This window comes from Micrasema longulum, unplaced genomic scaffold (assembly GCF_059751315.1).
Source record: "Micrasema longulum isolate JH-2025_06_02 unplaced genomic scaffold, ASM5975131v1 h1tg001389l, whole genome shotgun sequence".
In the NCBI taxonomy this organism is placed as follows: domain Eukaryota; kingdom Metazoa; phylum Arthropoda; class Insecta; order Trichoptera; family Brachycentridae; genus Micrasema; species Micrasema longulum.
This window is the reverse complement of record NW_028278575.1, coordinates 1-126,375: the sequence shown is the minus strand read 5'-3', so window position 1 is coordinate 126,375 and position 126,375 is coordinate 1. Positions and strand designations below refer to the sequence as shown.

At 31.8% G+C, this 126,375-nt stretch overlaps 1 protein-coding gene across 1 annotated transcript; it reads right to left on the bottom strand.

The window, feature by feature from the left end:
• Positions 1–20,454: 20,454 nt before the first annotated feature.
• LOC148275557 (A disintegrin and metalloproteinase with thrombospondin motifs 6-like) lies at positions 20,455–120,578 on the bottom strand (the record flags this gene model as incomplete). The annotated part of the gene is made up of 6 exons (XM_088235534.1): positions 20,455–20,656; positions 23,706–23,835; positions 25,854–25,998; positions 53,451–53,582; positions 54,386–54,538; positions 120,435–120,578. Coding segments are annotated over 6 exons (906 nt in total), but the record flags the coding sequence as incomplete, so codon positions are not given.
• Between the last annotated feature and the right edge of the window lie 5,797 nt (positions 120,579–126,375).

Genomic DNA, 126,375 nt, shown 5'->3' with positions numbered 1-126,375 from the left:
TCCTCTGTACGTGTGATGTCACCGTACTCCTCCTAAACGGCTTAACCGATTTACGTGCAGTTTTCAGAGAAATATAGATCTTTGCGCTGTGCGTGTTCGTAGATTTAAAACAAAAATTAATCGAGTATGTAAAAAAAAAGTTGGGAGCGTAAATGTTTCATTCATCCATCTACCAGGGTTGCATTCGAGGAGAATGCATTTGCAAAAAAATGGAAAGATGTTGTTTTTTTGTGTATAAAAAAAGAGTATTTACAAACAGCTTTTGTTTTTTGTGGATTTCAATCGGATTCTTTCCTTAAATTTCTTATAATTTCTACTTATTTATTTCTTTTTATTAGATTTTTGGTAACACTAAAATAATATTAAATTCAATACATTTTTAAAAATCGTATTCCTACATAAGTACACCCCTTTGTTGGTGAGAAGACCGAGTCTGACGTTTGCAAAAAGAATGCCATATTTGAAAAAATATTTTTTTTTTATGTTGAAATTCAACCTTAAACAAGTACCTACTGAAATTCAATATTTTTTATATATCAACAATTTTTAGTTTTGGAGTTTAATCACAAACAAGAACCTAGATGAAAAGTATTTTTTCCAATATGATAGCAGGCAAGCCAACGTTTGGGCAGGAAAACGTCTGTCTGGTCCGCTAGTAAACAGTATACATACAAAAATAATTTCAGAAACAAAACATTGTTATAAAATCCAGACGCTTTCCGATGACACTTGATCTACCCATATGGATATTTGTTTTTAACAAAAATCATCGCTATCCCGCGAAAAGATGCTATTGACCCAGCATCCATAATATCTTTTGGCAACTCATTAAACATCTTAAGTCCTTTTATGATACAGATTGTTTTAAGCTGCCAGGATTCTTGTTTTGGGGAGTCTGAAACCTTCACCTCCCTTCGTAGGATAGCGATGAATTTCCTTATTTCGCTGAATAACACAAAACATGTATTTGGGCAATAACTTACTGCCAAAAATAGGAGATCAGACAAAATTCGTTTTTGACGGATCCTAATCAGACTGTTTCCATATATTGCTTTTTATTTTAGTGGATTTATTCATCATGTAAATTTAATTATCTTTATTGTATTTTTGAAAATATATTTCTACCAGTGCACCCATGTTGCATAGGGCACCACATTGGTACACTAATCGCAGCTTATCTTAATATTTTTTTGTTACATGACGGTAAGATGACCCGTCTTACGATTCAGAAGCCAGTCCATGGACTATGAAATATTACAGCGTAAAATGCCTTTTTAAAAAAATGTTTAATGTCAACCATGACGGAAATCGAACCCGAAACCTCTTGCGTGGTAGGCAAATGCGATGACCACTACACCACGAGGCCAAATTTGTACTAATATTTGAATGTCAGTTAAAATAAATACTTACCATTAAAAATTTACACCATCATGTTTATCCAGAAATGCTTTTTACATGATTTTACGACACAAGCGGGCATTTTGGTTTCGATTCTAAACATCAAGCTCACGTCACACCCAGCTGTTGAAGAACTAAAAAGGCTTAATAAGCTAAAGGGCTGTTGAATAATGACTCAATATGCGTTGGGTATTACTTAGCGTTTGGCCATGAGTTTAGTGTCATCATTCATAATTTTTGAGGACTCAGGGCACGTCTATGTTTTTTTAAATTTTATTTATACAGACAAACATACATATAAAAAAAACGTGTTCCTAACTCTATGAGGCCAAGAGCCCTGTGTTGAGTTGGGATGCTTATTATTATTTTTAAAAAAAATCTAGAACTGGACATTAATATGCGTATTAAAAGGTCGATGGGATAAAAAAATTACTATGATGAAATAGTGGAATTTAGAGATTTTTTTGGACACGAATCATACATATTTATCGTTTGCAAAGTTAGTTTCGGGTTACCGCGTAGTTACGCATAACACACTCGCTAACCCCCTTTACCCTTTCACCGCGAAATTTAATTCACCTGAATACAACAATAATTTAATATTCGCATGTTTGCCCCGCGTAAGGGGGTTGGAAAGTAGAAAAGGTTCTACAAAATAATATTATATTTTCGACACAGTGAGTACCTTTACACTAAATTTCGTATATTTTTGCGTGTTATACTCGATTCATTCAAACCATCCAACTTCGTAAAGCGTTATGTTGTTTTTATTAAAACAAGTAACAAAATACGTTTCTGAAAAATTATGAGGGCGTAATACGCACAAATCTTTACAAACGACCACTGAAATACTAAATACAAAAGATACTGGAATACTGGATACCTATGTTAGTGAAGTAATGACACGAACTGCTCAAGAGACGTTGCTGCGGCGCCAGTCATGGCGTAAGAGTATGCGGAGCCACGTGGAACATTGCAATTGGCAGAATACCAAAATTTATCACCCGAATGTTACTGAGATTCAGCGCTCCCTAGCTATAGGACGTATTTATTTAAATTAAACGTCATTTCTTTGACCACCGTTAAATAATTACACCTTTTTGAAAAATGTAAAATCTCTATGAGAAGAGAAATAAAAAAAACAGAATTAAGTATGACAAGTATAAGTATATATACATTTATACAAAGTTCAAAACAAAAGCAAGGGCAAACAAGATTTATAGATCGGAGGCTTAAATTACACAACGTTTTACCGGAGGAAATAAAAAACTAGAAAAAGTCAACTTTTACCCTTGGAGCAAAACGGTATTAAATAAGTAAAAGAAATAAGTGTGTAATATAAATATAAATTACATGAAATTAATAAATTGTAAAATGTAAGAAACATTTGTGTATCTGAGAAGCACGTTTTTAAAAGATGGAAGAGTAGAAAAAGATGTTAAAAAGAGAGTGTATGCGGGCAACAAAATAAACGGCGCACTTAGCACAGCAATTGCTAATAAATTTATCTCAATCGAAGCTAAACTGTCAGTAAACAACGGAGTTTTAGTCCTAACACTTATGTATGTAAGTGAAACATGGAACTGGCAGAAGAAGGATGAAAACCGAGCGAACGCGGTTAAATTCGATATCCTTGATGAATGTGTGGGAAATCGACATATGACAGGGTTACAAATGAAATCAGGCGAGAGTGTGAATCTGAGTCAAGTATATAATTGATAAGATAAGATCTATTAATATGTTGAAGAGTGGACAAGGTGTGAAGAGTACATAGTCCTAGGAGGAGGAAAATTTAGAGAGTGGACTGTATTGTCGGGGAAGGAAGGTAGCGGAACTCCACTAATGTGCTGATGATGAAGCGTGGTGCTGGAACCTGCCTGTTGAAGCTGGCGGTCGCGAGACGCTGGCATAGCTTGCACGTATGGAGCTGGGGGTTTTAATGCACGCTGGTATAGCTGAATGATTTGTTAAGCACGTCACTTGGGTTAGATTAGTACTGCTAATATAACGCTTTTTCCGGCACTCACACGAATAATTATTGCTGCGCGGAGTGCGCTAGGAAATGAGGAAAACGAGTAGGTATATATAGATTTAGTTGAGAGGTGATCCGAACAAAATACCTTAAGAAAGGATATTAAAGATTTTGTGCAGATTTTGAATGAATGATGTAGGTCGTAAATTCTCTGTTTTTCGTTGTGAATTTGATATAAAGCAAGTTCAATGGGTGGTAGAATCGGGCAGAAACAGTCCCGAGTCTTTTGTTAGAGAAAACAATGAATATTATTCCAGAGCTTTCTACTACTTCAATTTATAATGCCCTCCATCTACTAAACCGCTACCGGTTTAAGGTTACCTTCTACTATGGAGAAGTAATGTCCACTGAAGGTATTTTGTTTGTCTTAATACAAGAACAGTAAATTCTACAAAAAACTAAGTAAATTACCCACGCGCGTATTGACTGAAAACCAACTGAATTTTCTTTGTTGATAAGGCATCCAAAATAAAATAATTTTATTGGATTACATTCGACTTTGCCCGACCTAGTGGTGTAGAGGTCAGCGCGTTTGCCTGCCATGCAAGAGTGAAATTTTGTTTAGTCATTTATTTTTTTATTTATTTAGTCATTTTTCTTTTATTTAACAAAAAATATTATCAATATATGCTACGATAGGTGTACTAATGCAGTGCCCTATGCACCATTAGGTGCAAAAAGGGAACGAAAAAGAAATTATACTTTTTTTTTTTAAACAAACAGGGTGTTCTTTTAACCCTGTCACATCCGAAACCACAATGATCAGTATGGGCAAGAAGACATATAAGCATATTTAAAAAAATATTCAGAACCAAGAAAATTAAAAAATATATATATTTAAAAAAACAAATGGTTGCTTACTTCTGCAGGGGAGATGTGAGGGGAGTGCGGCGCAGTATCAGACTGCCCCCTCCCTCCTCCTCGTTTCTCCCCTGCAGAAGTAAGCAACCATTTGCTTTCTTTGATATTTTATTTTTTTAAATTTTATTCGTTCTAAAAAAATAATTGAATGTGCCAATATGTCTTCTTGCTCATACCGATCATCGTGGTTTCAGATGTGACAGGGTTTAATGAACACCATGTATACAGGAGTTTACTGTCTGACGCGTTTCATCTAGGAAATTATCAAGCTAACTTTAATATTGACAAAGTTTCCTTATATACGTAAGGTGCTAACAATTATCGCTGTTTAATGATAATGTCCTAACAAGACGAAAGGCGTCACACTGTACACTCTTGTATGTATATATATTTTTAAAAAAAGGTATTTTATCTAATAAAATTGTTTTATTTTGGATGCCTTACAATTTGTATGCCTTGCCAACAATTAAAATGGAATTCTACCAATGAACTTTTAAAAGACTGTCGTAAAAAAAATATTTGCCCGCGGTGATGCAACATCGTGTTAACACAAGTAAAAGATGGCGATTCTTAAGTTCAAAGATTTGAAAAAAAAACATGGAGACAAATAGTTAAATAATTATTTTTCCACAACTTATACTAATAAACACATGAGTTTTAGAAAACTAAATTAAAATTTGTAAATACGCTGGTCATCTTACATGCGTGCACCCCCCATCACTGACAATAACCGATTGAATCTTTTTGAAACAAACACCGGCCACAGAACAGCGTTTATGTCTTTCTTGTTATGAGTTCTGTCTTTGTGCTCTATTATACAAATTTATTGCTGTATTGACGTAACATTAATTATTTGCGTAGCAAGGATGTTTTTTATACACAAATTTCACTTTCCAAATCCGCTGTGAAAATGTCGACTTGAAGATTACAAAAAATATAATTTTATCATTTAAAAAAAATATATAAACAAGTATAATATCGTACCAAAAAATGACGCCGAAAATTTACTCCACGTGCCTTACTTAATTAAATTTTAAAATAGTTCTTATTCATATTTTCAATAGAATTGTGGCTTGAGTGAAAAAAATTGACCACTCCAAAGTGACTATGAACTCAAATTAATCCCAATTAAAGCAAAAAATGCTTGCATAAACAATTTTATTTATTTATTTAATTTTTTTATTCAGAAAACATACAGTCATTCATAATAAGTATTAAAAACAACATTTTTTTAACATAAAAAGACCAATTATATTTTGATAAATTGAACAAAAGATACAAACATTAAACGTGCCAAAAAAAAAATTAAGTGAGAAAAGAATAATTGTTAACATATGCGTGGAGATAAAAAATAAAAATACCGAATGTACACTCCGAGCCATCCACGCACACACACATATAAAATATACACAAACATATACATTATATTCGGCACATGTACATCATAAACCACTCAAGATGCACATTCAGCAACTATCCCAAATAATCGACCTCGTGAAGAAATTTTGTATATGAATGCAACGTGTAGTTAAAAATGTCTACATCAATACTGAGTCCATTATAATTTCTAATATGATTTTCATATGACAACTATCACTCACCACTATCGATACAAATCATGTCAAATTCATTAAATATTAATCAATCCCCAATTATCCTTTTTCATCATAAATTTGATAAAGGAATCTATCCAGGAGTTAATGAATATCTTTCATAGATTGACTGGACCTCTCTTTTTAGTAACGTGAATATAAAATTATAATATTAGAAATCAAACACTGATTTGAGTCTACTGAACACTTCGTTGTATTTTTACAAATATAACATTCAATCCATCTAATCTTTTTTTTTTTTAATTTTTTTTTATTATTTATTTAGCATTTCACAGTTCTAAAATGTACATAGTTTATTTGTTTCAGGTCCCGACTAGCTAGGAAATTCCTGTGTTTAGGAAGGACCTTATTTTATTCATGTGTTTTTTTTTTATTTTTAATTTCATTAAATGATGCTTAATAAATTCAAAGAATAATAATAACATTATTAAAAATCAATATAAATTTAAATTAGAAAACATGCAAGTAATAATAATAAAAATTGAATCATAAAAATAGATTAGAAAATATGCAATTAATAGTAAATAAATGAGACACAATTATTATAAATTATAAAACATACCGATAATAATAAAAATTGAACCACAAATACACATTATAATATATAAAATGAGTAATTAAGAAATTAAACAAAAATATAAATTGGAAAACATACCGATAATAATAAAAATTGAAGAACAAAAATAAATTACAGAAATACCATTTATAATTTTTTTTTAAATCTTTACATTTGTTTGAAAACGCCCTAACCAGGCGAAACAATTGTCACAATTCTTTTGTTTTTATATTTTTTTAAATTACATAAAGTGTTCAGTAGACTCAAATCAGTGTTTAAATTCTAATATTATAAGTTTACATATAAAGGTTTGACAAAATAAACACCAAATCAATCAATAACATGAATATAAATGAAGCTGTACATAAATTGAATGATCTCAAGCCTTTGATCTGTTTATATCAAAAGGGAAGTTTTTCAAACCTAAATTACCCCATTGATTTAGGGTTGAACTGAAACAATTGATTTTCAACAAAATAAAATTTCATTAGCTATAAAAAGACTGCTAATATATTACACTATCGTCAATTTTCTCACCTTAGAGAATTGTGCAAAATCGAATGTGAATTTCATTATTTTTTCTTTTTTAAATAATTTAATAACACACAAACAAACAAACTGTCACGTCGTTTTCCCGTAGGGGTAGCCGTAGGGTGGCCGTAGGGGTAGTAGGAAAGAGTGCCATATAACAATATTCTGAGTTTGTCCAAATTTTTGTAGACAAGGACTGGATTCAACTCCCTGGGGAGCTGTTTATATTAAAATATTACAACAGAGATGACTGGACTTCTATATTACCTTCTCTTAAATGTTCTTCATTTCTGTTGTAATATTTTAGTGCCATATAACTTTGTCTTTGCATGCAGACCTCGCTTTCTCCACATTCATACATCTTCTCATTCTCTCATTCACGCACGTTAATAATTCCTATTCTTGACATATTTGTTTTCAAGTATTTGTTGGATTTGATCATGCCATGTTTTTCTCGGTCGTCCTCGTTTTCGACATCCTTCAACATTCGCATCATAGATTCTTTAAGCCGTTCTTTTGCCGTCCATTAGATCTACGAGTACATGTCCAAACCACCGCAGTATCTCTTTCCTAATTTTGTCGAAAATGCTTTTCTCAACCTTACAAAGTGCACGGATCTCGACATTTATGCATCTATCAAAAATCGTTTACCACACATTTGCCTTAGAGATCGCATTTTGACAGCATTTAAAACTACTTTCATAATTATTTTTCCGATTCCATACTTTACTCCTATACATTACGGTCGGCACCAAAACTCCACTGTAAACTGCTTATTTATGTAAAAAAAAACACATACATAAATAGTTGAATACGCAAACAAAGCTGTGTATGTACATTACGTGATGAAATATTTGAAATTGCTTTTTTAAAAAACGAACGATATGTTTTGAGTGGAAAGTATACAATTTGACTTCAAAGTGTTTATGACGTCACATATTTTCAAATTACGAATTTCTCGTTCCTTTTGGCGCCTTTTTTCTCGGATGTGCAATATATCGACACGTTTCAAATTTCGAAAAGGAAACAAAACAGCCAATCCTTATCCGTTACGTGCAAAAGAAATGTCGTTTGGCCAATCAAGTTGTTGAAAATATGAATGACGTTATTTTAAAAATCAGACGTTTTAAGATTTTAGACTAAAATATTTATAAAAGAGGATAATTTTATTAGAAAAAAACACAAATATTGAAATTATTTTTTTATTTTATTTTAATAAAAACATAAACATAGAGGAGATGTATAATATCGCACCCCTAGTTTTAGACTACGACAAGTCAAAAAATAGCACTCTGAGATAATTGAATTCAAAGTTTCATTTCTCCGAAAGAAATCAAAAAATGTGTTTAGTTAACCGTGGTTTTTTATAATTTGTTTGTCAGGATTTGTACTTTTAAATACAATGTTTCTAAAATTAAAATATTATGAGGATATTGTATTTATGGTTGAATTTTTTAGATTTCATACTCTAAAACTAGACAAATAAAACATTTAAATCAAGAATTCGTTTAAAAAATTACAACAAGGATGGAGAATACCTTAAATAAGGGGATATGGAAGTCAAGGCATTTACAGGGCTTGTGACCTGTTATTGGCTGGTTTAAGTGGCCACTTTACACACTGTGTAACATTCACCATTTTGCCGATGTTTGAACATCCATATTTCTTCAATTCTTCCATCTGTTGATTTTAGTGAAGTAAAAGAGCTGAAACCTTAATTGTTGTGAAGAGATTCACCTGACTGAATAATTTCACATGCTAGGCAACGACTGAACACAATTTTTCAATTTTTAAACTTCTTCTTGGACCAGTTGGTTTCATTACAATATTTGAGTTTGTCTAAATGTTCATAGACAAAAGACTGGATTTCACATTTCACACATTTTTACAACAGGGAGTTGTAATTTGTTAATCTTAATGATCCCCGAGGGGGTGAAATCCAGTCTTTTGTCTATGAACATTTGGACAAACTCAAATATTGCAAGAATTTGTTGTTGAATTCAGTATTAAAGATTGTAGAATACTGCGACAACTTAACAAATGATAGATTATTTTGTTGACGCTTTTCTTTGTATAGTCTACATAGTGTTGCCAAATTCAAAGACCGATCGATGAACTCTCTGGTAAAATAGAAAAACTGTATTCAGGCTTTCATAAAGGTTTCAGCTCTCCAACTTCACTAAAATCAACAAATGGAAGAATTGAAGAAATATGGATGACAATGACAAGCCAATGACAGGTCATAAGCCCTGTAAATGCCTAAAATTCCATATTCCCTTATTTTAGGTATTCCCATCCCTGTTGTAATTTGTTGATTTTAACTCTCTGGTAGTTTGGGCCCGTAGAAAGTGGGATTCCACCCATGGGATGCTATTGATGTGATCCCCAACATATTGTTTTAATTCAGCATATTTTTTTTATAATTGTCATGTCTTTCAGCCAATATATTTACTTCTCAATGAACTCAGCTTGAAAAATAAACGAAAACTCAAAGTGTATATTAGAGATATCAGTGCTTAAAACAAAATCTCTGTAAACAATGTGGCGCGTGCTTCGAAATAAACAATGACTCAAAATTTAATGTGGCACCAAAACGCAAAATAAAGTAATCTGTCTATTCCTAAACTATGATAATTCAAAATGTAATAGTTAAAAATTTCTATATTTTTATTTTCTGATACAAGACTATAGCAACTCAAAATATCATCGTCTTGAAATATCACACAATATGATTTAAGAAAATTCAAGACTGTGTTTTGTGTTATTAAATTGAGAACAGTTCATTTAGACTTGTGTTAGTTTTTGAAGAGATAGTTTATCATATTTTTAATACTTCTACATTATTTACTCAAAATCTTCGTTTTTTTACTTGTCATGGTCTAAAAATAGGAGTGCGATATGGTATACGTCCCTAATATGAGATTACGGTGTTTCAAGCAAGAATTTCCTTTAGAATAAGGTAAGTGCGAGAGAGGTTTTCGTCTGGAAAATCCAATCATATATGACTACTCACTGAACGATGAAATATTATCATCTTTGTCTAGTAAACGAGATTTAGGTATTATACTTGACTCTAAACTTTCTTTTGCAACTCATATTAAACATGTTTTCAGTGAATCCTTAAAACTCCTTGGATTTATTAACAGAAGCACAACTGACTTCAAAAATATCAATTCCCCTAAAACTCTCTTCTGTTTCCTAGTTCGCCCGCACCTAGAGTATTCCTCTGTTATCTGGTCTCCATATTATGATGTTTACATCAAACATATTGAATGAGTTCAACATCGATTTTTAAGAAAGATAGGCTTGAAGTTGGGCTTATTCAGAGACCAATTATTATAACATTTTTTTTTATTTTTATTTTTTTTTTTTAATTTATTTGGAAGTTCAACAAGAATACATACAATACATACATTTTTCAAGTGAGCATAACTAACGTTCTTTACATATATTCTCAATTACAGAACTTCAACATCTTTCATAAATTATATAAAATAAGAGTGTAAATTCAATTTAAGTAATGGTAAAGATTAAGTTTAGTGAAATGTAAAAATAAAGAAAGATTTTTTTTTTTTTTTAAAGAAAAGAAAAGAGAAATTAAAAACATATAAGATATAATAAAAAAAGACTAAAATTAATTTACATACACAAAACTAAGGATTAGGCATTTGATCTAAGATACATAGTAATGTTTTTTTTATAACTATTTGCTCTATCATGATAAATGTCAATGTTAACTTTTTTTTCCATTTTGTTATAGAGTCTTAACATACTTGCAAGAGGGTTAAAATGTGCCATATTGTTTGTAAAAATTGGAAGGTAAAATGTATTAGGTGATCTAAGGCGCCTACGGGGAACGTACAATGACACACTTTGAACACAAAACACTGAATCAACATTATTGTGAATTATATTATACAAGTACATCATATCTATAATTTGTCTCCTAGTTTCTAACTTTTCAATTTTAAAATACTCCAAGCGCTCTTCATAACATTGAAGTATTCTGCCCATGTTACACTTAAACGACAAAGAACGAAGAAATTTTTTCTGTACAGTTTCAATTATATTTTTATAAATCACATAATGAGGTGACCAAACAATACTTCCGAATTCCAACTTACTACGTACAAGAGAATTATACAAACAAATTATTGATGCTGCATTTCTAAATGGCTTGGATATTCTGTGTATGAAGCCCAGCATTTGTAAAGATTTCTCTTTAACAATATTGAAATGATTGGAAAAAGTTAAACGTGAGTCAAATGTGATTCCAAGATCTCGGATTGTGCTTACTGAGTTGAGGTCAATATTATTAATGCTATAAGTAAAACAGTTTTGAGTTCTTTTTCTTGTAAACGTTATTTGATAGCATTTTTTAACATTAAGGTGCATATCATTCAGTTTACACCATTCACTTAAGGAATCAAGATCTTTTTGAAGCATTGCGTGATCATCTGTTGATTCAATTTTACGAAATATTTTCAAGTCATCAGCATAGAAAAGATAATTACACTCTAAGAGGGAGCCAAGATCGTTTATAAAAATTAAAAATAATAATGGTCCAAGATTAGAGCCCTGCGGCACACCAGATGTTACAGTTAAAGGTGATGATTCAAATTTATTTATGCATACAATTTGGGTTCTGTTTTTCAAATAAGATATCATCCAATTTAGAAGATTGCCATGTATACCGATTGCTTCCAACTTTTGTATCAATATATGGTGGTTAACTTTATCAAAGGCCTTCTGGAAATCTGTATACACAGCATCCACCTGACATTTTTTATTAAATGATGAACAAATATAGTCACAATATTCCAGAAGGTTAGAATTAATAGATCTTTTAGGAAGAAAACCGTGTTGTTTGGGACAAATTAATGGCTTAACATATTCCAGAACAACTTTATAGATTAACGATTCAAAAACTTTGGCAAAACATGAAAGAATAGGTCTGTAATTCGTGACAGACGATTTATCCCCAGATTTATGGATGGGGGTCACATTAGCAATCTTCCACAGATCAGGAAAAATACATTCATTAAGAGATTTATTAAATATCATGTACAATGGTTTGCTTAATTCATTACTGCAGTTTTTTAAAAACATACTTGGTATCTGGTCAGGCCCTGGACCCTTATTAATATCCAAATTTTTTAGAGAAATTTTGATTACATCTTCGTTAATTTTTAAATCAGATAGGTTAAATTGGTAGTATCTATCATTTGATACTTTGGATGTATTTGATACATTCTGAACAATGTTTGATTTACTGAAAACAGAGGCAAAATAATTCGAGAACATTTCAGCTACGGCAATTCCATCACTGGCGCGTTCATTTTCATATATCATAACTTTTGGAATACAGTTAGTAGCACGCTGTGTTTTAGAAAATGACCAGAATACCTTCATATTGTCTACTAAGCCTTCCTCAACAGATTTAATATAAGTTCTATAGCATTTCTTTTGCAAAGCTTTGGATCTTTTTCTTAGGATGGAGAATGCCTCATAATCCAGTGGATTATTGTATTTTTTCGCCCTCGTCCGCATTTTATGTTTTTCTTTTAAAACCTTAATTAATGGTTTACTAAACCATTGTGGATAATTACAGTTTGATTTACTATTTTTAAATGGGGCATGTCTATTTATTATTTCCCATAAAATGTTGTAGAAAATCAAGACCATATCATTTGTATTATGTTCTCCAAACTTCATCTTCCAGTCTTCAGATGATATGTCTTGACGGCAGAGTTCGTAATTACATTTTTTAAAGTTGTATTTGAAATTTTCGCAATTTTCATTCAATAATTGAGTATTCTCAATTTCAAATGAAATTTCGATTGCTGGATGATGCTGATCAATTGCTACAAGACCGTCGACTGGAAAAACTTTTAAATTATTTTTATCAGAGAAAACTAGATCCAATATTCGACCATTATGATTGCATTGATAATTAAATTGATAAACGTTACAGATACATGCAAAGTCAACCAAAATTAATGATTTTGGGCTAGTATAATTTGTAGGACAGAGAAAATTATTATTACCTGAAGCATCTGATACCCATTTAATTTCAGGTATGTTAAAATCGCCCAGAATGATGCATTGTGAATTTGATTTACGTTGAAGACATCTGTACTGAAGCTTTTGAAAGCAGCTATTATAGTTAGAGATATTTAAATTTGGAGGAATATATGCTACACAAAGATAAATACTAAAGTTTGAAGTAATATTCGATTTGATTTCCACCCAAATGTCTTCATTTTCACTTTCAAATGTTTTATTTCTATTGGACACTAGCTTTTTCGAGACTGCTATCAAAACTCCTCCACCTTGCCTTGAAGTAGAACTTGATGTTTCGCGATCTCTTCTGAAGACAGCATATCGCCGGTCAAATATTTCTTCACTAAATATTGTTGAGTTAAGCCAAGTTTCCGTCAAGCAGATTATGTCATAGTTATTATTTAAAACCTCTTGATGAAAATTTTCGGTTTTGGTCTTCATGCCTCTTGTATTTTGATAATATATATTTAACGAAGTGAAAAGAATTTTATTTGTTCAATTTCATGTACATTTGTTGCATAAGAAATAAGAAGAGAAATCACCTATAAATTAACTAATAGTATTTAGACAATCTAAACTCTTAATTAAAATAGCTGGAGATGTATCATTCCGTCGAACAAAAATACGACCGTTTCGTGTCCACACATATTTGATATTTTTCTCCTTTGCTTTAATCCTCGTAGCTGCGTGGAGGGTTTTGTTTGAAGGAGAAAGATGTTCACTAATATATATTTTGTAGAGCATATTTTACCTTTATTTCTTTATTCATAAACAAGTTTGAAATACTACAAAATAGAGCAATGAGAATTATACTGAAAAAAAGCAAATATAATAGTGTTGAAAAAATTAGAAAACAATTGAACTGGATAGGAATAAAGAAAAGACTATTGTATAATGTATTTGAATTTATATATAAAGTGTTTAATAATCTCATGCCAAAGTATTTTATAAGTAAAATTATATCAAATAGGAATGTACATAAATATAGGACCAAAAATAGAAATAGGATAAGACTACCACTTAAGAAAAAAAAAAAAACACAAAATAGCTTAATGTATAAAAGGTTAAAACTGTATGATGAGATGCCCGAAAGTATGAAGCATGAAAGAAAACTTACGGATTTAAAAAAAAAATGTTATGTTTATTGTAATAATGTAGTTATGTAAGAAATATTTAATAAGTATTTGTTATAATTGTAAATATATTAGTTAATATACAATGTAATATTAACTAACTTAAGTAAATAAATAAAAATAAAAATAAATATATCCGTGCATATAACAAAAAAATAAAATAACGTATCCCTAACTCTATAAGGCCGAGATTCTTGTGTCGAGTTCGGATATAACATAATAGAAAGTGGAAGAATGCATATATAAGAATATATGAGTATAATATATATATATAAATAATACTAAAAATAATTTTATTTATACTATTAATTGGCATTTTCAAACGAATTTTATTCGTTTGAAAATGCCCTAATAAGGCGAAACAATTATCACGAAGTTTTCATTTTTATATGTTTATATTTGTAAAAATAAAATAAAGTGTTCAGTAGACTCAAATCAGTGTTTGATTTCTAATTATAAGTTTAAATATGGAGTTCTACAAAATAAACACCAAATCAATCAATCACTAAAAATAATAACTATTACGTAAACAATAATTTCAATAAACACCTGGACAACACGCTTAAAAGTATATAAATTTATGCAATGTCTCGCAACAGTCTTTTGCAATAGTCTCTTCTTTTAGACAAAATCCAAACTTGTATAATTCTCCTGAAAAAGGCTTTTGTTTTAGAGAACGCTTTTAAATGAGGTAAAATGATAAATGTTTTATTTAACTTTTGGAGTTAGTTTTTAAATTAGGAAGAAAACGGACACAACTTATGTTAACATCCAAAAGATCAAACTAACTGGTATAAAAATTGAAAAGTATTTTTAGACTTTGTAGGTGAAATATTTCAGTCAGATGAATCTCACCCGCATCAATAAAGGTTTAGACGTTAAATACTTTGTAATGTGGCCACTCAAACCAACCAATGACAGATCAAACGCTTCAATATTTATAACTCGTTAAAAATGGCCTTCAAAGTTGAAATAAAAAAAAAATATATCTGATACTAAAATGTATTAAGCGCAACTTCTACGGGGAAGAGGGAAAAAAATGACATGAAAAGACTACGGAGGCAGTAAAACAAAATATTTAAGTTAGTATATGACCTCCCTTATCTAACAGCAACTAAAAAACTCTTTAAACAAACAATTAAATATTTATTTATTGTTATCAAAAACATTTTTCGCTTTGTGGTATGACATTTTACACTTCTTTGTTTATAAATTTGTATGAGCCACTTAATTTTTTTTTTTTTAATTACACTTCGATTGGTTTCGAGGTTACTTCCTCATCGTCAGGAATTTAACTAACTTATGATTACACGCGTTGTTATTTATTTGATAAAATATTGTGAGAAAGAGACAGAAAATTGAAAGAAAGAGAAAGAAAGAGAAAGAAAGAAGATGAAATAAATCATAACGGGAATAGTTTTAAAAGAGGACTCGAGGTTAAATTTAATTGATTATTTATTATTTGAAATTTTTGATTAATGGCTTTACTAATTTTTAATCGTTCTAAATTATCTAAACGAAAACCATTTTTATTGACATGCAAAATTTCTACACACGTTTCTTGATTAAATTCATGGTTTTCGGATATAAGATGATTTGCAAATTCTGAAAAATTATTATTACTCAGACATCTTATATGTTCTTTGATTCTAACTTTAAATTTACGCGAAGTTTTTCCAATATAGAAGTTTGGGCAATTTAAACAATTCAATTTATAAATTCCCGAATGATTTAGTTTATCATCCTTATCTTCACAATTTGTTAATATTTTACCTATGTTATTATTAGTATAAAAAGCTGGCCTAATATTGTTAGGTAAAATTTGTGCTATATTATTAGAAAATGAATTAATGTACAACATTTTATGCTAGTTAAATATAACTGAACTCTTTTAACTAAAATTCTTGTAATTTGTTCTTAAATTAGTCACTGATGAAATAGTGGACAAAAAACTAAAACTTGGAAAAAAAATGTAGTAAACATAGACACAATACGAGAATATTAGAACATTACATTTATGTTTAATTTACTGAATGACTTCATTGATGTACTATGACTTCATTGGTGACTTCATTGATGTACTATCGTTACTGGAACAAGTGGCATTCGATGTTCCGATCTGCTGGTTGCGAAATAATAATGCGCTGTTCCTTGATCAACACAGCACAAACTATGGCTTGCATGCACTAATGTCCCGATTGTGTCGGATTGTGAACTCGAGACAAGATCTGGACTTTTTTGGTGTAAGTCTTTTTAGATTTAAAAAATCATTAAGATTGACCGGATCTTGTCTTGAGGGAGTATTTTTTTTTGTCCTAACTTTAATTTTATTTAGTTGTTTTTATTTGATTAGTACCTGTATTAGTTATGAGAAATGTATTTTTCATTGTTAGAATGGACTACATAAGTCCATCAATAAATAATTGTTATGAAGGACAGCATAGTCTATAATATAAAAACTTGAATAAACCGGACTGAAATGATACAATAAACTACCAGACAAAACTAAACAAAAGACTCAGACAGCCTTTACAAAAGATGTAAAACATATTATCATTAATAATAGAATATGAATATAAAAAACAAACAATATTTTATTAAATGAATGTGATCCGTATAGGCGTATAAATAAACAAATTTCAAATGAAAAAATATTTAAGTAAATAATATTATCGCAATTTGATTTACAAAAATACAAATTCAATTAAACGACATAAAAGAAAATTATAATAACATTCGTTTTTTACCTTGTTTACATCAGATAAATTTATCCAAGCGATATCAGAGTAATTTGTACTAAATATTTTTTTTCGTTTTGCGGGTTGGCAAAGTTGAAACGTGTCGGCCAACACGCTAAATCAAAAAAATAACATTGATACCAAAGAAGTTAAGATTGTTGATTGTAGAAATGTGCTCAGAGCCGTTGAGAATTGATAATTCAGCGCGATACGGTAAATCTTTAATTCACATGAAAGGTTTGTGACACAAAATCGCATAAGTCAAATATTAAGGCCACGCGATATGTTCGTAACGTCAAATAATTCGCTTGCTATTTCATTACAGAAACAAAGAACTTTTTTGCCTGTAGTATTTTTTTTACGGCTGTTAAAAATTTACAAATTTTTCAAAATAAGGCGACGAGGATTTTATTAATTACTTAATTTATTTATTTATTTATTTAAATACATAAGTTTATTGTACATTATTTGAGACAATAAGTCCCAACTCAATGGGACTAAAAGTCCTGTGTTGAGATGGGACGAGCAATTATATGACACAGACACATGAGTATATCACTACAAATATAGGATTAGAAACATAACAAATAATAACAAAAAATATTTTTAAAAAAACATTATAAATATAAGAAATATGTATTCTAATTCAACAATGTTTGAGTATGTCCAAATGCTTGCAAACTGGCTGGATTTTCCACCTTGAGAGTTATTTATATTTAAATTTATTTAAACAGAGAGGGAAAACATTTTTGATAAGGGAATAAAAAGGGGAGTAAAAATTCACAAAATCCAACTTCACAAAAGTCAACAGATGGAAGAGTTAAGGAAATGTGGATGTTTAAACATGGGTAGAATGGCAAATGTTACACAGTGTGTAAAGTGACAACTTAAACCAGCCAATGACAGGTCATAAGCCCTGTAAATGCCTAGACTTCCATATTCCCCTCTCAAAGATGTTTTCTCTCTCTGTTGAAATAAATTAAAATATGTATTCTAATCTAGAAAGAACGCAAAAAAATTGTCTCACTCACAGTAAAGCAACAAATAAAATATTACGTGGCAATTTTTATGCATAAAATAATTAAGGGGATAAATAAAAAAATATGGATAATCAAGACAAGAAATTAAATTTTCATGAACACATTGACTATATTATAATTAACAAATCTCTTAAACTCTTTGTATTTCTAAACAGAGCTACATCCAATTTTGAAAACATATCAACTCTAAAAACACTTTACTGCTCATTGGTTCGTTCGTCGCCCATTTTTGAATACGGTAATATGGTCTCCTTCATATGCAGCTCATATGCGAGCAAATCGCATTGAATCAGTTCAGCATAAATTTATAAGAATTGCGTACAAACAAGAGATCACAACAAATAACTATACCGACATGTAACTTTTCTTGAAAATATCCGATCTCTCACGACGTCGATTTAATGCAGATATAATTTGTATATTTAAATAATTATTAAATTAAAGTTTATATTTGAAGCGCTAACTTTGTGGTTATTCATTATAATAAAATAAATAAAACAACTTTGTTTTTAACCACTAACTTTTTTTTTCTACCGACCGGTTTCAAAGCAAACAAGCTTCTTCATCAAGGTTTACGTAACTAATAAATAAATTCCTATTTTATTTTTATCATATTTACTAAATACTACACGTGGACCCAATAAATCAAGTATATTTTTCCTTACAAGGAAGGTAATTTGATATCAACATTTTTGAAGCTAGATAGGAGAGGACTAGAAGAAATATTGTTTATTCAGTTATTATTTATTTTTTCTTATTATGAATCGCTTTTTTAATTTCTAAGATTTCTAAGTTGTCTAATTTTAATATATTATTTTCTACGTGAAGTACTTTTAATCCAGTGTCTTTATTGAAGTTATGATTATTTTCTATCAAATGATTTACGATTTCAGAAAAATGATTATTATGTAAGCATCTTAAGTGTTTTTTTACTTTAATATTAAAATTTCGATTTAGTTTTTCCAATGTAGAATGAATCGCAATCATTACAATTTAATTGTTATTTCCCAGATTTATTATATTTATGGACTTTGTCTTTGTGATTTTTTAACAATGTTCCTATATTATTAGTTGTGTAGAAAGCAGGTTTAATGTTCGATGATAAGACAATTGTTTTGAAAAAAATGTCATTTATAAAAAGAATCCACCTCCATTTTTTAGGTGGATTTGCTTTATTTACTGTGGGAGTAGAATATTTATATTTATTTAAGTTTGCGTGTTTGTTTTTGCCCATAATCATTCCGTATTCCATTAAATGATACATAGGTTAATTAACGTTCCACTAGATGATACTAATTTAAAAAAAGAACTTAATACAATAAAACTGATTGCTAATAGTAATGGATATAATGAGAGCTTAATTGACAAAATATTAAATCAAAAACAAAAACGCAAACTTACAAATAAATATTTTTATTTTACTCCCACAGTAAATAAAGCAAACAAACCTCAACAATGAAGGCGGATTCTTTTTCTAAATGACATTTTTTCAAAATTCATAATAAGAAAAAAAAAAATAACCAAATAAACAAAATTTCTTTTAGTCCTCTCCCGTTTAGCTTCAAAAATATTGATATCAAATTACCACCCTTGTAAGGAAAAAAATACTTGATTTATTAGGTTCACGTGAAGTATTTAGTAAACATGATAAAAATAAAATATGAAATAATTCATTAGTTACGTAAACCTTGACGAAGAAGCTTCTTTGCTTTGAAACCGGTCGGTGGAAAAAAATAAATAAAAAGTTAGTGGTTAAAAACAAAGTTGTTTTATTTATTTTACGTAATAACTAATTTGATGTCCCGACTTTTCTCCAACAAATATGTCTAAATGTTCCTTCACGTAGACTCAGAAATAATGACATTCTCTTCCCCGGTCATCATAAGACTAATTATGGTTTCTATGCACCTCCACGAGTACACAGAAGGATTAGATTTGTAAATGAAAATCAAGATCTTAATTATTTTGATTTACATCGAGTGTTTTTACAAATAGACTGAAAGATTTAAACTGAAATTAAAAATTCCCAATAAATTTACAGTATATTTGTAGAAAGAACCTGGATTCTATAATGCCTGTCTAATGTATTAACCTGAATTTACTTTTCTTTGATGTATTGCTTCCATTATTTTTGTTACTGTATTGTTATTGTTTTTCGTTTTATGATTTGTTGAAATTCGACATTGTCCGTAAATTTGTTAAACAAATAAATTTAATAAATAATGTCATATATTATGAAGCAAGGAATAAAAAAGATAAGATTACCAATGAGGAGAAAAAACAAGTCTCAAAACTCATTGTACAAGGGATTGAAGCTGTACAATGAGTTACCGGAAGAAATAGAATGCATCAACATATTTTTTAAACATTTTGTATTCATTTTCTTCTTTTTGATTTGAATGGGCTGTATAGTAGCTTTTTTCAGTTGCATTTTTTTATCGGCGGTAGTACTCATCGATTATTTTTGAATGAAAAAATGTATAACTTACCCCGCTCCACTGGCCCGCCAGCCACTGAGGGCACGCGGTCTCCGCGCAGGGCTCCAAATGTCGCGGCCGGTGCCCCGCGCAGGCCTCCTCGCCAGAGGCCCTGAAGGTCCCGTTGATGCCCCTCGCCCCGCACTCCACCCGCCGGGAGCGGCTACCCCCACCACAGGTCACCGAGCAGCTGCTCCAATCGCCGACAGACCACCTGAAGACGAAAAATTATTATTTAGGGTTGTTTGTTATATTGGAAGAATAAAAAAAATGAATGATCAAACAGAGGCAATATGGTGAATGTTGCAAAGTATCCGGTCAATGATAGGTTAAGTAAGTGCTTAGAATTCCATTTCTTAAAATATACATGTGTATTAATCGAATTATGAAATCATGTGAGAGTTTGAATATGAGTCGTTGATATGATTAAGGAAGGGTTTCTGAGACAAATGGATGATGAAAAATGGTAAAACAGGTATGGCGAGAATGAACGGTATGAAATGACTACCAAGGAAGACGTGGCATGATCAGATAAACCAAAATCTGAAGTCTGGTCATGTCAAAAGCAAGCAGAACCAAAGGGCGTGTGTGATATTATGAACTAATGTGAAAGAGACTAGGAATGTATGACAGGATAGACGTGTGTGGCGATCCACCCTCTTTGCCTACCCCTACAGGAAATTGCGTGATGGTAGTAGTAGTACTAATCTTTACAAATATTTTAAATGCGAAAGTCTGTTTATGTTTCTTTTGCGTCGCAACGGAGCAGCCGATTAACGTGATTTTTTGTTTAAAGATAGCCGAAAAGCTGAGGAGTGTCATAGACTACTTTTTACTAACGCTCCCTCGGGAAAATTCTTGGTGGAAAAATTAATTATTCCTGCAAAATGGTTAATGTTACACAGTGTGTAAAGTGGCCACTTAAACCAGCCAATGACAGGTCATAAGCCCTGTAAATGCCTTGACTTCCATATTCCCTTATTTAAGGTATTCTCCATCCCCGCTGTAATTTGTTAATATTGTAAAGTACTAAATACGTCCACGCCCAGCCTCCGAACAGGCTGGGTGTGAAATATAGTTCCTCTCTCTCTCTCTTTAGTTTAAAATTTTAAAATATGTGTTTAATTGTTCTAAAAATTGAGTTAAGTCGCTAAGGTGTGGACATGCCATAAACAAAGAGTGAGAAGAAAGATAATTCATTTAAAGCATTGTTTTATACACGTTATTATATTCAACGCTTTGTTCTAAACAAAATATATTTTAACGCTACAAACTCTCGTGATTTTATAACTGTGCTTCTGTTAAAACTGTTTAAAATTGTGTTTATATGTGAAAATCAAGTGCCGAAATTTAACTATTTATTAGAAATCTCCAAAATTGATGTAGTCAAGTCCATCAGAGATTTAGGAGTTGTTTTGGACTATAAACTGACATACAACGAGCATATAAAGTAAATAAATCACTGAAATTACTTGGCTTCATTAACAGAATATCCTCTGATTTTACTCATTTCCGTGCAATCAAAACTCTTTATTGCTCAACTGTTCGCCCTCTTCTAGAATATGCCTCCGTGGTCTGGTCTCCATTCTATGTCAATCGCATAAATCACATTGAATCAGTCCAACATCGCTTTTTTCGAAAAATAGCGTGGATGCTCGGACTAGAGAGAGATAATTATGCTTATGCTGAAATAGAGTCAATGTTACATATTTCTAGTCTACAAAAACGTAGAACTTATATTGACTCCATATATATGTTCGGCATACTAAATGGTATAATCGATGTTCCATCATTACTGGGACAAGTAAAATTCAATATTCCGACTCGTAGATTGAGAAACAATTAAGTACTGTTCATCGATCAGCATAGAACAAACTATGGCCTAAATTCTCCAATGACCCGCCTTTGTCGTATTGTTAACTCAAGACAAGATCTGGACTTTTTTGGTTTCAGTTTATAACGATTTAAACGAGCACTAAATAAATAGTCCAGATCTTGTCTCGATGTCCCTTATGTTTGTCAATGCTTCTTTCTTTTTTAAAAAATGTTTTAAATTATTCTTTTATTGTAATATTTAAACCTTATAAATTGTATACATGGACAATGTCCGTTAATAAATAAATAAATTAAATTAAATAAGTAAATAAGGATAATAAGATAGTTTAAGTTTACAACAATTTAAACGAGCACTAAATAAATAGTCCAGATCTTGTCTCGATGTCCCTCATGTTTGTCAATGCTTCTTTCTTTTTTCTTTAAATGTTTTAAACTATTCTTTTATTGTAATATTTATAAATAAATAAATAAATAAATAAATAAATAAATAAATAAATAAATAAATAAATAAATAAATAAATAAATAAATAAATAAATAAATAAATAAATAAATAAATAAATAAATAAATAAATAAATAAATAAATAAATAAATAAATAAATAAATAAATAAATAAATAAATAAATAAATAAATAAATAAATAAATAAATAAATAAATAAATAAATAAATAAATAAATAAATAAATAAATAAATAAATAAATAAATAAATAAATAAATAAATAAATAAATAAATAAATAAATAAATGAATGAATAAATAAATAAATAAATAAATAAATAAATAAATAAATAAATAAATAAATAAAAAATAAAATAAATAAAAAAATAAAAAATAAATAAATCACCCGCTATGTGATTTTCCTTTTTTATTATTGTATTTAATTACCAAATAATTTTGATTCTACTAACATTCGTCTTGTAGAGGGATCAATCCAGTGTTGGAATAAATGACAGCTTAATAATCAGAATTATTATTAAAGAGTACGAAATATAAAAACATAAAATACTAACACGATTTACGGAAATTTAAACAATGCTCATAATACTCGTCTAAAAAATATAATAATATTTAATTCAGTCCTCGAGTAGTTCATTTAAATTATGTCTGGGTTAGTTAGTGTTATGTTAATAATATTTTTATGGCCGGTCAAAAGCTCTGCTTGTTTTTTATCGTTTCATTAATTAGTGATGCATTTTTAATTACTCACCAAAATAATTATTATAATAAAAATACGTATGTAGCTTTATTCCACTTTTATTTTTAAATTTTTACCAGTGACCGTGTTTCGTCATGACTAGGGAATGCAATCCCGCAAGATAATTTCAATCCAGGTATTTGCGGGATCGAGCCATTTTAGTCCCGCTGGATCCAGGTATTAGCGGATCCAGCAGTGTGAACCACGTGTGAACTTAGATCTTAGATTCTTACTTCGGTGGACATGGATGCATATTGCACTGCTGGACAGCTGGTTCCGGTTTCTGTGAAGCATTGCAGAGTTGTTCCTCTACGTCCGTTCCTGAGATCCTGTTTCTGCAGACCGGACGAGCCATTCGGTATCCTGAAAGAAGTCCATTTTGAATTAAAAACAAAATAAAGTGAATTTTTCCACACTTCCTCTTTTCAAAGGTACAGAAATTCCATTCATGACTTCAGTCAAAAACTTAGGTATAATCATTCATAAACATTTAGGGTGGCACAATCAGGTTAACGAAGTTAGTCGTAAACTTTATAGCAGTTTGCACTTACTTAAAAGATTTCAGAATGCAAACATTAATCCAGAGCTTACTTCATTCACTCCATGACTATGCGGATGTATGTTATCCAGATGCTAACTCTGAATTACTTGATAAGTTAGAATGATTGCAGAATGTTTGTGAATGTTATATCTTTGACCTTCGCAAATTCAACCACATAACCGAAAATTACAAGCAACTACACTGGCTCAGTATCAGGCATAGAAGAAACATTCACATTCTATCACTTCTTCACAATATTTTAAATAATCCCACTTTGCCTATTTATCTGAGAGAGCTCTTCCAACCTTTATCACAACACGGACTATTTCTTCGTTCTAGTAACGCGAAAACCCTTTTAATACCCTTTCATCGCTCTAATTTCCTTGCCTTCTCTTTCACAGTAGTAGCTGCTTGATCGTGGAATAATCTACCCACTAATGTTAGAGACTTTCTTTCTTTATTTACATTTAAGTCAATATTGAAATGTCACCATCTAAATATTTAAATTGTTCCTTTATCCTTCTTCTTTCTTTCCCATCCCCTCCTCTCTCTTCATAGCATAGTGTTATTTTTTTATATTCAAAGCATAAATAAATTCAATCAAATATTATTATGGAAACGTTTATAATTGATGTACAAGTATTTTTATCCTATCCGTATTCACTTCTACAGCAATTGGACATAACAAGACGCCTTCAGGGCCACGATTACAATGAGAAATTAAGGACGTCATACCTTAACGTCTCGGTATGTACCGGTGAAGATAGCCTTTGTAATTGCCGCTGATGATAGTTTATCATTAGCCAGCAATCTGGTCTCTTTTTAACTTAACTTCCATCAAATGCAGCCGAGAAAATTGTCATCAACGGCCTTGAGTTAAGGCATTCTTGAGGCATCCACAGCACGTGTCTAAACCAAGTATTCTGCCTCACCTTCAAGACATTCATTGTAAGAGGCTTCTTTATCTGCTCTTGGACTACATAGATGGTTATAAAATCAAACCACATTATACTTCTTAAACATTTGATCGATCTGAGAAGTATGGTGTTTGTAGTTTTCACGGGATGCGTGCTGTCTAGAACTCTAATTTCTGCTTGGTGAAAACGAAGCGCTGATTATTCAACTCTTGTTTTATGCCAATTCTCCTATATGAGTGTAAAAGGCGGCCTCCGTGGTGTAGTGGTCAAGACGCTTGACTCACGCACGGAAGGTTCCGGGTTCGATTCCCGGTGAGAACACAAAAATTTAAATGTGATTTTTCTCAAGCCTGGGTGCTCTGTGATGTAATTCACCACTGTAATTAGGCCTCCAGGCCTGTTGTGGTACAAAAAAAAAAATATGCTAAAAAATATGCTAATATCCTGGTACCCTGCAAAAACTTAAAACGACACACATAAGTATTTTAAAAATACATGAAGAAGAAAATTAGGTTTAAGGTGGTTCAATTTCGTTTCTGACATTAAAGCCTAAAAACGGCTGCAGCAGACTTCTATAGCTAACGTTTTGAGAGTAGGGCGGCAGTGGATTTGGTTTGCACACGTGCTGTGGATGGCTCAGGAGAGCTTTAACCCAGGTTGCCTCTTCTTCACACCTGCGGGCTTCTGCCGTTCTGGAAGGTCATTGATGACAATTTTCTGGCTTTATTCGCTGGAACTAAGAAACTCAGTATTGACGTGGAGTGCTAGCTAGCAATAAGGTCTCCTAAAGATGTCCGGTGATGTCTACGCGCTCCACTTAGGAGCGGACGAAAAAAAAAGTTTTAGTAAGCTACAAGGATTTTTATGGTAAAAGTAATGTATAAAATACTAGGAATAAAATTTTATTAATATGATGTTCTTACCTCCTCCACAGGTTACCGAACATAGCGACATAGGGGCAGTCTCCCACTGGTACATGGGGCGGGCACACGAAGATCCATCGCCTCCACATACTCCACACTCGTCCACCCTCCTGTTGGACCCGATTCGAAGGTCGCAACCAACTCTCTGAAAATAAAAAAACTATTTGAATATCTCTGTCTTGACAATATTTTGAATACAATTTTAACTGTCTCGATTTTCACCAAGTATTTATGACAACATTATGTTTATTTCATTCATACGTTCGAACATAATAAATCTTAACGTAAAATCCATAAAACAACTTTATATAAAAGCTTTGTTACTATACGCACGTAAACATCAATATCTACCTTCCGTTACAAATACAAAAATTACTAGATACTCCACCCTGATGCTGCAAAAAAATAAAAAAATAAACACAACCTTCGGTCAAATAGGATTGGTCTATTACTCGGTCAAAGTGTATAATCTACTTCCATTATCCATAAAGACAATTAATAAGTTCTCACAATATAAAATATCTATTAAAAATGGATAGTGGAGGTGGGTTGCACACGGGTCGATGAGTAGATCAAGCCAAATATGTAAAATGTGTGTACTGGTTATGAAATTTGTTCCATGGGTTCTATATAAATTCATTATGTTTTTTATGATTATTTTAGTTTTTTATTGTTTGTTATGTTCATGATAATTAGGTAAATTGGATTATTTACGCTTTTTTTGTTGTAATTATTATGTTCACTATGTTATAAAGCTAATTTAAGGCATGTTTCATATTTTGTAAAATGTTTCCTTCGGTACGGAACAGTGAGGGAACATTATTATGCATTAAAAAAGAATACAAACAATGTAAAAGTATAAATGAATAAATAAATAAATATCAATATTACTTTGACTCTCCCATTTGTTGATTTTCATCGTGTTAATGACTTTGAGACCGATCTGAATTATATCACCTTCTAGGCGACCTATCAATGGAAGGTCATGAGACTATAGACTAAGAGACTCTAAACGTTTCCCCCTTATTATTCTTATTGTGAATAATTAGGATAACTGCTATATAAGCTTCCTATATAACTAAAACCTTTGTAGATCTATTGTGAAGAGCCTGGCTGCTGTGTGCAGGGCGAGTGTTCTCATATTGATAAATCTTCCCCTCCAAGCCCAGATTCTTAAAGTATCAGGCTGTTAAGTAGAGGATGCGTGCTTTAACTTTCTTAGTTTCAACCAATGGTCCCACGAGAATACGGCTTCTTTTGTGATATGAATTATCACATTCACATTGAATGTTAAAAATGGTTCATCATTTGCACTGTAGAACTTACATCTAGAACATGGGTGGCTAACCTTTTCAGCAGCCAGCCCAGATTTTGTAAATGAGATTTCCTACCGGGCCGTACAACAAAATTTCTTCAATGCAAATAAGAAATGTGCATATTTTTTGACAGTCAAACATATTTATTAGATTAGAGCTACAGTACAAAAAAAAATCAATCCAAAAAATTATCATAAAAAATATACAAAATATAATAAATTTTATATACTGTAGGTATGTAAGATTATAGCAAATGGAGACAGATTAAAGCAGGTTGAAGAATTTGTATATTTGGGAAGTATGTTTACAAGAGACGGAAATGTGGATAAGGACATTGAGAGAAAGGTTAGTGCCAGAAACATAGTTAATGGTGCCTTAAAATCGATAGTGGCAAATAAGAACTTATCAAAAGAAGCAAAATTGGCAGTACATAGCGGAGTTCTAGTACTAAACCTTATGTATGGTAGTGAAACGTGGTGTTGGAAAAATATCCATCCATGGAAGTAGACTGAACGTAGTTGAAATGCGATCTCTCAGGCGAATGTGTGGTAAGATTATGTATGATAGGTGTACAAATGTCGAAATTAGAGCAGAGTGCAAGGCTGAGAAAAGCATTATCGACAAGATTAAGAAAGGGCTCTTACGATAATTTGGTCATGTGGAGCGAATGAGTGATGAAAGAACGGCTTAAAGATGTTATAATGCAAGTGTGCCTGGATGTAGAAGCCGGGGAAGGCCGAGAAAGACGTGGCATGATCAAGTACGATAAGTACTTAAAAGTGGACATGTGAAAAGTTGAAATAATCAGCGTGTGTAAAATAATATTTTTTTTTGCAAAATATGCTCCGCGGGCCATGCAGACACCCAGCGGGCCACGGGTTGGCCATCCTTGATCTAGAAGTTTAAGAAATGCTTATTCTAGTTTGATATTTATTTAATCTGTAGTGCTCTTCAAGAGCTGTAGTGATTATGAAGTTTCTTAGGCTGACAGCAAACCTTTGCGAAGAACCCTTTTGTAGTTCCTTCACATGAAGTTATCCATCGTATAAAAAACACTCGTTTCATGGTAAAGTTTTATTTATTTAAATCTTAAAGTGGGGCACACATATCATACATATTGTTATGTGTGTTCTAATAATAACATTGCAAATATATTTAATTTATAAATTGTTTATGACATATGTCTTGACTATTATTTAAAATTTTGATATGTTTTTTTCTTCATAAATATTTTTTTCCATTTCGTAATACTTTTTTATTGCTTTAAATAAAATTGAATTTTGTGACTTTGCCTTTTTCCTGAATGGAAGTCTAATTTTGTTCTTTTCTCTAGTATTGTGATCAGTTCATGCTGGTTCCGATCAATTTTTTTCCAAAATTCTGTTTTTTTATTAGAGTTTATAATTTTATGAACAAATATCATTGTATTGTAAAATATTCTTTGTTTATATGTTAATAATTTCATTTCATTTACCATCGACTTTACCCTCGTATATCTGTTTTTTTTCAAAATGATTCTAAAGGCTTTATTTTGTAATACAGTTAGTTTATCTATGTTTTCTTTGTTTGATAAAAATAAAATGCTACTACAGTAGTTAACGTGTGGTTCAATAATTGCTTTGTAAATAGTTAGCAGGAGTCCTTATCAATAAATCTTCTGATCCTTCCCAAAATTGATATTTTTTTTGCAATCTTATTTATTACCATCTTAGAGTTTTGGTAAAATGTAAGTTTTGAATCCAACTAGAATATCTTTCTTCCCAAAGATATTCTTATTTTTGCAAATATCCGTTTACGCGTTCTACGTTAATCTTAATTAAATGCATGCTATTACAATATTTTATATATTGTAACAATATTCAAAAGATGTATTCTTTCCAAAAATTACAACATTTTCCGTACAAATAATCATTGAATTTTTATGTTGAAAATTTTTCGTAAAAAACGGGCTTTTTAACCCTAAATGAGTTCCATTGTAATATGAAAATCGTTTTCCGAAACTGACCGAGCCGAGCAGTTTTCCCTGAATAAGGAAAAACAATGAACGGACGCTTTCCATTAACTTTTAAAATGAAAAGTGCGAAGGCTTTATTATCCCGATTCAATTAATTTTGGTAGAAATTTGTTTCCAAAAATGTGCATTGTCCAAGGATTTCTAAGTCGACTGTTAATTGTAATAATTTGAGTATGTTTGTTCAAATGTTTGCAGGCAGTCTGAATTCCCCCACTAAACATAATTAAGAAGTATTTTATTTTTTAAACAATATATTGTCATTTTAAGAGCATATATTATTTTATTACGATTTTATAAAAATAAATGAGCATTATCATTTTACAAAATATTTAGATTTTTTAATTATTTCACAATTTGAATGGCGTGTCTCCTTAAAGGTGTTTTGTAAATGTCAGGTTAAATATAAAATAAAAAAATAACCTAAACTCATGAAGGTAAGATAAAGTGACATCACAGACGAATTTGGTTGGTTTTTATAAATTCCAATAAAAGTTTTGAGGATTGGAATTATAGGAGAGTGTAGAAGGTTTGCATAGTGGTAGAAAGGTGGATGTTTTTGGATACTTCAGAAAGGACGAAAGTGAATCCTTAATTAATCGGGCAGAAAAGGAATATGTGGTTGATATTTTCCTGACACAAAAAGCACTCGTACATTGGGTGTCTAATACCTTTAGCCTTGCCAGGTGGGATCCCATATTGCAATGCCTCAACGCATTCGGCAAATGGTGGCATTTCTCGTTTACTGAGTCCTTTCTGGACGAATGACTCTTTGGTATATATGGTTGAATCAGAGCGTAGTGTTTCCCTTTGTAGAGTTTACTCATGTTCCACTGTTCCGTCCATCTTACCGGTGACGACTTTAATGGAACAGAGATAAAGAACCTTTAAGAGAAAGTGATATTAAAGTTTAGGCATCTACAGGGCAAATGACCTGTCATTGGCTGGTTTAAGTGGCAACTTTACACACTGTGTAACATTCACCATTCTGCCCATATTTGAACATCTATATTCCTTAAATTCTTTAATCTGTTGATGTTTGTAAAGTTAAAGAGCTGAAACCTTTATCCATAGATTCACCTAATTGAATTATTTCACGTACATACTAGGCAACGCCTGAAAATTATTTTTTTTCAATTTCTATACTTCTTCATGGACCAGGTGGATTTATCAACAATATTTTGTGTTTGTCCTGGACTGGATTCAACTCCCTGGGGAGCTGTTAACGTTAACATATTACAACAGAGATGAAAGACATTTAACAGCTCTCCAGGGAGTTGAATCAAGTCTACAAAAATTTGGATAAACTCAAAATATTGTTGACTTTAATGGAGAAGAGAATGTCTTCGATGGGAAAAACACTTAGATGGTCAAGAGAGTTTTATATTTTTAAAAGTAATTTAAATGTGGCTTGTCTTTTGGCATTTGTTAATGACTTATGGGGTTTCTGAATATAACGATTAATTTTATCTTTCTTATTAGGATAACATTCAGCCTTTCTCTTGATGTTAACATTGAGTCTTTCTTTTTACAATAACATTTATTTAAATTTATAAAACAATGCAAAACTACAGCCAGTTACAATGTTCATAAATTATATAGTTAGGTAATTCTAAAAACATGTTAAAAAAAAAAAAGCACAATAAATTAATAAGGTCTTGGTATTGTACATAAAAACAATAGTTCACCAAGACGAAAAAGTTACTAATACACATTATGATACATGTTTTTATTTAATTATTGAAAATTTTAAGTACAAAAAATAAGCACTTTGGCGGACTTATTGCTAAAAGCAATATATTCCAGCCAACCAAAAAACAGACTGGTCAAAATAAGAGATTGGTAAAAATTTTGTACTAGAGAGAGATTTGTTGTAGAGAGAAAGAGTCTAAAACTGGTAATTCCAGCATGGAAAAGATCCACCTCTCTCGTTAAGCTGTTCAACAGACCAATCATTCTCCCCACAGGCATTGTCAATAGTAAATTTGTCCTACATTCACGAATACTAAAAATTAGTCTTTGTTGCAAATAATATTTTTTTTGCCATAATTTTTTGTAGGATTGTCATAGTTTTATGCATGATTCAATTTTGTATTAATTATCTTTAGACACCCCTCATTAAAAATATGCTGTATTATATATTTAAATAAATAAATAAAATGCTGTCCACCTCAGAACAGGTAATTATTATACCGAGTGAGAACAGTGACAATGAATAGACAATATGTTTGCTTATAAATTAATTTTCCTTATTTGTTCATTGTTAACCTTCTTTACTGTTTTACAAACAGATCACAATATTACTATGCTTTACAATAAACGCAGATTTATTCGGCACTGAACTCAACTGAACTAAAATGTAGACAGTATATTTAGGATACCATTTAGTCTTTATCTTTAGTAAAAAATTAAATCTTTTTTTTCCAGGGTAACATTGTCTTTCTCTTCAATATGTAATTGAGTCTTATATATTTAGTAATACAAAATATGAGTTGTCCAAAAGTTTGTAGATAAAATACTGAATTTCATCCCCTCGGTAGTCATTGAGATTAACAAATTACAACAGGGATGGAGAATACCTTAAAAAACCAACTGGTCAATACCACCACAGGGCTGGTATTCTGAACGGAGTTACGCGCGATGAGATCGCTCTGCCAGCGTGCGTGTATTTTGTACGTAAATACGCGTAAAAAATGCTTTCGCGTTCAGAATACCACCACATGTGTCTAATATTCATTTCAACAATTAAGAAAAAAGACAGTTCTTTATGAATAAATTTATCAAACCTTTCTAAAATGATTATGCACCCTCGATTTCATGTACTGTCAGAGTCAATATTTATAATATTAACAGAAGGAAAAGGGGTTGAAGCTATTCATAAAATTATTTTGCCAGGAAATTTTACGGCTCGTCGAACCCATTTGAAGGCTCTGAATTTTTTATTGGCTATACACGCGTCCAAAATTAGGTCGTAAACTGAAAAATGAGTTTGTGAAAAATCTTTTCCACTTCAATTTACATTGGATACATAAAAATATGCGGGATTTCAGCATTTATTCATCGGATTCCTTACTTGGAAGCGTCGCCTATTGGGAATAACTTGGCATGGAGGCAAAATGGTTCCAAAGAAAATTACTTACTTGAAAATAATCGATAATATTTGATGCACAACCAAATATTCCGTTTCCAAAAAAAGTAAGTATCAATTTGTGTACAAATGCTGTGCTTTATGAATAATTATAAACAATCTGCCTTCATTACACAAGTTTACTTAATACTACTTTTTTTAAAGTTTTACACATGCCGATTATATAATATACATTTTTTTTTTAAAACAAGTATTTGTGTTCTTATGATTAAGGCAAATATTTTCATTTTGGGTCAATTTTTAAAGAGTTGTAAATAACTCAAAAGGTATTAAAAAGGGAGTTATTTATTTATTTTACACCAAAGGTACACTTATTTAATGTAAGGTATTTTTTTTTATCAATAAATTTAATTATTTTACCACCAAATTGATTTAAATTATTTTCAAATATTAATTGATCCCCTTAGTAATACATAAAAAAATTAGGAATCTTAGAAATTAAAAAAGATTATATAAATGACAAATAATGAGAAAAAAATTTAAATAACAAAATAAGCAATATTTCTTTTAGTCCCCCTCCTGTCTAGTCTGAAGATAGAATCCCCCTCACTCCACACCTCATATCTTTACAAGAACAATGTGACTGAAAGACTTGCTTATTCCATAGGTTTAAATTCAATATTTAGCAGACACTGTAAAAATAAAATAGGATACGATTCATTAGTAAACAATACCTTAATAATAAAGCCTCTGTAGCTTTGAAAACGGTCGTGTGGTTGTTAATTTGATGCAACAGAGAACGAAAACATTTTTGAGAACAGAATGTGGAAATCTAGGCAATTGCAGGGCCTATGACCTTTCATTTATTTATTTAACACTTTATATATATATGCAATATATATACATATAAGGGCGGGCATATTGCCTTAAGGCAATTTCTTCTGACGCTGACAATGCTGTACTTCTTGCTAACAACAAAGAGGAACTGCAATTCTTGGTAACAAAAGTCTACGATGTATGCAAGAGAAGCGATTTGCTGATGAATGTCGATAAATCGAATGTGATGGTTTTTGAAAGAAATGAAAGTATGACTAAATGTGAAATCACTGTGAATGGAGTTATACTAAAACAAGTAGAGGAATTTGTGTATCTGGGAAGTATGTTCACTAGGGATGGAATGACTGAGAAAGATATTGAAAGGAGGGTGAGTGCCGGGAACAGAGTGAACGGTGCACTTAAATCGACCTTGGCAAATAAATGCTTGTCACAAGAGGCAAAATTGGCAGTTCACAACGGAGTCCTGGTCCCGTCCCTGATGTATGAGAGCGAAGTATGGACTTGGAAAAATAGGGATGAAAGTAGGCGGAATGCTGTCGAAATGCGATCTTTCAGGCGAATGTGACCTTTTTTTTGACCTGAGTCACTCCCTAAGGAGAAAATCCAGCCAGTCTGCAAACATTTGGACATACTCAAAACATTGTCGAACTCTAAACGCGTTCATTGTACTATGTCTTTTATGTTTGATATTTTTTTATTTTGGGTAATTTATGTAGCGCTATTTGTGTAAAAATCACCTCAAGGGCGCTGTACAATAAACATCCTAACGCGTCTTTCTGCTACAGAGGGCATATGTGGTTAGGATTCTTTTTCATCGTTTCCAATGATGTTAAATTTTAATAATACATGAGCTAGATTACAAAACGTCTTGAAGCTACAGAGTGCATAGATGGTTAGAACCAATTTAGACTTTTTTTAAATTTACTGAAATGTTTTATTTCATAAATAATCGTTCGTAAGATTACAAATCTTGCAGCTGCAGAGCGCACGGGCAGTTGAAAATTTGATCCCTATTTTCAGTTGAAAATTTAAGATATATTTATTTTATTTTGAACTATATGGAAGCTAATATTACCAAAAGTCTTGCAGTTACAAAGCGCATGGACAAATGAAATTCTACCAATTCAAATACAATTTTCGGAGTTTTTCGGAGTTCGTCAAGGTTGCGTTCTTGTACCGTTCCTTTTTGTAATCCTTATGGATCTCCTCCTCTCAAAAGCCCCTCGACCTAGAGTATGTCGATGACGCGATTATAATAGACGATTCAGTCAGGGGTCTTCAGGTCACTGTGGATAAGTTAAATAGGTACTCCGCATGCATGGGTTTAAAATGAATATCTTCGTGCCTTGATGTTCAAAACCCCTCACTCCGTCAAACCAAATCATCAAATGAGTCGAGAGTTTTAAATACTAAAGGAGTAGATGTTACGGAAAATGCCAGCTTTCAAAGAGAACTGGGAGTGCGGCTAGAGTAGCAGGCGCCGGGTGTGCGGTGGTTTAACTTTGTAAGGAATTAATTAATAAGAAAACGGAAGCACGAGACTCCGGTGACAACTGTCAACAAGCGGAATTGATACGGGTCAGGCTTAGCCATAGCTCCGTTGGCCCACTTTAGTAGGCATCAGGTTCTCGATGATCTGGACGTCTGCTGCTGACTGTTCGTTAGTGGTTTATGTTTGAATTAAGGGACGCGAATCTGACTTGAGAGGACGCACAGGACCTTGGTAGCTGCCAGAGATGCATGGAAGCTCTTTGTAGACACCATATGCTCCAACTAAGGAGCGGACATGGAATGATGATGATGATGAAATACGATTTTGAAAAGCTAACAAGAAAATGGATTGAGTGAAGTATTAAAGTAAGATTGACAATGATAATCCGGTTTTAATTGAATTTTATAATAAATATGTCATATTGATTTTTCGATTTCGATGGAAGATATAAATAACAATCATATTCGGATGAAATTTTCTTTGAAAAAACGATATTGTAAAACGTAGCGTGTATGCGAACCTTCGCGCGACATCCTGTCGCGAATACATTATGAGATGTATCATTATAACAGAATAAAGCAGCCCACACACGTTAGGAATCATGTCACGACCTGTGTATGGGAGTTTACACACTCTGTGAAGCGAATCATACATTATTCATCCACAAGGGACCGCTTAGTTCCGACAAATACGCGAGATGTTAAATCATTTTTAGTCATAGAGAGGAACTGTTTTTATTAATAATGTTATTTATAATCGTAATAAACATTTGTACTTCATCAGTAGTATCTCGAATTTGTCCAAATTTTTGTAGACGAATACTGGATTCAACCCCTAGGGAGTTATTTTTCTTCTTGCAGTGCCTTGTCAGGTCCGCCCGACGCACAGCATTACTTTTTACCAATCCAGAGAGACAAAAGTCCAGAATTGAAATGTTTCCAATCACACGAAAGTGTTTTTTTACAATACTTTAGAGAGAAATTATGTCTACGCGAAGCGACAAAAATACCTAAAGTTGAACTGTTATTAACATATTGCAACAGAGATGAAGAACATTTAAGAGAAGGTAATATAGAAGTCTAGGCATCTACAGGGCTTATGACCTGTCAATGGCTGGTTTAAGTGGCCACTTTACACACTGTGTAAAATTCACCATTTTGCCTATATTTGAACATCTATATTCCTTCAATTCTTTCATCTGTTGATGTTTGTGAAGTTAAAGAGCTGAAACTTTTATTTATGCGGGTGAGATTCATCTCACCATCTCATCTTCATCTCATCTTAAATTAAAAATTAACATGCTACACATGCTACAGATTAATTCAAATAGTTTAGAAAACAAGTGGGTTTTAAGTTTTTTTCAAAACATCACTTCACCCTCACAGTCTCGCACCTCTGCTGGGAGAGCATTCCACGCTGTAGGGCCTGCATCCGCGGTCCGCGAGTCCACAATACTACCACGGAATCACAACCCAGTTCATAGTATAGAGTAGATTTTTAGTTTAGTTTTGTTTCAAATTTTGTACAAAATTATGAGATTCTGTATTAATACATAGAACATGTCCATATATTTCTTATTTTGAATACTTCGAAAAAGATAACAATGACTGGGCCATAATAATATTAATAATAATAAATTTTGACAATTTTTATAGCGCCATTTTCGTGAATAATCACTTCAAGGGCGCTGTACATTATACTTAATTCTATCAGCTTACTCTTAATCTATTCACTTACACACTAACTTTATAAATTACCCATACACATACGTATTATGTTTGTATTTTTTTTAAGCAGTAGCACTTTTCAAATCAGGATACGATTTCACAAATAAATGAGTTTTGAATTTTTTTCTAAAAAGCGATTCTGTTGCACAGTTTTGTAGTTCTGAAGGTAAGGCATTCCACGCCAAAAAGGTCCGGCTATTGCAAAAGCTCTATTACCAAATTTGGAACTCTGGTTGCGTAATTGGGGTAGTATCATCTTCCCTACAGCAGAACATGAGGCTGAGCGGAGAGTGAGGCGCCTATCTGCCAACTCATCCGGAATGCAGCGATCCTTAAAGTATTGAGGAGCCATGTTATGCATTGTTTTATACATAAACCAACACAGTTTATACACAACCCTTTCAGGAAAACGTAGCCAGTGCAGACTTTGAAGCAACTGTGTAATATGATCGTACTTTGATACACCAAAGATCAGCCTAGCAGCTGCATTCAGAATCGACTGCAATCGTTCTAATTTAAATTTAGGGAAGCCAGCATATATTTAATTGCAGTAATCGACTCGTGATATCACAAATGCGTTCACTAAGAGACGGGCCGCCTCATTAGGTAGATGTTATCGAATACGTTTAATTTGTCTTAGCTGGTAAAAACATGCGCTGACTGTCTTGCTGATTTGTCTTTCAAGCGAAAGTTCAGCGTCAATATGGACGCCTAAAAGCTTGACATTAGGAATAATAGAAGGTCCAGTGTTTAAAGAGGAATCTGTTAACATATGTTGCCTTCTTGGTGTTGCAACCCAAAGGTTTTCTGTCTTTGATGGATTGTGCAACATGTGCACAGAATGTATGATAATCGTACCCTCAAAAAAACCTTTATTTATTTATGCTTTATTAAGTTAGTTCATAACATCTTAAAAACAAATATATTTTTTTATACCACCAAGGAAGGCAGACGAAACAGAGGCAGTCCAAAATTAAAATGGCCAATTAATGTGGAAAGTGCCATTAGCAACAGGGAAATATCGCACTCTACGAATTCTGATAAAGATATAAAAAATGGATTGAGAATGTGAATTTGTATTTTTAAAGGAAAGATGAGGAATGGAGAAATGTTTATATCCATAAATAATAATTATATTTTTTTTAATACGTCGCTTGAAAAACGCGACATGTTTGGCCTTGATAATTGTGACGTCAAGATTCGCAATAATTTTCTAAACAAATTTGAATGGTCAGGAACAAATAAACATGAATCATGACGTATTAGGAGCGTGGCCAATGGAATGACCGTTTTTGCTGGAAAATATTTTTCAAGCTACTAATAATGAGCAAAATTTTTTTTTTACTGGACAGCATTTCATAGATCTTTATTACTGTTAAAATGTGAAATAAAAGTGATATTTCCCTATTGGCCTGAAAAACTGAAGAAAAGTCTTAGGGTGCAGATTCTGGAGGAGGCCAGGGCCCACAGGGGGCTGTAGCGCCACTGATGATGACTATTTATTTTCTCAAACTGAACGGTTTAGGTCGGTAGGAAAAAATCGCCTTAAGGCAATATGCCCGCCCTTTTGTGTATATAAAATGAATATGTATGTAAAGTGTTAAATAAATTTCCTAACCCAGTATTTTACGGGAGCCTGGACTTGGATATAAACACTGACTGTTCAAATATAGCAAGTTTTAATATCTCTCAGGTAAAACGCGAACAAATAAAAGGAATTTAATTTGGGTGATACGATAATTAAGTTAAAATCTCCTTTATCTAAAACTGTGACAAAAATAATAAACGGATTTGTCTTTAAATTTAACCGTAGCAAAAGAGCGACGTTCGCGAGGATTATGAGTAAAATAAACACAAGTTTCGTCGTAATTATGTTTTATTTCACCTCAAATCTCTCGCTTCTTCTCTCAATTTGTAGAACAAACAGTGACGAGGCGTGTGAAGCCGGGCGGGAAGCTGGTACAGGGGGTACAGAAACAACTCGTCCGTATAGTTGACATAGGCAACGGAGTGAAAGAAATATAATATATATAGAGTTTATGCGTGTCAAGATTATTGTAATATTCCCGCTTGGATTTTTGTTAAAGTTTGCTGAAAGATAGTATATTGGCATCAGATATTAATGTCAACTACCGCATCCACTGATGTAGAACGAATATCCATGTTGTTGCTTTACCAACTGCATTTCATATTTAGCAAAAAATACCACTGAAAAAGGAATATGTATGCGTGTCACCGCTTAATATTTGAATCAGCCACTCAACTGCGCGGCTAGGCTATTCATTAAATGCCGGCATTCAACTGAATGGCAAAACCGTTCGTGGAATGAACGTTTAACAAAAGAGTTGAACGTCGCTTAGTCTCTTTAATTTTGTTACAAAAATTTCACTTGTTTTATTTTTTTATGTGAAGTTAGGTTAGGTTAGGTTGGATGAAGTAACTTGATCGTATCCTGAGTGTACTGATATTTTTTTAATTAAAATAAAGTGGACTTCAGATTTTTATTTAAACTTAAAAAAGTATCTTACGTTGAAAGTGTACTTCGGTATTTTATCCAGGTATAAAATAACTCATTGCGATAATTTCTACATTTTTAAATTCAAAACCAAAATACAGCTATTGTTTTTTTATTTATATTATATGTATGATATTGCATTTTATTATCTTTATTTATTTATTTACCATACTATATATGTACTTAAAATTACACATTTACACAACAATAATTTGACTATCTAACTAGAGTTATTAACCCCGTTTTAAGCCAGTCAAAAATATATATATAAAAAACAGTAATCAATAAATTACATAGTAATAAAACGGAAAAAAGTAAACATAGATAATTTGAAAAAACAGTAAAAATAGTAGTAAAAAACGTATTTAAAAACCCAGTAATATAGATAGTAAAAAGAGAATACATAGTAAAAAACGTTGTAAAAGACATAGTTAAAACATACCTTAAAACCCAATAAAAAAACATACTAAAAATGTATTACAGAACATAATAAAATACATAGTAAAAAGAAAAACCATAAAAAAAACATAGAAAAGATGTGATTAACAAAATAATGTGTATATGTGCGTAGTAAAAATAAAAAAATTCAATGAATAAAAAACTTAAAACTTATCATCACTATTTAAATCTACTTTTCAAATAAATTATATTTAAGTTTTTCCTTCGCCTGTTTATCTAAAAGAGCTCTTTCAACCTCTATCACAACACGGACTATCTCTTCGTTCTAGTGACGACAGAACCCTTTTAATACCCTTAATCGCTCTTATTTTCTTGCCTCCTCTTTCACAGTAGTAGCTGCTCGATTGTGGAATAACGTAAGAGACGCCTCTTCTTTATTTACATTTACGTCAATATTGAAATGTTACTATCTAAATATTTAAATTGTTCTTTTATCCATCTTCTTTCCTTCCCATCCTCTCCTCTCTTCATAGTATAGTGTTAATTTTTTAATGAATTTTTATTTTCTTAATCTGCGTTTTTAATTTTTGTCTAAAATTGTAAGGTTCAACATGTCTATGTACTTGTAATTTTCTCAAACAAAACGGTTTGGGCAGGTAGGAAGAAATCGCCTTAAGGCAATATGCCCGCCTCTACATGTTTGAAAACTGTATATGTATATAAAGTGTTGAAATAAATAAATAAGTAAGGAGGAGGGATATTGAGGACAATATCATCAATTTCAGGGTACCTGGAAGAATGACTAGACAGGTGCCACCGTTTTGTAGCAACAATTCACGGACAGTGAATACTTGTAATGCCGTATTAAACAGACTTCATGAACTCGGCAATAGTTATTCCCACGTGTCTGATATATTTAGTGCAGGGTATTGTTCCCATAGAACAAACCTTTTGAAACTTTTTTGGTGAGTGGTAATTATAATTATTTATTCATGATTTTTTCTTGTATTACTGTAGAATGATATATTATTTAAACTTTCTACTGAGTATGCTGTATAATTTTTAGGTTAACTTTTTAAATATAAATATTGTATAATTTTTAGGTTTAATTTTTTTTTATAAATCTTAGGTATAAGGAAATTTATGTTTAAAAAAAAAAAAATATAATAATAATAAAAAAAAATAGTATTACAAATGTTTGTAAACGACAGATTTGCCGTTTATGTTAATTTTTTTTTTATTTATAATAAAATGCATACCCACTCCACACTTACACTAGTGTAAACGTATAACTGCTGAGCTGGTAGTCCAAACGCCCTCGTGGCCGTATTATCTCGTGTTCTTACATGCAAAATACACAAGAAAAAAATGTTTTTTCGTGCCACGAGAGTTTTTTTAATTTTTTTATTTAATGCACAAAATACACAATTTTACATAGACACAATTATATGTTTTATTATGTCCCGACTTGTTAGAAAATTCCGTGTTAAGTCGGGACTCTTCGATATATAAATCAAAAATATTTATTTTCATATAAAAACAATATACATGTAATTAAAACAATATGCAAAATAATAAAAACAATATACCTACAAAATATACAAAATAATAAAAGAAAAATAAAAATTATAAAAATTTGTAATACATGTCGAAAATGGAATCAAAAGTTATATAATAATTCGTATGACAGTGATGACATACACATATACGATATACGTATATGGATAATAATGAAAACAGCAGCGATGTTATGCATTTATTCCCGAAGCAATCTCATACAGTGGTCTCTACCTCTCGATACAATCCAATTATGGATCTTCATCTTAAATATATACATTGTTTTGGAGAACTTAAAATGTTCATCCAAGACGTTGAACACTCTTGGAGCTATATATGAAAAGTGTCTCCGAGCAAACATCGTACGCGTTCTCGGTATTAAGTAGTTTAGGTTACGCGAAAACCTCGTACGGGCATTCTGTTGGGACCTCCTTCCGTAGTCGCCTGACCAGAAAATTGTCAATACATTTTTGATATAGATTTGACGAATATCAAGAACTTTTAACAATTGAAATAATGGTTCAGATGGGTAGGTCGGAGGGCACCGAAACATAACTCTAAGAATTAGTTCTTGCGTCTTGATTAGGGGGTTCATGACAACTGTCGAGCAACCTCCCCAGCCAATTATGCCATAAACAGCCACCGATTGAAAAAGCGCAAAGTAGACATTTTTAAGAGTGCTAACGTCCTGGATGTTTCTGAGTGAGCTAAAGACATGACACAGTTTTCTTAATCTAGATACCAGGGACTGAACCTGTGTCTCCCATCGCAAATTTCTGTCAATTACAATGCCTAGATATTTTATATTATCAACTGGTTTCAATAATTGGCACAAATTTCCAGAGTTTATATGAAGTTTTAAACTGGCTTCAGGTGGTGACCCATCTTTTATACTAAATGTAAGATATTTTGTTTTATCCACATTCAGCGTTAGCAGATTGTCATCCAGCCAGTTTTTGACACTTCTCATACCACAATTTGCTTTTTGAGTGGTTCAGAATAGCACCCCAGATGTGAGGTAGAACGAGTCTCCTGCAGTCAATAAAGGAACACGGTTCAATACACACGCGTTTATATTTCACCGTACTCAATATGTACATATTTAATCAGTTTATTTGTGTTGTAGAATTGCTCAACTGCAATTTTATTTTGAATATGTGTTAATTTGTTGTATCATAATATTTACATATCGTCGGTACACTGGTAAAAATCTCTAATTGCGTTATTTACCATACTGAAAAAATCACTTCGCATGTTTTATTTAACAACAGTTTTTTCCAGTCCATTAATCGATGGAACACATACGTGAAATGATATTACCTGATATATATTCGAAGATAAGCGACCGATGCCAGCAGTCATCATTTTATATTGAATATGAAACATTATATTCTCGTTGCAAAAAAGAGGGAAAACATTTTGAGAAGGTAATATGGAAATCCAGGCATTTAAAGGGATTATGATTGGCTAGTTTAAGTGGCCACTTTACACATTGTGTAGTATTCATAATTCTGACCATATTTCAAGGTCAATCTATAATCTACCTTTCAATTCTTTCTTCTGTTGTGTTTGTGTTTGTTTGTAAAAGTTTATTAATTGATTAAGAAAGCGTCTCTGAGATGGTTTGGTCACGTAGAAGGAATGGACGACGAAAGAATGGTAAAACAAGTATATATGGCGAAAATGAACGATAACGTGACGAGGACGACCAAGGAAGACGTGGCATGATCAGGTAAACCAAAATCTTAAGTCTGGTCATGTCAAAAGCAGACAGAACCGAAGGGTATGTATGACAAGATGTATGAATGTGGAAGAAGCTAGAAATGTTTGCCAGGATAGACGCGTGTGGCGGTCCATTCCCTCTGCTTACCCCTACGGGGAAATGGCGTGATGGTAGTAGTAGTAGTAGTAGTATTAATTGAAAAATATAATTTTCAGTCCTCGTCTAGTATGTAGGTAAAATATATTGATATCACGACTCTTACCCGCATAAATACAGGTTTTAGCTAAACTTCACAAACATCAACAGATAAAAGAATTATAGGGATATAGATGTTTAAATATAGGCAGAATGGTGAATGTTACACAGAGTGTAAAATGACCACATAAACCAGCCAATGACAGTTCATAAGCCCTGTAGATGCCTAGACTTTTATATTACCTTCTCTCAAATGTTCGTCATCTCTGTTGTAATATGTTGATAATTCTTATTGAATTTAAAGTTAATCATATCGAACCGGATAAATCATATAGAATCGGTGCAACATCGTTTGCTAAGAAAAGTAGCATGGATGATTGGCCTCGAGAGGGGAGACTACCTTACGGAGAAATGGAGTCAAAGTTTAAAATCTCAAGTGTACAAAAACGTAGAAATAACATTGACTCCATATTTATGGTTAATTTGCTGAATGACTTAATTTATGTACCATCGTTACTGGAACAAGTGGCATTCAATGTTTCGATCCGCCGGTTGCGAAATAATAATGTGCTGTTCCTCGATCAACACAGCACAAACTAAGGCTTGCATGCACCTATGTCCCGATTGTGTCGTATCGTAAACTCAGACAAGATCTGGACTTTTTTGGTGTAAGCTTTTATAGATTTAAAAATTCACTAAGATAGACCGGATCTTGTCTTGAGGTAGTAATTTTTATTTTTTTTGTCCTATCGTTAATTTTATTTTATTAGTGCCTGTATTTATTATAAGAAATTGTATTTACCATCGTTAGAATGGAATGCATAAGTTTGTCAAATAAATAATCAATAAATAAAGTGTTAAAAGAAAATTTTTACCATTTCCTTTACCTTCATATTTTTTGTACCTTTCATGTATTTTTGTTGGTAGGTTTCGTTGTAACAAGTAAGTAAAAGAACGATGTAGAGCATTCTTATAACGAATATTTAATTACTTTATCGCATTGTTCATTTAATATTTATCAATTTTTTATCAATTTTGTATCGTGTTATTTTGAAACCGTGTAAAAAGAGGTTCCAGTACAATACTATTAGCGAGCTTGACGTGATTTTTGACGAAAATGCGTGTGAATTAAATATGCTTTATTCTTTATTATCATCTGAAGGTGTGCAGTTATTTATGAAGAAATGAAATATTTATGTTATGCGAGAAATAATTTTAAAAAGAGGGAGGGTAAGTAAGGTAAATATTGGTAGTTAATAATAAAATATTGTTAAGAAAAATGTATTATCATTATAAATATAAATCATAGGTAATATATACATTTAAACATCGATGGTTCTGTTATAAGTTTTGCTGATGACACCGTTCTATTATTCAAAGATAAGACATGGAAGGAAACATATGAAAAATCCGTAAAATATCTGAATACAGTAAAAGCATGGCTAGATTAATTACTTAACTCTTAATAAATCTAAAACTTACTTCATTCCATTTCAAATCAGTTCTAGAACCTATTCACAAAATGCTTATATTAACATCAAACTACATAATAATAATTGTCTTTAAAGTGCTCATTGTAATTGCCCAATACTGGATAGGACAGACAATGTCAAATACTAAGAAGTTATTATTGATATAAATCTAAAGTGGAAACAGCAGATTGAAAATGTTACTAATAAACTTAAGAAATTAACGTATATATTCAAAACCATTCGAAATATAATTAATGTACAGGAACTTTTAAAGATTTATTTTGCATTGTGCCAATCAACTTTGGAGTACGGTATAATCGGTTAGGGTGGTGCGAGTGACACAGTTTTAAATAGTGTATTTGTTGCACAAAAATCCATCATTAAAATAATACTCAGAGTCCCGATACAGACATCTACTGAAGAAATATTCCATAAATCACAACTTATGACACCAAAACAATTATACGCTAAAACAATACTCACTTATAGATTCAAAAACTACTCTTACTCAAATGAAAGACATAACCCCCACAATACATCACATACAAATAATATAATCACTAGATCCTCGACACATAAACAACTTAAACAAATACAAACTAATACTACTTTCGGAAAAAGGGATTTTGAGTATTATTCTATTAAAATCTATAACCTACTTCCACTATCTTTTAAAGCAATTAGTAATGAGAAAATGTTTAAAAAGGCTATAAAAATATGGATAGTGGAGCTAGGAAGAAGTAAAATGGATTGTCTCATTCGCCCATACCAATGCTGAATCAACTGCTCCACAACTGTATAGCTTACGTTAGGTTTTTGTTGTTTTCATTGTGTGTTTTATAATATAAATAATATAGATGTACATAAATACCTTGTTTTTAAAATTGTCTGAATATTTGTTAATTATGTTTGTATTTTAAGTTGGTCTTCTTTGTTTATTCTCAAATGTAATTTAAAAAAACTAAATTGTTAAGTGTCCTCAGCACGGGAAACCCCAGTGAGGTCACATTATTTTTATTATTAATTATAGTTTGTAAGCGAAAAATATGAATAAATAAACAAATAAAATAAATATAAAAATACCGAATGCACACTCCGAGTCATCCATGCACACATATATGAACGCATACATATTCACACATGCATATACACATTTACATATACATTACATGAAGTATATATTCATATTATAAACCACTCAAGATTCACATTCAGCAACTATCCTAAAAAATCAACTCCACGAAAAAAAATGTATAAATTGCAATGAGCAGATAAAAATCTGAATATTAAAAATGAGTCCGTTGTAACGTTAACAGGTACGTCTAATAAATGAATTCGAGGTATGATTAAATTTGTTATACGCACACTTTTAATTTTTTAAATTTTTTGTTTTTTTTTTTATTGTATATATTTGAACCCCTGTATTTAGTAGCCTTACGTATCATGTACAAGGCAAAGGTACTCGGAAAAAATCTTTTTTGTTTGTCTTGGAAATGGGATGTTCGATCACTGATTTCGTTAATTACTTTGTTTTGTATTTTAATTTTGTTTTTATTTTCATATTTATAAGTCCAATCACCATTGTTGCAAAGTTCAAGAATAATGGGGCATAATAACTTTTTTTAACGACAGTGTGAATATATGTTAAGAATATTCCATCTTTCTTGCATTCTGGTTCAAGATTATGGCGTTGTAAACTGAAAAATAGGCGCTGAAAAAACAGATGTTTGATACTCTGTGGAGAAAATCATCGCATGGACAATACTAATCATTCCTTAATTTAAACCTATATAGGTAATTTCTCATAGCTCTGTGTTCGGTCAAAATTTGGGTCGTTTCGAAAGTACTTTGGTGATGACGATGGAAGTTTGCTGCATCAGCCAGCTTTGGGAAAAACCTTTATTGATATACGTTGTTCTTTGACTACTAAAATCAATAGGTACATGTTTAATAAGTCTGGATGGTTATTTTCTGACTGTCTGGCTCAAGCTAAAAATAGTTGCCCATGTATGCCATAAAATAAGAAAATAAAATAAAGAATATATTTGTGTAAGATGTGAAACATTTAACAAAAAATTTAATAGTCTTGATATATTTAACACTCCATACAATATGTACAGAAGATAATTAATAGGCTTGATTCATGCTCTTCATTCATAATTCGTTTAATCATTAAATCAAATGCAATTTTCCACTCTCACTTTCCTTTAATCATCCTTTACCACTCCTTATCAATTTCCTTCTTTTCCTTTCCACTATCTCCTTGTTTTGTCCATATTTATCTTATTTTAATATGTAGTATATTTATTATTTATATAGTTTAAACTTCAAGCCGTCGTCGCTTTATTACAGTATTATTTAGTGAATACATATAATTGGATGGCAGGCCCTACTGTGTATACATTTTTTTTTTTAATATTCATTTAACCTGTACATCTGTTTGTATTCGAAATAAATAAAATAAAATAAAAATAAATAAAAGATTATTGGCAACTTAATCAAGCAGTTTGCTTTCATTTTAATTTTAACAATTTTAAACCAAGGAAAAATGCTAATTTCATAATATTATCCCTCTTTTAAAATTGAATTAAATTAACTACGGAATGAAATAAATTTGCAATTATTATCTGAGTAAATAACGGGGCTTTGTATCGTATCTTTCAATTTAAATACTTAACAAAAGCCGCCATTTTCTGCCAGTAAATTCACCAAAATTTTATCTGCATTTTGAGTAAAATAAACCATTTCGAAATTTGTGCTTATTTTTAAATGAATTTTCCAAACCTTTTTTTAAAACCAAAAATAGAATAAATCTTTACCTGCCTAAATATAAAATAAAGTTGTTTATAACCTTTTGCTGACATTTCTGTGTCTATCAGTTTCAGTTACGCGTCTCTACGTCAGAACACAAATTAGACTATCATGCAAACCCCACTACACATCGTGACCATAGTAGTTACACAAAAATATAAAACCAACATTCTGATAGTACACATATTATTAAAAGCTAACGCCAACGTGCTGAAATTATGAAAAACTGATCAATATTGTGGAAAGAGCAGTTGAAAACTTCATGGTGACCATAACAAAGAATCATCGTATTATCGGTTATATTAAAAGATTATACTGTTTGTACGTAACTCCTGAATCTTTATTTAAATAAGATTAAAATTAATTACATGATCAGCGAATTTGGCGATGTTGTTATTGTGAAGACATATTCTGTGTTTTTGAACCCAAGTAACAAAATTTAGCTTTGTTTTTCCAACGGACACCGAAGGACAAGAATTGCATCGTAATTGGTGAACTCCTGAGTTATGTTAAAAGCTATTTTTATCTTTATTATGTCGTAACAATTGACCAATACCATAAGATCATTGGAGTACAATATTTAATTTGAATGACATTTGAATTAAAAATGAATTTTCTTGGAAAAGATACATCGATGACATTTTATGCATATAGACTGGACCTCGATTAAGAGGTACATTTTGGTAGTGATAAAAAACTTGTTATATACAAATATTTTTTAACGCTTATTTTAATTTTATTTGTTTCTTTCTACAATTATTTTGAGGTGTATTGATAATGCTAACGATTGGTTTAAGAATTACGTAAATTAATGGCCCTTTACTTGATTCATTCCTTCTGAAAAAAATAAACATCCTTGTTTTAAATATCTCTTAGTTCCTTCAGTGTTGAGACGATACTTGTCCATAGTGATTAATATAAATAAATACAAATTATATTTTGTTTTATATTAATTATAAGATAAGATTTATTAGTTTGGTATACCTTGATAAAGAAGCTTAAGTAGCTTTGAAACCGGTGGGTAAAAATAAACTGGTTAAAAACAAAGTCATTTATTATTTGTTTAACGAGAATAAATGCTTTAATAAATCATTATTTGCATTCATTTGTCAAAGTTGAAAAAAGTGTTTGCATCTAAAAAATAATGTTCGTTACATACGTATTCCAGAAGCTCTGAGAAACTTTTAAAATAGCGAAAATTTTATTCCTTACATGGTAACACTTTGGGCTCTGACACTTGACTACGAGGTGCGATGCAATAGTTGGAGGAATAACTTGATTAAGATTTCCAAGTATTTCAAGAAAAAATACAGTTTTGTGTGTGAAAACGAATAAGAATGACTATTCTTGTACAAGGTTTATATTTACTTCTTAAAGATAGTTTTTAATTTTTTTTCTTCTATTTAGAACATTAATTTAAGTTAATTTTAACACCAAAGAAAAACTTCATATAATTGTTTATTATATTGAATCGGGTTGTGCTCCCTTGGCTAGTGTCTCGGACTCACGGATTGAAGGTCCGTGGTTCGAATTTCACTCTACCCCAACTTGGTTTCCATTTTATAATAGTGAGTTGTTTACAACTCGTTGAAAATAGCTCTCAAAATTAAATATTTGCGTAAATTATAAGAACGCAATAACTTCTTTTTACAAAATAAATAAATATACATATTATGTTTGTAATATGTATAAAAAGATTGTGTAGGATGCCTCGCTTGAGGCCTGTTTTGGGAAATTCTCTCCAAATTTGCTCCAATGATGAGAAAATATGAAAAAATTGAGGTAACACGACGTTACATCACCGCGTGCTAAGGAATTTGTAGCAAACCCCTTTAAAAGTTAAAGGCCAAGGTTTGATTCTTGACATTTTTGTAAATATGTATGTGGTTTAAATGTTGTTTTGAACGGAAATAAAAAAAGCATAAAACTAACCACATTACTTTTATGTAACAGATTACAGAAATTCGATTAATTTGGTGTACCAATGCAGTACCTCACGTACTATTTAAGGTAACTTGGTAGTAACTGATTTAATATAAACAGGTTTTAATTACGGTTTACAACTTTTTCACTAATTTAAAAGCAAAAATCGTTTAATCCGGTACATTTTACCACATCGCACCGCAAATATTTATGAGCGCGGCCGCGAGGTGTCGCTGCTCTAGAGTAGAGTATGAATACTTTATACTGCTCGTATGGAAGATGGAATAAAATTTGCGTTCTATCCCCGCCTGGGTTAGCAGGGGGGTCTTGGTAGTAGCTGGGGAGGTTGGGAGTAAAACCTTCCGTTAAATTTGTAGAGAAAGTGCCCGGTATGATTTATTTCTCGGCAGAAATTATATTAACCTACATACATCTGTTTCTGCGACAAACAAAAAGGGGTAGAAATTTCTTGCCAAAATCACTTATTTATTTGGGGAAAAAAACAACAGTTTTTACACATATTACATAAAGAAAATAAGAATATATAGTAAATAAAAATGGTAAAAACAGTCAATATAAATTTTCCACCTTGATGTAAGCTATGGTAAGGATGTACGTACATTATAGATATTAAAATAAAAGTAATTTACAAATTGAGAAATGTTAGGAATTTAGAAATTGCTAATAAAAATAAAATAAAAATGCACGTTTGGATATATTATTATAATGTAAATAAAAATAGTAAAATAAAATAAATTGAAAGAAAAAGAAAAATGGGTTATTTAAAAATATTGTTGAAGATACAAAACATATGACTAAATAGGCGTACTATCTCTGAGGAATTTTCTATATTTCGAGTGACCGGAGAGAACGGCTTTATAATAATGACATGTTCTAAAGAAATGTTTTTAACAAATTAATTAATGAAAATAATATTGATTGTTTGCTTGGACTTTTTAATAACATAAACGACACAGGTATTATCCCCCAAGATTGATAAAAATCAATATTTATTACATTACCTAAAAAACAACACCCAAAAGAATGTAATGATTTTTGCCTTATAAGTTTTATGAGCCATATATTGAAATTGTTTCTTGAAATAATAAAAGTCAGAAAAAGACTTAGGTGCGAGCGAGATTAAGATGATACTCAGTTTGGGTTCTGAAATTGCTTTGGTACCCAGAAAGCGCTGACCACAATAAATATATTGCTGCAAAACTGTTTTGACCAAAGAAAAACATTTGACAGAGTGAAACACTCAGATTTGATTCAAATGCTTCTAAGCTGCGGTATAGACGAAAAGGATGTTAAAATAATAAAAAAAACGTATTTGGACTAGAGCGTTATTATTAAACTAGAAAATGGAAATACTTCGCAAGGTATTACCATTCAGCGAGACGTCCGACAGGGTTGTGTTCTCTCGCTTACTTCGTTTAACCTGTACTCTTGACTAAGTCTTCAAAGAAGCGCTGATTGGTAAAAATCTCGGTGTGAAGGTAAACGGTGTAGCCATCAATAATATAAGATATGCAGATGACACCGTTCTAAGTGCAGACAATGTACAAGACCTTCAAGAACTGCTTGATAAGATTAACTCCGTCGGTGAACGTATTGGTTTGAAAATTAACGGAAACAAAACTAAACGTATGATTTTCAGCCGAGAGAGGCATTTAACTGTAAATCTCAAACTTAAAGGTAACAATATTAAAAGAGTAAAACAATTCAGGTACTTCGGCAATATCATCACTGAAAATCTAGACTCCGACATTGAGATAAAATGCAGAATAGAAGCAGCCCGAACAGGATTTAACTAAATGAAAAATCTTCTTTGTGGATAATATAAACCTTAAGCTGAGACAACGAATGGTCAAATGTTATTTATTTATTCAACACAATTTATACAGTTTATATATATATGAGGGCGGGCATATTGGCTTAAGGCAATTTCTTCCTACCTATCCAAACAATTCAGTTTGAGAAAATTACAAGTACATGGGCAAATTGAAACATATTGAATGTTATATATGGTCTGTCTTACTGTACAGTGTAGAGGCGTGGACTCTGAAAATTAATATTATAAATTGCCATAAAGCATTTGAAATGTGGATCCACCGTAGAATGTTAAGAATATCTTGGACCGATATGATAACCAACAATGAAGTATTTTGTAGAGCCAATACTAATAGAGAACTATTCACTACTGTTAAGCTCCGTAAGATTTCATATTTTGACCATGTGTTGAGAGGTGATAAATATGCCACACTTCAGCTTGTCACGAAAGTGAAGATCGAGGGACGTAGAGGGGTCGGAAGAAAACAGCTTTCCTGGCTTTGAAACATCCGTGCATGGACCAGGATTAGAACTGTGGAGGAGCTGTTTCGCATTGCTCAGGATAGGGAAGATTTCTCCCAAGTGGTCGTCAACGTCGGGGGGACCCGGCATGACACGTGAAGAAGAAGAAAGAAATATATTTTTTTCTTGATTTAGTCTTAGGTCTCTTCAATCCGTGCCTCATGTCTGAGGATGGTGATTACGCCTGACTCCAGGCATGGCTCGTCTGTGGACAGTCTCCCTCCATCTGGAACGGTCTTGTGCTCTTCTATAGGCATTCGTCAGTGATGATTCTGATAACTCAGTGATTGTACCGCTCCATCTTGTTGGTTGACGTCCACGCGACCTTGTCCCTTAGACACTTCCCAGGAGAAAAGTTTTATCCAAATTATCAGAATCTCCCCTGGAAATATGCCCAAAGAACTTCAGGATTCTTTTCTTAGGTCTTAGGTAAGTGTTTTAAAACTCTTGTAAGTAAAGGTCAGTTTATAACGTTGTTACCAAGTTTTCATAGGAATAATTGATCTGCAATAACTCTTCTTTACTCCTGAGTGTTTTTTTTTCTGTATCTTTTCTTGGTTGTTGATATATATTTAATATTGGGTTTTCTACATAATTCTATTTTTTAACTGACTTGTAACATATATGTTATAAAGCAGTGTTAATGTTTTAATGTTAATGAAGTCGTTTGACATTCGCATTTAAAAACTCATTGCTCAGGCTCATTAATAATTTCATTCATGTGAATATCGAAAACAAGCATGGAATCTAAAACAATTCCTAAGTCTGTAATGACGATCTTCATTGGAACCATTTTATTCATTAGAGCATGCTAGAAATTTAAAGGATTATATTTCCACGAGAAAGATATGTGTACATGTGCATATATTCATGTAAACGGTAAGATGGTTCATACGGCAACAATCTGAGAGGCGGTTGAAATCAGATTGTAGGAGGTTGCAGTCCTCAATTGAATGTTAATTTATGTAGATATTATGAGTTCAGATCAGTTCATGATTGCGCTCGACGAAAGTCGGTGCAAATTTTGAAAGTGCCTGCGAAAATTTTATAATAACGGAGTTTGATTTTATTGCCTGTACTTATTTTAAAAAAAACAATTTAAAAGTCGAATTTCTTCCAACCAACCAATAAGAAATTATCGCAGTAGATTTAAAATAATTAATGTTATTTTCAATATCGAAATAGATATTGTGAAGAAAGTTTTTAATACAAAAATTTTAAAAAAAATATCGTGACGTGTTTGGCCTATGTTGTTGTCAACAAGATTTGTGATAATGTTCGAAACAAAATTCAATGGTCAGGAACAAATAAACATGAATCGTGACGTATTAGGAGCGTGACTAATGGAATGACCGTTTTTGCGGGAATTCAAAATTACAAATTTAAAAATATTTTTTGTGCTACTAATAATTAGCAAAAAAAAATTTATACTGGACAGTATTTAAAAGACCTTTATTCCTTTAAAAATTCAAAAAAAAAAATGTTGTGATATTTCCCTATCAATCAATATCCTGTTCTGACTCTGATCAGCCTCCCCATAATAATGGACAGAGGATTGAAAAAGTTGACAGCTTTGAATTCTTGGGAATTCACGTAACTGAAGATGGAAGCATGGACAAAGAGCTCGCAACCAGCCTAAGAATTGTTGAAACAACTCTAAACATGATGCATGTTGTCTCTAAGTCTAGTCTATACTCAGTCAAAACAAAATGCCGACTATTCAACTCTTGTATAATGCCAATACTCGTATATGGGTGGAAATCTTAGCACCCTACCAAAGCTCAAAACACCAAACTTAACCAAGGTGAATCGATTTTATAACTAACATGGTAGTCCAAGAATAAACGCAGCAGCTTCCTATAACGAGCGTCTTGAAAATGCGGTGTTGGACCTAGCTTGAACATGTGCTGCGAATGCCTCAGAAGAACCTGAACCCAAGTTGCCTCTTTTTTTAAGCTGTGGGCTCACGTAAGTTTCTACCCAGTTAAAAAAAAAAGTCGCCGTAGAAACAAAATGTATGGGAGATGATTCCATAGTCAAGTCTCATGAACAGTTTAAACATAGTATTATAAATTTGTAAAGGAAAAATTGTGGATAGGAATAAATGCTTGAGGGTGTTTTGACTTCTGGCAAGCCTCGTATATTGAAAATATGGCACAGAAAGTTTTTGTCATACCTGGCATTTTCCGTTGATACACATATCCAAGCTCCCTGGCCTACATCTGGTGCCATCTTGAACCTTAGAAGCCAGTTGTGCAACAACAATAGTTTCGTCTTCATTTTCTTCTGAGAGAAGTTGTGGACCTTCCTGCAGAAAAGATATAACAATTAGTTACAATGCAAAATGAAGTTGAATATTGCAACAAGTGTGAGGTCTAAAGCTCACAATCTAAATAAAAATTATGATGTAAAGGTAAATGGGACTGCCTGGCCACTAAACAACGCAGATGAATAAGCATCAGGCTACCATAGATCAACGCGGACAATGCGATAATTTTCCATCTTCTAAGTCAACATATCTCTCCTGATTACCGTTGGTTGCAGATATGTCTGCAGCTGTGTTTGCAGAGCTAATCGGGTAGTGGTCCCATGGCTAGTGTTGCGGACTCACGGATCGGAGATATGAGGTTTGAACCCCACTCTGTTCGAACTTGCTTCCCATTTTCTAATGATGATTTATTTACAACTCGTTGAAAATGACACCAAAAATCAAAATATTTGGGTAAATAATAAGAACGAAAATGTTTCCTTTTCAAAAAAACAAAAAACTATCGATATTCAATTTGATTCCTTAAAAAAAATATTTTACGAGGTGATTTTTAAAACTGCTCATGTCCACTTTTGTTAAAATTTAGTAAATGTGACTTTTAGGTTCTGAAGTTTCTATATTAAAGCAGAACAATAAAAAACTTGACCAAATTTGAAATTTAGAAATTTAAAAAAATAAAAGTTTTATGCAAATAAAAGTGATATTGATGCATTGAAAGCAAACAAGCTTACAAATTCATAAAAAAGTGTATCATTTTCTCTCTACGTACTTAAAACTATTATTTTTAAATCTTCCGCAGAGGTCCATTTATTTTCCGCACAAGTTTTTGAATTAATAAATACCTGAGAGTGAGTTTCAGGTTTTCCTCTGCAAGTAAGGGCGCAAGGCTCCGTCTCTTCATAGTGAGGAGCCCAAGTCAGAAGAGCCCCTTCGTAGGGAACTTGATCATAGGCAGAGCACTGGCGGGCTCTGAAATCCTGGCTTTCTTGACATGGCTGAAACAAGAGAAAAAAGCATTGCTGAAAAATCAATTTATCTTGTTTATAGAGAAACTACGCACATGCTTAAGGAGAAGCTATGAACATGGCTTTGTTAAATTGAAAAGAGATAAGAACATCTTTAAACTGAAGATGTGAAATACGAGTTAGAAAAAAATATTTTTTCGACCAAACAAAGATACAAAACAATACGAGTTTGAAAACAAAATAAACGCGGTTGAAATGCGATGTCTTTACTTGGAAATCGATGAATGGCAGGGTTTAAATTTTAAATGGTGAAACCAGACAAGAGTGCAAATTTAAGACAGGTTTCATTAATAATTATAAGGGTGATGTGTGATCGAGAGGCTGATAAGATTGAGTGGTTTGTGGCTGGATGAGCGTCAGTGAATGAAAGTCCACACATCCTTAGCCCTTCTTTCCTTTCCTTTGATTTTACAAAATCTTATCAATTCCCAAATGTTTATTCATCCTCCTCATTGCTATGACCGTGGGTAGCTGCAATTGTTATAGCCACCATGTCCATTGAAACAAATAATACCAAGCTTGTTTTTTCTTCTGCTCCGGGCTTTTCGAATGAACTAAAAAGGTAGAGTCAAAATATTTTTTCTTATCAATGTAATTATGAACATAAAACTAGAAATAACAATTAACTAAAACTGCCATTTCGTAAGGCGATAAAGATGCAAAACTCGTTGATACACTGAGCTGTATATTTATATTATAAAGAAATACAATTGGAAATAACAGAACAAAAAATAATAATTTCATTTAAGTGTGCCTTCCAAAATTATGTGTTTTTATTAAAGTTAGTGATTTTGCTAACAAATATTATTGTATTCGAAGGTTTTTTTTACCCGAGTGCATCAGTTTTTTTTTCTCTGAATTACTTTTGGAGCTTTGTTTTGTAATATGATTAATTTGTTTGAAATTTGTCGTGGTTTGATAGGATAATGTTCTGCCGCGGTGGTCAGTGTGTGGTTCAGTGATTGAGTTGTATGCGATTTTGCATGAACCCTTATTAACAAATCTTTTTCGTTATAACTTAAGTGTTATGATGAGGTGTAAATTTCAAATGTACATATTGTAAGGGGTTACATTTTCTAAACGTCACGGAAAATATTGCAACCAATCTTTTTGGCTTTGTCTGTGGCGAATTCATCTACCAATGCGATTTTATCTCATCTACAAAGTTTTCTTACGTTACGCAATGTGAACAGAGGAGGGTTGAAATTTCTTAGAAGGGGCTACCTTGGGTGTAAGTGTTTTAAATGACTTATATTCATGCAGATCCAATGTTTTTATATGTTAAGAAACTATTTATATTTATTTTATAACCTATTTTCTATGTAAAAATGTCGCACGGCAAGCGCCACGTTTTTTAAGTCATATTGATTCAGTTATTATAGTTCAGAAAGCAAAGTTACATTCACGTGAGTTTCTTTTAAGAACTTACTGTCGATGAGGTCATGGCTGGGAACGGAAGCCTCAATCAATGAATCTGATGACAAGTCAAACCAGAGATGACACAAGGAATTCAAATGAAATATCTTGGGCTATTGAAAAAACCAGCGAAGGCCATTTTTTTAAAACTAACAAAGTCCACGCGTTGCCATGATTTTTATTTGCAAGATTTTGGCATATAAATCATTTTAGATTTATTTTTGAAAATAATAGTTCAGTAAGCATTTTTAACGGATTCAATTAATAATTTAGAATATTTTCAATTAAGAATAGTTCAATTTGAATTATAAATTAATTCAACTTTTAATATTCCAACGAAAATTAGTTTAATTAGTAGTTTGAAAGATTCTGAAATCTGGTAGTAAACTTAAAATAAATGAATGAATAAATTTTATAATAATAAATTCACATGCTGTGAAAAAAAAAACGTGTTTCAAATATTTTGGTCTCATATATATTTATGTATTTTATGTTGGAAACTTCGTGCCTATAGTCCTTAAAATATAAATTGATTAAAATGACAGCTGCCAAACTAATGCCACTAGTAATAGGAAATTACTGATCACTGATCATGTACCTATCATATCAATTTTATCAGTTTTTTCATGCAATCATTAAACTCTGTTTCCGAAAATTGATTAAAAACTCAAACACAAGCCTGTTGTAGTGTGTTTCAGATAATTATTTACTAAAAAATAAGACAGTAAATACTCTACTCATGAACAAAAACAAACGAATATTTTTTTTATTCTATCAATTTACATTGATCTACTAACTTATTTTGGTTTTTTTAAGTTTTAAAACTGATTTTTTTTTATTATGTTGATTTATATGTCAAGTATCGTATTAAAAAAAAATAGATACGAATGATTTTTCGTGTGTCAATATAAATCAATCTTTAGACTTTACTACAAAGTTATGTCGTCCCTTTTGCTGACAACTGTCATTCTAATCTTTACGTCCTTATGCTGTACTCAAATATTTGAATTTTGTGTCCATTTTCAAAGAGTTGTAAATAAATATTATGTATCACCCAAAAAAGATACATAATATTGATAACAGTGACCGTGAAAACCTTCGCACAAACCAGTTGTTAATAACTCACTACTAAAAATACTCACTACCACAAATAAAGTTGTGGTAGAGTAGGGTGTGAACCTTGTACTTTCGGTCCATGAATACACGACATTAGCCATGGGACCACAACCTGATTCAAACTTAACTGTAGTTTGTTTGGCCACATACCGTTTTCATCCGCAACCCTTAACTTCGCCTACCGTATTTTTTTCCCCGCAAATGAACACAGGTAAAAATTTCTAAAAAATAATCATTTGGTGAAATAGAACGAATGGATGATGAAATATAATGAAACAAGTATATATGGCGAGCATGAATCGCATAAATCCAACCCGTCACAATAAATATAACATTCATAGGTCGCTTGTTTAGCACTGAATCCTCACTATTAAGGAAAAAAAAGGCTTCTAGTCGCAAAAAATCACAGGACTGTATTCTTCATCCACCTAGAAAGGATTGCATTATCCTTAACGCATCAAAAACAATGGTTATTTAATTGTATCACAGGGTTTCGAAACCCTCGCACTTTGGCCATGAAAGTCCCTTTACAGGGCCACTTCGTTTTCAGGCACTTTTATTGCCCCTTTAAGGTCCTGTTATTCCAGTTAAATTTAATTGAATGTGAAATGAAAATGCCATAGAGGCACGTTATGACGAAGCGAAACTCGCTGTTGATGTGAAAGGTCTAGGAAATTTGCAGAAAACACGAATAAGGAAAAAAGAGTCTCCCAAAAATAAAAGAAACAAATTCGAAGAAGTATTTTGGGAGATTGCCAACGTGATTCGGAATAATCTAGAATCAGATTTTACTATTAACAAAATTTGTTTTGATTTATATAATGTTTATTTGTACTAAAACGAGATTTTCGTTAGATTTATTAATGCAGACAAATAAGTTTTTGACATTCTGAAGCTATGGTTTCCTAAGAAAGTGGTGCTGCTATCTACCGGCCGCGATCACCTACATTTTTAAAAGTATTTTTCAAAAACTGAGATGTACTGCGGCGGGAAATAGACGATTTTAATAACTTTGGCATTATGAGAATGTAGATTTTATTTTTTTAAATTTTTATAGTCACCAATTATTTGTACCTTTTTTTTTGATTTTGTTATATGCAAAGTTTTACCGAATATTTTTTATCTTAAAGTTATATTCAGGTGACCTTAACTATTTTCACCGTAGATAACAATAAAAAAAATACAAGCAGAATCAGAATAAATGAAGTAACACTTGAAATATTAAAATAATCAAAAAATAGTCGTAAAAGTAAAACACAAAAAAAAACGAAAGAAGCTAAATACCACTAAGAAATAACTTAATCTGATTAATCGTCCCTGTAATGAATCGAACAGTCTCTCTTTTTGTATCGCTACAGTTCAGAAGCTCAGTTAGGCTAGTTTTCGCAGCAATTCTAGTTTTTAGTTTGCATTCAAGCTCCCATCTCAGCCCATCGAATATTGGGCAGTAAATACGAGAATGAATATTAAGTAATTTGGAAGATGTAGAGTCATGGGGAATTTAAAACTGTCTAAATTTGTTGCAAAAAAGAATATAAACATTTTTGAAAAAGGAATATCGAAGTCTAGGCATTACCAGGGCTTATGCCTACACATTTTTGCCAAACTTCAAAACATTGTTGATTAATCTAACTGGTAAAAAATGAAGTTTAAAAAATGAGATTTTTTTTCAGGCGTTGCCTGGTGGGCGAAATAGTTCAGCCGGATGAATCTCTACCACTTGATACAGGTTTCAGCCTTTTTACTTCAGAAAAGTCAACAGATGGAAGTGTTGAGGTAATGTAGATGTTTAAAAATAGGCATAATAGTGAATGGTACACAGAACCTTAAGTTGCCACTTAAACTAACTAATGGCAGGTCATTTACTTTGAAAATATCTAGACTTCTATATTTCCTTCCCAAAACTGTTTTACTTCTCTGTTGCAACTTATTTAAATCTAATAAATAATCGTTTTAAAATAGAAACTAGATTACACGTCCTGCAGCTACAGAGCGAATACGCGGTTGAGAATTTTGATTCTAGCTGAAGTTTCAGTTAAATTTACATAAAATGGAAGCTAATATCCAAAAAAGTCTCACAGCTCAATCAATTATTGATGGCATCTTCATCTTTTATACGAACTTTCGTAGAAAAAAATAAATAAATTAGTCTCAAAACCCTAGATTTCCAAATAATTAAACTATTATTCATACGTTGAAAAAAAAACTTTAATAATCTTCCGTATAATATCTTAATTTCAATACCAAATTAATAAATTAAAAAAACACACGAGACTCACCCTAGCCCGAACTCCATACAGTAGATAATTGGATATATTTTAGTATATAATATCAAATTTTTAGGAATTTGTTTTAGATAGTAAAAATAAAATCAAAACAAAATTTAAATATATGTGTATACTCATAGATACTAAGTTCATATACCTATATGTATTAAAATAAATGTAAAACGAACTCCCCCACTAAACACAAGTTTTCACTCTATTATATCGAAGATTAAAGGTCCGTGGTTCGAATCCCACTCTACCTCAACTTGATTCCCATTTTCTAATATTGAGTTCATTACTCTACTTTTTTTCTATTTTTTGTATATTTTAGTGAATATGTATTACATGTTTTTTGGATTCTTATTTTAACTTTAAAAAAAAACTTTTTTCTCTTAAACTTAGATTTTGTAATTTTGTGTTTTTTTGTTCAATGTAATTATGATTAAAGATAAACAAACCTACCTGTCCTTTTTTTTTTAAATAAATTTTTGAAAAATAACTTTAAAAAAAATAATAAAAAAATGTTTTTGGTACTTTTTAATTTTTATATTCCTTATAATTTTTTTTTTTATTCCTTCTAATTTTTTAAAAATTTTTACACAATATGTTGGCGTGTTTATTGAATAAAATATGTACATATAAACTTTCTATGCTTTTTTTCCTCTTTTATCTACAATATTGAAGTGTTTATTTCTACACAATATGTTTTTTTTGTAAAGTAAAAGGCACTACGTGTCATGTTTATTAATAAATAAATAAACTCGTTTAAAATGACCCTCAAAATAAAAATTTGGGTAAATTATAAAAACGCAAAAATATTTCATAAAAAAATTAAAAAAACATTTTACAAAATATTAGTATTTGGCCTTTTACCAACTTTTAATGTCAACCGGTTTCGAGACGTACCCGTACGTATTTGCATGCTGGTGTAGTGAGTGTCTTGACGAAGAGACGGGTACGTCTCGAAACCGGTAGACATTAAAAGTCGGTAAGTAGTTTAATACTAATATTTATTAATCTTTATTAAAATGTTTTACCTCAAAGTTAATGCTTTGAACATTAAAAATATATATCAAATCACAATACGCTAGCAAAAAATGTTTTTTTTTTTTTTTCACGGATACTATTTATATACTCATGAAGTACATGGTTATTTGCAGATAATATATTTTCGTATGAGGGGTGGCCAGCTTGACGTGACGTCAGAGTAAGTGACGCAAGCAGGTTTATAAATAGTAAAACAAAAAAGCGAAAAGGTGAATGGTGGTGTCGTTTCAACACGAAATATGTTTACTAAATTTATAATTCACTTATTGGCGGCCTTGTGGTGTAGTGGTCAGTGCAATTGCCTGCCATGCAAAAGGTCTCGAGTACAATTCCCGACATGAAGTAAATAAAAACAACAACAACAAACTATCACACCGTTTAACCGTTAGGGTAGGCAGAGAGGATAGAACGCCACGTTACTCTATCTTTGCATACATATCTCGCTTCCTCTACATTCATACATCTTCTCACTCACGCGCGCCGATCATTCCAACTTTTGACATGTCCGTCTTCAAGTATTTGTTGGAATATTTGGTCATGCCATGTCTTTCTCGGTCTTTCTCTATTTCTGCATCCATCAACATTCGCATTGTCAATATTTTTAGCCGTTCATTCGCTGTCTTTCGCTCTAAATGTCCCAACCAACGCAGAGCTCCCTTCTTGATTTTATTGACATGAAGTATATATTTAAAAAGGTGTTTTTACGCTGGAATATTTTCATAGTCCCTGGAATTGCGTGTGAACTGTAAGACTGATCTTCTTACCTTCATGTAACAAAAAAAATCAAGATATATTGCGATTGGTGTATCAACGCAGTGCCTTATGCACCATTATGATGATGACGATAACGCAACTGCTCCACAACTGTATAGCTTATGTTTGGTTTTTGTTATTTTCATTGTGTGTTTGTAATATAAATAATATAGATGTACATAAAAATACCTAGTTTTTTAAAACAGTCTGAATATTTAATTATGTTTGTTTTTTAAGTTAGTCTTCTTCGTTTATTCTCAAATGAAATTTCAAACTAAATTGTTATGTGTCCTCGGCACGGGAAACCCCAGTGAAGTCACATTATTTTTATTATTTATTATAGTTTGTAAGCGAAAAATATGAATAAATAAATGAATAAATAATGTATTTTATTTTTATTTAGAAATGAACGTATCATACAAGAACATTTAAATTTGTTGCAACAAACAGGGAAAACATTTAAAAAAAAGGGAAAATGGAAGTCTAGGCATTTACTACGCTGATTTGGGTGGCCATGTGTGACATTTACGTTTCTTTTACTCTTTCAGCTATTGACGTTTGAAAAGTAAAAATAACGGAAACCTTAATTGACGTGGGTGAGATTCATCTGATTTATTTATTTTATTTCCTACTTGGCAACACCTGACAATGGTTTTTCGATTTCTATACTTCTTCTTATACCAGTTTCATCAAAGGTGTTTTGAATATGTCAAAATGTTTGTAGACTGGCTGGATTTCCTCCCGAGGGAGGTTTTTAATTTTTTTATTTGTTGAAATCTACAGACATTAACACAAAAATACGTTTTTAATACGAGTATTATACAATTGATACTTACGTCAATAGAAGCTAAACTGGCAGTGCACAACGGAGTTTTAGTCCCAATACTTATGTATGGAAGTAAAATATGGAACTGGCAGAGGAAGGATGAAAACCGAAGAAACACAGTTGAAATGCGATCTTTTCGACGAGTGTGTGGGAAATCAATGTATGACAGGATTCCGAATCATGAAATCAAGCGAGAGTGTAAATTTGAGTCAAGTATAACTGATAAGATTAAGAAAGGGTCTCTGAGATGGTTTAGTCATGTAGAACGAATGGACGACAAAAGAATGGTAAAACAAGTAAATATGGAGAAAATGAACGGCAACGTGAGACGAGGACGATCAAGAAAGACGTGGCATGATCAGATAAACCAAAATCTTAAGTCTGGTCATTTTAAAAGCAAACAGAACTGAATGGCATGTATGACAAGATGTATGAATGTGGAAGAAGCTAGGAATATATGCCAGGAAAAACGTATGTGGCGGTCCATTTTCTCTGCCTCTGCCTACGCAGAGGCAGAAAAAATGCCATATTGCCGTAATGCCGAGAAAGTGCCGCATTTTTCCGTAGGGGAAAACGGCGTGATGGTAGTAATCGTAGTAAGACGGAATATCAAGTAGGCAAAAGTGAGCATTTTCGACGATTCCTTCTGTTCGCCTTCAATCAAGAAAATAAAGGTGATGGGGAGAATACATCATGTGTTATTTGTTGGAGCTTGATCTTTTGATGTCACAATTTGGAAAAAAAACGGACAAAATTAATGTGAACACCCATACTTAAAAGTTTTTTGATGAGGCATTAATAGTGGTTTTTGAGAAAAGCGTTCTTAAACGCATATCATAGCATAATCCGTGAGGCGAAACATATGGGCGAAGGTGTATATTTTACATTTTATAATGTCCTGCCGGTAAAACAACTTTGTGACTACAAATTGATTGTAGATCACTTTGTTGATCCAGAATATAAAAAAAGAGTTTCTCACACTCACAACACTAGATTAAAAATGAAGGGCGCCCAGTTTGTTCCCCAAATTACATATTACTTCGGAGAGCGAACATTTAATTGCGTTGTTTCAAGATTGTTCAATGATCTCCCACAAACCATCATTAACATGAAAGATCTTCAAATGAAAGAAAAAGAACTGAAGAAATATCTTCTAGATACTTTATAGTGCCTGTTTACAAATAAATTTGTAAAATATAAATAAAATAAATGTAATATATATAATAGGTTGTTTTATTTATTTTATTATAATGAATACCCACAAAGTTAGTGCCTCAAATATAAACTTTATGTAATATAAACCTGTCATAAAAAAATAAAAAATGTGTCCCACCGAAAAGTCTTTAGACTTTGTGGGTAACAAATTCTAATATTTTTTTTAAAATTAAATAAACACTGCTCTGCAGCACTGAAACTGAACTGATACCTTTTCAAGATAAAATTTCAAAGAAAAACGATGCATTTTTCGCACGTCTGTCGATTTTCTACGATAACGACAAAATAAATATAAAATTAAATAAATATTTTTATTGCATAGTATGTATTCGTTTCCACTGTTTTCTGTTGCTTTTTCGCAACAAACAATATTGAATAAAATTTAAGAGTTGCAAGGCTGAATTCGTAAAATACTCGACACGAATTTCCAATTTTCCTTCGGTCGGGGTACGTGTCTCCGTAAACAATTTATAAATACTTGTCAAATAACCAAAACCCCCACTGGAGATGGGGAGGGTTCGGTTATTTTTTCACACAAATGAACTTACAATTGAAGCCTTCAAAAACAAATACTGAAAAATTTACTCGAAACAACGAAATCGTTAACAACGAAAAGGGGTTGTTTTAAATTTATGTACAAGGTCGGATTTATACTATTTTTGTTTTAAGGAATAAATCTCTTTTATTTATCGAGATAAAATAATTGCACATTTAACAAAAAACACGATATTTACAAATAAATTATAGGCCAATTATTATTATTATTCATGAGTAAATTTAATGAGAATATTTTTTTTTTAAAGTATCGCTATCCTTCAGAGCAACTCTTCGAGGAATTTAATGTTTTGGACGTTAAACAATTGTATGCTAAAACAATAATAATTATTCATCACAATAATAAAATTGACCACGTCTTAACAGCACACAATATATCAACTCGTTGTGTGACGTCACAGAAACACATTGTACCATGGACAAGAACTTCCTTCGGACAAAGATCTTTTAGCTTTATGGGTCCTAGAATTTATAATAGGGTTAAAGATATTTTATTCACCCAACACGATGTAACTTCCGTGCAAAAAAATGAAATAGCCCAGTGGCTTATTAAGTTAGGAAGAAAAGAAACCAAAACCTTATTTAACTACATTGCAAGGTAAATTATATTAATAATAATATTATTTACGACAATTTAAACACTATACAATACAATGACAAGAAGGATAAAATTACATATACATATATGTGTTATATTTAAGGGTGTTTATGTATATCTGTGTGTATATATGTATGAATATTTATGTGGATATGTTTATGTGTACATATATGTATGTATAAATGTATGTATATGTGTGTGTATGTATATGTGTATGTGTGTGAACACACGTGTGACTGTATGTATATGGCAAATATGTTAGTCTGCTTTAGCACGGGTCTTCTCCTACTAGGTATTACTTTATAATATATATATTAAAAAAATATATTTATATTTGTAATAAACAAATAAATAAAGTAGTACAAATCACTATCCAAGCACAAGAGATTTTTTTTTTTTTGAAAGTAACTGCTTTAACATTAAAAATATATAAAAAGTAGATTGTAGAATAGATAGAAAGATAGAAGATAGAAAAAAACCATATATCGATTTGGTAATTATATTATTAAATTAAAAAAAAGATTTTCCTTATATGACTAAACACAATGCCGAAAAATAAAAATAAAAACATACCTGTAAAATGTCACTATAAAAAAAACAATAATAATGCTTGGCCTGTTCATTTGAGAGAGCTCTTTTAACCTCTAAAACAACATGGGCTGTTTTTTAGTTCTAAAAACGAACCTTTTCAAAACCCACTCACCGCTCTAATTTTTTGCTTCCTCTTTCACAGTAATAGCTGCTCAATCATTGAATAACCTACACACTAATGTCAAAGACGCCCGTTTTTTATTTGCATTTAAATCAAAATTTAAATGTCACTATCTAAATATTCGAGTTTTTCATTTCTCCTTCTTCTTTCCTTTCCATCTCCCCTGCTCTTTTCATTGTAAAGTGTAGATTTTCAGTTTAACACTGTTACAAATTTTGTATAAAATTATAAATTTCTCTTTATATTTTAAATGTGTCGATATAGGGTCAAAGCACCAACGAATGACCGTTTAAGGTTCAGCTTGTGGAGAAATCCACATTAAAGGTAAACATTTCATTATTTAAGCGTACAAAATAAAAAAAAACAATAAAAAACACTTTCATTTTTCTGAGCACTTTTACTTTTTTTTTTGAAATACGAGTATTACAATTATAATAAATATTACTTTAAAAAAATAGCAGCACCACCAGTGAATGACCACTACTACCCCAGTAAAAATTATACTCAGGTTTAGTTGCATCATAACATTATAAAACACCCTAACACATTAGAATATGGATATATTCTAAGAATTGCATGAGAAATAGCATCAAATAAAACACTCACCACACCTTTCCTTATAAAAACACTATCAATCTGAGAGCAATAACGGGAAGACGCACTTTTACCTTTTGACAAATCACAGTTCAAAACTGATAGATTTGTTTCTTATCAAAAGATGTGTCCGCCTACTGCTTTTGTCATAGTTTCTAGTGTTAAAAGTTTTTTGACTGGACACATGCAGCAATTCTTATTATATTGTGTTTTATTAACCAATGGTCATTTACTGGGGGGTGGTCATTTACTGGTGCTTTGACCCTATTTCGCATTTCCTCAAACCGAACGGTTCGGGTATGCAGGAAGAAATTGCCTCGAGGCTATATTCCCGCCCTTATATGTAAATAAAGTTTTAAATAAATAAAAGTTAATAAAACGTGGATATTTGAACATAGGCAAAATGGAATAATGAAATTGATTACTCCCTAGGGAGTAAAATCTAGCCATGTCTGCAAGCACTTAGATGTTTTGAAATTTTTACTGAATTAATAAATTAATTAAAGAGACTTAATGAAATAACTTCCATCAACCTTGTTCCCCGCTACCTGACAGCGAACGCTATTTTTACACGTGCTTCACCTTTCTCGGATTAATTATGCAGCGTCCACAGTCGAGCTTAACGAAGCCTAATGGTCTCGTTATATAACAGGAGTGTTATAACAATATAATGTGTCCGGGCAGACGAAGAAGACAATTTTTACTGTAAAATAATACGAAACTATCATTGAATGAGCTAGAAACTGTCTTCAATTTATCTTCTCTTCAAGATCGTCGAAGTAAATTCGATCTTTTAGTTTCTTTCAAAATTCTAGCTAGTCTATAAAAATAGTTTTAAATTAATGTTCAAAAATGAGCACTTTTTTGACCTCTGTCGTATTCTTCCAGAACCCTTTAAAAAATAAATGCACGCGGGTGATGCCTTTGTGAGATTTTTTCGTTCACGTGACGAAGTATTTCGTATTTGTAACATTTATTTTTGTCCGCCTCGTAGTGTAATGGTCTGCGCGTTTGTCTACCATGCAAGAGATCTCGGGTTTGATTTCCGACTTGGTTGACATTACATATTGATTCAAAACAGAGTTATTGATTTCATAGTCCCTGGACTGTTATCTTAAGCATACAACTGATTATCTTACCTTCATCTAACAAAAATGATCAAGATATGGTGCGATTGGTGTACCAATGCAGTGCCTTATGTACCATTAGGTTTGAAAAGGGAATCAAGATAAACATTTATTGCAAAAAGCAAAAAAAATATAAATAGTTTCTTGAACAACTGCCTTTTCAACGTATTGTTGAGCTTAAAAACAGTTTTGTACGCTGAATTTTCATTATAAGGTATTTAAAATTAAACCCAGGGTATTTTCCAGTAGAAAAAACAACAAATTATCACACCGTTTAAGGGGTTGTTATACATGGGAACACGGTATATTGTTCGGTTAAGCCTCAGGTAATATTCTCGCGAAGTGCTCCTAGAGGCTTTCGCGTGTTTTCGCGTGCAGGAAAAGGCTCTTAAGGAAAATAAAAAGGCACTAATTTCAGGCGAAGTTTCAGAAGAAAATCTTCCACAACTCCGCGTTACGCGATGAGACCTGAAGAGAATTTTATAATCTTTTCCCGTAAAAACCCTCCAAAACTTATTTGAATACAGTTCTGTGAGTGTTTAAGACTTGATGGCCACTCTCAGGTAAAAATTCTAAAAAAAGGAAATCGTATCAGTGAAGTGACGGTTGTCAAAAAACGAACGTTTCTTGTTTTGTTTAAAAGCAAAAAAAAACTTACTTTAAATGGTTTCCTGGTAATGTGTTACAACAGAGATATAGAATATTTTAAAGCAGGGAATATAGATAAAAGAAAGTCTAGGCATTTATTGGGCTTAAGAACTGTCATAGGCTGGTTTACACTATGTAAAACATTCTCCATTCTGTTAATGTTTAAACATTTATGTTTTATCAATTACTCCATCCGTTGATCTTTATGAAGTTAAAGAGTTGAAACATTTATTGATACGTGTAAGATTCTGACCAAATAATTACATATTTCTGTTTATTATAATTCTTAGTTTACAAGCAATTTTCTGCTCCTTATTTTTGGTATTATTTTAGAAAAAATGTAAAATTCTTTGATTTTGTGGTTAACTCATTATGACGATTTAATCTTATTTTGGTGAATAGAGTAGAAATGGTAAAAAAAAGTTATTTTTAAACAGGTATTTTTTCGTAACCGCTAAAACAGTTTCACAAAAAAACAAACTGTTATTAAAAACAGCTATAATTTCGAAAAGTTTAAAAAGTTTAAAACTGTTGCTGTAAAAAAAAACGTTTCTAAAATAACATTTAAATAAGTGAAACTGTTTTTTAAAAAACAATTTAGAAAGCAACGTGGCTCGTAAAATGTAAAAAGTCTTGTAAAAATGATCCAGCAGTTACATTTTTGTCCGCGCTGCTGGAAATTGTGTTTTTTTTTCAATATTTTTTTTTTTTAAGGTATTCCTTTTTGTCTTAGTCTCTTTTGATAGGCTTATTTGCAGGTGGAAAAGAGAAGATATGGAAACACCTAGACCAATTGAGAAAAAAAAACTTTCTCGAATATTTTTTTTGGTAACTGGCAGGAATCGAACCCGGAGCGCTTGTTTCCCAGTTGGCCGTCTAACCAACTACGCCACAGCGCCATTTAAAAACAGTTTCACAAAACAGTTAGATTTTTGGAACAGTAACTGTTACTGCTCCTCATTTTAAATAACCAAAAACGTCCATCTGTATAACAAAGGAATCAAAGACTAAAAAAAACTCACTAAAACTAGCTTGGAACTAAACTAGTCTATGTTGCAAAATCAACAACTAGAGAAAACAGATGAAACCCGTATCATTTCAGTATGTTATTATTCATTCGGTCTCGTGGCGTAGTGAAGGGTGCATTTGCTTACCATGAAATAGGGCTCGGGTTTGATTCCCGACACGGTTGACATGAAAATTCATTTAATTCGATCAGCATAGAACAAACTATGGCCTTAATTCTCCAATGATCCGTCTTTGTCGTATTGTTAACTCAAGACAAGATTTGGACTTTTTTTGGTTTAAGTTTACAACGATTTAAACGAGCACTAAATAAATAATCCAGATCTTGTCTCGATGTCCCTTATGTTTGTCAATGCTTCTTTCTTTTTTTTTAAATGTTTTAAACTATTCTTTTATTGTAATATTTAAACCCTATAAATGGTAAACATGGACAATGTCCGTTAATAAATAAATAAATAAATGTAAAAAAGTGTTTTTACTGTGGAATATTTTATAGTATATAGACTAGCACCTGAAACGTAAGATTGATCATCTACCTTCATGTAACAAAAATGATCAAGATAAGCTGTGATTTGTTTACCAATGCAATGCCCAATGCAGCATTAGGTGCGGAAATGGAATGACGATGATGAATGACTAATTTATGTTAAGTCAATCTTTTACATTCTTACGTTAGTTTAGTAGTTCCATTAACACTATGAATAAAATATATATATATATATATATATTGAAACACTAAGCATAAAAACGTATTTTAAATTTAAAAACTTGTTAGTTGGACCACTTTGGAAAAAAAATGAAAAAAATGTTTCATTACTTATAACTCGATTTCACCAAAAATGTTAAACAGTCCCTTGGCTAGTTATTTGTATTTCTTAAAAAGACGATTTATGCTTCTAAAAGCACTGAAATCTTTTCCGATTTGCCCCAAATTACGATATGCGTATAAGGGAAGTTTTATGATTTACATAATTAAGTTTGGAATTTTATGTTGTATAGAAAAAATAATTGCAGTAAGAAATACATTTTTATAAAACGTATTTTCTTTGAGTCAGCACTGAAAATATATAAAATAATAAGCTTATGACCTTTTAAAATTTCAGGCGATTTTCTATTTTTAATACTTTGTGTACTATTTGGTAAATGCGAGCAGTCAGTAAAGGTTAAATGAGGTGAATATTCGCGGCTCGGGGTTGAAACCACCCTTACAGGAAAACAATAATAAAAGTCACCCGACCTTAGTAACGGAATGTTTGATTTATGTTCAAGCAATGGATGGATAAGGGATGGAAATTTTGAAAAAATGGTTTTTCGAGAAAAATAACACTCACCATATGTGGCCATACACAAAACTGGCAATCAATAAATTGATTTAATTTTGTAATGACAATAATATTTATAGTGTTACGCAAAACTAATGCCTCCGGTTATTTTTTGTTTTAATTATCAAGAAATTAAAATACAATTATATAGGTTGAAAACCACACTGCTGACGATTCATTTGTCACTTTTCAATAAAATGTATTTGCCTATTTCCAACATTTTGATTCATCTTTTAATAAGGCTATATATTCCATTGTGGTAAGAAGCACGGTCCTGTTTTTTAAACCATTGACGCATGGACGCAATGACGGTTTCAGGATCTTCTCATTTTTAAAGGAAATCCCGCAATGAGCTTCTTTCAGCGGTCCGAACAGATGGATATTTGATGGTGTCAGGTCAGGGCTGAATGGAGGAGGAGGCAGGACTTCACATGCAATTTTCATAATGTCTTTAGTGGTGACACAACTGGTTCATGGTCTTAAATTGTCAGGCAAAAGAAGAACATTCGCCTTTGTTTTTTTTGGGTAAATTGGCTGAAGACGTGCTTTAAGCTTTTTAAGGGTTGCGACGTATTAGACAAAATTTATAGTGCATCTTTGCTCCAAAAAATCAACTATACTCACACCATCTGCATCTCAGAACACTGTCCCCATGACTTTCCCTGCCGATTGCACAGAGAGAATGTAAAACAATTTATTTTCAGTTATCCGGCGATCACCACGAAAAATGTCTTCGATTATTTATTTATGAATGAATTTTTATTTATGTTTACATCGACAATTCAAAGAATCTTTTACAATTAAAAGTTTCATATACATATTCACAGAAGTGAACAATTTATTATGTAAAACATAACATGAAATAAAATAGAAAAATCAAAACAAATCAATTTAGTAAAAAAAAAAAAAAAACAACAGCAAAAGTTTTGAAAAAACATGGCATATCAAAAATGACAAATAAAAGAGGATAATAATGAATATGAGAATATATTTTGTTCCAGATATAAATATAACAAAGAAACGTTATAAAATAAAAAAACAATAATACTTTTTTATTTATTTAATGCACACAATATACAATTTTATCATAGTACAATTATATTTTTTTTTGTCCCGACTTGTTAGAAAATTCCGTGTTAAGTCGGATTTTATAAATAATAAGTGTTTTTAGAGTAACATGAAAACTTAAATTGTATAAACAACACCTTTATTTTATCAGTTGGTTGGAAAAAGTTGCCATTTGTAAATAAATCCATCAATATGTAATTTTTATTATGTAAAATTCCACATGTACATGTTGCTGGAGTTACTGCAGTCAACGTCCTGCCATTTCGCTTTTCGTCAGACAACGGCGTTTGTCCATTAGTTTCGTTACAGCAACGAACCCATAATCTAACAGTGCTGACATCTTCTGTTACATTACTGCACATATCTTTCAGTCTTTTATGAATGAAAATGGGCATTTCACCTTCTGCATTTAAGAATTGAATCATAGAACGCTGTCTAATATAAACATCGACGTCGGTTATTTTGCAAGTGACTGCAGTGCTGCCACCTGTTGACGCATACATTTACTAGTGCAGTAAATTGTAGAAGAAGGTTCGACAAATCACGCTAAATAAAAATATTTCATCTAATTACCATGATTAAAATAGAAAAAAAAGGTATTCGTTTTTTACTGATCCTCGTAAATAGGATATAATGTCGATGATAGTAAAATACCGCGTACCTTTACAAAAATATTTTACTGCGGTAAATTTGTAAAAGCAACTAAGACCCGTTGGTTTCAATTTTTAGCTATTTTGACTGTAAAAAATGATGGTTGTTTTGATCCTCCAGTGGTAATTTTGGTTAGTTAAAATTGTTAGCAATATATTAACAGCACGCTTTTTAGATTCACCTACCAAAAAAAAAAAAAAAAGTTACACGGTATTGCATTAATATCAATGATAGCGTTATTTGTTTATACTGAAATAAGACTAAATATATGATAATAAAACAAAAAACAAACGCCCCATAAAACTTAAGCTAATAATTAAAGATGAGTAAATTCAACAAACAGAAAATATAAAGAATTTGGGTTTGAAAGTGGATGAAAAATTAGCGTGGACAAAACATATCAAAGCAGTTATAAAAAAACTGGGTCCAATTATTAGAATAATGAGAAAAACAGAAGTCTTTGATAAAAGTACAAAATTAATTATACACAATGCTTTTATACTTCCACACTTTGTATTTGGATGAATAATATAGTCACAATGTAGTAAACAAACGCAAGAATCAATACAAAGAACAATGAATAAAGTACTTTAAGTAACGTTTCATTTTAATAAATATACTTGAACCACAGATTTATATAGAATAACAAAAATGCCCAATCTAAAGGAATTAATCTACACAGAAAAAATAAAAATGATAATTAAGATGAAAAAGAATAAAATAAAGACAAATATTAAATTCAATTTTAAATACAACATACATAAAATAAATACAAGAGCATCAAATAATCTAACTTGCGAACAACCTAGGACTAACAGAAAAAAGAAACAGTTTTGTGTTTACAGCAATCAATTTTTACAATTGACTTTCTAATGACCCAAAAATATACAAAACATGTACGTACTTAAAAAACACCTAAATAAAACAGTTCTTACAGCCCGAGTGACAAGTGATATGTGATGTTATTTTATCGACCTTTTATTTAAACTATTGTGTTATTATATATAATATACCAGCATTTTTGCTGATTGGGAATATTTCGTACAAATAAAATATGTAATGTTTTGCAATATGTAAAGTTTTAAAATCTTGCATTTTGTCATAAATAAATCTAAATAAAATATTTAAAAAATACTGTATTTTGCATTTAAAATAGCTTATTTATTTATATTTACGACCAATGGGCATTTTAAGGACATATTTAAACACAGAAAATTATTGTAAAGAAAAGAAGAAAGACCCAATGAGATTTAGTAGACTTTGAGGGAATGGAAGCGGTAGAGAGGTGTTTATAATTGAATTTGATTTAGTGATCGTTTGAAAGAAGACAACTTATTATCAAAGAAATCAAAACTGGTATGTTTGTTAGCAGACCTGAAAATTCTGGGCAAAGGGGAATGAAAACCATAATTAGTTCTATGGTTATCGGTATGAAAGAGTAAATTTTGTCTGAGTTTTCTAGTTGGGATATTTAATTTTACTGAGCTCAGTAGTTCAGGCGCATCAAAGAGTGAGTTGAGAATGTTAAACAGGAATATAAGGTTTTTAGAATCTATTTCCTTTTATTTGTTCGCACAGTTTGTATTTCTTATGTGTTTTTTTTTTATGTACTTGCGCATTATATCAATTCTACGTAAAAGCACAGTAAAAATGAATAAATAAGTTCTCATGTCAATATGTAGAACAAATGACTAGTGGCTAGAGAAATGTCCCAGAACAAGTTTTCTACTAAAATTTTCCTCACGTATCGCTCCAAACAAACGTTAGATGCAAATTTTGTTTGGAAAATGTATGAAAAGTGAAAAACTTGGTGTCCCGAAGGAACGATGCTGCGTTGAATACAAAAAAGGCCCCAAATCGGACAGAGATCATAATTCAATAGCTCCTTGTATGTTCATACTGAGACCCTACCAAATATTGATCTTTGGATTAGTTTCATTTTTTCTGTTTTAGTTTTATGGCGTAATAACTTCTACAATCCCTTCTCTTAAATGTTTTCCATCTCTGTTGTAATAATATCTCAATCCTGATAACTCCGCCCTGATAAGTCCTTGTCCGACTGACTCGAAATATACAGAGGCAAGGTGCCGACACCGGCTTCGGTGGGTACAGTGGATCAAGCACCGTACGCGAAAAGTATAAACACTACAATTTAATCTTGCTCGCAATAAGAAGGAATCATAGGGCAAAAACATCACCACTAGCCGGGTGGTATATTTTTTATATCCAATTTCCCGTAGGGCTGAGCTTCTTCATTAGTCAAATTTAAAATAAGCTTTAAAATTGTTGTCTAATTTTTATGAACGTCAATAAAATACTTTTTTGTGTGATTTTTATTTTAAGTGTTTCCAAAAATATTATTCATTTATGAACAACGTTTAATTATAAAAGGAAAGATTTAGGTTCAATATCTGGCGTGGCGCGCAACGACACTTTTGTTAGTCATAGTGGGTTTCATTATTTTCAAAAATAGAATAAAGGAACGCGATTAAATTTTAAACATTGTGTCATAAAATAATTGCCAGATATTAAATTCTCTATTTTCTTACATGTTCACATATTTTCATATGTTCACATTTTAAACCATTTTATTAGATTTTGTTTTTTTCTTCTTTCATTTATATTTCTTAATACTAATTTTTATTTCTACGGATCATCAAATGTTCATTATTTTATATGTGTACAATATTATGTCTGTACTTTTTTATTTAAATCTTAATAAAAAGCTAATGTCTGAGCATCCGATGACAAACTGTTTTTAAATATTATATCAGGACAAGTATGTTTTAATACTAAATGTTTTTATTCTTTTAATGTATTGTAAAAACATGTGTATTTTATTGAATAAAAACTCTTATAATAAAAAAAATAATAATGGCGGCAAATTCTCAGTCTTGTGATTAAAAAAAAAGTTGTATCTCTATTTTATTCGCATTTTTACTTTTAATTAAATTTTGTTAATAAGTGAAAATATATTTTTCTAAGAAGAAGATAACGCTACTGAAAAGGCTTGAAATACTTTTCACGGAAGACTAACCATATAAAGGGTGTTGTGAATTCAAGTGATTTAATTTAAATCATTATTAATTTCGTTATAGTTAAAAATCATCCATGTTTTTAATTTGTAAACTATTTCGAAGTTATTTTTTCATAATGTGGTATTATAGTGTATGTATATAGTATATTCATAATATATGTAGATTTAGAACAAGTATTTTTGTATCTAGTGAAGCTGTTAGGAATATAGTCTTGCAATTTTTACATGTCAAATACATATTTTGTTTTATTTTTAAATAATATTTTTTTTATTTGAAAATTTATTTGTTAACTTTTTTATTACATTTTAACGGATTATTGCATTTATTATACAATTGTTTTAAATTTAATTTTTATTTTTTGTTGTTAACAATTATATTTTTTAAATCTTTTGTTTAGTTTTTTCTGGTAGTTTATTGTATAATTTCAGTCCCTGATTTATTAGTTTCTATTATCGTTGCCTCGTTTTGGAATGTTATGATATTGTTGTGATATTCTTGTATTATGTTAATTACATTTTTTTTTCAAGTTTTAGATCTTTGTCTATGATGATATCAGTGGTTGGTTTTTGAATGAAAAAAGTTCTTAAACATTTTTATGTTCATTTTTTTAAAGGGTTTTTTAGTTGGTGTCAGATAAGGGATGTCAAAAACTAGTGTTAATATTTTATTTTCCTGTCGTTGTAGTGTGTTTATGTCATTTTGGTTCCCTGTTCTCGAAATATATATATATAGTTGGATAATTTATATAGCGCCATTTTTGTGAAAATTACCTCAGGGGCGCTGTACAATTATTAATAAATATCCCAGCACGTCTTGCAGCCACAGAGCGCATGGACGGTTGGGATTCTAGTTCCTCGTTTTCAATTAAGATCAATAAAAAATTATAACAGATTGAAGCTAGATTACATGACGTCTTGCAGCTACAGAGCGCATAGACAGTTAGAAATTTAGCCCCCATTTACACATTTTAAAAATTGACAAATAAATTAAGTATATTAATGAAACTAAAAAAAAATTTATAATATGAATAATAAAAAGGAGTAAGATTACAACACGTCTTGCAGCTACTAAGCGCATAGACGATTGGAATTCTAGACCCCATTTACAAAATTTAGGTATTTCAAAGTTGATATATGAAAGCTAGATAACCAATCATCGTGCAGCTACAAAGCGCATGGACGAGTGGAATTCTAGCAAAATTAGAATGATATCAATAAATTTACAAAAAATAGAGCATGGTAGTAAGTTTGTCAAGTGTTCATGCCAAGAAGTAAGCAATAAAAAACTGAATAAATAAAGCACTGTATCAACTCCATGGTTAACAAGGGGAGATAGATGTCCGAAGAGAATATTTTGTAGACAGTAGGTAAATACCGTCACCATGTGGTCAACTGGCTGCTGGAGAACTTCTGGAAACGCAATTTGGTGCATATAACATATTTAAGATTTGACATGGGCTACAAACATTATAATTTTTTCCGTTTTATGAACAAAGTTTTTTATTTTTAAAAAATACTCGATGATTTTGCTATTTTGCTAATTAAATTATTAATGCGAGTTGTCAATATCAATTATTTCCTGTCTTTTGTTAGTCTTAGATACTTAACATGTTTAATTAGTCGTTCTTCGTTAATGTAAGCACCAATTTAATGACTTTATTTCTAGATTCGAAAATGATAACATTACATTTTTTTCGTTAGTAAGTTTGTGTTTGTCCATTTAGTCAAAATAGTTGGGTTATTGTTTATGTCTTTGTTAGTAAATGCATCAGTTTGATTTTTGTAAAATAGTCATTTGTCGTCAGCATACATATTACATAATTATTTTTCCATCAAAATTATAGAATGATAAGTCATTTATAAATAATATTTATGATAGTGGATCTAAGATCGGTCTTTTATTTTGTATTGCAAGTATAAACATTAATTGTATTGCCAATAAACGCCGTATTTTGCCACTAAACTGAACTTATTAATCGAAATCAAAGAATTGATTTTGTAGACAACTAATGTTATCAATGTATCTTTAATCTTTTATACGCAAACTGAAGCTATGGAATGATTTATCATTCATAATTATTAAAGGTGCATACAAACAAACAAATCAAATAAAGAAATTTAATCAAAATCATACACCTCGCTGTTATTTAGAGCTTTTGCTTACTGATCTTGAAGTCCCAGTTTTGAATCTCGGAACGACAATTTTTTTCGCATTCCCTATACAAATCATAAGCGAAGAACTGATTGTCTCACTTTCGTATTAAAATGATTAAGGTACATATTACAACAGAGATGAAGAACATTTCAGAGAAGGTAATAAAAAAGTTGTCTACAAAAATTTGGACAAACTCAAAATATTGTTGATAAATTCACCTGGTCCATGAAGGAGTACAGAAATCGAAAAAAAAAGATTTTCAGGATTTGGCCAGTATGCAGGTGAAATAATTCAATTATATGAATCTCACCCGCATAAATATAGGTTTCAGCTTTTTAACTTCACAAACATAAACAGATGAAAAGGTTTAAGGAATATAGATGTTCAAATACGGGCAGAATGCTGAATGTTACACAGTGTGTAAAGTGGCCACTTAAACCAGCCTAGATTTATATATTACTTTCTCTAAAATGTTCTTCATCTCTGTTGTGATATGACAATATAAACAGCTCCCCAGGGAGTTGAATCCAGTCCTTTTCTAAAAAAAATTGGATAAACTTAAAATACTGTTATTGAGAGACAGAGAAATTGCAGTACGAACGTAGTACACCATGGGGTATGGACAAAAAAATAATTGTTGCATTTTGATGGATAGGTTGGAGCTCCTACCCCAGTTGGAGATTGACGGACGGAACGAGATGGATGTTCCGAGATATATTTATTACATGGCGAATAAGGTACTACAGTTTGTTTTGGAGCACGAGCGTAACCGTGACTGAGATTAGCTGACTGGTTGGACTGACTGACGTTACCTCGCCCTGTGATCTTTTTGTATGCGGCGATCCTTTGTTCTTCAATATTCTAAAAATAAATAAAATACTTTTAAAATAAACACCCTGAACATATTTTATTCTGCAAAAGGTGTTTTTATTGTATTTTTTTATCCCTACGGATTTTTCTGTTGTCACGACTCATTAAGCAACCTTCGATTGTTTTCAAAAGCGTCGAAGAAATCGAAAAATAAATAATGTAATTAAATCATCTTGTGTTGAAAATAACAACCCTCTTGTTTGGACAGAATTTTTAAAAATCAACGTGAACCTAGTAATTCTGACTTTTGTGTTGTAAATTCATTTGGACTTCGGCAGTTTTTGTTTTTGATTTATATATTTACGCCATATCGAGCCAGAGGTGGCATTCTGAATTTTCTGAATCTTCTCTACCTCCTGGAGAATGGTTGATTTGGGGATTTTTATATTTTACATGCCACTTCATTTTTTGGAATTCAATCACACACAAGTATCTAGTATCTACCAGGCGCGTGCGGCGAATATTATCAGTAGAGATGCTTGAGTACATATATTACGAAAATGATGTTACATAAATTTTCTTTAAGTACCTAAAACTTTAGATGTTCTTAAATTTTGGACGAATTTCAATAATACGCCATTTAAATCTTTATGTTATATCTAATAAGATTCATTTTTCTTTGCATTACACGATGCTATTATCTCTATGCGTCAATAGAACAACATGACAACGCTATGAACATTAATGCGCGTGCGCAGAAATTCGATCACTCGTAATAGGAGTGGACTCAAAATGAAGAGTAGTATCTAAATTCCAGCTTGTCTAACGAATACTGTCAAGGCCATGGTACCTTGATATTTAGTATCTTGACTGGAAATATAGAATAAAATAATTTTAGTGAATAAGATAATTTAAATTTAAGATTTTATTTTTATATTTTTAATAATAAACTACGCATCATTAATTTTGGGATGCGCCTGGTAACAACTTATCAATAAAAAATATTTTTCCTTTAATCCAGACAGTTTTTGCATGCTTTCTAGATACAATCAGGCATTTTTCAAATTTCATCGTCAAATGTATAGTTTATTGAATTTTTCGAGATTTTGTGTTTGCTGAATCAGCTAATAGCAGGCAAGATAACATTCGGGCAAGACCACGTCTGTCTGAAATAATTAAATAACTTTGTTTTATGATCCATTTAATTTATTTACACAACATACTAGTTTTGGTACCAGCACGTTGCCCTCTTCAGGGTTATTTAATTACTGTTAGTAAATGCTTTTTCTTTTATTGTATTTCGTGTCGAAATGTATTTGTCCGTTGATAAATAAATGATTTAAATAATATGTTTTTCCCAACCCTGGCTGATGCAGCAAACTTCCGTCGTCATTACCGAAGTACTTTTGAAACTACCCAAATTTTTACCGGAGACGAAGCTATGAAAAGTTACCTATACAGGTTTAAATTAAGGAATGACCATTGTGCGTGCGGTGATATTTCTACACAGAGTATCGAACATTTGTTATTTTAGTGTCCATTTTTTAGTTTACAACGCCATAATCTTGAAGCAGAATGCAGGAAAGATGAAATATATATCCACACTGTCATTAAAAGTAGTTATCACGCGCCATTGTTCTTGGACTTTGCAACAATGGTGATTGGACTCATAAAGGTCATAAACTAAAATCAGTGATCGAACATCCCATTTCCAAGACAAACAAAAACTTTTTTTTTTCCGAGTACCTTAGCCTTGTACATGACACGTAAGGCTACTAAATACAGGGGTCCAAATATACAAAAAGAAAAAAAAATGAGCAGTTTAATACAAGTAAATGAGAGCATAGTACTATGGTCGAATCCGTGACCAGCCATTTGAAATTGAGTTTCATTAATAATTTTACTATACGCATGTGCGTCTTTGGTCATCTTTGTATCGGGGGTCTCGTATGTAGTTTTTTGAAAAACAAAAGCTTTTAGACTCAAGAACTTTTTGTACCCAAACAATGCGCTACTTCTATTTTTCTTTAATTATCTCGTTTCCTTTCAAATGGACGAGGAATTCGCACGCTTATTTATAATGTGAAAAAGGAAAGAAAAGAAGGAACGGGAATAATTACGGAGTGAAAAATGGTGTTCTTTTGTTTATTTTACAAAAAGAACGAATTTCAAAATAAACGCACTTCAGAAACGATCCTATAATAAATACAATGCGGGGAATTTCCTTCACATTTTTTCCGTATCCAGGCGGATGAAGAGTACAGTTATGTGCGTGAAATATAATCAGAATCCTAAAATAGTGTTTTTGACTCGATCATCAATGTGCGATCAGCAAAGAAAAGGATTGACGAACACAAAAGAGCGTGTAAACTTGGGCACCCTGACAAATTTGCAATAGCGGAAAACTTTATAGAAAATTTGACATAAACCCAGTAATTACAGTGCAGGAATAATATAAGAGGCAATTGAAATACACAGACACCCAAGTAACATAAATAAAGACGACGGGCTTAAATTAAACTCAACATGGTTCCCAGCACTACATACTACAAAAACAAATAGAGATGTGCCCCCTGCCGACTGCGACACGGTACAAATTCTTACCAGAGCTTACTCCTTTCACTTCTTGACTATGCGGATGTATGTTATCCAGATGCTATATCTGAATTACTTGATACGTTAGAACGATTGCAGAATATTTGTATACGATATATCTTTGATCTTCGCAAATTCGACCACATAACCGAATACCGCACGCAACTACACTGGTTCAGTATCAGACAAAGAAGAAACATTCACATTCTATCACTTCTTTACAATATTTTAAATAATCCCACTTCACCTGTTCATCTAAGAGAGCTCTTCCAACCTCTATCGCAACACGGACTATTTCTAGTGACGAGAGAACCATTTTAATACCCTTTCATCACTCTAATTTTCTTGCCTCCTCTTTCACAGTAGTAAGTATTCGACTGTGGAATAATCTACCCACTAATGTTCGAGACGTCCCTTCTTTATTTACATTTAAGTCAAGATTGAAATGTCACTATCTAAATATTTAAGTTGTTCCTTTATTATTCTTCTTTCCTACCCATCCTCTCTCCTCTCTTCATAGTATATTGTTATTTTTTTATGTATTTTTATTTTCTTAATCTTTATTTTGATTTATTGTCTAAAATTGTAAGATTCAATATGTCCATGTACTTGTAATTTTCTCAAATTGAACGGTTTGGGTAGGTAGAAAGAAATTGCCTTAAGGCAATTTGCCTGCCCTTATGTGTATATATAGTATTAAAATAAAAAAATAAATACCCTGAAAATGGCTCATACAATGGTTGCCGAAGCGTTGGAACAAATCCAACACACATGTTATCACCCAAAAAAGAGACATATCGTGAATGTTACACACTGTGTAAAGTGACCATTCAAATCAGCCAATGACAGATCGTAAGCCATGTAGATGCCTAGACTTCTTTATTCCCTTCTCTAAAATGTTCTTCATCTCTGTTTTAGTATGTTAAATGTAATATTCATCGAAAATGAAAATTAAAAAAAATAATATTTGTGTTGTCCGCTTTATCATAGCGTTCTCAAAAAAATGTTTTGAAGTGTTGAGTAACGGGATCAATAATTCATGAAATAATATTTTATCGAATTTAAATACATTATTTAAAAAATTGGGAAACTGTTTACCACAAGTAATGCTCACGTTTATTTATTTTTTTACATATACAAACGTATCTCAAAGATAGGTCAGACCCGTTGGGTCATTTAATATTTAATTTTTTTGTGGTATTTTCTAACTATTTTACTCATTCTATAATTTTGCATTTTGTTTACGCTTGTAACTGTATACGTATGATTTATATTTGATTATTTTTATGATGTTGTTTTTGGTATGTAAGGCTGCGATAATCATTATCGACAAAATTAAGAAAGGAGCTCTGCGTTGGTTTGGACATGTAGAGCGAATGGACAGCGAAAGTACGGCTAAGAATATTAAGGATAAAAATGTTGATGGATGAAAAAATAGACGAAGACCGAGAAAGACATGGCATGACCTAGTCCAACAAATACTTAAAGAAGGTTGGATCGGCGCGCGTGCTTAAGAAGATGTGTGAATGAAAGGGAAGCGAGATATGTATGCAAAGATAGAGTGATGTGGCGTTTTATCCTCTCGGCCTACCCTTACGGAGAAACGGCGTGATGGTTCGTTTGTTTGTATAATAATATAAGACTGTTTTTTTTTTTAAGTAACTACATTTCAAACTATCAGTAGGGTCGCAGTGAGTCACATCTTGCTGGAGGGTGTGATTGTATAAAATCCTGCAAACGCTCAGTTGCATTTCACCGGCAACTTTACTGACTAGTCCAACTCGTTAGTGTCCAAGTCAAGAACCCTGGGTAATGGGATCACAGTCATAATGACGTGATCACAGCAGATAGCGACAGGACGAAAGGCCAGTTTCTGGCGCCAGAAGCCAGAACCAACCAGCCAAGGAAAGGTAACCCTGACAGAAAAATCCACCAGAGAAGGCAACGGGAAACCACTTTGGTCGTCTTTTGCCAGGAATCACTATGGCGAGTACTCCAATATACAGTTGCCCTGGCTGCGGAATATAAGAGTCTCGCAGGACCGAGATGCTTTGGCTGTAGAGATCACTAACGTCGGGGGACCTGACAAGGCACCGCAAAAAGAAGAACTACGTACTGATTTGTTGTTAATGATTATGGCTTCATTATGATTATTTTTTCACATTAAATTAATAAATAAATATATCAACTTTGGCTCATAGCCCACGGTATAAAACATCCAATGAACATGAAAATTGAAAGCTTTTCTACAAGTACTCGGAACCACGTTTTAAAACAATATTTGCTAACGGAAAAATAATTATCCTTGCAGCGAGGTTGAGAAACTTGGTGTGGGGATATTTTTGTTTGTTTCCGAGTCAACTCGAGTTTGTTTTCAAGCACAATCATTAATTATTTTACCATGGTGTCAACCAGTGGTCCACCAACTTTTTAGTGATAAAATATTTTTTTCAGGGATGGTAAAATTCAAAAATATTTTGAGTATGTTTAAATGTGTGTGGAGAAGGCTGGATTTTACACACCAGTTGCCGAATCACAGTTGTTCATCGACGTTGTTTAAAAATCCGATTGATCTCAATGAAACATGGATAATTTGTGGCCAAACGCCACCACAATATAACCCATGATAAATATTGTGCACAAACAACCACAGTTTGGTTAAAGAAATTTATTTGACTATTAATATTTAAAGCGTCAACTTTGTTTTTTTATAAGGGGCGTGAGTTGAATACGTATAGGTTGACCATCATAATGGAACATCGTAAAATGGGCTATATTACAAAGTTGTTTGATTATTTATCAAAAGAAAATGAATTTTTAGAGTCCTTACAATGTGAAATACTTGCATTTTATTTACTTTTAATATTTTATTATTTGTGAGTAAGATTTCAACTCCTGAATTTGTTTTGTGAAAACACCTGATGTTTACTAATTAAAATAGAGTACTTATCTTTCAGTTTATGTTGGAAGAACATGTTTTTTTCAATATTAATGTTAAAAAACACATAAGGTGTCTTCACAATAACAATTTCTCATTCGCTTACCACGTAATCATTTTTCATCGTGACTTTAATAAAGATACAAGAGATAAAATCTGACAAACAAATAATTGTTGATAATAGGGAAGTAAATTCTTCACTGACTGTGATGTAATTGATTGGACATGATCAATTGGCCGAAATGATTACAATACTTTTTTAAATCCTTGAAATTTTTTTTAAAAGCCACCAGATCTGTTTATAATTCAACTAACTGGTTTAAACATAGGTAGAATGGTGGATGTTTACAAAGTGTGGAGAGTGGCTACTTATACCAGCCGATCATAAGCCCTGTAAATGCCTAGACTTCTATGTTCTCTTGTCAAAAAAATTTTCCTCCTCTGTTGAAACAATATTAAATGTATGCATGAATAAAAATATTTAAATTCACCTGTTATACTTAAAATTTAATATTAATTGGAAAATGTGATGATGAAAATTCGTAAGTAATTTTCCAATATTTAAATACATCAATTATCTATGAAATGTAATGAAAAATGAAGAAACAAGTGCGTGGTATATTAAAAGAAAAAAATATATAATTTGACTTAAATTATAACAACTTATTTTGTATTTTATTAGCCACTGGTTTCAAAGCTCCACAAGCTTCCTTATCAAGGTATAATTTAGAACTAAATTATATTTTAATTTGAAATATAATGAAAAACCACAAAGTTACTTCTAGAAACATACATTTTATAAAAGTAATTTACTTGTATTTTACAAAACCGTATTAAAAATTTAAAAAAATATATATATTTAGTTTTTCTACTAGGTTATTATTTTTTTTAATTTTCTCTCTATCTCTTCTTGCCTCTGTTGTATACACCATGATTTGGTCTGACACACGTTTTGTATATCCGAATTATGTTTCCAATAATCACGTATTCATTTTACTATACGACATTTCTAAGGCATCTAGATGTTTACTAACTGAGATGGATATGTTATCATCATCACTATGGCAGCATCATCTGCATGGCATGTGATGTTAATGACCTTATCTCCCTTAGTAGATTTACTACTTTTTTTTATTCTTAAAAGCGTTTTTTTTAATAGTATTATAATAGTATTTACTCTGGTTGTGTAAGAAAAGGTTTTTGGCGTATATATTGTGGTGCTTTTATAAAGGTCCTAAATTGTTGTATATATTGTTGTGCTATTATAAGGTGTTTAGTTATAAAGGTGCTAAACTTGCTTTGTTTCTTTGTTGTTCTCAATATGTGTTATTTTCTTAATGTGTAGATTATTTATGTCCCGAATTGAGTTGTTGTAACTTCTGAGAATGTAATTCAACGTATTATACTTGTAAAATACTTTGTATAACATGATTTATTAATAATAAAAAAAAATATTAACATTTAATAATAATCAATAAACCTAAAAGTAATTTAATTGTATTTTACATGTTTAATTTATGGAATGATTTATTTATTTATATTTGGATAATTTATAAAGCGCCGTTTTTGTGAAAATCACCTCAAGGGCGCTGTATGGGCATGATAGTGATTATCATGTTTTATCTCAATGTTTATAAAATATTGATATTTTTAATAAATAAGATTAAAAATTGTCATTGAGATGGTTCGGTCATGTAGAACGAATGGAAAGAGAAATAATGTTATAAACAGATAATTTTTGAAAAATAAATTAATACTGATTCTTTCTGGCTGCGATACGATCACACTTGCTATTTAATGATGCTCATACTTACACAAACCTGAACACTTACTCCCACATACACACAAACACACCTATACACTTACTATCATACATACACACATAGACACACCCTTTTGTTGTACCACAATTTAATATGTATGATTTTTGTTTAGAAACTTTGCTGGTCTGTCCTTAAACCGTATCTTTTTTATGTTATTATATCATTGTCGACTATTTGTTTCTGTAAAACAAATAAGTAAAAAATAAATAAACATATGGCGAGAACGAACGGTAACACAATACAAAGATGACCAAGAAAGACGTCAAAAAATCTAAAGCCTTGTCATGCTAAAAGTAGACGCAACCAAAACAGCTAAGAATAATTTTTGAGATAGACGTGTTTGGCGCCCATGCTGTCTGCCTACCCCTAAGCGGAAATAACGTGATGGTGGTAGTAGAAGTGCGTGTTGAGTTATGGGATGAAATAGGGATGATGAAGGTTGTGTGTTTAACCTCGATGTTTTAGATTGCAGAATGTTTACATCCATTATTTTTTAAATATTCGCAAATTTGACCGCATAACCGAATATCGCACGCATGTACACTGGCTCAGTATCAGGCATAGAAGAAACATCACATTTTATCACGTATTCACAATATTTTTAATGATCCCACATCGTTTGTTTATTTAAGAGATCTCTTTCAACGTTTATCAGAGTATGGGCTATTTCTTCAATCAAGTAAAGATAGAACCCTTTCAATACCCACAAACCGCTTAATTTTTTTGCCTCCTTTTTCACACTAGTAGCCACTCGACTGTCGAATAATTTACCTATTAATGTCCAGACTTTATTCAAATTCAAATCACGATTGAAATATCACTTCCTAAATGTTTGAGTTTTTTATTTCTCCTCCCTTTTTACTCATTCCCCAGTCCTCCTTTCATAGTACAATGTAGACACTTAACCAATTTTGATTTCTTAAAAATAGACATAATTGAAAAGGAAAAAATAATTATACTTACAATATACCTGAATCTCATTAACTTCAAAATACCTAATCGAGTCACTAGAAGTACGGAGTTGTTTGCAACTACGAGTACATACGTAGGTACTAACTATGCACGACACTCTCCGATTCCGCGTTTACATTCCTTAGCCAACAAATTAACTTATGATATAGACATTTATAATACGACAATTATCCATTTTAAAACGTTCTTAAATGCACTGTTTGAAACTAATTATTAATGTCGTAATAAAATTTTCTTTTTCATACAATTTTTTCTCTATTTCTGATGTGTATTATTATTTATTATTATCTTTTTCTGAATTAATGTATAAAATATTTTTGTGTACCAGATATTATGTTATTATCTTATATATACTTACTGTAAACCAATTATTATTATTTGTTTTTAACAATAATTTGTTGATACCATTTTTTTATACTTGTAAGTATATGTAAATGTATTTATTTTTTGTTTCGATTCTTTACAAGTTATTTACAATTTGCCTTTTAATTCAATTACTTTCCTTACATGCATTTTTTTTTTCTTTTTTAGTATGTAAAGTTTCACTTTTTATTTTGCATAGCAGTACGCTTTTTATTGTTTCTATATGAATTACAAAAAAGCGTTGTTTATCTTTGAAATTTTTACTAGCTATGTTTGTACTTACCTGTATATTTTTTGTAAATGCCCCTTGGGCGTATTGTAAAATTAAATAAAAATATGTTCATATACAACTGATTTTCTCAAATTTAACTTGATAGGTAGAAAAAAATTGCCTTAAAGCAATACACCCACCTTTATATTTATGTGTGCAAACTGTATGTATGTAAAGTGTTTAAATAAATAAAAAATGTTCACAATTTTTTTTCTAGTAGGTTCTATATAAATTTAAAACAAAATATATACCCACACACATGCCATGCCTTTGCGGGGTTTTTATTTGTTTTGATTTAATAGTTTTTTATGTATTTGTAACTTACGAGTATGTATACGTATTATAAAATGCAAAGAAAAATTTAAATATATACATGCAGTAGAATTTATTGATGTTTTTGTTAATTGGCCGAGGTTGTTTGAAGTGCCTTAACGGGTAGCTACCCACCTGCTCTACATTTATAAATGTGTTTTTTCTACCCCTTGGATGTCCGTAACCTTGTTCTATTTATTTTCTTTTTTAGTAAAGCTGCTAAGAGCTTTTAGCATGCTTTTACTGCGAATGTAAAGGTTTCTCGAAACGGAAGAAAATCGACCTAGAAAACAAATTACCGAGTTTATATTATAAACGATTCCAATACAACCAGCGCACCCCTACCCTCTCTTATATTTTAAAAATGAGAAAATCCCACTTAAACATAAAGAAAAAAAATCTACCACGATTCGTCAAAACGTGTCTAGAAGACATTTCCTAATTTGTAATATTATTTAAGGCAAAAAAATCATATTATTAATAATCAACTTAAATAAAATTTAATAAAATTTGGACAGACTCAAAATATTGTTGATAAATTACCTGGTCCATGAAGAAGTATAGAAATTGAAAAAATAATATTTTCAGGCGTTGCCTAGTATGTGGGTGAAATAATTCAATTAGATGAATCTCACCCGCATAAATAAAGGTTTCAGCTCTTTAACTTCACAAACATCAACAGATGAAAGAATTGAAGGAATATAGATGTTCAAATATAGGCAGAATGGTGATTGTTACACAGTGTGTAAAGTGGCCACCTTAACCAGCCATTGACAGGTCATAAGCCCTGTAGATGCCTATACTTCTATATTACCCTCTCTTAAATGTTCTTCATCTCTGTTGTAATATGTTAATATTAATAATTATCTTAAAAAAATATTTATCAATCGCAGGAGGCAAAACTAGCGGTTCACAGTGGAGCGAAGTATGGAATTGGAAAAATAATTACTAAAGTAGGTTAAATGCTGCCGAAATGCGATCCCTCAGGCGAATGTGTGGTAAAACGATGTATGATAGGTGCACATATGTCGAGATCCGTGAACTGCGTAAAGCTGAGACATGCATTATCGACATATTCAAGAAAGGGGTGCTGCTTTGGTTTGGACATGTAGAGCGAATGGACAGCGAAAAAACGGTCTAAAGGATCTACGATGCGAATGTTGATGGATGCAGAAAAAGAGGAAGACCGAGAAAGACATGGCACGATCAAGTCCATCAAATAATTGAAGATGGACACGTCAAGAGTAGGAATAATCGGCGTGCGTGCATGAGAAGATGTATGAATGTAGAGGAAGCGAGGTCAGTATGTAAAGACAGAGTGATATGGCGTTCTATTCTCTCTGCCTACACTTACGGGGAAACGGTGCGATGGTTTGTTTTTTTGAAATTTTTATTGAATTAATTTTTTTTTTTATTTACTTGTTTTAATTTGTTAGATTTTCTGTTTTCTTTTACCATTCGGATGTGTCCTAAAGGATGAAGAATACAGTTCTGTGCGTGAAATAAAACCAGAATTCCGGAAGAGTGCTTTCCACTCGATGGCTTAGTTTTGGGTAAAAATCCTGAAAAAGGAAATCGAGTGAAGAAAAAAGTGTAGTGCTTGGTGTGTTCGTCTGCCATGCTTGAGGTCCGGGATTTGATTTTTGTGAGGGTCGACATGGAATATTTGTTTCTAAGGTGATTTAGAACTGCTAAATTTTACTATAGGTTGAAGTTAGGTTTTTGTTTGAACTTTTTTTTTTGTTGATAGATGTCTGAGTCAGGGTGTGTTTGAAAAAGACAGAATAACGTGAAAATGTTGCTTTGTGCAAACTGTCACATAATGGCTGGATCGATCGAACTTATTTTTTCCGGTTTTCTAAGGTAATGAACTAACATACCCTATCGCCATATAAATTGGGAAAATTAGATCACGGGCGATAAATTTATAACGTGAACTGAGGTACACAGACGGTGATAGGGGAATATAAAACAATAAAGGTAAATAAAAAAAAAACGAAAATCTTTTTTAAAAAAAACGTTAAAAATTAAAATAAATTAACTGTTCATTTGAGCAAAAAAATAAATGTTTTTGCAATGTTCCAATATTTTACTGTCTGTGGACTAGTTCCTAAAGCGTAAAACTAATCATCTTACTAAATGTTATTAAATATTTGTATATTACCACTTACCGACTTTTCTATGTCTACCGGTTTTGAGACGTACCCGTCTCTTCGTCAGGACACCAATTAAACCAACATGCAAACCAACATGCAAAACCCACTATACACCTTCACCATAGTTGTCGCACAAAAATATAAAACCAACAAGAAATGCGTTTTAATAAGCATCCCCTCCCTCCATCCCCTCTACTTTTTCCATTAATTCTCAAACAAGAGAATTTTTTCATAATTTAATCAGTGCATATTTGTCCTAATCAGTGCATGTGCATGTGTAAAACCAACACGACATGCGTTTTAATAAGCACATGCACTGATTAGGACAAACATGCACTGATTAAATTATGAAAATATTCTATTTTGTTTAAGAATTAATGAAACAAGTAGAGGGGATGGAGGGAGGGGATGCTTTTTAAAATGCATGTCGTGTTGGTTTTATATTTTTGTGCAACAACTATCGTGAAGGTGTATAGTTAGTTTTGCATGTTGGTTTGCACGTTGGTTTAATTGGTGTCCTGACAAAGAGACGGGTACGTCTCAAAACGGGTTATATACAAATATTTAATAACATTTAGTAAAATGTTTGACCACAAAGTTAATACTTTAAATATAAATAATCATTTTAATTTCTTTTAACACATGATGGATATACTCCCCACGTAAATGCCTATACTTTCTTATTCCTTCTCTTAAACGTTAAATATCTCTGTTGTTTTATTACTTAAGTTGATACAGAGAATGCTAATTATTCATTTGTAATTATGATTCATTTTAAGATTTTTTTCAAAAAAATGCGTCGTTTTATTAATATTTTTTTCGATTTCATATTACTGCTGTAGAACAGCGATTAATTATTTTAATATTTAACTGCATATCATTTTTGTAACAAACTTTGTCTAGAGACTTTTCGGTGGGACACAATTTTTAAAAACAAACAAACAAAAAAAAACGAAAGCCACAAAAGGCAGGCATTTAAGAAGCAAGCGGTGTTGTCTTTCCTGACTCGCGATGTCATACTTGCCATTTCCGCCTAGATTATGCTTTATACATACCTTTTGTGAATTATAAACTTTGTTAATTTAAGTAGATTTTAAGAATGTTTAGATAAAGTATTGTTCATTAATGCTAATCTATTAGGGCTTACTTAAGCATGTTGATTGGCTTTAAAAAAAAAAAAAACAATTTCCGAGATAATCGCATTTAAATCTTTTTTATTCTTTCGACGCATTATTTTTCCTACAAAGATACTTTTTTAATTATAATATATAATCTAGGCATAGCAAAAAATTTGAAATGAACATCTTGCACCTATATTTATAAATATTTGAAATATACAAATACTTCATGCATTATATCAGATCAACCTCGATATGTATCTTTGTATGAATAAATAAATAAACAAATATCCATAATTTTTTATAATTGAAGCACTTACTTTGTGGTTATTCATTAAAATAAAATAAATAAATCGAGTTTGTTTTTAACAAATATTTTTTTTCCACCAACCGGTTTCAAAGCAAACAAGCTTCTTCGCCAAGGTAACGTAGTTACATAGTTATTTATCAACTAATGACATTTGTGAGTTCATTTTAAAAGTTATTTTTTATTTTGCCCAAAAGGACTCTAGAGACATTAAAATAAAACTAATATTAAAATGATTCAAGGTCTGCAGTACTCTATAGTTAATAGTATTGTACAAGCAGAGATTTTTAGACAAAGAAGTGATAAAGTTTTCTTGTACAGAACACATAAAATTTTGCCAGTTCAAGAATTACTGTGGCTTTGCATCATTTTAGACCGATTAAATAATAATTACTTCAAAATTCTTCTCAAACATAACCATCATACACGCTTCACATATAATGATGGTTTAGTAGTACAAAAATATGCAATGAGTATGGTAATGGAACTCTTAATTATTTAGTACCTATCGTTTTTAATTTATTGCCAAAAGAAATTAAATTTAACACACAATGTAACAAAAGCAAAATACTCGATCAAAAGTTTATATTTGAATAGTTATTAAACTAGATTATGGAAACATATTTTATTTATTTGTATTTTATTTCTTGTATTTGATAATATAACCAGTTTATTTGTATCTATATACATAACTGATCTTTCCTGCTGCTAATTATATCAGTAAATCTATTGTTTTGAAAATAAAGGTAATAATTATAATTTTAATCGTAAGTTTGTATAAATGTAAATCGCTACAGAAAGTGGCTTTGTGGGATTTAAGTTTCTATCAAAACATATTTTTTTAAATAAGTAAAATGTTAAAAGTGTAAAAATGTATAAGGTAAAAAAAATAAATATTTGTATTTAATTTTACATATTTACTTACATAAATTTTTCCTATTACGCAAAAGAAAAAAACAATTCTTGTGTACATAAAGAAAGTGACGTCTTAGAATGATGTTTTTTTTAAATTTGATAAGTAAATATTTTCTGTCTCAAATATGAATAGCAAAAAATGTACGTATGGTTATGAATGAGTGTTATACAAAAAAAAAAATTATAATTTTTGACTTTCTTTAAATATTCTGATTTAAGCCTAACTGATTTTTTTATTTCCTTTGTTCATTTCATTAAAGAAAAATATTACTCTGGAAGTAAAATGATGGTGTGATGATGTTTTTTTTCAAAAGGGAAATCTCAAGATTTTTTTGGCAATTTAAAATTTATAAGGGTCTATGAAATATGGTCGAGTAAAAATAAATAAAAATGTATTTGTGACTTCTATATTACCTTCTCTAAAATGTTCTTCATCTCTGTTGTTATGTGTTCATTTACTGCAAACTTTTCTATTAGAAAGAGTAAATGTGGCGTAAGCATTGACAAATTTCTGAATTTGCAACCACTGTACCTAAGAGCAGTTTATTTCAAATTCCATTCTTAGATTGCTCATTGAAAATCCTTGCGTTTGCTGTTTTCAATTCTGTCGTTTCCAAACAGCCAGAAAACATAAGCGTGTATTGGCGGTTAAAATAAAAAATAAGATTCTTCTATTTGGTTTGAGCATTGAAAATTTTCTGATAAAAAACCTGCACAGCATTCTCCTCTTTCCATTTTATCCACTTTCCTCCCTTTCTATACAGATTTTCGCATTGTTTCGCTTCTTGCCTAATGGATTAAGTCTCAGATTTTGAATGGGATTCTTATGGGAAGGTTCTCGAAGCGATCTTACATTAAATAATAATATTTGTGTAAGAAATTTACAAGATTTTCGCGTTGATTGATGGTACAAGTTCGCGGAGAAAATGGTGGGGGAAAATCTGCGAAAAGTGTTTTCAGGGAAATGTTGGGAACCTTCAAAGGGTGCAGTGGTTAACATTCATAAATTTAAACTATTTGATCTTGAAAAAGGACTTTTTGAAAGGGGCTGTGGTTTTTTCATCAATAAATTTATGTGATTAATGATAAACAACCAACATTTTGTTTTCGAGAATAACCTCGTCCATTCGAGTTTATTTAGAAATAATGTAGAGTATATTTTACAATAAGAGAAATTTAAAGCAATTTTTTTTTAAATTTTAAATTTTTTGTTTTTTTATAATAAACATAAGAGGTAAAACATAAGAGTATCCAAAAAATAAAGGACAGTGACATAGCAATGAAATACATGTTAATAGTAAAAAAAGTCCATCAAATACTTGAAGATGGACATGTCAAAAGTAGGAACAATCGGCGTGCGTGCATGAGAACATGTACGAATGTAGAGGAAGCCAGGTCTGTATGCAGAGATAGAGTGATATATGGCGTTCAATCCTCTCTGCCTACCCCTAAGGGGAAACGGCGTGATGGTTTGTTTATTTTGTTTGTTTGTAAAAATAGTAAACAAAAAATCCCACAAGGGCATGGAATGTTAATTAATTTTTGCTCCTGTAATAAATAGACAGTTATAATATTTTTGTGTAACATGAGAACGAAAAAATAAAATATTCTGTAAAAGATTAAAAGAGGAAATAAAAAAACAAAAAAATATTCCTTATTATTAAAGAGCAACAAAATATGTCATAGACAAAAAAAGTTCATGTCTACTTCATTCGCACTACAGTTTGATAATCTACGATTCATTCGCCAGTTTGCACATGTACTTCTTGCTATTTGGTGGATTATTTACAGCAATAACCACACAAATCCGGATTTTATGCGTTAGATTTTACATGAATTCATAAGTTTTTTTTTCTTTGAGTTCACACCAATCAACAGATGGAAGAATGAAAGAAATATGGAGTTTCAAACATGGCGAAATGGTAAATGTTACAGAGTGTGTAAAGTGGCCCCTTAAACCAGCCCTTGACAGGGCATTAGCCCTGTAAACGCCTAGACTTTCATATTTTTCTCTCTGGAATGTTCTTCATCTCTGTGGAATTTCATTGATAAATAAATATCGTTTAGAGAAAAACATTATTTGTGTTTTGACCGTTTTTATCGGATCCACTTATTTTTTTATGACATGTCAAAATGATTTTAGATCCAAGTCATAAAATCAAAACACTTAATTACCCTTGGTAGTGGTAGTTCACTGGGAGTTCCTTGGAAAACAAAACTATTTTGACCATGACTTGTGTGGAATTTAGGAATTCTGATACTATTTTGATATCTGATTGACTTGTTTCTCTCAAATTCGTTTATTTTTTCTTCTTTATAAATTTGTATTATAAAATTTATTGTGTAAATATAAATATATTAAGCAGTTTATTATTGAATTATTATCACAAATTAAAAAGTAAAAATACACCCTGTCTGCGTAATCTATAAGTGTGAAAGCACTACAATTAATGATAAAAATATATTTATTTATTTAACTTTTTGTACATAATGTTATTTGTACATTGGCGGGCTTATTGCAAAATGGAAATTTCTTCCAACTAACCTATAAAATAAAAGTTTTATTTATATAATTCAAGTTACAGAACATATTCTATAGAAAATAATTATTAGCTGAAGATATATAAAAATATAAATAAACGTATTGTTTATCAATTACCTTAAATCGAAACTATTACTTAATGGAAAAATGAAAAAAAAGGGAAAAAAGAAAGTAGGAGAGATTTAGAAAGATAAAGGAGATGTTTCTTCAGACGAAATTTAAACAGAGATAATATAGTAACACCTTTGATGGTGGATGGGAGATAAGAATTCTATATAAGTTAGAGAAGAAAGAGGAATTGTGGATATGTATTAAGAGAGTGCCTTGAGTATAAGAACGAAGAGGTAAACCATGAACTGATAAGTGTTGAAATTTTTCACCCAGGTATATAGGAGCGTTAGGACTATGAAGTACATTGATCAGAAGTGAGAGGAAGTGATAGTCTCTCCACTATCTAATTTTGAGCCATTTCATTTGCCTACGATAATCAGAAATGTGGTCGTATTTCCTAAGACCAAAAACGTACCTCATGCATGTATTCTGAAGTCATTCAATTATAGTATTTACTTCAAAATTAATGTCAAAAGTTTATGATTTTACGACAGTGTTTTTCTCAAAACTTACTTTTTGAGTTGCGACAATTCTAGCGGGTGCAATGTTTATCTAAATACAATGAAAACCTTCGATACTAAGGCTTCAGCTAGTTGAACTGCGGCAATTTAAATAGTCAGTGTTGCCAAAGGAAAAAAACAATACAGTTCACTTTGTATTCCTTTTCAGCATTTTCAGACCTGGCAACTTTTCAAAACTTTAAATAATTTTCTATTTTACCATTTCCTGGTCCTGTTCGCCCGGCAAAAAATGTACAATATAAAGAGGGTTTATCTGTTTAACAAGGGTAGAAATACGTTATGTTGTTATTTTATTTAATGTTGTGTACAGTGTATTTCCGTATAAAATATGTATAGCCAGAATCATTGATGAGTTTTTAGACTCGATGATTATTTTCAGGTACAAACAAACAAATCATTACGCCGTTTTTTCCTGAAAGTAGGCAGAGAGGATAAAATACCACATCACTGTATTTTTTTGCACCAGAAAAGGCCCAATTACAGTAGTAAATTACTGTACAGAACACCCAGGCTTGAGAAAAATCAAATTTAATTTTTGTCTTCTCACAGGGAATCGAACCCGAAACTTTACTGCACGAAGGTTGCCTTGCATACATACCTTGCTTTCTCTACATTTATTTGTACTTCCACTATCTATTTAAACCATTAGTAAAAGAAAATGTTCAAAAAGGCTATAAAAAAATTAATAGTGGAGCTAGGTAACTCTGAATTGCTTGATAAGTTAGAACGATTGCAGAATATTTGTATTCGTTATATCTTTAATCTTCGCAAATTTGACCACATAACCGAGTATCGCACGCAACTACACTGGCTCAGTATCAGGCATAGAAGAAACATTCACATTCTATCACTTCTTCACAATATTTTAAATAATCCCACTTCGCCTGTTTATCTGAGAGAGCTTATCCAACCTCTTTCACAACACGGACTATCTCTTCGTTCTAGTAACGAGAGAACCCTTTTAACACCCTGTCATCGCTCTAATTTTTTTGCCTCCTCTTTCACAGTAGTAGCCGCTCGATTGTGGAATAATCTACCCACTAATGTTAGAGACGCCCCTTCTTTATTTACATTTAAGTCAAGATTGAAATGTCACTATCTAAATATTTAAATTGTTCCTTTATCCTTCTTCTTTCCTTCCCATCCCCTCTCCTCTCTTCATAGTAAAGTGTTATTTTTTTTTTATACATATATTTATTTTTGTTAATCTTTGCTTTTAATTTTTGTATAAAATTGTAAGATTCAATATGTCCATGTATTTATAATTTTCTCAAACTGAACGGTTTGGGTAGGTAGGAAGAAATTGCCTTAAGGCAATATGCCCGTCCTTATATGTATATTTATTGTATATGTATATAAAGTGTCAAATAATAAATAAAAAATAGGTAGGAGTAAAATAGATTGTCTCATTCGCCAAGCTAATATTGAATCAACTGCTTTACAAGAATAAAACTTATGTCATGTTTTTGTTTTTGTATAAAAATGTACATAAATTAGTTATAAACATAAATACATATTGTTTAAAACTGTCTAAACATTTTATTAATTATCTCTGTTTATTAAGTAAGTCTTCTTTGTTTATTCTCAAATGTAAAAATATTTAAAAAATAAAGTCTATTGTAAAGTGTCCTTGGCACGGGCAACCACCCCAGTGAGGTCACATTATTTTTATTATAATATGTAATTTATAATGGAGAAAATATGCACAAATAAATAAATCTCATGTATGCACGACGATTATTTTGACTTTTGACATGTTAATTCTTCAATATATTTTTTTCGTGCTGTGCATTTCTCGGTCATCTTCAACAACCATCAACAGTCGACTGGTTAATATTTTTAGACGGTCTTTCGTTCTCCGTTTGCTCTACATGCCCAGGCCAAAACAGTACTCCATGTTGTCGATAACGCTTGTCTGAGCCTCACATAGTGCACGGATCTCGACATTTGTGCACCTATCATACAAAATTCAACAACACATTTGCCTGAGATATCGTATTTTATCAGCATTGAATTTTTTTTAAACCCTGATTTGATTTTAATTATTTATTGGCAATTTTTTATGGAATTCCATTGTAATGATTTACTAACTTTCTTTACCAATTCATATTGAACACGTTATCAAAAAATCCTTGAAACTTTTTGGATTGATTAACAGAAACCCAACTGACTTAAAAAATATCGATACCCTTAAAACTCTAGTCTGTTCCCTAGTTTGCCCGCACCTAGAGTATTCCTCTGTTTTCTGGTCTCCATATTACGATGTTCACATCAGAAATATTCAATCAGTTCAACATCGGTTTTTTAGAAAGATAGGCTGGAGGTTGGGCTTATCCAGAGACTAATAAACTTTTAATGAGTTACAAACTAGCTTAAATACATATTGAACAATGTTTGAGTATGTTCAAATGCTTGCAGACTTGCTGGATTTCCTCCTCAGGGAGTTATTAATATTTTAATTTATTGCAACAGAGAGAGAAAACATTGTTGAGAAGGGAATATGGAAGTCTAGGCATTTTTAGGGCTTATGACCTATCGTTGGCTGGTTTAGGTGGCCACTTTACACATTATGTAACATTCACTATTTTGCTTATACTCTTATGACAACAGGTTATACGCTTTTTAAATGCATAGGCTTACGTATTCTCTTCTCAAAAATGTTTTTCGTCTGTTGAAACAAATTAAGAGGTAAAAAAACATTTTAAATTTTTAAGAAACTAACCTTTTATGAAAGGTCAGCTTCTAATTTACAAACAGAAATATGAACTTGACATTTAAGTTATTCGTATTTATCAAAAACTCACATTTTCGCCAGGGTTTTTCCTTAAGTTTCCCAGGAGGAAAAGAAAACGAGGGGGTTGCCACACACAAGGCAGAGGGACTGAAAAAATCGATGGAAATCAAATCATTTCCGTTTCCTCCCGTAAACATTCTACGGGGCCTGAAATGTGTTGAACATTTCGGCGGTTGACATTTCAGGCGTGCTGAATTCGCCAACCCTTCCTGAAAAGCAAACATTAACCTGACTGGAACGTGACTATTTAGGAAGGTCAGTAAACAAAAACTGGTAGGAATTATTCCTAAAAGGGTAGAATGCGACCGTTTTATTAATGGCAGTTATTTACAAACAAAAATGTTGACAAAAATACAGCGTTTCATAAGTCCTTGGTATGAAGATTTTTTTTACATTGTATCATTACTATCTAATTTTTTAAGAAGTTTATGACGAAGTTTTGAGATTTTTAATTTATATATACGGTTGACATGGAATAATAATTTGAATAGGGTTGTAGTCCCATGATTTGTGTCGCGGATTTACAGATCAAGGGTCCGAGGTTGGAACCCCACCTTACCTCAAATCAATTTAATAGTGAGTTTGTTACAACTCGTTGAAAATAGCCCCCCAAAAAAAAATATTGGGGTACATTGTAAGAAAGTAAATATTTATTTTATTAATAAAATAAATTATTAAGCAAGTAAGAGTTTTAAAAAACAAAATACTTGATTTAAAAGTTTAACAGATATTAACCTTCAATCGATGGAATAAATAAAGCAGTTTGTGATATTTGCGTAGTGTATGGTGAAAATGCAATAAATTAATAACTAATTTCTTGTAAAAAAATAAAAGATAATATTTTATTATTTACTAATTTGTTAGAGTCAACATAAATTGCATCCGTTTTTTCCAAATGAGACGGAATTTTTTTCATTATTTGCAGACCATATTATGGATACAAACCATTCGTTTCATTCCCATAAAATTAAACTTTTACATTCTGTCACAAATAAAGGTACAATAACGAATAATTTAGAAAACATTGATGTGCAAAAAAAAATTTTTCTTTACCCTTGCTATCAATATTCCCCATAATTAGAAAAACCTTACCCCCTCCACCGCACATTGCCTTCCCCCTTCCACCCGACCCTATCAGTACCGAAGTACTAATCTGTGTCTGTATGATGATGGGTAATTCAGAATACCTGAAACTAGTTGTGTTATCAAAGTGTTTAATTTTAAATAAATTCAAGAAAAGACGACACAATAAAAATAAATGACAATGAATTAATCAATAATTCATAGCACCTTCACCGTGCACTGCGTAAATATTGCGAACAGCTTTGGCAGCTTTATTCTCTCAATTGAACGCAAGCATAAAATGTTCAGTTTCGTCTATTTGACATTCCATTTTGAAGGCTTGTAATCAAATTAAATTAAATATGGTTCGTTAAAGTAAATACAATACCTTATAGAGTAGAAAATATTTTGATTCAAATGACGTATAACCCATACAATTTTATTTCACTTTTGACACTAATTTTTAAATTTTGAAAAAATGGAGACAATTTTTGCTAACGCGTAATATAATATTTTTTACAAAAAAAACAAATCTAACGTTTTTACCTCTAACATCCTCATTTATTTAATTATTTTATTTGTTGACGTTTTTAAAGCAAAAGAGCTGAAACCCTTTTGATAAGTGTGAGATGGAGTGAGGAAATGTGGACATTCAAACATTGGCAGAATGGTGAATGTTACCCAGTGTGTAAAAGGGCTACATAAGCCAGCCAGCGGCAGATCATTTGTCCTGTTTGTGCTTAATAAAAAAAAAACAGTTGAAAATATTTTGGTAACAGTGTTTTCCCTCTCTGTTCTAAAAAAAATCAGGCTTTATCATTTCCAAGGGGGTGGAATCGAATCGAGTCATGTTCTCAAGCTTTTGGAAATAATCAGAACATACAAACAAATTATCATGCTATTTCCCCGTAAGGGTATGCAAAGAGGATAGAACGCCATATCACACAGTCTTTTTTTTTTAATTAAAAAAAATGTAGTTTTCAAAAATATTTTTACAACAAATTTAAATTAAAGTCCTGCTGGAATGTAATTTTTCGGCCTCGTGGTGTAATGGTCAGCGCGTTTGCCTACTAAGCAAAAGGTCTCGGGTTCGATTCTCGACATGGCAGATATGAAATATTTATTTTAAAGAGTGTTTTCTCACCAGAATCTTTCAAATTCCCTTGACTGGTGCCTAAAGCGTAAAACTGATCATCTTAATTTCATGTAACAAAAATGATCAAGAAACGCTGCGATTGGTGTACCAATGCAGTGCTCTATGCATCATTAGGCGCGGAAGAGGAATGATAATGGAATGTAAGCATATAACTCATAAGCAGGTTTTTATATATTACTTCGATTATTTCGTCATATTTTATTATATTAATACAAAAAAGCTTTTATTCATAATCCATAATTTGAGTATGCGCCTCACTCCTGTATTTAACTCACACACAGATCTCGCTTTCCCTACACTCATACATCTTATCATGCTCGCACGCCGAATAATTACGACTTTTAACATATCCACCCTCAAGCATTAGTTGGATTTGATCATGCTACGTCTCGCTCGGTCTTCCTCGTTTTCTGCGTCCATCAACATTTGCATCGTAATTTTTTTTGGCCGTTCTTTCGCTGCCCTTTCATTCTTATTTTTGTGTTTCAGATTATAGAAATTGTGAGGTTATGCGGTGACAGAGAAGTTTGATAAATAGATAACTGAACATTGTTTTTCCGTCACTGTCTTGCATCTCCGATACGGTGCAACTACGTTTCAGACCTTTTATGCCTAACTAAAATAGACAAAATCGACGTTTCGTTCTCCCGTTTTCCGCATCTCAAAACTGAAGCAATTTTTTATATTTTTATAATAGAGTATCAGAATGAAATTTTCTGTTTAGGAACGTTTGCGTTTTTTAAAAATAGTTATCATATTTTTGTATACCATGCTCTTGTTTCTTGATTTTGTCAATAATGCTTATCTCAGCCTAACGTTATATACCGATCTCGACTAATCGAATTATTAATTAATAAATTATTTATCTTAGAGGGTAAAACATAGGTCTCCACTTCTTGCTGTTTTGAAGTCAAACATGCAGAAATAGTAGCAAAAAAAATTTTTATTTGTGAATAAAACACCAAAGTTCACTTTCGCTGTAAAAATGCTTTTTTAAGTTGAAATTAAAATCTAGAATCTACTTTTTTAAATGCTTAAAACATCAGTAGTCCTAGGGCCGCAATCACAAACGATGTCGTCATCAGTACATATCGAGACGGTATAAACTTTCATATTTATTTATGTACGAAAATGTGTATAGTTGTATGAAAATTGTTAATTTATTTAAGTTATTATTAAAAATTGTAATGTTATTGAAAGTTTATATTAGTTCTCAAGATGTTAGGAACTAACTTAATAAAGCATAAATAAATAAATCAAACTTTTTCATTGGTTACCTGTAATTCAACATGTTAAGCGAAAAAAAATATAAACAAAATATATTTTTCATACAGAAATCTCAATTTTACTTTGTAGATAAAATTGAAGATAAATGTTAACTTTCTTATAGAATTACGGACCCTGATACACTTGTTTGTGCATGTTTTATATATAAAAAAAAACATTATATCACAATTATAGGTAGAAATTATCTCATTTGGTTCAAAAGTTAGGATGTTTTGAAAATCACCCAATTACAAAATCTTGTTTCCTGAAGATTTCTTTAAATGTGACTTTTGTGGTTTATCCTTCAAGGTACAGAATTTAAATTTGCGTTTTAGCGATATCTTTAAAAATTGAATATTTAAAAAAAAATGCAAAAAAGTTGTTGGATCGCGAACCCATATTTTAGAGTTCCATTTTTCCTATAAACACACCCCAACGATCTACGTAATTTGTTGGTTTTCTTTGACAAAAAACGGAAAACTATTTCACCCTGTCGCTAGTTTCCTTTTTGCGCCTCTCCCTCAACAATTCACCCCCCCCCCCGCGAAATTCCCACAAACGTCTAGATTTTTCAAGAATTTTCTCAGTAGAACGTACCCCGATTTATTCGATCTGTTCGTATATTATGACATTTTGAAGCAGACTCCGCACCGGTTTTTGCCAAATATATTAGAGAAATGAGGTGGCGTTACCTATTTGCGACTCATAAAAAAAACATTGTGAAATGATACAAACTAATAAACTTTTTTGTCCGTAACAAGAAGTAGTGCTGTTTTTATAATTTAATTTAATTTAATTAGTTTTTCCTCATAAAAACAAAACACATTATAGAACTGATACAATGGTTTCAATATGTCGGTAGAAATATATGTATGAAATGTGTCTCAATTACATTATGAGGATAACTTTTATTATAACATAATAATACTTATTTCAAGTACTTATTCTTGCATATCAGTGTTATTATTGTACATTTTAGTGAGGGTGAGTAAATATATATTATATGAGGGTGTGTGTTATACGTGTATGGGTATATAAGTATTATATGTGACAATGTGTAGTAAATATAAGTGGACCTATTGAACAATGATTAACAAAAATTATCTGTTTTTTTTTTAAAACCTTAATGAGAAAACATATCAACCACCTTATCGATCGATGTAAAATTATTGAGAAATACTACGTGTAGTAATTGTCATATGTAGTACTAACAATTCTTTATCTGTTACTTAATTAAATTCATCTATAAGGCGTTAACATGAATTATATCCGTTTATTTCAAAATTTAAAAATAAACACTAAAAGAAAAACAAATAAGTAAAGATTATGATAAAATTATAAATAAACTTATCAATTAAACTTCTTGGTTTATTTTAACATATTTCAACAGAGATGAAGAACATTTAAGAAATGGTAATATAGAAGTCTAGGCATCTACAGGGCTTATGACCTGTCAATGGCTGGTTTAAGTAGCCACTTTACACACTGTGTAACATTCATCATTCTGCCTATATTTGAATATCTATATTCCTTCAATTCTTTCATCTGTTGATGTTTGTGAAGTTAAAGAGCTGAAACCTTTATTTATTCTTGGTTAAGTTTTACTTTTTATTATTTTGACTTAATAATAATTAAATAATTACAATGTCAAAATAATAAAAAGTAAAACTAAACCAAGAAGTTTAATTGATAAATTTATTTATAATTTTATCATAATCATTAACTATGGAGTTTTATTAAGAAATATCAACAAAAAACATCAAAATTTATTGATATGTGAGCCTCGTGGATATGTGAGTCCATTTCCCTACCATGCAAGAGATCTCGGGTTTCTTTTTCCTCTTTTTTGCCACAAATTTATATTTTAATAACTCCCCAGGGAGGAAATCCAGCCTGTCAACAAACATTTGGACATGCTCAAAGCCTTGTTGATAAAAATAATTTTAATGAAATCTGTCGGTAATAGGATGCAGTACCTTGGCGTTTGAAAGGCGGATTGGATGATTTGTTTTTGTTTCTGACGTCATCACGGACCACCGAGTCCCAGAATTCATTTTGTCTCTATTCCGTACAGAGCTATTTATTTGGATTTAGGAATAAAGCGCCCACAGGTCGTACATTTATGTACCAGAACAACAGATAGATTGAATTTTTATTGTTTCATCTTTATTTCTGTCGTTGTCTTGTTCAATGTTGAGCGACGTGGTTTGATGGGACGTCAGGCACTGAGTTTATGATACGCCTGCATTTTAAATTGTGAATGGGAGCTGTAAACTACTGTATTTCCAATAACCCAACTTATTAGGAGAGACAAATTACTGATATTTTAAACTTCAAACATCTGCTATTTTTTATTGAGAGGCTTTTAAGTAAATTCGTTTTCTAAAAACATATTAGTCTTGATATGTTCTTACTACAACAATGTTAGATTATGTCCAAATGCTTGCAGACTGGCTGGATTTTCTCCCTAGGGAGTTGTTCATATTTAAATTTATTCCAGCAGAGAGGGAAAACATTTTTGAGAAGGGAATATGGAAGTCTAGGCATTTACAGGGCTTATGACCTGTCATTGGTTGGTTTAAGTGGCTACTTACACTGTGTTAAATTTCCTCAACTCTTCCATCTGTTGACTTTTGTTTCTCTATGATTACCGAATGGAGCTTCTTGCTACTATCCGTGGCCCTGTTGGATATACAGATCTGGTGGCTTCTAAAAAAAAAATTCAAGGCTTTTAAAAAGTTTTGTAACCATTTCGGCGAATTGATCATATCCAATCAATTTAATCCCGGTCAGTGAAGAATTCACTTCCCTCTCTTCTCAATCCAATGAAGTACATATTATGTACTTCTGGATTACTTTCTTTCAGTACAAAGATGCTAAGGTTAACAGATTTCAGAGAGCTTGTTCGGGCAGCTTTTTTTGTTTGACAACGAGCAAATTTTCCGTGTGCGGTATGTGGTGGGCAAGTGTGTAAGTTTTCTGGATGTAAAAGAGCGGAAAATTGTTTTCAGGCGTTGCCTAGTAGGTGATTTGGTTCAGCCGGATGAATCTCACCCACATGATAAAGGTTCCAGATCTTTTACTTCACAAAAGTCAACAGATGGAAGAGTTGAGGAAATGTGGATGTTCAAACATGGGCAGAATGGTGAATGTTACACAATGTGTAAAGTGGCTACTTAAACCAGCCAATGACAGGTTATAAGCCCTATAAATGCCTAGACTTCCAAATTCCCTTCTCAAAAATGTTTTCCCTTTCTGCTGAAATAAATTTAAATGTTTTTACTACTTTTGAGTGTTTTTCTGAGTTTTAAGATTTTTTTTATGCTCCATTTGCTTACCTCTAAATATCTCTATGGTATTCAACAAACGCTGCAGGACGAGAAAAAGGTGACCTGATAGAGACGTACAAGATACTCAACAGTCACTGTAGCTGCACAAATTTCGATCCCATGTTCGAGCTTAAACAAGATGCTCGTCTTCGAGACCCCAGTGTCAGGCTAGAAAAAACGGAATTTAATCTCAATCCGCGGAAGCATTTCCTGAGCAATGAGATTGTTGATTCAACAATGTTTGAGTATGTCCAAATGCTTGCAGACTGGCTGGATTTCCTCCCTAGGGAGTTATTCTTATTTAAATTTATTTCAACAGAGAGGGAAAAAAATTGTTGAGAAGGGAATATGGAAGTCTAGGCATTTACATTTATTATTTTTTTTAGGTTAGAACCTATAACACATTTAATTGGTCTACAAAAAATATGTGAAACGTGTGGGAAAAGTAGTATTTACAGATCTTCGGGCTTTAATATGTATTAAATTTTTTGAAAAAAACTTTTAAAAAAACATCTTTGATCTCTTATGAATCCGAAAATACCGTTTTTCAACCATGTTCCTAGAATTGTGTGTTTGATGTGTTTCCGTATTCCTGGTCGACATACCCGCCACAGATCTCCTTTTTATTCTGCAAGTTCTAGGACCAACTATCACATCCACTCGCCTATCCCTAGGCTCCACAGATATGAAAGTCAGTATGAGGACAAGGCTGATATATTTGGTTGTGGACTTGAAAGTTATAAAACGAGTCTGATTTATTTTTTTCTCTCCCAAATAATTCTTAAACTTTTCTTTATACTTAAAAATCTTTTTTTTTTTTGATTTTTCATATTTATGCATTTATTTTGTTAATATTTTTGGTAGCTTATGTGTATTAACCTACTTGTTACTATTGTTACAGATATGCAATTATACCATTTTTTGTTATATTCAATCAGTCATGATTTTTTAAATTAAGATTTTTTACTAAAAACATTAAATTTGTTAAAACTTAACGATAGAATAAAAATTAAAGACCTTTTACATTTATTCAAAATTGTAAATTCAATATGGGATTGCCCTGAACCATTATCTCTCATCAACTTCAGGGTGCCTGGAAGAATGACTAGACAGGTGCCACCTTTTTGTAGCAACAATTCACGGACAGTGTATACTTGTAATGGCGTATTAAACAGACTTCACGAACTCGGCAATAGTTATTCCCACGTATCTGATATATTTAGTGTAGGATATTGTTCCTTTAGAACAAACCTTTTGAACTTTTTCAAAGATGGTGAATGGTAATTATATTAACTTATTTATGCAGTTCATAATAAATACAATTTTGCGTTTACTTTGCCCAGCTGTATGAAACAGTACTTATGATTTTATTGTTGTATTACTGTATTGTTTTATTATTTAAACTTTCTACTGAATGATTTTCTTGTTATATTACTTTAAATATTTTATTATTTAATTTTGTTTTTTACATTAATTCTTGAATTGTTTAAACTTTCTTCTGAATATGTTGTATAATTTTTAGGTTAACTTTTTTAAATAGACCTTGAATAGTTTTAAGGTTTATTTTTTTTTATAAATGTTGTACAAAAGGAAATTTACGTTTTAAAAAAAATATATTTTAAGCCAAATATGTAAGTATTATAAATTTTTGTAAAAGGCAGACTTGCCGTTTATTTAATAATAAATAAATAAATCAAGCGGAGGCGATACGGTTAGTTTGGACATGTACTGCGGATGCCTCCCGAGAGCCGCCTTAACCACGCTTGCCTACTTTACAAGGCGTCGGGTTTTCGACGTCTACTGCTGATGTTCGTCGGCAGTTCATGTCAGAACTACGGAAGGCGAACCTGACTCGGGAGCTGGCAGCCGACAGAGATGCGTGGAGTATCTTCGTGGAGTGGACACCATATATGATAAATTTACATATATATTACATAGACCCTACCTAAAACAGGGACCCTTTGAGTTCGAGTATCGTCTATCATCTTGGTTACCTTAATACTAAGTTAAGGAATGCTGTCTTTTTTTTAGTTTTTTATCGTTTATTTTTTGTGCTGTTACATGTTCACTTAATTGCCATACTTACTAGTTCTTTGCTCGATGTATTATCATTGTGATTTAAAAAATATTTTTATTGTAAACTTTTTAAAATCATTCTTATGTTGCTGAAACTCCACTTGTCGATGCGCTTGGTAGCTGCAAGACTTTTTGTGATGTTAGCTATCATATTATATAAATCATAAAACTATGAAATATCAAAATTTAGTTGATGGGGTCTAGAATTTCAAGCGTCCATGCGCTCAGTAGCTGCAAAACTTATTGCAATCTAACTTCTATTTTTGTAAATTATTTTTTTGTTTCGTTTTTCAAACATCATTGTCAAATAAAAAAAATAAAAAAATGTATCTATGGGCTGAATTTCTTACTGTCCATGCGCTCTGTAGCTGCAAGACGTGCTGGAATATTTATGTATTGTACAGCGCCCTTGAGGTGATTTTCACGAAAATAGCGCTGTACAAATTATCCAAACATATACATATATTATACAGTTTTACTTTCTACTACAGCATACTCTTCCAAACCTCAAATTTATTTAGAGATTTAGAAAAATAAACTTTCTACCCCGTTTTTATATCGACAAGGAGTAAACCTTAAATTTCTGTCAATAGCATAAATCCCCAAGCGCCGATACGGTAGTTATTCAAATTCAAACTCCCCGAACAGTTTGTTCGGCCGATCACAGATGTCTCTAGTGACAATCGGCCGTAGTCTGCAATGAATAACAATCCGAGACGCAAACCTTTCTGCGGGGTAGTTCGTACATGGGCTTGTTCTAACCCCATAGGAAATAACAATCGGAATACAGAACCGTAATAAAGCCGTTTAGGTACAAATATTACACATATTACATTATTGTATGGCTTATATTTTTGCGATACTGTAATAGATTTTAGATCCGTTTACGATAGTTCTTTTACAAAATAGAAATTGCAAAATAATAACTGGTGAAATTAATGAATTTTTTGCACCACAACAGGCCAATGCCTCGATTTTGAACGCTATCTTCATCTGTATAAATCGAGACGGTACTTCTGTACTATCTGTATCTTACCTCGATATGTTCTACCTACTTGTCACATCGACATCATATGATCGAAATAAGCCAATGGAATGAACGCAAACAATTAGTCCGCGTTTCTTACGTCAATAAAATTTAAAATAGTTATCATTTATATTTGAAATAGACTTCTGTAATCAAAAGTGCTCACTTCAAAGCGATTTTAAACACCAATAAATGCCAATTCAAGCAAAAAATGCTCGCTTGTACATGAATTTTGAATGACTTTTAGAAATCACCTAGACGGTACGCATAATCGTCTGTATGTATTTACCGACCGACAACAAAGCCGGCTCCTTTAACGTCTCGATACATACACTCGGGAAAATAGAAAACAGATGGAAAAAATATAACAACTAAATATTTTTTTTAGAGTGGTAACTTTCTGACGCATATAATCTGTGTCTGATGCCTAGATACTCCTATTTGTTAATAGGACAGAACTTAGCGATATAATTTTTACATTTAGGCGTTTGTTTTATTCAAGTGACAGTTACGTCGGAATTTAATTCGACTTCAAAACTTGCTTATTTCTCTCTCATATTTTGAATAGGCTTTTAAGAAAAACGTTGCCAACCTCCAAACGATTAAAAAATGCAATAAATCATAATTAAATTTAAAATGCTCGGTAGGACAAAAATATTGATACTTTTTATGCGTGGATAAACGTATCGAGGGGTTCTAGACCCGTCGGTATGAAATTATGTACTCACATCAAAACTTGATGGTGCGGGTATCGGCACTATACCTTTGTAGTCGGTCGGGAGACTTTTATCTTCAACTATGACGTCATACTGAAGCTATGTCATTTTAGAGCGTAGATATGTGTACCGTGACGTACGCTTCCCCTTGATTCATAATCGAGGCCCAGGAAGCCAAATGACGGTGGTGAATTACAATATGGAAAACCGAGGCTTGAGAAAAATCACATTGATTTTTTGTTCACCAGGAATCGCACCAGGAATCTTCCGTGTGTGAGTCGAACGTCTTAACTACTACACCACGGAGGCTTCCAAAGCCGCCAAGTGTAAGTAAACAATGAGGAAGTTCAGTGCCACGGGAAATCGGATATTAAAAATATTTTCTTACATGCGGTAAAAATTAGAGCATTTAATTGTTTGGCGTTTTTTCTCTAAAACGTAGGAAAAAATGAATAAAAATTATTTTAATAAAAATGAAATATGCAACAAGTTCTTAAGAATCAACCAATGATCGATAAATTTCTGATTTCTCGGAAGTCAACTCACCAATCAGCAGAATTTGCTGGCTAGAACTTCAGAAGTCACAGGCGGAATAATTTCAAATTTTTTTTTTTTAGCTTAGTAGTATATTAACTTTTTTTTTTAAACTCTGATCTTATTCATTGCATGTAATCACTCAATTTTTCTTCGTCCACCGGTTTCAATACATACCCGTCTCTTCATTGGACTTAATATCACCAACATGCAATACCCATTTTACACCTTCAGAATTTCTATTCTACTACTTCTGTAGTTGCTTTAAAAAAATGTGGAGTTCATCGTTCACTGATTTCACCTGAAATAATGACCAACGACCGATAATGCAAGTATTCATTTTATATTTAGTATACTTTCACGTATTTTGCAATACTAACAGTATTGCACATAAAACGTCCGTCTACATAAAGCTAGGGTTTCCTAGGACAGCGGTGCCCGTATTTTAACGGCCGTAGTGAACGGTGATGCAGTGGACAGCCGTCGTAAAGGTGACTAGAGTGTGGTTTTCTAGGAAAACGGTGTTATCAACACCATTTAACACCGTTTTCCTAGGAAACCACTCTCTAATCACATTTACGACGGCTGTCCACTGCATCACCGTTCACTACGGCCGTTAAAATACGGGCACCGCTGTCCTAGGAAACCCTAGCTTTAGAGCCAAAGGAACGTGGCCTATAAAGAGACCACGGGGCGTAATAACGCGAGAGAGTAATGAGAAAACCCCTTTAATAATACCCTTGCGCTGCTCTATTTTTTTTGCCTCCTCTTCCACAGTTGTAGCTGCTCAATTATGGAATAATCTACCCACTTATGTTAGAAACTGTTCTTTATTTACATTTAAATCAAGACTGAAATGTCACTTTCTAAATATTTGATGTGTGCCTTTCTCCTTCTTCTTTCCTTACCATCTCCTATCCTCTCTTCATATTGTAGTGTTAATGACTTTTTTAAAGTTAATTTCTGTTTTTAATTTTGTATAACATTTTAAGATTCAGTATAATTCTTTGGAAGTGGCATTCGATGTTACAATCCGCCGGTTGCGTAATAATAATGTGCTGTTTCTTGATCAACACAGCACAAAATATGGCTTGCATCACCAATGTCCCGATTGTGTCGTATTGTAAACTCGAGACAAGATCTGAACTTTTTTGGTGTAAGTCTTTATAGATTTAAAAAATCACTAAGATAGACCGGATCTTGTCTCGAGGTAGTAAGCTTTAATTTTATTTTATTTTATACCTGTACCTGTATTTATTATAAGAAATTGTATTTACCATCGTTAGAATGGACTGCATAAGTCCGTCAAATAAATAAATAAGTCCATGAAGTCGTAATTTTTCTCAAATTGAACGGTTTGAGTAGGTAGGAAGAAATTGCTCTAAGGCAATATGCCCACACTTATATATATATATATTGTGTATATGTATAGAAAGTGTTGAATTAATACCAATAAATAAATAAACACAGAGTCAGCCCAGACAGTCAACCCAAACAAGTGAGCCCAGCAAGTTAACCCGAAGAGTCAGCTCAACGCAGTCACTCAGTTCCTGGGTGTAGTCCACGAGCAATCAGTTCGACTAATCATTGGCATTACTGTCGTGTTCCGTAACAGTTTTAAGTAAAAACGGAGCACGATCATCCCCACTAAAATTATACAAATATAAAATTAACGTACTGATATAATACGTAACGAAATGTCAATACAACTAATTTGGTTCCCTAGACTGTGCAATCTTGGAATAGGTGAATTTTTATGTAAAGAATTTAATTAATAAAAACGATTCTAATTCTAAAATAATCTTTCAAGTTTTTCACTTAAAATAACGTATTTAAGTTGTTTTTTTAAAAACGGGTATTTGTCTTAGTTAAGTAAAGAATTTCCAACTGAAAAGGTACTCCTAAAGGTTATCAAATCAAATATTCATCCAAAGGATGTCTTCAGAGAGTTTTTGATCCTGTAAAAGGAATATAACTCATTAATAAGTTATGGCTTAGACGGAAATGGACCGGCATGAGATTGCATGTTGGAAGTTGGATCCCCATCTGGGTCAAAAATTTCGAAAAAAGACGTGTTTGGGGGTACAACATTTTAATTTATGACGTTTTTTTCAAAACCCCTTTTACAACCATATCCACACCTGATGGCGCGTGCAATAGTACTAATGAAACGTTTCTCAATGAGGAAGTTCAGTACTTTTAAATAAATATTTTATTTTTTATAAGACTTTTAAACTAAGCCAATATTTTTATATTTTTAATTTCATATATCGTATTATCAGCGCTATAATTTTTTAAAGTTTGTAATTCTGAAATAACTCCGTTTGTTACATCAGAGGTTTTTCTCTGTCAGTTATTCCAACTGGTTCATTTACGGTTTACAGAAAGCAACCCTGATATCCTTCACAGCTCTCATACCATCGATTGGTTTATATCAATCAGCCTTTATCACAACACGGACTATCTCTTCGTTCTAGTAACAAGGAACCCTTTTAGTACCCTCTCGTCGCTCTAATTTTCTTGCCTCCTCTTTCACAGTAGTAATTGCTTGATTGTGGAATAATCTACCCTCTAACGTTAGAGACGCCCCTTTCTTTATTAACATTTAAGTCAAGATTGAAATGTCACTATCTTAACATTTAAATTGTTCCTTTATCCTTCTTCTTTCCTTTTTATCCCATACCCTCTCTTCATAGAACAGTGTTATTTTTTTTATATTCATAGTATAGTGTTCATTTTTGATACATGTTTATTTTGTTAATCTTTGTTTTTAATTTTTGTATAAAATTGTAAGATTCAATATGTCCATGTACTTGTAATTTTCTCAAACTGAACGGTTTGGGTGGGTAGGAAGAAATTGCCTTAAGGCAATATGCCCGCATTGCATATGTATATGAAGTGTTAAATAAATAAATCATTGACGTCGTTCAAAGTAGTGCGTTTTTATTGAAATATGTTTAGTTATAATTTTCGTACATTTCGAAGAAACTTTGCCGTACAATTTAATGCTCAAATTTCTCGTAGGGCTGAGGTTCTTCATTGTGTTAGATGATGGAAAGGCAATAAGTCTAATGTTTTGAATTTCACAAAAAAACATTATTTAAATACTTTGAATCCCGATACAGATATTTACTGAAGAAATATTCCACAAATCGCAACTAATGACTTCAAAATAATTCCTACAGCTGCTAGTGATACTCGTACAAACGCGCATTCGGATGTTTGTATTGAATACCTGTGAAATACACAGTTTTATATATATTACAACAGAGATGGAAAACATTTTTAATAAATTAATTTAGAAGTTTAGGCATCTACAGTGCTTAATGCATGTCATTGGTTGGTTTAAGGGGCCACATTTCACTCAGTGTAACATTCACCATTCTGCCTGCATTTGAAAATCTATATTCCTTCACATCTTCCATCTGTTGATGTTCATTTCATTATTCCATGTCCGCTCCCTAGTTGGAGCATATGGTGTCCACAAAGATCCCCAAGCATCTCTGTCGGCTGCCAGTTCCTGTCCATCCTCCCAAGTCAGGTTCGCGTCCCGTAGTTCTGACATAAACTGCCGACGAACCGTCAGCAGTGGACGTTCAAGACGTCGAGAACCTGATGCCTTTTATTTATTTATTTATTTTACAGAAACAAACAGTCGACAATGATATAATAACATGAAATAGTTACGGTTTAAAGACAGACCAGCGAAGTTTCTTAATAAAAATTATACATATTAAATTGTGGTACGACAAAAGGGTGTGTTTATATTTTATATGAGAGTAAGTGTATAGGTGTGTATGTGGAAGTAAGTGTTCGAATGTGTGTAAGTAAAAAACAAAATCACAAAATAGCTTAATGTATAAAGGGTTAAAACTGTATGATGAGATGCCTGAAAGTATGAGGAATGAAAGAAAACTTACGGATTTTAAATAAAAATGTTATGTTTATTGTAATAATGTAGTTATGTAAGAAATATTTAATAAGTATTAGTTATAATTGTAAATATATTAGTTAATATACAATGTAATATTAACTAACTTAAGTAAATAAATAAAAATAAATAAAATAAGTGTGAGCATCATTAAAAAGCAAGTGGATCGTATCACAGCCAGAAAGAATCCGTCTTAATTTAATTTTAAATAAATTAAGGGGCGTGTTATATATTTAAATAGATGAAAAAAAAATCATTATAGTTAGAGCAAGAATTTTCGAAGTCGGCAAACGTGGTTAAGGCTCTCAGGAGGCATCCGTAGCACATAGCCTAGCCAAGCCAACCGTACCGCCTCCGCTTGATGACAGTTGTCGCCGGAGTTTGCAGCGTCTGTTCTCTTATTGTTTCATTCCTCACAAAGTCAAACCAACGCACACCCAAGATTCTTCTGCGATATCTATTTTCAAAACTCAGAATTTTGCCGTTTTGGGTCCTAGTGAAGTGCCACAATTCGCATCCGTAGATGAGAATAGGTGCTGTCTGTTGATGTTGGTGTAGTTAAAAAAGTGAAACCTTTATTATCATGGTTGAGATATAACTAATTGAACACTGTTGATAAATTCACCTGGTCCAAGAAAAGGAATAAAAATTATTTTTTTTAGACTTTGTTTTGTATGTGGGTGAAAGCTTTAATTTTCTTTAGTTGTATTTTATTTCAATTTATGTAAACATATTACAACAGAGATGAAGACCATTTAAGAGAAGGTAATATAGAAGTCTAGGCATCTACAGGGCTTATGACCTGTCAATGGCTGGTTTAAGTGGCCACTTTACACACTGTGTAACATTCACCATTCTGCCTATATTTGAACATCTATATTCCTTCAATTCTTTCATCTGTTGATGTTTGTGAAGTTAAAGAGCTGAAACTTTATTTTTGTGGGTGAGATTCATCTAATTGAATTATTTCACCTACATACTGGGCAACGCCTGAAAATGTTATTTTTTCAATTTCTATACTTCTTCATGGACCAGGTAATTTATCAACAATATTTTGAGTTTGTCCAAATTTTTGTAGACAAGAACTGAATTCAACTCCCTTCCTCCGTTCTACTTCAACTCAACAAATTCAACAAATTCAACAATCAACAATCAACAACAATCAACAATCAACAATCAACAAATTCAACTCTCTCTTTAACTTCACAAACATCAACAGATGAAAGAATTGAAGGAATATAGATGTTCAAATATAGGCAGAATGGTGAATGTTACACAGTGTGTAAAGTGGTCACTTAAACCAGCCATTGACAGGTCATAAGCCCTGTAGATGCCTAGACTTCTATATTATCAGCTCTTAAATGTTCTTCGTCTCTGTTGTAATATGTTAATATAAACAGCTCCCCAGGGAGTTGAATCCAGTTCTTGTCTACAAAAATTTCGACAAACTCAAAATATTGTTCAATTTATGTATTTATTCATTCAAAATTACACTAGTTTAAATATTAATGAACTTATTAAGGCTTTTTGGGCTATGCCCGTGTCAAGCCACAATAAATAACAATAAAAATACATAATAAAATAAATAAGATTTAATTATAATGACATGTGATGCAATAGAATAACATTCTAGAAAAAAAGGTATAAATGATAAATAATAAAATTCCAAAGAATACAATGCAAAAAAGATAATCAGAAATATTTAAAAAAAAATAAATTATACAAATTAAAAATCACACATAATCAAACATACAAAATAACGGTATCATTAAAATCAACAAAATAATAGTAAAATATAGTAGTATTAAAAAAAACAAAATAAGAGCATCATTGAAATCGACAGAAACAGAATATGGATATAAAAACATAATTGAAATGATAATTGAGATATGTTTTCTAGAAACTCACTCAATACTATAGTAAGACATAATAGTACGCACTCAATTAAATAATACAAAAATACATAATGAAAAAACATAAAAATACGTAAAATAAGTATCTGTATATATTACAAATAAATGTATTAACCCTTGTTAAATGGTCTTATAAAGTCAGTTAATAAATAAATGTTTAATAAGTGAATTATAAAAAATATATATTTAACTTCACACAACCTAGCCCATGATCCGGCGACTTTTGGTTGACCAGTTTTCAGAAGGGCTTAGTTTGTAACCAGCCAACACGCCAACGTTGAGTTATCTTAATTCAATTATTAAACGGCCTAGAAAATCAATTGCATGCCGGAATTTAACGAACAGCCGCTTAATTAAGTGACTTATTTAACTATTAAGCGGTGATGTAAACACTACCAAGAAACCTTATTCCTCACAATATAATCAGCCTCACTCAGATGAACTCGTCTAAAGGATGACTGGCCAGCTGGGAATCCACCTCACAGAAAGAGCAACCCTCCGGAGAATAAACCAAAACAAACAAACAATCTGTTTTACCGTTTTCCGTAGGGGTAGGCAGACAGGGTACAACACCGCATCTCTCTGTCTTTGCAAACAGACCTCGCTTCCTCTACATTAATACATCTTCTCATGCACCCACGCTGATTATTCCCACTTTTGACATGTCTATTTTAAATTATCCGATAAACTCGATCGTGCCTATCTTTCTCGGTCATTTTTGTTTTCTGCATCCATGTACATTTGCATCGTAGAATTATCATTTTTGCTGTTCTTTCGATGTCCATTCGCTCTACATGTCCAAACCAACGCAGCACCCCTTTCTGGATTCTGTCGGTAATGCATGTCTCAGCCTTACATCGCTCACGGATCTCGACATTTGTGCATCACCCATACATAATTTTACCACACATTCACCCGAGAGATCGCATTTCAACAGCGTCCAACATACTTTCAAATTATACTCCTATACAGAAGGGTTGGAAATAAAACCCTGGTTTTGGCTCCCGCGACAAACATTTGTTTGCCAAGGTAGATTTCAGTGCACCGTTCACCCTGTTCCAAATACTTACCCTCCTTTCAATATCTTTCTCAGTCTTCCATCCCTAATAAATATACTTTACCTAGATACACAAATTCTTATACCCAATTCAGAATATCTCCGTTCACACTGATCTCACGTTTAGTCATATTTTCATCCCTCTCAAAAACCATTTCTGTTGATTTATCAACATTCAATAGCAAATCCCTTTTCTTGCATACATCGTTGACTTATTTTGGAAAAAAACACATAGGTCTTTAACAAGGAAAAAGAAAAACAATATCATATTTTTTTGACAGTTGAAAGTGCTCTTATTTCCTAAACAAAAACGTAAATAAAAAATTCTGAAAAAAATCTACACTTGTACCCAGGAAATACAGGAATAAGCTATGTTACAAAAAAGCAACGTCGTAATAATACTAGCAACTTTGTTCTTATTGCGGATCCTACAATGGAATGTAAGAAAGGATGTTTGGAGATAAGTATGTGAAGGGTCTCAACCCTTTGTGGGTTCACAATATAACTACCCCCGCACACAGGGTGGGCAGCATCGGGTAGGGCGCAATATTCTGGGCGTCTTAACCTTAAGGGACGAGAGAAATACGATCTCTTTCAGGTAATCTAATATTTGCGTTGGTAAAAGTACTTGTATTTTAATAAAAAGTAACAGGAAATATTTTTAAAAATACTATCCAATTTTTACGTCGTACTTTCGCAGACCACTCACTCAACATGTCCAAACCAACGTAGCCCTCTTTCGAAAATGTAGGTGGTGTTTATGCTAGCACAGAAAAACATTTTTGACACATATAAAATGGAAATTTATTGCAACAGAGAGGAAAAACTGTGGAATCATCTCCCACCCACCATCAAAAATGTTACTACATTATCTCTGTTTAAATCACGTCTGAAGAAACATATCCTTTCTCTTCCTTAATCTCTCCTCCTTTCCTTTTTCCTCTTTTTTCCATTTTCCCATTGAGTAATAGTTTTGATTTAAAGTAATTTACTCGTATTAAAAAATACGTTTATTTCTATTTTTATATATCTTTAGCTTTTTAATCTTTTTTTTCTATTGAAGTTGTTCTTTAACTTGAAACATAAAAATAAAACTTTTATTTTATTGGTAGGTTGGAAAAAATTGCCCTTTGGCAAATAAGCCCGCCAATGTAAAAATAAAATTATGTACAAAAAGTTAAATAAATTTAAAAAAAACTTTGTTGTTATAATTAATTTTTTTACAAGTGGAATGATACCAACAGACTTTTGACGGGTACTTTTTTTCTTTTCTTGGCATTTTATTTAGTTATGTATAGCAAAAAATAATTGGCCCATAATTTTGGTTTATTTGTTAAAACTGTATTTTCTTTTGTTACTATGACTGTTGTTTTGTTTGAATCAATAAATCAATTAAATTATATTTATGAATATACCTTAGGCTGTGGCATGAAGCGAACAAGGTAAATGTTTTAAGCAGTGTTTGTATGTTCAAGTGAGTTAACCGGGGAATAAGTTTCCAAACTGCTAGAGGATGGACTGGACTGGTACAGCAGTGGCGGTGGGAGCAAGAGCAGTCACACGAGGACAGTTAGTTTGGTAACTGTCCCTAAACTGTCGCTTGACTTAACCGCTAGTTCCAAGTTTTACGGGCACGCAGTCTACATAGAACTAGACTTAGCTAGTGAATGCAAGTCTTAGTGTCAAAGGCAATGCTTCCTTTGCGCTGAAGCATTGAGGTAAAATCTCGTTGGTATTTTACGAGTATTATAAATACTCCTTTTACGCCAAGAGTTGACGTTCGCCCGTTCAGATTGATGTTTGCGTTCTGAATTCCAAATTTATTTATTTATATTTTTTCCATTATAAACTATGGTGACCTCACTGGGGTTACCCGTGCCGAGGACACTTAAAAATATTTAAATTTGTGTGCAACAGAGAGAGAAAACATTTTTTAGAAGGATATATGGGAGTCTAGACATTTACAGGGCTTATGACCTGTCATTGGCTGTTTTTTTTTTTTGTTTTTTGTTTTTTACAATAAACATAAAAATAAAACAGAGTATTAAAAAATAAAGCATAATTACATATCAATGAAATACATGTTCTCTAAATCATTTGAATAAATCCGTAGCACGTGACAACAAAATAAATTATTTTAATTAAATTACAAATTTAAAAGCTTCAATTAAATTAACTTAACAATAGAATCACCATGTTAAGCGCCCTTGAGGTATTTTATTACGAAAATGGCGCTATATAAGTTATCCATAATTAATTAATATTCATAGAAAAATAGTGAACAAAAAAAATCCCATAAAGGCATGGCCTGTTCGTGGGTATACAAGAAAATGTTAATGAATTTTTGCTCCTATAATAAATAACGGACAGTTATAATATTTTTGTATAACAAAGGAAGAAAAAATAAAATATTTTGTAAAAGATTATATGGTTTTTTTTTATAGTAATTAAAAAAGGAAATAAAAAATATTTAAAAAAAACACAAAAATATTCCTTATTAATAACACTGTAAGCACCGGCCGAATACACATAGAATTTACTCTGTGCCCGGCCCATTTTTGTGAAATTTCATGCTTTGTGAAGGGTTTCTTAAAAATGTCATAATTATAAAAATATTGGTAATTGAATCAATTGAATCAATTGAACTAATCAATTGAAACTTCTCATATTTATTTGGAACAATTAAAAAGGTAATTTTTGTTTGATAGTTTTGCCAACATTGGCCTTTATGGAGAGCCACATTGCGCATTGCAATGTTCACACATATACAGGATCTCACTCTTTTTTTTGTGCTTTGTATCCCGGAGCTGTGTAAACACGTGATTATAATAACCATGCTTTGTGTCCCGGTCCCGTGTTTACACGTAGTTTACCAGCAGTGAAAAAGTACTAATAAAAGTCACTAGATGTCAATAAAATGCACCTTTTTAGACAGCTGGTAAACCACGTGAAAACACGGGACCGGGACACAACGCACGGCTAAATAATCACGTGTTTACACGGCTCCGGGATATAAAGTGTTATAAATAAAAATAATGGGACCTCACTGGGGTTACCCGTGCCGAGGACACTTAATAATAGTTAAATTTGTTGCAACAGAAAACATTTTTGAGATGGGAATATGGGAGTCCTAGGCATTTACAGGGCATATGATATGTCATTGGCTGGTTTAAGTGGCTACTTACACTGTGTTAAATTCATCATTCTGCCTATGTTTGAACATCCACATTTCCCCAACTCTTTCATCTGTTGACTTTTGTGAAGTAAAAGAGCTGAAACCTTTATCATGCGGGTGAGATTTATTTGATTTAATTTTAAAGATTTCCACTGGAACTCCTAATCTAATAATGATGAAAAACTGATGGGGGTTGTATCTCTGTTAGTATGAGTGTCCATTACTCCCTTCAGTAAACATTGCTGTTTGATATCACGAACGGGGAATTTCTTGAATAGTGGTTCTTATAAAATTGTGTTTTTCCTCTGCTTATTTTATTTTTACACTACACTAGATAGTTGCATTCCCTCCCCGGTTATATATTTTCGCGGCAAATGACGCCTGTTCCATAATAATGAAAATTGCTTGTTTGCATCTTAAGTCCGCCAGCGGCTTGCATTTTTGTGCATGACCCGAATACAGATCGGCAGTTTCCGGGTCCCTTCGGGGGCTTTCGGCCGGACTTATGAAAAGTTACCGTTTTGAACTCATGAATATGTAAATATGTTGTGTAGGGTATTTCGTTAGCTCGAATTTCCTTGTAGCTAGTGAGAATACATTAAACAACTTGTAATATAGAGCAAAGATTATTTTAATTTGATTTATTTCCCTTTTTGTACATTACCGGGCTTATTATTAAATATAAATAAATTCCAACAAATGGAATTGAAGGTTTAATTTAAATAATTTATGTTTTGAAATGCATGCAAGAAATAAAAATATATAATTGTTAAAAATTGAAAAACAATATGTGTATGTAAATGAATTATCACCGATATTGGTATTCAAAAGGAAAAGGAAAAGGAATAGGAAAAGGAAAGAAATGTAGGGGAAATGAAGAGATATTAAAGAAAAGATTGGAGATGTTTCTTCAGATGTAGTTTAAAAAGACATATTGTAGAAATATTTTTGATAGTAGAGGGCAGATGATTCTACAGTCAAGCCGCATCAATACTACACGAATTGTAGTAGAAAGTGGAATTTCGTTTTTTTTTTAGTCGGATTTATTTTGTTAATTCTCCACTCGCCAGACTACGCCGGCTTGGAAACGAGTTTAGGATGATAAAATCAAAGTGTATTTCATTATTCGAATGCTGTAAAAATCACTGACTTCTTGGATTTTACTTACTACGCTTAAATAATTCAAATTATTTAACCTAAAACTGTTAAAATATTGATTTATGTACCTACCTCTTTTTATGTAATATTGTATATTTATTAATGTATATCTGTAAAGAAAAATATAATTCGATACTTAAAAAAAAAATATCCATAAGATACATATTTGTTAGACCTATATATTAATATTAATATTGACAGCTCTAATTTTCTTGCATCCTCTTTCACAGTAGAAGCTGCTCAATTGTGGAATAATCTACTCACTAGTGTTAGAGACGCCCCTTCTTTATTTACATTCAAATCAAAATTGAAATGTCACTATCTATTATTTGAGTTGTTACTTTCTCCTTATTCTTTTCTTCTCATCTTCTCTCCGCTCTTCATATACTAGTGATATATTTTTGAATATTAAATTTTGTTCTCAATTTTGTATAAAATTATAAGATTCAGTATAATTCCTTAGTATATGTCTATGTCCTCTTAATTTTCTCTAACTGAACGGTTTAGGTAGGTAGATTTTAAGGCAATATGCCCGCCCTTAAATGTAAATATTTATTATAAAATAACTTTTGTAATCAAACGCTTTAATTGCACCAGTCATTTGAAAGTCCTCTGGGCAGTAACAGTTAATAAATAAAAAAAAGGACAATATAATACAGCCCAACGTAAAATGATTGTTTTACAATATCTGTATTTCAAAATATCTCATCTTCACCGTTTTCAGGGGGATTTTTAAGTACAGTCTTTTAAGAGATAAAAAAAAATATAGTTTAAGGGTAACTGACCTGCATATTGCATATCTTGTACCGCTGTGGTTCCCCCTTGCAGCCATCTCTCGAGGAACACCTCCTCAGCTGCCTGGACACTCCTCCATCACAAGGCCTGGAGCACACTGACCACTCGGACCAAGTTGTCCATCCTCCGCGCCACTGTAAAGATAAAACAAAACATCAAGTCCCATGTCATATAAATCGACGATATTTTAAAGACATATTTCTAATTCTTTGTAAACAAGACTAGATTCTAGTACCCAAGAATATCAAAATATAAGTAGAATGGTGAATGTTACACACTGTATAATGAGGCCACTTAAACTAGCCGATGCCAGGTCAAAAGCTTTGCCTATTCTCTCTGTTTGTTGAGCTTATTCTTTTCAGGCTTTGTACGCTGATAACAGAAGGAATGTTGTGGACTGTACTAACTTGAAGATGTTAGAATTCGTTCTGCGTACTGCCAGGGTTTTTGAAAATACCCTCATACTGAGAACTCTTTACAACTACTTGGTGCGAAGTAGACTCGAGAGTGAATCGATGATTTGGAGGCCACATGAGCTGAAGTACTTTCTTATGATAGAGAAAATCCTAAAAAAGTTTTTGAGATATCTCTACATGAGAGAGTGCGGATATTATCCTTGACTCTATTCGACCAAGTTTCTCCAGGGAATGCTTGGCTACAACAGTTTAGAGACTAGAAAGAATGTGTATTTGACTACACATTTTTATCGATTGTTGCGCGGTATTGTCGATAATCCTGACCCATTAATTTCTTTGTAGACGTTGCTCAGTACGCAACTCCTGATTTGAATTCAACTATGCCGTGTTGTGTCCTTTTAAAGTGTAGAAATACTGCTAGGATCTTAAAGAAACAGGATGCAATCACATTTCGTAAGTAATTAGCAAATGAATGTGCATGTATCAAATGCATTAATTAAAAATTGAATTATTTTTACAACTGTAGGATTGTCGAAGAAACAAAATGAAAATTTTGTTAGTGTTGCCAAGGTAGTAATTTTTTTACCCTACTTTGCTAATCTATTAAGAGAACTAATGAAAATTGGATCTTGGATTAAATAACTCTATTGTATTTGACCGACATTATCTTTAAAACATCAAATATTATTTAATATGATATAAAAATATCCGTTTTATGTCAAATAAAATTTGTTTTATATTTTAAGAGAAAAGATCATTAATTCAGTTACTCTTATTAAATGACCCTTTATTTATCTACTCCGTTGTGTCAATGAAATTAACAGATTGCTTTTTTTTATTTTACATTTGTGTTTATTTATATTTATTTACACTCTTTATCAAAATACAATTCCATGTTCACTTTGCCCAGCTAACAAGGGTACATACCCCGTTCCAAGCTAGGCAATTACATTTTAATATATTATAATAGTTTACAAATTAATATAGAGCACAGACAAACAAAATATAAACTTATTCGGATACACATTTTGATTCATATACATACAGACATACACATATATACACCCATGCATACACATGTACATACACACACACGTACATACACCCATGCGCATACACATACATACATTCATAAAAACATAGACAATTTATTTATGCGAAACTTCATGGTTGTCATCTATAAATATATTTTTTAAAAATTATTCCTTATTTTTTATATTTTATTTTTGACATCCAGTAAGGTTCTCGAATCTGTGGCATGCATCAACTTTTCTGACTCCCTACGACTAATGTCATGAAAGAGCGAAGTCAACACCTTCCGTAACTTGACAACACTCCCGTATTTCCACGATTCTGGCAAAAGGTTATGGACCTTTTTGCCTACGTTATAGTGTTGTCTCGATGCCAGAACAGTGTTGACCCCTTCAATTAGTATCAGATCCCTATTAGAGTATCTTGTATTATGGTTGTGGTTGACGCTTGGGTAAATGTCTCTATTTATGTGTGTAACCACTACCGTTCTCAATATATACTGTTGAATAATATTCCGTACACTGAATTCTTTGAACAGCAAGTCACTTGGATAACGAAATGTTTTTTTAAAAATGTTTTTGTTATAATTATATTTTTTCCCATCGTGCAACATTACGCGGCAACATCACGAATGCGTGCGGCGAAAGTAGGGCATAGTAAAGGAATTATTGTACTAAATCCGATGTATTCAAATATGATTCTACGCTCCTTCAGAACTATTCTTAATTCTATGGCTGCAAATAACAAAAATGTAATCTCTTTTGCAAAAATATCAACTTTTGTAGCTCCCTAGGGAGTGGAATTTAGTATTGTCTACAAACATTTGAACATGATAAAGTATCGTTGGTTAAACTGACTGTTACACAAAAGTAGTACGAAAATGAATTTTATTTTCAGTAGTAGCAGCTTAGTAGGTGAAATAATTCAACCAGATGAACACCTTTTTGCAGAGTCCATTTAGGCGGGAAGATTGTGGCAATTATTTTGACACATGGTGTTCAAATTTGGAAATGCCGCTTCGTATACACAAAGTTCCTAACCAAGTTGGAGACTTATACCAATTACCAACTTACACGCGGCGCGTTGTGGTACCTACATCGCAGTTGGTAACACTGAAGTTTGCAACACTAAGACAAGACTTGTCAAAAGTCAAAATGGCGGAGTGTCAATGCAGTTCCTTACAACATGATTTATAATACTGCAAATTATTATCTTACCCTAAATATATGTTTTCAAAACATTCATCTGCTTTAGTATTACAAAAAAACAGGGTCTTTAAATTTCTCGCTCAAGATTCATCCGTGCACACCAAATATGTACGTTGTGCAAATGTGAAAATTTAGAACAAATTAATGCATGGGGGTCATAATGCATTTCAAAATATCAAATTATAGAAATTTCCAAGCAAATAAAGATATCAGTTAACATTTATAAATGCCAATGAAATATCTTGAATGCTCAATTTTTCTGATTTTTGCCAGAGCAAACTATCTTATTGCAATTGAGCTTAGGAAGGTTGCTTTTGTTTAATTCTTGAACCTGTGCAAACAGCACAAAAATGGATCATAAATATCATTTTTTTTAAAACCGTGACGATATCCAATAGAAGTTCTTTAATTTTAAAATTTTGAAGATACTGAATGTAAGACAGTTGTTTTTGAGGTGCCTACTTCTTAAATTTTACGATACATTAAGTAAGGTCAAAAGAACTTAACAAAATATGAACACTCGCACAGTAACATAATTTAACTGTATTGTCCCACTTGTCTCCGAACTCTTTTGGGAAATGTTATTGATCCAAATGATTTAATGGCAAATTTAAACGACTCAAAATATTTAAAAAACAATCAAATAAAAATGACCGCACTTTCTTTTTTCTGTGCCATATCAGGTCTCCCCGACGTTGGCGATCACTCTAGAGTAGGCATTCCGGTTTTGCGCCAACTGGAACAGCGCCTCGACCCCGCGCACTCCCTCGCGGATGTTTCTCAGCCAGGACATCTGTCGCCTTCCAACTCCACGTTTTCCCTTTATCTTTCCCATCATAATCAGCTGTAGAAGTGCATATTTGCTTCCACGCATGATGTGGCCCAGATAAGCGAGTTTTTTCTGTTTAATTGAGGACAGTAGTTCTTTTTTGGCACTGGCTCGTCTCAACACCTCCACGTTGGTCACTTAATCTGTCCACGGAATTCTCAGCATTCTGCGGTGAAGCCACATTTCAAAAGCCTCTAATCGGTTCATGGAGTTTACCTTGAGAGTCCATGTTTCAACCCCGTAGAGCAATATTGACCACACATAGCACTTGACCATCCTTTGTTTTAGTTTTAAATTAAGACTATCACTGCAGAAGAATGATTTCATGTCATTAAATGACCGCACATATAAATAAATAGTGTGGCGAGTGATTTTTTTGAAAAATATATGTAGACTATTAAACGTATTTTATGTACAATTGGTACACGCATTATTTTAATTCATTTGTATTACATTACTTAATATTTGTTGATTGTTATTTATTTTACTATTTTTTTTATGTTTAAGTAACACTTTAGCACATATATATGTAATTTATATTTGTATAATAATAATTATTACATTCTAACATATTACATCAGTATAGAACTTCTTGTACTTTAATTAAAGACTAATTATATGAAAAATAGTACTCTTTTTGAAGAATACCGACTACCTATAATGACAGTTTTAGTGACATCAACATATTACAACGTAAATACTATAGTTTTATCTCCCTTTTTATCGGCGAACACAGAACACAGCACTTTCACTAAATTAATGCGAGGATGAATCTCTATGAATGCGGCTGCTATCAGAAGATGAAAAGGTGTGCGGACGCGGACATACGATGAAAAGGTGTGCGGACGCGGACATACGATTAAAAAAACGAGCGGATGCGGACAGAAAAATGAGGAAGCTCAGTGTTTTTTATTTTTATATTTGTTAATAGACTATTAAAATAAACGATTTTTTTTTCATATATCTCGACCTCTCGATAATTCTTGATCAGATCTTCCCATTGGTCCATTGACAACACCGGGAATTTTCCATAACTCTCTTATCATTGGTTGATTCATCAGAACTAGTGATGTCTTTCAAAGTAGTTTATTTTCAATAATATATATTTTTATTTTTTACGTACATTTTCAAGAAATTTTGCAGTACTATTTAATACTTCAATTTTTACCGCGGTAAGAAATCATTTATTGTATCCAATTTTCCATAGAGCTGAAGTTCCTCATTATGACGAGAAGCATGCGGATGCGGGCAGACAAATTATGTGGAGTGGAAAAACGAGAATGTTAATGATGGTTGCTATAAATATGAATAATTATTCTCATAGTAACCGTAGCTACTCCCGTCACAATAGATCTTTACAGGTCGCAGTGACGTCAGGAGCTTAAAGTATTCTAATAACTACCACATCTAAGAATAAGAAACCGTGGCTACCCATGGCCATAGCGACAGGGAGAATAAATAAATATTTGTCGATTGGAAGTTGGGGTGTAGAATGGGTAGACCCTTATCAACTGACGGTCCCTTCCAGCCACAAACCACTCAATTCCACCAACCACTCCCGAAACCAAGTATACTATGATGTGATTTATTTACTACATGCACCATTTTTTCATATGAATAATCGTAAGTATAGAATAGTCTTCTATTCTGGTCTCAGAGTTTCGTCTCAGTCTCAAGACTGAAACTTGTGTCAAGAATGAAAGTTCTTTTCATGTCTAATCATGATGAAAGTTCACTAATGAATAATAAAAGCGCAGAAGACACCCACGAATTTAAATGCTATTTTTTTCGCACTAGTAACAGGTTTATTTACTTTTATTATAAATAATTGTCATTGATAGTAAATTATTTTTAAATAATCTAATGTTTTAATATTAATATATGTACAAAGAAAATAATCCTCAGCACACTGTTTATTTAATTATGTCACAAAAACTATCAAGTGACAAAACACAGGCTTTAAACTTTTTGAGCACCGGTTAAATACACATTGAATTTACCCTGTGCCCGGTCCATTTTTGTAAAATTTCATGCTTTGTGAAGGGTTTCTTAAAAGTGTCATAGTTATGAAAATACTGGATTAAATCAATTGAAACTTTTCATAATTATTTGAAAAAAATTATAAAGTAATTTTTGTATGATAATTTAGCCAACATTGGCCTTTATGGAGAGCCACATTGCAATGGTCCCATATATACATAGAGTCTCATTCTTTTTTTTGTGCTTTGTATCCGAGAGCCGTGAAAACACGTGATTATAATAAACACGCCATTGTGTCCCGGTCCCGTGTTTTTACGTGGTTTACCAGCAGCAAAAAAAGTGATAATAAAAGTCACTAGATGACAAACAAATGCATTTTTTGAGATGGTTAACCGGGACACAACGCGTGGTTGTATAATCACGTAACAATATTTTGAGTTTGTCCAAATTTTCGTAGACAAGGACA